The sequence below is a fragment of the Rhinatrema bivittatum genome, chromosome 5, assembly GCF_901001135.1.
Source record: "Rhinatrema bivittatum chromosome 5, aRhiBiv1.1, whole genome shotgun sequence".
NCBI classification, from domain to species: Eukaryota; Metazoa; Chordata; class Amphibia; order Gymnophiona; family Rhinatrematidae; genus Rhinatrema; species Rhinatrema bivittatum.
In genome coordinates, this window is record NC_042619.1 from 146095345 (window position 1) to 146239523 (window position 144179).

At 43.3% G+C, this 144179-nt stretch overlaps 1 long non-coding RNA gene across 2 annotated transcripts; it reads right to left on the minus strand.

The window, feature by feature from the left end:
* Nucleotides 1–13369: 13369 nt before the first annotated feature.
* Nucleotides 13370–99843, minus strand: LOC115092254. Of its 2 annotated transcripts, XR_003856962.1 has the most exons (4): nt 97412–99843; nt 81069–81136; nt 80734–80837; nt 13370–13579 (listed from the first exon to the last, which is right to left on the minus strand). It is a non-coding gene; the product is annotated as an uncharacterized LOC115092254 (long non-coding RNA). The 2 variants fall into 2 exon arrangements; XR_003856961.1 differs by having other exon boundaries at nt 80734–81136.
* Between the last annotated feature and the right edge of the window lie 44336 nt (nt 99844–144179).

Sequence of the window (144179 nt, forward strand, 5' to 3'; positions counted from 1 at the left end):
TGACATTTTCTATACCAATCTTCATGACAAGATTCAAATCAAACCGGTTTACATGGAACTTAGGATTAACAACATAACCATATAACAGGAAGGCCAAAGCACAGTTACATATAACAGGGAGATTAAACTTGGGGGCTAGAGTAGCCAGGAAGTAAAAGGATAGCAAAAACTAGAGGTAGAATACATATGTATATACTGGGCTGGACCGAGAGTCTAGCCAATTGGGCTGAGTCTGTTTGAGATGTATGTTGAAATATTGGAACTTAAGGGAAGGCTTGGTGGAAAAGCCAAGTTTTAAGTTTTTTTTCGGAAGGTTAGAAGACAGGGTTCCAGTCTTAGGTCCGTCGGCAAGTTGTTCCAAATGACGGGGCCGGCTGTGGAGAATGCACGTTCTTTGGTGGAAGTTAGATGCGTGGATTTAGTTGGTGGGACTTGAAGGGTTCCTTTATATGCTTCTCTGATGGGTCTTGCAGAGGAGTAAAGTTTGAATGGGATCTGAAGGTCAAGAGGTAGTTGGTGGTGGATGGATTTGTGGATTATGGTGAGTGTCTTGTGCAAAATTCTGTATTTTATTGGCAGCCAGTGCAGGTCTCGGAGGATGGGTGTGATATGAGCTCCCCGTTTAGTGTTGGTTAAGATTCTAGCTGCTGCGTTCTGGAGCATCTGTAGTGGTTTGGTAGCGGAGATCAGGAGCCCTAAGAAGAGAGTGTTGCAGTAGTCAGTTTTAGAGAACAGTGTTGACTGGAGGACAGTTCTGAAGTCCTGGAAATGAAGAAGGGGTTTGAGGCTTTTCAAAACTTGAAGCTTATAGAAACAGTCCTTGGTGATGTTGTTGATTGATTTCTTTAAGTTCAGATGGTTATCAAGAATTACTCCTAAGTCTCTTACTTGAGTGGTCTGGGGGATAGGAACTGTCTGATCGGTGCTGTCCAGGTGGTCGGGGGAGATAAGAAGGATTTCTGTTTTGGCTGCATTAAAAGCCAGGTTCAAGCTGGTGAGTAGGCGGTTAATGCACTTAAGGCAATTCTCCCAGTAGTTAAGCATTTTTGGAAGGGATGCTTTTATAGGGATCAAGATCTGAATGTCGTCTGCGTAGAGGAAGTGTATTAGGTTTAGGTTTGTGAGCAGCTGACAGAGGGGCAGTAGGTAGATGTTGAAGAGGGTAGGGGATAGAGAAGAGCCTTGGGGAACACCTAGAGTTTATTTAAATTTAGGGGATTCTTTGTTATTGATTCTAACCTTAAAACTTCTGTTGTTGAGGAAGGAGTTGAACCATCTGAGGGCATTTCCAGTTATTCCGATGTCCGAGAGGTGATTTAGAAGGATGGTGTGGTTCACGGTGTCAAATGCCGCAGAGATGTCTAAGAGGACAAGCAGGAATGACAGCCCTTTGTCTAGGCCCAAGAGGATATGGTCTGATAGTGAGATGAGGAGGGTTTCTGTACTGGATGACTTACGGAAGCCATACTGGGAAGGGTATAGGATTTTGTGTTCCTCTAGGTAGTCTGAGAGCTGTGTGTTCACCACTTTCTCTGTGAGTTTCGCTAGGAAAGGGAGGTTGGAAATGGGTCAGAAGTTGGAGAGTTCTTTTGTGTACAGGTTGGGTTTCTTCAGAAGGGGTTTGAGGGATGCTGTTTTTAGCTCATCCGGGTATATTCCTTTGGCTAGGGAGCAGTTTATGATATCAGCCAATGATCTGGAGATAGCACCCGGGATGAGGAGCAGAAGTTTAGTTGGGATGTGGTCCGTCGGATGGCTGGATGGTTTCAACTTCTTAAGGGTGGATTCAATCTCCAGAGGGGTAGTGGGTTCCAAGGTGTCGAGGGTGGCTCCACGGTGAAATGTAGTGTTGGAGTTTAGGGTTGGGGGGATTGAGTTGGTGGGGAGAAGCGCTAGTGTGTTTGCAATTTTATCCTGAAAGAAGAGAGCTAGCTCATTCGCTTTGGATTGAGCCAAGTCATCTGGGATGTTCGGGGCAGAGGGTTTAGTGAGTTGGGATACATAGGAAAACAGGGCCCTGGCATCATATTGAATGTCATGAATTTTGCTGGCATAATAGTCTTTTTTTGCTTGTAAAAGGGAGATCTTGTAAAGATGCATGGTGCGTTTATAATCGGCTAGTGTGCACATATAAACTGCACTTATGAAAGCAAAGCTAATACACATATAAACTGCACTTATGAAAGCAAATCCTATGGACAATTCAATGGCATATATTGTAGCAATTTTCAAACATCCACTTACTCGAGTAAAGTGCATTTACTCGAATAAAACTCAATTTTATGCATGTAAATGCTTTTTAACATCAGGCCCATTGCCAAAAATGGTGGCATAGTGAGGCTGTTGTGTGCAGCCTGTCCTAAAATCTGTTTGTTTCTTGGACCTGTTTCTCCTTACCATGCCGTCTAAGAGAAAGGGAATGGTTAGAATTTTCTCTTCTGTATCTATACTTTCTCCTGGCAGCTTGATATCCTGCATTTCATGAGCCAGCCAGTACATGAAGGAGCTGATGAATTTGGTGCAAGGCTCAGCAGGGGAGAGCGTCCCTCAGCCCTGACTTCCATCCGACCCCAGAAGTGGAGAGATCTTCTTCCCCCAGAGTGGAATTGAACTTCGGTGTTGGAGGCTTGGTAGTAGCCTGACCTGGGGATCCCCCACAAAGGGAAGTGGAGGAGATTTTTTTGGTCGGTTATCGAGGACAGACATCAGCCAGCAAGTTTGGTGAGTCCCTGCAAATTCCATCACGACCGGAGGTAGTCACCCTGGAGGCATTATGGGACTTGGTGGCAGGCTACGAGACTTCCCTGAGATGCTTAGAGAATAAAATGGACTCTCTTATAATTTAGAGCAGAAAATCCTTGAGGTTCAAGAACAAGCCAGTGTGACCTCCAATAGAATCTTGGAGGCTCAAAACAAAATTCAGTCTATCCAAGCACTTAATGTGGTTACTATAAAAGAACAAATGGCTTGTTCCAGATGATTGGAAATTCTCAAGAATAATGTTAGACATTTGAATTTGCGGATCCTGAATTTTCCCAAAATTGTAGGTGAAATACCCTTTATAATGCTGAAGTTGTTGTGAGTGAAGAGTTTAGTGGACCCTTTGGCCGACCTGTGAGAGACTGGGGAGAGATGTGCTATAGTCTCTGGAGAGTGACAGTTGGGAGGCGGATACCAGGCAGGAGCAGAAGGTGAGGTTCACCCTGGAAGCCGGTACTCCCCCGGGAGGAGCCCATAGGAGTCCAGCCGCTGGGACTTAGGTGATTCACCCTGGAAGCCGTTACTCCCCCGGGAGGAGCCCGTAGGAGCCCGGCCGCTGGGACTTAGGTGATCACTGAAGCTGGAACTGAAGCAGGCAGGCAGGGCTCTGGTGACAGGCAGGAACTGAAGCAGGCTTGGACTGAAGCAAGCAGGAACTGAAGCAGGACTGGCTACTGGAACCAGACAGGAAATGAAGCAGGACTGGCTACTGGAACCAGACAGGAGCTGAAGCAGGACTGGCTACTGGAACAAGACAGGAACTGAAGCAGGACTGGCTACTGGAACAAGACAGGAACTGAAGCAGGACTGGCTACTGGAACCAGTCAGGAGCTGGAACTGAAGCAGAACAGGTTACTGCAAGCAAGCCAGACAAAAGCAAGACTTGAACACGTAGAGAACACAAGTCTCAGGCAGGAACGGAATCGCTAACGCAATAGCGCACTCCAGGGCACGGAGCAACTGAGAACCGCAAGGAACCCCATTGCAAGGCGAAGTCCTGGGCTCCGCAGCGGCCTTACATAGGCCACGGCGTCTGACGTCATTGATGGGGCGGGGCTTCCAGTGGTGGGAAACGGCCTTCATAAGCGCGAACTGCGCGCGCGTGTGCGCCTAGGGAGAAGGCGTCCAGGCAGGGCTTCTCGGCGGCGTCTCCCCCCCACGGGGATGCCGCGAAACAGGCCGCAGACCCTCGGAGATGGACTGGGACCTAGGAGGTAAGGGCCCAGTCGCGGCTGCCGCGACTGGGACCGCAACAAAAGTGGTTCCTGATAGAAGCTCTTGGTTTCTCTGAAGAAAACATTCCCTCAATTAATTTTTGCTGTTTCCTTAATGGAAGATCTTCTTTTACAGGGTCAGCCGTTGCTGTTAACATTCCTGAAAATTTGACCAGTTTCTTAGAAAATTCTAATTTGGATGTACTTGACAGAAATACTTTATTAGTGTCTTCTATTTCTGTTTCAGAATTAAACAATGTTATGTGTAATTTCTTTAGGAAATTTCTAGTAATATATTATGGTCAAGCAGTAAGGATTTACCCTGATTTGACTCAGGTGACACAAGTAAGGAGAAGAGAGTTTCTTTCCCTACGGCAAAGTATTACTTCTCTAGGTTTCTCTTTTACTTTAGGTTATCCTTGCAAATGTATGGTTAAGAGAGGTGATGAGTGTTTTATATTTTTCCAACCAGATCAAATATACCAATTTATAGATGCCCATAGGCCAACCACCTCGTCCCCAGCAACTTAAGTAAATAGAGGTCAATTTTGATTTAGTACTGGTGGAGTAACACCATCTTAATGCCTTTTATCTATAATAGAATTTTCTTTTTTGTTCTCCTTCTATTTTTCTGTTTGTCCTCCTCTTTGATTCCTTTTTGTTTCTTTTATATATACAGATTGGATAACTAGGCATATTTTTTTGTTAAATATTTGCTATGTAATTACTTGGTATGTATATATTATCCAACTGTGATTTGCAAGCATTTTCTTTTGATTGTTAAATGAAAATGATAAATAAAGAATTAAAAAAAAAAATCAGGCCCATTGACATTATTTATCAATAAGAGTACAACTAGAGGGCCTAGACTTGTATGTCAACTGCACACCATTGTTAACCTTGTGCCCTCCCTAAAAATTAATTCCTGGCTATGCCACTGCTATGCAGCCCAACATTTTTTCTGGCTTTAGTTACCATCTTGTCACATTGTTTTGCCACCTTCCAGATTGCCAGACAATATCACCCCAGATCCTTCTCCCAGTCTCTGCACATTAGTCTTTCACCCCTCATCCCACACAGCTCTTTTGGATTACTGCACCCCAAATGCATGACTCTGTACTTCTAAAAACTGAATCCCAGCTGCTAGGTCTTCAACCTCTCTTCAACTCTCACTTTTCATTCTTTCTACTCCTTCAGGTGTGTCCACTCTGTTGTAGATCTTAGTATCATTCACAAATAGACAAACTTTAACTTTGATCCCTTCCGCAATGCTGCTCACAAAGATATTGAACAGAACCAGTCTCAAAACTGATCCCTGTGGCACACAATTTAAAACTGTTCCCTCTTCAGCATAGGCTCTGTTTACCATTACATGCTGTCTCTTGTCAGTCATCCAGTCAACTTCACCACCTTGGTGCCAAGTCCCACACTTCTCATTTAATTCATGAGCCTCCTATTCAGGACAGTATCAAAAGCTTTGCAGAAATCCAAGTAAATCACGTCAAGTGCTCTTCCTTGATCCAAATCTCTAATCATCCAATCAAAAATGTCAATTGGATTTGTCTCATAGGACCTTCCCCTGGTGAATCCATGCTGCCTCAGGTCCAGCAACCCACCAGTTTGTAGATAATTCTCTATCCTTTCCCTCAGCAGTGCATCCATTAATTTTCCCACCACTGAGGCTAACCAGCCTGTAGTTTCAGTCTCCTCTCTACTTCCTCTCTTGTGGAGCAGGACCACCACAGTTCTTCTCCAGTCACATGGCACCACTCCTGTTTCCATGGATCTTTGAACAGGTCTTTCAGAGGACCCACCAGCATATCTCTGAGTTCCCTCAGTATTCTGGGATTACATCATCCAGTCCCATGGTCTTGTCCACTTTCAGTTTTCCTAGCTCTTCCCATACATTCTTTTCTGTAAACAGATTTTTGTCTACTCCACAGCCATCTACAGTCTTCTCAATCAACAATGGTCCTTCTCCAGGGTCTTTTTTAGTGAACACCGAAATGTAGTATTTGTTTAATATTTTCCACACGTTGTTCTTTGTCATCTTTCAATTTCACTATACCTCTTCTGGCCTATCTTCTTTCTCTGATGTATCTGAAAAATGTTTTGTCACCTTCCTTTTCTTTGGCAATCCTTTTTTCCACTTGACATTTTGCTTTCCTGCTTTCCCTCTTTGATTCTCTCAGCTTTACCAGATATTCTTCCCTGTGTTTCTCTTTTTGGGATCCTTAATACTTCTTGAACGCTGTTCTTTTTGCCTTTATTTTTTTAGCCACCTCCTATGAGAACCAGATCAGTTTCTTTTATCTCTTACTTTTGTATACTTTTCTAACACATAGATTTGTTGCCTTTGTAATTTCTCCCTTTAATTTGTCCCACTGTTCTACCTCAACCATTTTCTCCCAGTCCCAGTTCTTCCTCCAGGATCATCCCCATTTTGACAAAGTCTCTATTTTTGAAATTCAAACCTCAGGTCTTCATATGACTTCTCTGTATCTTATTTGTGATTTCACACCATTCTGTCTGATGATCACTAGTGATCAGGTGGTCATCTATGAGCAATTAGAGGCATTATCCCCATTTGTGAGGACTAGGTCAAGTATTACACCCTCCCTCATGGGTTTCATTAACATTTGTTTGAACAGAACCCCTTGAAAGGCATCCACTATATCTCTACTTCTTATAAATTCCACAGAAGGGATACTCAAATCTACATCCAGCAAATTAAAATATCCAAAGAGCAACACTTCTTCCGTCTTTCCCACATTATGGATGTCTTTGACCAGATATCTATCCAGCTATTCTGCCTGAATCAGAGGCCTGTAGACCTCACAGATACAAATGGAAGCACAATCTTCTTTAAGGCATCTCATAATGCTTCTTCCTTACCCCCACATCCCTTACATTTCAGTTGCTTGGATATTGTTTTTAACATAAAGAGCTACTAACAAATAGGGAAGAGATTCCACTCATGCATTAGACCTTGAAGGACATTCTTTCCCCCAGAGATAAAGAACCTATATCCCAGGGCAAAAAGGATTAGTGACTATAACATTGGGACTCAACCATGGGATTTTTATTGTGAATAGCGGTAATAAAAAATAAAATTACCTGCCTTGGGTGGTGAAGGATGGCTTGAGGAATGGTGGTCCTGGAAGGAATGTCTTATGGTGCTGATGGGCCTTGCTGGCTGAAGTGGAGCTATGGCCCTGGATTTAATAGAGGCCTGGTAGAGCCAAGGGGCCTAACGGGAGCCCTGGAGAGACTGTAGAGATGGCCTGATGGTATAAGGCTGGTGAGACTTGAAGGTGATGTGGGCCTGGTAGACTCTGGGAAGTGGCAAGGCCTCCCACAGGTGCCTAAGAAGAGGCCTGGTAGGAAGTGGTAAGGCCTGAAGTGTGCAGGCAGGCCTGGGCAGAGGTGCACTGTGATATGGTGGCTCTGTGCCACTTTTAAGGGCTACAGGGGCAGTGTTGAAGATCCCCACAGCAAAATGAAGGCAGTTTTGGGGTGGGGCCAGAGCAAACAGCTGATTTTGCTGTTGCTGTCACTTCCAGCTTCACATTAGGAGTAGGGCCGTGGTGGTGGTAAAAGTTTAAAGAGTTGCCATGGGGAAAGCCAGATTCAGTAGTGGCAGCCTTGGGGAAATAATCACTGCAATGAAAGTGGCATTCCTAGGCATTGAGGATCTTAGAAAAGTCTACAGCATGATTCTACTGAGTAGGCTCGGTCCCATTACATCAGTGGACGCCCACAGAGCTGAGCTGAAGAACTAAAAGTTAAAAAAACAAGCAAAAATGATAAAATTAAACTTTTTTAAAACCCTGAATTCAGGAATGGATCCCTAGGAGAAATGGCCTAGAAACCTTGGAGCTCCAGAAAGCACCTTGGTCACCCCTGTCCCAACAGATATAAAAACCATTAAAAGATCCAAAATTAATAGTTGGGGGCATGAGAAAGGATGTTGGGAATCTGAATTAAGCCTTTATTCGGGATTAAAATTAAATTTATCCAGTTTTCTACAGAGCAAAATTTTGGGATAAAAATATATAAAACTCCTCAAGAAAATGTTGCGTCCGTCGGTCTCAGACGGCTTCGACCTCTGTGCCTCACCTTAATTTCTGCTCTCCCTGCTAGCCTTGGGAAGATGGCTACCACCGCATCTGCATGCTGCTCTCTCCAGCGTCCCCGGAACGGCAATGGCAAGGCTATCCGCCATGTTTCTCCTGAGGGCCTCCTAGGGTGCACACGCGCATGCCACCCACGTATTTATCCATGTCATGGTGGGAACCTCGAGGGCGTCCCCCTCGGGTGACGTCACGCCATCCAGGTATTTAGCCTGCCCTTCGTTTGCTAACAATTCGAGTTAGCAAGGTTTGGATTGGATTGGATTGGAATGCCTCCGGTCTGAGCTCTGCCGCTTCCATGCCTGCTGCTTCCATGCCTGCCGCTTCCATGCCTGCCACTGGAAGTTCTCTCTGCCCTTCGGGGTATTTCATCTAACCTGGGTACCCGCTCCTCGGGGGCTGCTCTCCCTGCCTTGGTGCCTGTAATCCAACTTCTTCTACCTGCTGGGATCTACATCTATACAGCTACCAACTTAATGAGTAATCTCTTCTGTAACATAATCTCTTTTGTAACTAAATAGAAGTATAATATGTCATTATAACCTTTTATATTTCATGGTAACGTAATTTGTATTTAATTCCTCCTCTCAAAAATTTAATAATTACATTTATGATGCTTAACTGTATGCTCTTGTAAAAATTTGATGCTTAATTGTATGCCCCTATAACTACCATTTACTTGATCCCTCCCTCCCTTCCAAGTTCACGCCCCTTCACCCCCCCCCCTTTTTTATTCATTAGTTCTATGTTCATTGTAAAACCTGTTGCTGCTTTTTGTTCCTTGTAAAACCAATGTGATGTTTCCAATGACCATCAGTATATAAAAACTGTCAAATAAATAAATAAATAATCTAAACTTTATCAGTCTGTCTCATCTATGGCTCTGCACTGGGAACCTGCAACCGGAACTCCCTATAATACCGTGTGCTGCTAACATCTATCATTGTGAGACGGGTCTCCTCTGCCGAGGGTCCCTGGACTGCTACTACTGGATCACCTCACTACTACCACCTCTTGTGGTATCATCCAGCTGTACATTAAAAGAAAAATCTCTGTGTTTGCATGTCTCGAGTCTAGTCTAGTACTGTGGTTCCTCACTGGGCTCCTCTCCGTGGGAGTGGCCATCACCACAGTACCCAAGAATCCACTCCAACACCTCAAAACCATAACAGAAAAGGGTTGGGAACATCTGAGGTGTTAAGTACTCCTATTCCATTATTATTTTAAGACTGTTTGCAGGCATGTTTGATGCTTTTGACTGTCTGCCACCAATGTTTTTATTGTCTTAAGAAGGGTGTCTGCCACAATGTTTTTATTGTCTTAAGAACAGTGTGATTGATGTACAGCACCAAGTTGAAGAACGACTGGGTATTCAAGTCCAGATTAGCACACAGTGTCCATGTGCATTCACAGAAGAAACACACTGTTATGCAGAAATTCAGAACTTGGTCACTAGAGGACAAGAAATTCCCTCTAGTGAGAACAATAATGATTCAGTTGCTAAAGAGGTAATTACCAGTACTGAAGTTTTAGAACTTGCAAGAACACAGGGAGTTGAGGAGTTGGTAGAGTTTACAGATGCAAATGGAGGAAAGAATTCATTTCTATAGCACAAATGAATTAGTTTTTCTGTTTCAAAATTACAAACAGACTGACAGAGAATTAAGAATGTGGGAAAGAAAGTAGATTTTTACAGTGGTTGAACTGAATGCAGTGAATTTCCTATGTACTTCCAGCTTGGCCTGGACAAAAGTGAGATCTGCAATTTGTCAAAGTGACAGGGAGGGAGATATGCCCCCCCACCAAATAGTTATCATAGAATTTTTGCACAAACTGTATCTTGACGTGCACTCCTTTCCTTCAAAGAAGCTGTTAAGAAATTCTGTAACTGATAGTATTACAGCCATACAACTGTTAGTCCTATGTACTTTTATAGAGTACTATTTTGTAGAATGGATGTTAGAAAACCATATAACAGCTGTTCACTTCAAGAGATGAGCTGTGGTGATATGAGAGGTCTTTCATGAATATTCACAAATAAAAATCTTACAAATTTTATTGCAATAACTTAATTTTATGGAAAAATATAGAGATAGCCTAGTGGTTAAAGCAGTGGACTATGAACCAGGAGACCAAGGTTCAAGTCCCGCTGTTGCTCCTTGTGACCTTGGGCAAGTCACTTTATCCTACATTGCCTCAGGTACAAAAACTTAGATTGTAATCCCTCTGGGGATAGAGAAATACCTACAGTACCTGAATGTAAACCGGTGTGATATCTCAATTGAGATGAATGTCGGTATATAAATAAAATAATGAATAAATAAATACATAGAGACACCAAATTTATCCAATACACAATTCAAATAGCAATATTTGTACATTCACAATACAATGTATCATTATTTCACAATAGCTCCTAATAAATTTGCAAATAAATTCACATATAAAACCCAACCTCAGTCATACTATAACACACCCCATTCATACCCATCCACATTCATATGTATAAAACCACATAATATGACCGTCGGTCGCAGACGGCTGCAACCGCATCTACTCATGTCCTGCACCATCCTTTCTCCCTCTCCGAGCCTGCTCGTGGCTGGGGCTAGTCTGTCGCCGCATACCCCATGGTTCCTTGTGGCGGTCAGGACGCCGCTGCCACCCATGCTGACTCCAGGCCTTCCTAGGTGCGCGCGCACCACCAGGCCTTCTTTTGAAGCTTCTATGGCAGGAACCTCGGGGGTGTCCCTGATTGATGATGTCATTGGATTGGGGTTCTTAAGCTCCACCTTCACCCCCAGCTAGCCGACTTGGCAACGAGTTCCATCGCTACTCTATGAGCTCCTATCTCCGTTGGACCTGTGGTGACACTACCAGATCCCACAGGTGGTAACAATTCTCACGTTGGGGCAAGGGTCCACAAAACCACAAACCATTACACCACAAAAAATTCTCTATGCTCTTAGAAAGATTTTTGCACCCTCATTCATAATAAACATGTATACTAAGTATGTAGAAACAATCACACATATTAATATCTCAATAAATCCCAACAATATATATATTTAAAAAAGATTTTCCCTGATGTTTCAAAATGACTTCCCCGTTGATGTCTCAGTAGATCCCAATCATATGGATGTTTCAAAAATGTATTTCCTTGATGTTTTGAGACCTATAGGAAGACTATTCTAGAGGGATGGGATGACCTGAGAAAAGGCATGCTTCCTAGTACACTGTAAACGAGTGGTCTTAATTGCTGGTATAGACAACAGTTATTGGTCCAATGAATGTAAACACTGCTCAGATTGATGTAGGACCAAATATTTTTTTTAAATTGTTCAGTGCAGAACCATACAGGACTCGATGAACCAGGGTCAAAATTTTGAATTTTATTTGTTGCTCTTTCGGTAGCCAATGTAACTTGAATGAAGTTGGTGCAATATGTTCTCGCAGTGGGCAATGCATAACCAAGTGAGCAGCAACATTTAATAACTATTACAACAAATGCAAAAAATACTATGGAAGCCCAATGTACATGGCATTGCTGGAGTCTAAATCTGACAACACAAAGGAATGTATCAAGGATTTAAAATCATTCTCAGCTAATAAAAACCTGAGCCAAAATTTACATATGAAGCTGTTACAACCAAAATATATAACAGACAACAAACCTAAGGAAATTGGAAGCCTGCAGATTAAGTATCCCTGATGCTGTAATTGCAACCTTTTTTATTGTATCATTACATATACTATGCTGTAAAATATGGTAGTAGAATCCTTCCAGGCAAGTTAATGTTATGTTCACCTAATGGAAAGTATATGTAAACAGTATTCTAAACTCAATAAAAATATATGGATACAAAAAGAATTGATGCCCCTGAGAACTGGGAAAATATAGGGAACCAGAACCAGACCTGTCTCTACAAAATCTTTTTACTTTTTCCTGGCTTTTAGTCAATATTTGGAAGATAAAAACAGGAAAAGGAGAAAGGAAATCCTCTTAATAGTTCTCTTTCCCTTGAAGAATGAATTGCACCAAGAGCTGACCTCCTTGCCTGTCTGAATAAGGTCAAGAAACTTGCTGTCACATCCACAATTATGATTAATGATCCAGCTGGCAGTGATGGGAATCAAACCACCATCTCCTGAGTACAGCAGGACCATCCAAGCCTCCTACTGAGTTATGTCGTGCACTGGCAAGAGATCAATTTGCCTTCACTGGAGTCTTAAGTTGCAAGAAAGCATTCTCTTGTTTTGTAACTACATTATAAGCAATAAAAAGTAAAAGAGAAAGTATAGTACAAGGAATGACTGTTAACTAGGATAAAACTTTAAATTACTAAACACTCTTTTGTACTAGTAACTGGCAAAATGGAACATAGTGAACTATTAAAATATTAATTGTGATTCCTCTCAAAAACATAAAATCCCTGTGCTGGAAGGATTAGTACTTAATAGCTCCAGTGCATTATAAATGATAATGATGAAAATAATCTTTTAGCTAATAGACTTTAAGTACATTTTCAAATATTTTCTAAAAGCATCTTGAAGCAGTATCTGGCTAAGTCATTCATCTAAACTAATTCTAGGAGTAATATTGAAGGTAGGAAGCTGTATTTCTGGAATTGGTTATTGCTGTGGTGTCTTGCTGCCAAATCTTCCATTGAAAGGGTGTATACAGAATTTAGTTATGTTCTTGGATAACCATTCTGTCACCTTAGAAGGCAATTCTGCAGTTTGCATATCTGTGTCTCCCTTTCTCACAGTATCAATATTTCAAATGCAAACAATATAGGCATAGAAAAGAAAATGAATGCCCATGAACACAAAAACTCATCCTAGATGGAATTTAATCGTATAATGAATATTCTTTCTTTTATGGTTACTTTACAAACAGAGATATTTTAGGAGGAAAAAACCTCAAACAGCATAATTTGCTGAAATTGCTATACTCAGCAAATAAGAGATGTAATCATTGGTCTAAAAAACCTGCTCAAATTTAATTCTATATTTCTGTTGCAGTATTTTTTCTTTTATTTAAACCTTATTCTTTTCTTTAAAAGTTAGTTTTTTGAAAAAGTAGGCTAATAGATCACTGTTCTTAATTCACAAATCTGAGTGGCTTTCATTTTTAATTGGAATCATTTTCAATCGTGAAACTTTCCACTATAACAAATCTTACTGAAAAATATTCTTCTCTTTCTTAGGAATTAAAGATCCAAAAGATATTCGAAAAGAGCAAACTTCAAAATATGAGGTTGTGTGGAACTAATGTTGGCCAGTGTTTCGCAAATGCCATGTGTTGCTCGTTCATCCAGGATGTCAGATATGAATGTGTCTGGCCATGTGAAGTGGAGCTCAACCATCTGACTGTCACCTATCAGAGGAGGAAATGCTGGGTCCAGAAATGCTGGCTGATTATTATTGGCAAGCACTGCAATGGCAGACTCTTCTGCGGCTGACTATCATCTGGGAAAATAATAAGAAAAGACATATCAGAGCAGAGCATTATTACATCCTTCTGACTCCCCCTCTTAGGTAGCCCTCTTTACCCCAAAGGAACATTCTCCACTAGAGATCGTCTTAACAATCAGATTCGGCTGGGGGGGGGGGGGGGGGGGGGAAATCTGATCGTTAAGATATGTGACTTGGAATCATTTCCGATTCCAATTCACATCGCTAATTTTTTTTTTAGGGAGGCCCACGCCGCTAAAAAAAAAAAACCCCACCCGACCCTTTAAATCGACCCCACCCTCCCAACCCCCCCAAAACCTTTTAAAATTACCTGGTGGTCCAGGGGGGCCTCGGGGAGAGATTTCCCGTTCCCAGGCATCAGCTGTTCTAAAAGAAAATGGCACTGATGCCCCTTTGCCCTTACCATGTGACAGGGTATCCATGCCATTGGCCGGCCCCTGTCACATGGTAGGAGCACTGGATGGCCGGCACCATCTTTAAAGATGGCGCCAGCCATCTTTACTCATCAGCCCTAATAGGGGCTGATGAGTTTGTTTTTTTTAGCGGCGCGGGCCTCCCTAAAAAAAAAAAGGGTCGGGAGGGTGGGGGAGGCTAAGGGGGGTTGATTTAAAGGGGGGGCCTGTGTGTGTGTGTGTGTGTGTGTGTGAGTGAGTGAGAGATTGCATGTATGTGAATGATTGAGAGCCTGTACATGTGAAAGAGAGTATGTCTGTGATTGAGAGCCTGCCTGTGAGAGAGAGAGAGCATGAATGTAAGTTTACCATTGGGAACCTGTATGTGTAAGTTTGTGATTGAAAACCTGTTTGTGTGAAAGAGTATGTGTGTATGATTGAGATCCTTTGTGTGTGAGAGAAATCATGTGTATGTATGATTAAGAGCCTGTGTGTATAAGTAAGAGAGAGATCATGTGTGTCTGTGTGTGATTGAGAGCTGGTTTAGGTGATGGAGCATGTGAGTATGTGATTGAGAGCCTGTGTGTAAATGAGAGAAAGAGAGGACATGTTTGTAAGCATGTGAATGAGAGTCTGTTTGTGAGAGAAAAAGACAGCATGTATTTATGTGATTGAAAGCCTGTGTGTGTGTATAAGCATGAAAAGATAGACAGCATGTGTGTAAATGTGTAATTAAGAGCCTATATAAGTGAGAGAGAAAAAACATGTGTATATGTGAGTACTGAGAGCATGTGTGTATAGGTGTGTCATTGAGAGCCAGTGTGAGAGAGAGCGCTGGTATGTGACTGAGAGAGGAGAAAGGTCCAAGCAAACCACCCCACCTCCTGCTAATTCAGAACAATCTCAGGACACCTGGATATCAAACGTTCCCAGGTATGCAGAGCAAAAAAATTTTTGTATCCTTATTATTTTTCATTACTGGGTCTTTGTGTCTGCTATTTTGAAATATTTTGTTGGTATCTGGAAATGTTTTATATGAGTTTTTAATTATTGGATATTCCACTCATCAGCTCTTTCGAAATATGTTCTTTTTGTTAGTACAGTTTTACTGCTGATGATTTTATATTTCTTGATTTGTTTTATAAGGATGGGTGATGTTTCTTTTTTCCTTTGTTACACTGCATACAGAGACTCTGGCTTGTTGCAGTTTCCAATTCAGTTTTTTCTGCATGCTTCTAGTTATGCGTTTTGGTCTCTTTATTCTATGTTAGGTGAGGGTCAGCACGTGTGATTCAGGTGAGGTTTTCTGCTGGCGTGTAGTTTCTGTGTAGGACTCTATAGCAGCCTGACTTGGTCCGTTTTCCTAATAGGAGATGTATTGGTGTCTTAAGGCCTGGTGTAATATTTTCAGAGACTTATTGTACTTTAAAAGTGTGATCTTACATAAAATGCACACATTTACTTGTATTTAGTTTTAAACATATTGTATGGCTCTCATGGAATTACATTTTAAAATATGTGGCATTTATGGCTCTCTCAGCCAAAAAGGTTCCTGACCCCTGGTCTAATGAATTAATAAAGTGTGTTACACACAAAGAAAATATATGGACATAAGATTGAAGTTAAAATAAAAAAGGAAAAAGAGGGGATTCTCTGTAGCCTATCTCTGAAAATTTTTTAAAACATATGTTTGGAATAAAAATAACGGAGGTTGGAGGGTGTGTTAATGATTAAACAGCAAGGCACTGAGGGGGTTGCCTATTAACAAATATATAAAACCATCCCCCGTCCTCCTATCAAATGTTCCGGTGTAATTTCTGGCTTAAGAATATAAATTTTGAGTAAGGCAACAGAAAATACCTCAAATAAACATAGATGCTAGGTGGGGGGGGGGGGGGGGTTGTGTATCATTAGTTTATAGCATCAAATGGTGGGTTTTTAACATGTGCGTTCTTAAATATCAGCTCTAAAATTTGGCCCTTTGGTACTATGCCCTTTTGATACCAATCTTCTTCATGCTTCAGCCCAAGCCTTCTTGGATTCTATCCTAGTATCTGATTGGAAGGGCATTTTCCTTTTCCATTATCATGTTGGAGGCCTGTTTCTGGGTTGATAGGCCATTTTTGGTCATGTGACCTAAATCCAATTTGACAGTCTTTTGGTGAATTTTTTAATCTCAACAAGTAAGTTCCTTTTGGGCTTTCATGTCAGCTTTGACATTATATATGCTATGAGTGATAAAATTCTTCCTACATGGAATGTGGTGTTTCATTACCATATGTTAAGAATCAGACTTTTATATTCACTGGACATTCTAATTTACTGTTTAAAGCTTTTATTTTGTTTTTTAAAGCTTTTATTTTAGTATTTGTTTTTATATGATGAATGTAATTATTGTAAACTTCCCCGGGCAACATTCTTGTAGAGTGCAGTATATAAAACTTTCAAAATAAATAAATAGATGAATGATTTTTTTATGTGAGTATCTGTAGATGCCACTGTTCTCATACAGTTGTTCTTTCTCTCATAGATCTAAGGTTGTTACCTGTTTGTCTCTCTCAATGCTACTCTTCTGGCAAAACACAGCCCATGTCAGGGAACTGTACCTTTGATGAACTGCCTTTTTGTACTGAAGCTCTATGAATAAACTGCTCTTTGAGTGATTTTCCATGGTGATATGAGACATTGAACAGCTATTTTAGCTTGGTCACACATTCCTCAAAGGTGAAGTTGGGACATCCAAGTGGCAATGTCAGACAAGCAGGCTGAGATTTGAGATTGGGTTTACTGATAAATCTTTTGGTGTAGAGAAGTAGATCTGGGAGTCATCAGCATAAAGATAGCACTGAAAATAATGTGAGGAGATTGGAGCACCAACAGAGTGTGCACTGAGTAAGCAGAGGACCCAGGAGAGAGCCCTGAGGCAGACCAATTGATAATGGGATAGCAAGAGGAAGGATCTCTCAGAAGACACACTAACAGTGCAAATAGAAAGGTAAGAAGAAACCAAGACAGGACAGTCCTGAAATCCAATTGAGCACAGAGTATCAAGGAGTAGATGATGATCAAAAGTATCAACAGTGGATTGGATAAGGAGGATTAGAATCAAGTAACATCATCCATATCATCTAAATTTGGGTAGGCTCGAGTGGCACTTAACTGATTGGGCCACAGGAGAAAGTGCCAGAAGTCAGAATGGCCAGATCAGAGAGCAGGACTACATCACTGAGCAATCCTGATTGGGAAAGAGCTGGGATAGGAGGGTGAATGAGGCACACAAGAGGAGATGAAGGGCTGGGGGAATGAGACACACAAAGGTGAAGATCAAGAAAGGAACAGTATTGTGAGAGACAGGTAGTAAAAGGGATTTGAATATATGAAAGACAGAGGGAGAGCACTCAAGACATGCTGATAGAGAAAAGAAAAGATAAAGTTGGAAAAAAGAAACAGATGCAGAGAAGTAAAATGGAAGAGAAAAATGTTAGAAACAAATAAGGGAGAGAGAAAGAAAGGATGAGAGACAGAAGAAAAGTTAAAATGAAAAAAAAAAAGAACCAGGAAAGAGAATCGGAAGAAAAGAGGAAAGTAGAAAATGAGAATAGTATGAGGAAAAATTGTCAGGTAGCAAATGTTTTAAAAATCCAATTATACAATGGTTAATGTGATTGCTGAAATGCTATAATTTCAAATAAGAAAAGGTCATATTTGAAAAACAGCACTGTTACATTCTGAGTTAAAGCTTATGGGAGACTGTACTTGGAACTTTGGGGGTCTTGTTAATAGATATTTTTTTTTTAATATTTTTATATTCTGCATCTACTGGACAAGTCATGCTAAGCAGATTACAATAAAACATAGACATGTACGTCTGTATGTATATAAATGTGGGGGATTGGACTTGGAACTTTGGGTTCCTGTTAATATACATGTATGTCTGTATGTTTATAAATGAGATGCCAAAGACTCCAACTGTAGATAAAGCAAAGTATTCTTGTTGCCATTATATTCCTGACAAACAAGTGCATCATGCCATTTTCCTCATCGAAGGAGGGGGTGAAAATCTCTCTTTCCCTTAACACCATTTCTGCTGCATTGGATGTGGTAGGCAGGTGAGCTAGAAGGGGCACCAGAATGTTTGGGAGGGAGGACATCGGGGCTTGGATCTGCTTGGAGGCATGGGGTAACCTGCGCCAAACAGCAGTTACTACCATGAGCCTCTTGAAGGGCAGATTAGGTGGACATTTTGGTCTTCATCTGCTGTCATTATTATATGACTATGTAAGTGCCCCTTTAACTCCTTATTTATCTTATGGTGCAACTGAGTGACTACCTCACGGGATTCCTGCTTCAGATATAATTTTTAAAGTTTTTATTATGAGTTTTTCCCTCTATGGCACAGTATTGCATCGGCAACTTGGGAATATTCCTTATCCTCAATTAATACTACATTTCTCTCCTGAAGTTCCTGAATATTTCCTAATAATTCTTGAATTCTATTTTTGCAATGAATATTCTTTTGAGAGTGTGAGGAAACAGTAACAGAAAGATTTTACTAAGGACAAAACATTCTCAATTCTAGATGTAAGATAGCTCTACAATCCAACTATTGCTGTCCATAATGTTTCAAGCATGATCAAAGGTGGTTTAACAGGAGGGAATTTAACCTGAATCGTCCTAGGAGTATTGGAAGTAGAAGTACCTATAGAACCATCTACTCCTGGTTGTAGATTGAAACGAGCTTCAGGACTAAATGAAACAAAAGTTTCATTCTGGTTAGGGGAAGGCACATGCCCCCAAGCTCCCGTTGGCCTGTACCTGAGATGGCTGATAACATAAAGAACCTATAATGGGTTGCACGAGTGAGGGAGAAGAGACAATTCCTCTGTTCTTCTTCTTAAACATCACAGTCTAAATAAAGTTGGAGGGCTAGATATATTCACAGCAGTAAATTCCTGGCAAGAGAAAATCTGCATAAAGGGGCGCGCAGCTTTGGCTGTGTGCTCCAGCTTGCCACAGTTTAAGCTGTTCCAGACAGGGGAGACTGGATCACACAGGGACCAAGCAGATTGACTACCTCAACAAGCACTCACATCAGAACGGGCCCTCAGTCACACAGCAGTCTTTTCTGCTGATACTGCAGCCGGCTACAATTTAAGCTAATCTGGGCAGGGGAAGCAGGATCACACAGGCCCCAAGCAGATTGGCTACCGCAATGAGCACTCACCTTGGAATGGGTCCTCAGTCAAATGGTAGTCTTTCATCACTCTGAAGGGCTTTAAAGGTCAAAGATAATGTGAAAATTATATCAACATACAGGATAAATCAAATTGGTGGAGACATGGCACTATGTGTTAAGGATGGCATAGATTCAAGCAGGTTAACATTTCTTGAAATTTCAGATGTGATGGGGAGAATACAGTAGTGTGAGTGTCTGCCCAGGATAAAGAAACAAACTGTAAAATGCTAACAGAAATTAGAAAGGCTAATAAACTGGCAACACAATAATAATGGGAGATTTTACTAACTCAACAATTCATTGGGTAAATGTCACTTCAGGACATAAATATGGCCGGTTGTGAAACAGCTCAAGACCTTCTTGTTTTTGAAAGCTTTTAATTAGCCTGATTTAGTTGGAACATATTCTATTTTAATGCTGTAATTTGTCATGTGGGCCTATATGGATAATCACATTGGGGTAGATTTTCAAAGGGTAGATTTTCAAAGGGTTGCATGTGTAAGATACGTGCACAACCCCCGAAAACCTACTCCTGCCTCCCCCTGTGTGCCTATCTTGCATAGGCTCAGCAGCGCGCGCAAGCCCCGGGATGCACGTAAGTCCCGGGACTTGAAAAAATGGGCATACCGGGGGTGGGGCCACGAGCAGGGCGCCAGCCTGGGGGCGTTCTGGGGGCGGGACTGAGGCCTCCGGAACAGCCACCAGGCCGGGGGATGGAGAGCCGGCGTGCGCAAGTTACACCTGCCCGAAGGCAGGTGTAACTTCTTCAATAAAGGTCGGGGGGGGGGGGGTTAGTTAGGGTGGGGGGCGGGTTAGATAGGGGAAGGGAGAGGAAGGTACAGGGGGGCGGAAGGAAAGTTCCCTCCGAGGCCACTCCGATTTTGGAACGGCCTTGGAGGTTATGGAGGCAGGCTGCTCGGCCCTGCGCGCGCAGGTTGCACAATTGGGTAGGGGTGTGCATTCGTTTTCGCCGTATTGGCGATCCGCAACATATATTGCACTTTTCGTTGTATTCGTGGGGAAGCGAAACGTATTGCGATTCCCCACGAATACAACAAATTTTCGCCGAATTATTCGGCCGCCAATTTAAACAACCCCCCCCTCCTGATCCCCCCCCCCCAAGACTTACCAAAACTCCCTGGTGGTCCAGCGGGGGGTCCGGGAATCATACCCTGCACTCACACACCCGCGGTACCAGTATCAAAATGGCGCCGATAGCCTTTGACATACTATGTCACAGGGGCTACCGGTGCCATTGGTCAGCCCCTGTCACATGGCCATCGGCACCATCTTGTGCTCCTACCATGTGACAAGGGCTGACCAATGGCACCGGTAGCCCCTGTGACATAGTAAGGGCAAGGCTATCAGCGCCATTTTGATTCATGGCACCCGACGGCACGAGTGCAGGAGATCGCTCCCGGACCCCCGCTGGACCCCCAGGGACTTTTGGACAGCTTGGGGGGGCCTCCTGACCCCCACAAGACTTGTCAAAAGTCCAGCGGGGGTCCGGGAGCGACCTCCTGCACTCGGGCCGTATTGCCAGTATTCAAAATGGCGCTGGCGCTACCTTTGCCTCCAGCAAATGCGTGCACTGCCACGCGCATGTTATAAAATCCAGGGTCCAGGGTCCCACAGGTAGCCCCTGTGACATAGTAAGGGCAAGGCTATCGGTGCCATTTTGATTCCTGGCACCTGATGGCACGAGTGCAGGATATCGCTCCCGAGTCCCGGGTCCCCCAGGTAGCCCCTGTGACATAGTAAGGGATATCGCTCCTGGGTCCAGGGTCCCCCAGGTAGCCCCTGTGACATAGTAAGGGATATTGCTCCCGGGTCCAGGGTCCCCCAGGTAGCCCCTGTGACATAGTATGTCAAAGGCTATCGGCGCCATTTTGATACTGGTACCGAGGGTGTGTGAGTGCAGAGTATGATTCCCGGACCCCCCGCTGGACCACCAGGGAGTTTTGGTAAGTCTTGAGGGGGTCAGGAGGGTGGGGAGTTGTAGTACATTTAATTTTAGCCAGGTAACGAATAGATTTAGACATATAACCGTATCGGGGCGCCATACGGACATATGCAACATATCTGCGCCCCGACTAATACGTATCCCGAATGCAACGTATGGCATCCCTCTGCACATCCCTACAATTGGGCACCCCCTGCATGTGCTGACCCTGGATTTTATAACATGTGCGTGGCAGTGCACGCATGTTATAAAATCAGGCGTAGATTTGTTGACGCCGGGTTGCGCGAACAAATCTACGCCCGCGCGCATGTTATAAAATCTGGCCCTTATTGTTGTGTTGTTTTTTTATTTTGATAGCTGTCTATGTTCTTTGTTATCCAATTAGCATGGGCGTACTATTATAAGCAATAGTGCCTTGAAATTAAATAAATTCTTGGGAGGAAAAGTCCCTAAATGCCATAAATGTCTGCTTGATGGTCATGGAACCAAAAAGAGGGGAACTACTTTAGATCTAGTTTTCGAGAGAAAATGAAAGGGTAAAGATAATGGATCCACTTGATCTTAATGCAATTAAATTTTACATCATAGCTGGAGGGCATATAATAAATTAAACCATTGCAGTAGCTTTTAATGATAAAAAGGATACTTTATTAAATGGGGAAACTATGAAAAAGCTAAAAGGAGCAGTTGCTAAGGTTAGAAATTTACATGAAGCAAACTGTTTTGATATTTAATGAAAAGCAGTCAAAAAATAATTTGACTAAACTAAAACATTGTTTAAAAATTCCATCTTGGAAGCCAGATGAAATGTGTTTCATGCATTAAAAAACATCAAAGGAAGACCAAATGATTGCAGCTTGGTTTAATGGCAATTAACTGTAAAAGGGCATCTTTCAAAAAAAATGGGAATGAGGAAAATAGTGAAGAATGAAGGCATAGGCAAGTTAGATATAAAGCACTAATAAGACAGGCCAAGAAAGAATTTGTAAAAAGGCTTGCCATACAGGTAAAAACTAATAAAATCTTTTCCCAAGTACTTTCGAAATAAAAAGCCTATGAGGGAGTTAGTTGATCTGTTAGATGACCGAGGGGGTAAAACGAATGCACAAAAAGAACAAGGAAATAGCAGAAAAGCTAAATGGATTCTTTGCCTTGTTCTTTCCTATGAAGGATGTTGGGGATATACCTTCATTAGAAACATTTTTTGATGAACATTTTTTGATAGGAAACATTTTTTGATAGGAAATCACTGTGAAACTGGAAAATGTAATAGATCAAACTGACATATTAAAGAGTAACAAATTACTAGGACCGGATGCTTTTCACCCCCAAAGTTGTGAAGTTGTAAACCTTTTACAGTAATCTGTAACCTATTATTTAAAATGGCCACAGTAATTGAAGACTGGAGGTTGGTCATGTAATGCCAGTTTTTAAAAAAGGATACAGAAGTGATCTGGGAAACTGTAGATTAGTAAGCCTGACACTGGTGTCAGGGAAAATGGTAAAAGCTATTAAGAAAAATTACATTACTGATTTAATGTTGAAGAGTCAACATGGTTTTAGCAAACAGAAATCTTGCCTTACCAATCTATTGGATTTTTTTTAAGGTATGAATAAAAATAAAGATAACGGTGAGGCAGTTAATATAATAATTTGGATTTTCAGAAGGCATTGACAAAGTCCCCTATGAGAGATGCCTCAGGAAATTATAAAGGTGAATTGGTCTCTGTTTAAAAGACAGGATACAGAGAATAAGACCAAATGGCCAGTTTTCCAAATGGTGAACGGTCGATAGTGGAGTGCCCCGAGGATCTAAACTGGGATCTGTGCTGTTTAGCATTTTTATAAATGTTCTGCAAACGACAGCAATGAGTAAAGTTATCAGATTTGAAGTTGACACATATTAAAAGTTGTTAAAACCACAACAGATTGGGAGGAATTACAGAAGGATCTTGCTAGACTAGGAGACTGGGCATCTAAACGACACATGAAATTTAATTTGGACAAACGTAAAATGATACACATAGGAGAAAAATAATCCCAGATACAGATACACAATGCGTGGTTCTATATTGGAATTCACCACCTAAGAAAAGAACTTGTGGACAATATATTGAAATCCTCAGCTCTGTGTACAGTGGTACTGGGGTATTATTTGGAAAAGAATAGAGAATAAAATGAAGAATATCATAATCCTTCTGTATTAATCCATTGGTGCAACCACACCTTGAAAATTGTATGTAGTTCAGGTTGCCTCATCTGAAAAAAAAATTATCAGAATGAGAAAAGGCTCTGAAAAAGGCAACAAAAATGATAAAGAGGATGGGATGACGCCTTTAGAAAGAGAGAGGTATACACATTAACCCGGTAGGAGTTTCCTCCTCTGTGGCGTTTCTCCGGCATTGCTCTCCTGACCTCTGCACCGGAGGTGGTCTTTGATCTGGACTGAGTGATGCCTCCTCAATTTGGTCGGCGCGCTCTCCCAGAACGCCCGATAAGAGGGAATATGATACAAACTTAGAAAATCAAGAGTGGAGTAGAATGTGTCAAATGGGAACAGTTGTTTAATCTTTCAAATAATTCTAAAACAAGGGGACAATCAATTAAACTAGCAACCACAGATTTAAATAAATAGTAGAAAGTACAGTTTCATTCAACTCACATTCAAGCTGTGGAATCTGAGGACATGGTCAAGGCAACTAGCATAGCAGAGTTTAAAAGAGATTTGTACAAGTTCCTGGAGGAAACACCCATAAACAATTAATAGCCAGCTTAGCGTTGGGAGTAAGCAATAAGAAACAGATCAATCTTTTGGGATCTGCCAGGTACTTGTGACGTAGACTGGCTACTGTCACAGGATGCTGGCCTCAGTAGACCCTGGTCTGACCCAGCAGGCCACTTCTCATGATCTGTTCAATTACAAAGGTGTGTGGGTCTTAGAGAGATGTCCAAACACATGCCTGGAGCTATAGGAGCAATATGGGAAAATAAAATGCTCACAAGGACTGAGTATGTTCTAATGTTTTGAAACATTTCATCACTGGATGTTCAAGACTGAAAATCTGATTTCACATGCTGCTTATTTTTTAAGCACACTCACATATTCTCTGTTGTAGAATGAACATTTCTTTCTTTGCCACGGGGCCAGATGTGATAACTCTGGGACAAAATCTATAGCGGTTCTCTGATTCTTTGACTTTATGCATGCAAGTTATTTAGGTACTTCATGCTCTGCCTTATCTATAATATGTTGTTTATTTTTGTAACAGGAAAACCAAGGTGATCTCTTTGATAGTAAAAGGAAGCAACAGAGTTTATTTACAGTAGCATAGTCTGTCTATACTTTGGTTCTGCAGTTTCTGCTAGCAGAAAATCCCCCAGTTTATTGCAAAGGCTTTGTTGTATAGAAAATTCCACAGAGCTTTACAGAAGTTCACTTGCTGTTTACATCCTTGCACTTTAGTAAAGGCACATAAGGTATTTCAAAAAAGGAACATGAGTTTGGAAATCATGGTGACACTGATACAGTTTTCAGTTTTATCCTATCTACTGTCTAACCCTTAGCAGGTGTTATGCTCTTCATCAACTTCCTCTATTTATATAAAGCAAATACCATTATGTGGAACAAAAGCTACAGATAGATAGGCATCTCCTTCTTCTGATTTCTGTTTTTCTTTCTGTTACTGCTTTTCCTGTTACTGTTTCCTGCCTTGGCTGCTTCTTTCCATCGGTCTTCTTTCTCTCCTTCTCTGTAACTGTAGTGCTGAGGCATTGATTGTACTAAGAGGGATAAGTGTGGGAGGCAGGCAAGGAGCAAGGATTACTCAAATTAGGCAGACTCCCAGTATTGCACAATGTTCCAATGAAGGCCAGAACAAAATAAGACTCACTTGCCACACTCATTCAAACTATAATAAAGTAAATCAGCTCTCATCAGAAGTTTCAATAGTTCTTGTACACTGCAACAATATAGAGAGGTTCAGGGTTCCAGGGCATTAGAACTTTGGAAGATCTAAAGATCTATTATAGCAGCATATCCTTTTGTGATGCTATCAGGAAGCTTTCACTCTGCTTAGCCAAATGCAACCAGCTGGTAAGGTTCTAGCTGTACCTTCAGCACCGGAAAAATTTCCATCTGTCTAAACGGGCTGGGATTTTCCTAAGTCAGATCAAGAAAGAGAGAGTATGTTCAAAGTTATCTGAGAAATAAAAATAAATGCTCGGAATAGAATAAGTTATGGGTGTGAATGTTTTATAGGTTTATATATGGTTTAAGAGGGTAATTTTAAAAGGCAGTGCTTTACCCACATAAACCCCTCTTGTAGAAGACAAGCCTTCTCATAACTGTCAAGGCCACCTCCTTCACGGACGCACCTCCCAAGCGGAGAATCCTAAGCTCACCCTTTTACTCTGCCTAAGATATCCAGTACTGATTTTGTCTCATTAAAGCAATGTTAACCCACATTCCTTCCATCCCCCATCTCTTCATCCCTTCCCTTAGAATTCTCCTTTTCCCTTTGATTTCTCCTTTTCACCCCAACTAGACAATTCATTTAGCTCTTAACAGTTCGATTTGTTATATTTTCCCTTTACTTATGTTGTATCCAAGTTTCTCCTCCTGTCCTATGTAAGACAATTTTTGTCACTGTTTGTTCAAGGTTGATATGTAAACCGGAGTGATAATTAACTCTGTTTTTTGAACTTCGGTATAGAAAAAGTTATAAATAAATAAATAAATTGTAAAATTGCCCACCCCCATTCGTGGGGAAACATATACATTCTATAGAGGCATTCTGGGAGGCGAAATTTGCCAGGTAAAACTACCTAGGCACAATAGCAGTTGTAAGTTTGTATGGGTAGTTGTCCTGGGATAATTTTCAAAGTGAAAGTATGTGCATAGTTTTGCTTTGAAAATTAGTGCAAAATAAAATGGTAAAAAGTACCTGCCATTTTCAAAAGCTATATATGCCAGAAAATTGACTGAAAATTGCTTACCCTTTCTGGGATAAAGGTGCATGTGGGGATCAACAACACACATAGAATTGGAGGCAGAGTTAGGTCAGGAAGGCAGTAATGCATGTAGTTTTTGTATTTTCAAAATTGCACACATTATTTAGAAGTAAAAAATAAGTAAATGCAAAAAAATAATGTGCTGGTTTTTTAACATGAAAGAGTTGGCAGAGTCAGATTTTTGGCTAGGCTAGTGGAGTCAACAGCATGCATACTGTCACATTTTCAAAACTAAATGCATCATTTTGAAGAACCCACAGAAAAGGCAAGGGGGAAAATCTGTGCTGGTACATTTCTTCCTAGGCAATTTTCCAAGGGAAAATTTGTGCTTACTTTCCACTTGAGAATGGAGCGAAGTTCTCCTTAGAGGACTATTTTCAAATTTAGCTGCCTGCTTTTTGTGGGTAAAAGTATGCATCTTGTTAATTCCCATGCATGCGCTTACCTGCAAAAGGGCGAACAATTTTTGAAACAGCATATGCACCTAGATAAATACCTATTTATCCAGGTAAATGGCTTTTCAAAAATTCCCTCCCTATTCAGCTAAAAAAATGGCTTTAGAAGAGTTTTAAGGTCATTATTTGCTGTCATATCCCTTGGTACCTATTCTATTATACAATGCAAACAGGTCACAGAATTTAAAATTATCTGGTTTGCCACTATACTAAAATGTTGATTTCACATTATTTTATGGCAGCTCTGTTTCATTATGGTAATACTACTTAATGATTACCACCCCGTGAGATTCCATTGTTCTTTCACTATTACTTTTTGCTCTAAATTTAATAGAATACAGTGCGGTGTGGTGACATTCCCTGTAGAGATTCAGTTAATGTGCATTGTCTAACCTTAACCTTAACGATGTACTTACTGTTTTGGGCTGAACTGATGGTACAGCTTCCCAGAACAACCATGAAAATGTCTTGAACACTTAAAATAGTATCAGTTAACAAGGCATCAGTCTCAGTTTCTTACTGAGAGTGACTGGCAACATATGCTGAATTCTTTTGCCCATGCTGCATATCTTTTTAGTCTCTATATTAGTGTGAAGAAATGGAAGTCCCATACTAATTGCCACCTGGAAGAAATCTTTCATCTCCAACAATACAAGGAATAAAACTGAATGCCAGACAATTAAAAAATGTGAAGTCCTTCTGCTATTTCTGTAGTATAGTTACTGATGATGCTAGAATTGATCAAGAGTTTCAGTACACTTGAAGATAGCTGCTGCAGCCTTCAACCATCTCCAAAAGTATGACGATCAAGACGGGGAAGAGGATTTAAAGTGTCTACAAAATGTCAAGTTTACACAGCTAGCTTGCTTTCTTCTGTTTATTATTTAATTGACTTGATTTTATTATCCAACATTTCTAATAAATTGCTCACAGTGATCAACAATAGCACAAATCACATCAATAATCACAATATATACAGAATGAATATGTCATGCAAATCATAAAATGAATAAAAAAATGAAATATAATTATGCATCAAACAAACATAAAAGGGTCAAATTTAACTCCTGACATCTATATACTGTAGACATATGTAGCCAATAAAACAGAGTACCAAAAGAGAAGCCATGCCAAATTCTAAGGTATTGTATACAGCCAAATAATAGAACATTGTAATATATTATGTTGTACATTGTCTTGGGAGATTTTTATCAGAAAGGTGATCAATAAGTATTTTTAAATAAATAAATGGCAGAAGAGTCATGACAAGTTCTCATAATGTATTCAATGTCAAAGATGTTCCATCATAATTCAATGTAAAAATAAACCTCCACACCTCTAATTACCACAAATACATTAAGGATGCACTGAAATTGAAAATGACCATCATAATAGGCATCATCGATATAGTGTAACCACTTTAATACTTTGCCTTATATTTATTCATAGGTCATTATAATGGCAAAGGTGTCCCAAATTAAACTGATTGAAAATATTTTTTAAAATCTTTGTTGCAAGTAAAATCATAATTCACAAAACTTTACAAAATGCAAACATTCAAGCCAGGAAAGCAAGTCCACACTCTATATGGGATCACAGAAGAAAAAGAGTGAGAAGAAGTAATCGTCCTCACAAGTTCATATCATTTGTCATCGTTTTTAAAGGCAAACGCCTGAATCTTCAAATTGATCATATAATGTAGTTTCAAAATGGGGGTTCCCAACGCAATCTTTAGAGCAAAACACAGTGTCCATATCGGAGGACATTTTTTAACTGTGCAAGGTGATGCATATAGAGAAAAATAACCCATGCTATAGTTACACAATGTTAGGTTCCATATTAGGAGCTACCATCCAAGAAAGAGATCTAGGCGTCATAGTGTATAACACATTGAAATCGTCAGTTCAGTCTGCTGCGGCAGTCAAAAAAGCAAACAGAATGTTGGGAATTATTAGAAAGGGAATAGTGAATAAAACAGAAAATGTCATAATGCCTCTGTATCGCTCCATGGTGAGACCGCACCTTGAATACTGTGTACAATTCTTGTTGCAGCATCTCAAAAAAGATATAGTGGTGATGAAGAAAATACAGAGAAGGGTGACCAAAATGATAAAGGGAATGGAACAGCTCCCCTATGAGGAAAGACTAAAAAGGTTAGGACTTTTCAGCTTGGAGAAGAGACGGCTGAGGGGGGATATGATAGAGGCGTTTGAAATCATGAGAGGTCTAGAACGGGTTAATGTGAATCAGTTATTTACTCTTTCGGATAATAGAAAGACTAGGGGGCACTCCATGAAGTTAGCATGTGACACATTTAAAACTAATTGGAGAAAGTTCTTTTTCATTCAATGCACAATTAAACTCTGGAATTTGTTGCCAAAGGATGTGGTTAGTGCAGTTAGTGTAGCTGTGTTTAAAAAGGATTGGATAAGTTCTTGTAGGAGAAGTCCATTACCTGCTATTAATTAAATTGACTTAGAGAATAGCCACTGCTATTATTAGCAACAGTAGCATGGGATAGACTTAGTTTTTGGGTCCTTGCCAGGTTCTCATGGCCTGGATTGGCCACTGTTGGAAACAGAATGCTGGGCTTGATGGACCCTTGGTTCTTATGTTCTTAACTATGTTATACAATCAATTTGAAGATTCAGGAGTTTGTCTTTAATAAAGATGTATATGTGCATTGAATGCACATACTTGACTTACTTATTTAAAACATATATGCACATATATTTTATGCACAAAAGTAAAGTAGGACTAATGTAAACCTTGATTTACTGTTGCATATGTGAACCTTTGAGTCGAGATGAGGTTGATACTGCCACCAGGGGAAGGTCCCCAGTGGTCCTCATCATCGGGAGGTGGTGCAGGCTGAGAAGACCCAACAGGAGCTTTACCTTTACCAGCCCACATTCACCACAGGTTGAGCCCTTAGGTGTGAGGGCCGGCAAGACTTAGGTGTGGATCTCTCATGTTGAGGAGTCCAAAGGAGAAGACAGCATGGCGTTGGGCATGCAAGGGTTGAGGCAGGCAGTAGACAGATGAAACTAGGAGCAGGCCAAAGGTTGGGATGGGCAGCAGGCAAGCAAGATGAAGAGACAAGCTGGAGGTCAGGGCAGGAGGAGGTCAAGCGAAGTCGGAGTACCAGCAAGGATCAGGCAGGCAGAGAGCAGAAAGAGATGAGATACCAGGCAGAAGTCCAAAACCAGGGAGTCTGTCCAAAGGCAGGAGCAGGAACAGGAGCAGAACTGGAACACTGGATCAGGAAGGCAAGGCTGAAATACAGGATCAGGAAGACAAGGCAGGAACTCAGGATCAGGAACAAAACAGACTACGCACTCAAGATCTGAGCAGGACCCATTGCTGAGACAAAGTGCAGTAGTCAGAGCCGGGTTTAAATACCCAGTCGAGGTGACGTCATCTCCCGGCACTGCAGCGAAGTTTCCTGCCATGGGCCCTTTAAAAGGAGGAGAAAGGCACACACACACACCTAGAGAGGTGGGTGCCGAGGCCGAGCCGGCGGCGTGTCATGCCGCGAGGGCAAGCCAAGCCGGCGGCATGTCTTGGCACGAAGGCAGGCTGCTGCCACAGGATTTGGGGCCTGGCCGCCCCCTGCATCGGAGGAGAGGCCCCGAACAGGATGCCTGCCAGAAAAGGTAAGGGGACCTGGCCCTGGGTAGCCACAGCTGGGAATCCTAACAGTACCCCTCCTTTACGCCCCCTCTTAGAAGGGCCAGGTTTGCCGGGGTGAGCCATGTGGAACTGTTGGAGGAGCGCCTTGTCAAGGATGTTCGAGGCGGGTTCCCAGGTATTCTCCTCGGGCCCAAATCCTTCCCACATGATCAGGTATTCCCAGCATCTGGGATGGCATCTCACGTCTAGGACCTCCTTCACCTGGTATATCTGGTCTTCTTCAGATGCTATGTCCTGTGGCTTGGGCGGCTTGTGATGAGGCTAGGATAGCACTAGTGGTTTCAGGAGAGACGTGAAACATGTTGTGGATCTTCAAAGTTGAATGTAGGCGCAGGCTGGTCCTCGACACTCTGTGATAGTGAAGGGGCCAATGTAACTGGGAGCCAACCTCATCGAAGGTACTCGGAGGTGGATGTGGCAGGTACTCAGCCATACTTGGTCTCCTATCTGAAAGAGAGGAGCTGGGTGGCGGTATCTGTTGGCCACCTTCTTGGCTGCTTTGGCAGCCCGCCGGAGGTTGTCTTGTGTACTGTTCCAGAGGCAACGGAGTTGTTGTGCAGTAAGTTGAGCTGCGGAAGAGGGCAGCGTAGATAGCGGTGGGACTGGTTGTCACCCATAGACTACCTGGAAGGGTGAGGAGCCAGTCGCCGAATGGGTGTGCATGTTGTATGAGAACTCTGCCCAGGGTAGCAGGGAGGACCAGTCGTCCTGTCTCTCATTGACAAATGAGTGGAAGAAAGTCTTCAGGAACCAGTTTGTGTGTTCGGCTTGCCCATTTCCCTGAGGGTGATATGCTGAGGTGAAGTCAGTGAGCCAGAACCTGGCTGTGAACTGAGTCCCTCGGTCAGAGGCTATATGTTGGGGTAGCCCATATAAGCGGAAGATATGCTGCATGAACAGTTGGGCCAGTTCGGGGGACAAGGAAAGCTTGGGTAGTGCAATGAAGTGGGCCATTTTGGAAAATATGTTGATGACCACTCAGATGACATGGTTGCCATCCAACGCAGGTAGCACTTCGACAAAGTCGGTTGATATGTGGGTCCAGGGTTTCTCGGGCACAGGCAAAGGTTGCAGGAGATCCCAGGGCCACCCAGCAATGGCTTCTGCTGGGCACAAGTCAGGCAGGAGGCGACATAGGCCTGGGCATCTCGCTCCTTCTGTTGCTACCAGTAATATTGCTGTAACAGCTCCAGCATATGTGCCCTTCCAGGATGCCCAGCAGTGAGGGAGTTGTGACCCCATGCCAGAACCTTCTGTCGAAGATGGAGGGGTACCACCATCTTCCCCTGGGGCACCATCTGGGTGGCGGTCAGGAGGATCTTCGCAGGGTTGAGAATGTATTGAGGTATAGCAGGAATGTCATCTGTCTCATAGGCCCTAGACAGGCCCTCAGCCCTGGCATTCTTGGAGGCTGGTCTGTAGCGCAGGATGGAGTTAGAGCGGCTGAAGAACAGTGACCAGCGGGCTTGGTGAGGGTTCAACTGTTGGGCTTAGCTGAGGTATTCAAGGTTCTTATGGTCAGTAAGAACCGTGATGGGATGCTGTGCTCCTTCAAGCCACTGCCTCCATTCCTCAAAGGCCATTTTGATAGCCAATAGCTCCTTGTCCCTGATGCCATAGTTCTTCTCTGCTGGTGTGAACTTGAGAGAGAAGTAGGAGCAGGGAAATAAGGTGCCTTTACTGGAGCGTTGGCTGAGAATGGCCCCCACAGCTATATCGGAGGCATCCACCTCCACCACGAAGTGGTATGAAGGGTCCGGGTGTCTTAGGTAAGTCTCTTGGAGGAAGGCTTCCTTTAACTCCTTAAAGGCCGCAACTGCCTCGGGTGACCAGTGTTTGGTGTCAGCCCCCTTCCTGGTGAGAGCACTGAAAGGCACCGCCAGGCATGAGTACTGGGGAGTAAAGTGTCTGTAGAAATTGGCAAAGCCAAGGAAGTGTTGCAGGGCGCAAATCCCTGAGGGTTGGAGCCACTCCCAGATACTGGTGACCTTCTCCATGTCCATGTGGAAGCCTGCTGTGGAGACGATGAACCCCAGGATGGTTCAAATAGGTACTTTTCTAACTTGGCAAAGAGCTTATGCTTGCGTAGGCATTGCAGGATGTGTCTGACCTCCAAGCGGTGTATCAGAAAGTCTTTGGAGTAAATAAGGACGTCATCCAGGTAAATGATGACGCTGGTGTGTAGCATGTTGCAAAAGACTTCATTAATGAGGTTTTGGAAAACCGCTGGGGCATTGCATAGGCCAAATGGCATCACCAAGTATTCATAGTGGCCATCTTGAGTGTTTGATGTGTACCAGGTTATAGGCCCCGCGAAGGTCCAACTTGGTGATACCTTCACCCCAGCAGTTCTGGGATAAGAGGCAGCGGAATCTGTCCCTGCGGGTGATGGCGTTTAATCCCCGGTAATTGATGCAAGGTCTCAGAGTACCATCCTTCTTTGCCACTAAGAAGCAGCCAGCACCAGCGAGCGAGGTGGAAGGGCGGATGAAGTCCCTGTCGAGGTTATCCCGGATGTACTGGGACATGGCCTGGGTCTCGGGAAGCGACAGTAGGTACACTCGATGAAATAACTAAATAAGGGGGGTCGTCTAAACTAAATTATTGGGGTCGTCTGGGTCCAGATTTGGTCATCTGGGGTCGTCTGGGGTCATCTGGGGTCGTCTGGGGTCGTCTGGTCCAGATTTGGTTTTTTAAGTATGGGTTTAAGGGTGGCCAGTTTGAGAGCATCTGGGAAGATTCCCTGTGAGAGAGAGCAGGGGGGAAGGCCCTCAGTGGTCCTCATCATCGGGATGTGGTGCAGGCTGAGAAAACCCAACAGGAGCTTCACCTTTACCAGCCCATGTTCCCCGCAGGTTGAGACCTTGGGTGCCAGGGCCGGCAGGACTTAGGTATGGGTCTCTCACATCGAGGAGTCCAAAGGAGAAGCAGCACGGAGTTGGGCAGGCAAGGGTCGAAGCAGGCGGCGGACAGACAAAACCAGAAGCAGGCCAAAGGTCAGGATGGGCAGCAGGCAGGCAAGACGAAGAGACAAGTTGGAGGTCAGGGCGGAGGTCTAGCAAAGTCGGAGTACCAGGCAAGGATCAGGCAGGCAGAGAGCAGATGGAGATGAGAAACCAGGCAGAAGTCGAAAACTGTGGAGTCAGTCCAAGGGCAGGAGCAGGAACAGGATCAGGACCGGAACACTGGATCAGGAAGACAAGGCTGGAATGCAGGATCAGGAAGACAAGGCTGGAATGCAGGATCAGGAACCACGCAGACTATGCACTAAAGATTTGAGCAGGATCCGTTGCTGAGGCAAAGTGCATTAATCAGAGCCGGGTTTAAATACCCAGTCGAGGTGATGTCATCCCCTGGCACCGCGGCGAAGTTTCCTGCCGCGGGCCCTTTAAAAGGAGGAGAACGGCGTGCTCACACGCCTAGAGAGGCGGGTGCTGAGGCCAAGCCAGTGGCATGTTGTGCCACGTGGGCAGGCCGCTGCCGCAGAATTTGAGGCCTGGGCACCCCGCGCGGCGGAGGAGAGGGCTGGAGCAGGTAAGAGGCCCGGCCGTGGGAGGCTGCAGCCGGGAATCCTAACATTTGCATACCTAAACAACCAATTTAAAGCATGCATGCATCAAGGAATTAACTGGTTAACTAATTAGTTCACCAGTTCACTCAGTACTTCTCTGGGTCACCAAGACCTTCCTAGTTCTTCAGCCTGAACTCCCTACCTTCCTACTGAGTCAATCCTACACAATAAACAGATTTAATATCACTTACGCCAGATAAATGGCAGGTTTGAAAATGCGCAAGTTGCTAAATGTACATGTTCAAGTCTTTTAACAACTTGTGCATGGCCCCATCCCTGAATCCGTCTACTCGACTGAAATTCAAGAAACACAATTCTCAGACTTATGTCCTTCAAAAATGAGCAAAACCAATTCAATACCAGGCCCATTTCTCAATCAATCAAGATTTTATGATCAATTTTGTCAATCTATCATTACCAGAATTGCATCATAACCTCTATCTAAATTTTTTCTTAGATCATTAGAAAGTATAGTGAGTACAGTTTCAATGCTATGCGATTATCTAAACCCTGACTGTCAGGTTTCAAAAGTAATCTGTATCATTTATAAACTGTTATTGATTTGTAGCCTTTTTTATGATCTTACTCATGAATGGAACATTAGAAACTCAGTGGAGTTGCTTCTCTTACATCCAGACATGTTTTTTCAAAGTAGAGTAAATGAAGTTCTATATTTGTTTGAGACTTAATCCATTTATTTTCATATTAAAAAATCATAAGTGTAGTATAATGGGAATTAAATAGACTGATTAAACCACCAACTCTGGTATAAGGGCTATAAGAAGCTTATTCTGTCTTCTGTGCTGATTTAATGACTTGGGAAGGCATAGCACTTGACAGGCAAGCTTGACGCTCCATAGTAAAAAAGGTGGAACTAGCAACAGAACATCAGTGTGCCACTTTAGCTGACAGCTGGAGGGAATACAGACACCAATTTGCCCTGAGCAGAAGTCATTCTCATCTACCAGTGAAAATCAACAATGACAAGTCACAGTTGATTTGGGGTGATTTGATGGTACAGCTTCCTAGAAGAACCATGAGAGTGCAACACTTAAAATGGAACCAATAAGCAAGGTCTCTGTCATTGCTGGGCTGAACCTAGTGTACAGCTAATAGCTTCCTGGAAATACTTTCTCAAACTGAAACTCCAGCTTTCTCTCCCTTATGTTATAAAATGAATCATCATAGAATGTTGTTTTAGATTTTAAAGTCTGGAGCAGCTCTTTTTCACTAGTTAATTTTATTTGTAATTTAAATTTATATACTGCCTATCTAATATGAAGCTCCAAGCAGGCAGTAATATAAACAACAGATATTACAATAATAAAAGGAAACAATAACAAAATATATAAAAGTCTCTCATATACCTCTGTATTCCTTCTCTAGTTATTTTTTTTTTAAAGCAGAGAAATATCAATCCATTGTAACTGTGGGGTTTAAAATTCTGAGAATCAATGTGATGTTTGTAAGCTTCACTGAAGCCAGGTGAACACAGTCCAGTATTTAACAGTATTTTCTGGATTTTATGTGGATATTTGCCATGGAACGCTAAAGACATATACGTCACTGGCAGCTCAGTTTTAAGTCTTACAAAGTCATAATGTTTACTATAAGTTTCCTTCAAAGAAGTGAGAGTGCATCCTTTGGGAGCTTTGGCATGTGTTATACAGTTTGAAAGATCTAGAAGAGCCATCCATTTCAACTTACACATGTCTGAAAAATGGTCTGACTGGGTGTAACAAGCAATCAATGATTTCATGGAATAAGTGTACTGAGTATTAGCTTCGAATCTAGCTCCAAAGCTTTGCTTCTTTGAAAAGCCTCTGTCAAGCTTTCATATATTCTTAGAATTTTCCACTCTGTATGGCTAAGAATTATTCCACCTTCTGTACCTTTTGTTGACAGTAGGAAATATTGAATGATTTACTTGTTAAATTCAAAATAAGTAATCTATGTAAGTGTGAACTGCAACAAAATCTGTCAGCAAAGAGATCTCAAAATCATTAAGTCAAGGACAGAAACCTGTTGCAGCAGATTCTGAGCCACCATCCCATTCTGGAGCATTATTTATTAAAATCTCAAACATTTCAACTAATCCTTTATACTCTTTCACAGTGTTGACAATCTGTGAACTAAAATTCCACCTTTCTGAAGCCACTGTTGTAATTCTTGCTTTTACAAGCAAGAGGATGGAAAGAGATGGAAAGGCTCCCTTATGAGGAAAGGCAAACGAGGTTAGGGCTGTTCATCTTGGAGAAGAGACGGATGAGGGGGGATATGACGGAGGTCTACATAATCATGAGAGGACTAGAATGGGTAAATGTGAATTGGATGTTTATTCTTTCAAATCAGGACTAAGGGGCACTCCATGAAGTTAGCAAGTAGCACTTTTCAAACAAATTGGAAATTCATTGCCAGATGAAGTGGTTAAGGCAGTTAGCTTAGATGAGTTTAAAAAAGGTTTGGACAAGTTCCTGGAAAAGTCCATAAATGGCTATTAATCATGACTTAGGGAATAGCCACTGCTTATTACCAGCATTAGTGGCATGGGATCTATTTAATGTTTGGGTACTTGTACCCTGAATTGGCCACTGTTGGAAACAGGATGCTGGGCTTAATGGACCCTTGGTCTGCCCAGTATGGCAACTTCTTATGTTCATATCTTCCTATTTAGTAACAAAGATCCCGATATTCAGAAAAAACTTAGGCATGTGATAGAAAAAGGGGTGTGTTTCATGGTAATAGGCAGTAAAACCTATGTGAAGAGCTAAGTTACTGCAAATTGGAATACTGGAGAGAGAGAGAGAGAGAGAGAGAGAGAGAGAGAGAGAGAGAACCTAGCTATAATGCCCTCACACTAGATATGTATTTATATCTCTATGGGAGGTCCACCTAGTAACTCAAAGTGAGGTTTAGGTATTAATGTAGGGGTTAGGGGCCACTTTGACATTCAAAGTGAGATGTATGAACAGAACAGTGCTCTCTTGTGAAGATTTCATGACCCTCAGAGTGAGGAAACTCACCCAAAGATGAGATTTGTGCAATAGGTTGAGAAAACATTGCACAAATCTCATACTTTATGGAAAGCAATGGTTTCTATTGAATCCGCCATTATTATGTTAATACAGGTGTTTTTGGATTTAAATAAAAGAGATTTAAATACTGAAACAATGATGAACTTACAACAAGGAAAAATGGAAAATTAGAGGAAAAAGTTACTAAAATGGAAAATATACAAGGAACTTTTGCTTTTGAGCAGGACAGAAATCTTGTCCTAAAGTTTTTCTTTAGGAACAGAACTGTTCGATATTATGGGCAAACTGTGTGGATATACCCGGACATTGTCCGCTCTAAGCAGGAGTGAAGGCAAAAGATTTTGCTCATGAGACCGGAGGTGTTAAATCACGGAGCCAGTATGGTGCTGAGATATCCTTGTAAATGTATCCTAAAATATTAGGAGGATAAATATATTTTTTATGAACCTGATCAACTTAGGAGATTCTTAGATGGTAAAGGATGAAATGCCATATGATGAATTAAGGGAAAGTGCCTCATGTGTTGGTTTATTCCTATTTCTTGAAGAATATATGTATTTTGAGCTCCATTATTTCTTGAATGTACATCTTGGTCCCAATATTACCTGTAAGTTATGAGACCTATGTCTAAAATTATAATTACTTGATTAAATAATTTATTTTTGTACCATGTTGATGGATCTCATTAATTTATGGAGCTAGACTACATCTTTCAGTCCCCATACATTTTCTTGAGCACTCTCAGTATTCTGGTATATATGCCATTTTTTTAAGCTTTCTGGAGTGGAAAACTGCACTATTTTTTCTCCTTCCAATCTCTTTAGTCAAAAGTAAACATGATCATAGCATTTACTTTTATTTTCTACTCAGTGGTGCCAAATGGCAGATGAAATTTAATGTGGACAAATGCAAGGTGTTGCATATAGGGAAAAATAACCCTTGCTGTAGTTACAAGATGTTAGGTTCCATGTTAGGAGCTACCACTCAGGAAAAAGATCTAGGCATCATAGTGGATAATACTTTAAAATCGTCGGCTCAGTGTGCTGCGGCAGTCAAAAAAGCAAACAGAATGCTAGAAATTATTAGGAAGGGAATGGTTAATAAAACGGAAAGTGCCATAATGCCTCTATATCGCTCCATGGTAAAACCACACCTTGAATACTGTGTACAATTCTGGTCGCCGCATCTCAAGAAAGATATAGTCGCAATGGAGAAGGTACAGAGAAGGGCAACCAAAATGATAAAGGGAATGGAACAGCTCCCCTATGAGGAAAGGCTGAAAAGGTTAGGGCTGTTCAGCTTGGGGGGATATGATAGAGGTCTTTAAGATCATGAGAGGTCTTGAACGAGTAGATGTGACTCGGTTATTTACACTTTCGAATAATAGGACTAGGGGGCATTCCATGAAATTAGCAAGTAGCACATTTAAGACTAATCGGAGAAAATTCTTTTTCACTCAATGCACAATAAAGCTCTGGAATTTGTTGCCAGAGGATGTGGTTAGTGCAGTTAGTGTAGCTGGGTTCAAAAAAGGTTTGGATAAGTTCTTGGAGGAGAAGTCCATTAACGGCTATTAATCAAGTTTACTTACAGGCCGATACAGAAAAACGCGCGGGAGTGCTGGAGAGAGCCCACTCTCCCAGCACGCGCTCAGGCCACTCTCCTGGGCACGTGATTCAGGAAGGTGGCCTATGCAAATTAGGGCCCGCGGTAAAAGGAGGCGCTAGGGACACTAGCACGTCCCTAGTGCCTCCTTTTTGACAAGAGCAGCAGCTGTCAGCGGGTTTGACAGCCGTCGCTCAATTTTGCCGGCATCGGTTCTCAAACCCGCTGACAGCCACGGGTTCGGAAAATGGATGCCGGCATAATTGAGTGTCCGGCTTCCAACCCGCAGGCCATGGACCAATTTTTAATTATTTTTTTTTAATTTTTACTTTTTTTTTTACTTTTGGGGCCTCCGACTTAATATCGCCATGATATTAAGTCGGAGGGTAAACAGAAAAGCAGTTTTTACTGCTTTTCTGTACACGTTCCTGGTGCCGGCTGAAATTAATGCCTACCTTTGGGCAGGCGTTAATTTCTGAAAGTAAAATGTGCGGCTTGGCTGCACATTTTACTTTCTGTATCGCGCGGGAATAACTAATAGGGCCATCAACATGCATTTGCATGTTGCGGGCACTATTAATTTCGGGGGGGGGGGGGGGGGGGGTTGGACATGCATTTTCGACGCGCTATTACCCCTTACTGTATAAGGGGTAAAGCTAGCGCGTCGAAAACACGCATCCAAACCTGGGCTAGCAGTGCGCTCCACCGGAGCGCACTGTACTGTATCGGCCTGTTAGGGAATAGCCACTGCTATTAACTGCATCAGTAGCATGGGATCTTCTTAGTGTTTGGGTAATTGCCAGGTTCTTGTGGCCTGGTTTTTGGCCTCTGTTGGAAACAGGATGCTGGGCTTGATGGACCCTTGGTCTGACCCAGCAAAGCAATTTCTTATGTTCTTATGATCTCTTATACCTTTGATATATGATGTAAATATATCTGAAATTGCATAAATAAAAAATAATAAATAAATAATTAAAAATTAAAAAAAAAATTTACTTGAGCCTTTTTGGTTTATATTCCAATGATATTGGATGGAGTAAAATAAAATACTATGTCACAGGACAGCTCTGATGAGTTTGCCTGGTATGAGAAGAAAATTTACAATTTATTTTTCATCCCCTAGAATATAATAGAAGCAAATGGGAGTCTGAATAAGTTCATTGATTGATTGTTTTTTGATTAGCTGATTTTAGCTTCCAAAACCTCCAAACTGGAGCAAACATATTATAAGAAGTTGTCACTTTGATATGGTTTCCAATTGGCTACATTTTTTTAGGAAGCACAGCATCAGTGGGGTAGGAGTTAATTGGGCTGGCTCCTGCACCTTTTGGACCTAGAGATGTGGTAAAATGAGGGCAGGAAAGGTAGGTGGAAAAAACAAGAAAAGTGAGTAGGGATTGCCTAAAGGTTTTTAATCCCAGAGGTGACAATCAGTTTTAGTGTGTGCTATGTTATGAAAGGGTGCACTAAAACAAAATAAAATGAAAAAAAAATATTTATATAGGGGCAGATTTTATAAATCTGCGCACGTGTACTTTTGTTCGTGCACCAGGTGCGAACAAGAGTACGCGGGATTTCAATAGATACACGCATAGGCCGCGCGTATCCATTAAAATCCGGGGTCGGCGCACGCAAGGCTACCCAAAATCGGCAGCCTGCGCACGCCAAGCTGCGCAGCCTGCCTCCATTCCCTCCGAGGCCTGCTTCAAGCAGGCGTAACTTGCCCAACAAAGGTAAGGGGGGGATTTAGGTAGGGCCGGGGGGTGGGTTAGGTAGGGGAAGGGAGGGGAAGGTGGGGGGACACGGAAGGAAAGTTCCCTCCGAGGCCGCTTCGAAATCGGAGCAGCCTCGGAGGGAATGGAGGCAGACTGCGCAGCCCGGCGCACGCAGGCTGCCGATTTTGGGTAGCCTTGCGTGCGCCGATTTTAATCCGGGGTCGGCGTGCGCAAGGCACGCCGACCCCGGATTTTATAAGATACGCGTGGCTACACGCGTATCTTATAAAATCCGGCGTACTTTTGTTCGCGCCGATTGCGTGAACAAAAGTACGCGCGTGTACTTTTTAAAGATCTACCTCAGCATTTGTAATGTATCCAAGACTCGCAAGTAGGTGGCATAAAGGGATCAAGTAGATGTTAAATAATGCCACTGAGAGTGCTGAGCTGGGAGTTCTGGGATACCCCAGATGAGAGGGTAAACCAGGAGGAGGTGTCAGCACTGAAAGTCAATTGTTGCTTATGATCTGGTAAGTAGAAGGAGTCCCAGGATAGAACAGTACCAGAAAAACTCAAAGAGACTAAGCTGGAAATGATAAAGGAGTTATCGATAGAGTCGAAAGCAGTGAAGATATCAAGTAGAATAAGTGCATATTGTATTACGGAATCAAACTCACAGGGAATAGTGTCTAGAAAGGAAAGCAGTACCATTTCAATGTTGTGGAATTTATGAAATCCAAATTGATATTGGTCCAGAATGGTATGTGTATCTAGAAAGAGAGATAACTGTTGGAAGACAATTGTTTCTGTGAACTTTGACATGTAAGGAAGGGACGATATGGGATGGTAGATGGAAAGAAGAATAGGATCAGCAGATTTTTTTTGAGAACAGAATGAACAGAAGCTTTATTTTTTAATGCTGCTGTAGAATGCAGGTAGAAAAGGATGAATTTACAAATTCAGTGATGAAATCAGCAGATTCAATTTTAATAAGTTTCATGACAGCAGTGGACTGGTTGTATTAAAGTAAACTACGATTCAGAGTTTTGTTCAAAATAGTCCTATCTTGTGTCTTTTAGATGAAGATTAATAACAGGTAAACTGGAATCACATGGAAAGGATTTACAGATGGTGTGAACTTTATCAATGAAAAAAGTTGCAAATGTTTCTGCTAGATTAGTACTGGAAGTGTCAGTACTAATCTAGCAGAAACATGTATTGAGATATAGTGAGAGGGGAAATGAGTTGTCGTACTGAATGGAATAGTTCCCTGGGATTGTAAAATGATGCAGTTTACCATAAAAGAAGGATTTTTTATCAGCAGTAATTGCAAATTGATATAGTGAAAGTTAATTGTGATAAGCTTTGAGATGATTTTGGGAAGATTATTGATGCCATTTTCTGTTATGTGTGGTAGTCCATAGGCTATTCTCACAAACTGCTGCACTCATCTCACTGGTCAGGCCACTCCTTCCGGTTCCTGATGTGTCCAAGCACTGTTGGCACTCCACATGATGATCTGTTGTGCTCTGATGCAGCAAGAAGTCACCAACTCCTCACACAGCAGGACGCCACCGGTCCCATCTTGGTGCACTCCTTAGATGCATATGCACCATAATTCATGCCTTTTAAAGTGCCAGCAGAGGGAAAAGCACTGAGGCACTGGATAACATCACATGCTAAGCCCTATAAAGAGCTCACTCTCTCCTTCCCTCACTGCCTCAGCAACAGATATCCAGTTATGCTTCATAGCACGGGCTGCTTCCAGTGCCTTGTCTTCATTCCAGCCTTGTCATCAGTCATTCCAGCCTTGTCTTCAGTCTTTAGGTTGTCTTTTGTTTTCATTCCACTCCGTCCATGTTACCCACTTGTTTTTGTCCTTGCCTGCCTGACCTGCCTATCCGTCCCTCTTCTCCCTCAGATGGATAACTGGTTTGACCTCGGCCTGGGCCTCGGATACAACTGACCGCTGCCTGCTTCTGACCATCACCAGGACCTCAGATATGACTGACCACTGCCTGCCTCTAACCATTGCCTAGACCTTGTACACACCTGATTGCCACCTGTACATGATCCTAGCCGAACAAGGGCTTACCCTTCCACCATCAGCAGAGACCCCCATATAAGTTCTGCTGGCCTTGGAACCCAAAGGCTGAACCCAAGAGGAATGAGGGCTGGTAAAGGTAAAGCTCCTGAAGGGTGTCTGCTTCGCTTGCCAATGGTGGAAACCTGCATGGCTCCTCCCTGAAGGTAGTGTCAATACTGCCTCAGCCTAAGGGTCCACAAATACAAAATTTGCTTTCTGTCTGATGTACTAGTCTTTTTTTTGCCTGTAGAGTGTTTGTATACTATGGTGCTTTGAAAGAACCCCCTAATAATCCATCAAATGGGAGGTATTTCCTTCAGTACAGAGTGTAATGATTTGTTCCATATATTATAAAGTTCTTCTGGAGAGGAAGATGAGGAATCACCAAGTAAAGAAATGAATTTATCTTTGAAGATTTCTGGGTAAATGTGGCCTCTCTTAAAGGAATAAGATGTAGGATGAGAATGATGTTATTTAATGAGAGCTCTAAAGAAAGTGAGATCAATGAATTGTCTAATCAGGGGACATTTTCTATGGATAAGTTTGTATTGTGAATTGGGGCGAATACTGAATTAAGGAATTTGTGGGTACGACCAGATACCTGTTTAAAAGATATCAAATGAAGTTCTTAAAATTCCACCTATCTTTCTCCTCCTTATGGAGTGTTTTACCTTCCCCCGCTTCAAGAAGCCAGAGTGGGAGCATTAATATAATCAAGCATTTCTTTTATTCTGGCATAGTTACTTTTTACCCGTGGACTTGGCATCATTTCAAAGAGAAGGTATACAAACGCTTTCACTTTGAAACATGCCATGGATACACCGGCAATTTTGTGCAGCCTGATTTCCATTGGAAAATAATGTGTGAGAGACCCGAAAATATAATCTTTACCTACTATTTTCCAATCCTGCCAAAGGCATGCCCTGTGGAATCCTCCCCTGAATGCAGTTAGAAGTGCCTGCATTTTGAAACAATGTACCAACGAGGGCAATTCATGCATGCAAATTTCTATTTACCCATGGAAATGGCTTTGAAAGTTGGCCTCCTAGTAATTCATCTGCATGAAAGATGACTGATTTAAGGTTAGCACTGTAACCTGTGGCAAAATCCCTTTCAATAGCATTTGCATATATTCTTAAACTGGTGCAAAGTAAGATCAGACTGCAGTCTTCTCCAAATCTTGGCAGCCTTCCCAACTGTCAACATCCCCCCCACCGACCTTGCCCCCCCCAAATAAAAAGCATTTTCTTTTTTAATAATCCTTTTATTTTTATTTTTTTATAATTCTTAAACACATACTTCTAGGACTCTGTAATTATCCAAAATTAAATTTATTGTTGCAAAGTACTTAATTTATCTGTTGTAAACACACATTATTGAATTTACATCCTCATTAAAGCTGTCACTAATAATAAATTGTCAGAACATTCACATTTGCTTAATACCACATAACCCTCATCATAGTCACACTTTTTGCTCTTCTCACAAGTATGGTAAAGTGGAATCTTGGCACTACTCCCGCCTGATCTAAATATCTTTGAAAATGGCTCTCAACATACATGGAACTTCCGCTGGGGTATACGTTCCTGTTTCCTTTAAGAAGCATGGCATAACTTTATATTTATGTCTGGGTTATTGTTTCTTTACATTATGTTTTAAATTGTAAATCACCTAGTGCCTTGGCACTAGGTGATTAATACATTCTGAAATAAAGATAAAGATTATGCATCATTACATTAAATATAGTAGTTTTATCAGCAACATCAATTAGTGTGGAAAATATTGAATTAAGCACTGGAAACCTTTTATTTATCTTGTAACTGTTATTCCCACAATTCTTTAAACATATATGTTTCTTTGTCAGCTTCTAAATTAGATACAATGGCATTTAAAGCTTGCTTTTGGCACACATTTTATTCATAAAGCTTTAATTGCAGTTTTCTTTGTCAATAATTTTCCTCCCATGCATTTTAATGTGATAGTATTTCTAAGTACTAATAATCACTCCAAGGATTTTGCAAAGACCTAAAAGTGGCAGTCAACATACTTTGGGATGTTTGCACTAAACCTTGGTGTGGGCACTAAGGGCTGGATTTTAAAAGGTTTGCGCGCGTAAATCCAGAGGATTTACCCATGTAACTGGAGAATTTACGCACGTAACCGGTCTTATGCGCGCCGGGCCCATTTTAAAAAGGCCTGGCGATGCGCATAAAGCCCCAGGACACATGTAAGTCTCAGGGCTTGCAAAAAGGGGTGGAGAGGGGGCGGGGTGTGGGCGGTCAGGGACGAGCCATGGGTGGAGCCAGAGGCCTCTGACACAGCGTCCATTTACCGCTGTGTCAGAGAACGAATGCCGGCAGTCGGCCGGCGCACGCAACTCTCTTCAGCCCCAGGGCTGGAGTAAGTTTTGAAATAAAAGAACAAAGAAGGAAAAGTTAGGGGGGAAAGGGTGGGAGAGGTAGGGGAAGGGAAAGGAAGGTGGGGTGGGAGGTAGGGAAGTTCCCTCCGAGGCCGCTCTAATTTTGGAGCGGCCTGGGAGGGAACGGGGGAAGGCAGCGCGGCTTGGAGCAGGCTCGGCATGTGCAAGATGCACAATTGTGCATCCCCTTGTGCATGCTGACCCCTGATTTTATAACATGCGTGCTCCTAGGACTATATAGCATGCACCAAAAATAGCATGCTATGCACAAAGACCCTACCATGTATGCTAAACCGGTTTGAAAACATGATAATGTACTCACTTGCAAATGAAGGAATGACCTATACATATTAAGCATTAGCCAATGTATGCTAAATAACATGACATGCTCTCCACTACACAGTTTAGCATGCAATCACTAGTGCTATTTTTTTTAACACCTGCTTTAGACACATGCCATATAAAGGGCTCAGCTGCCAATATAAATTGGGGAATATGTGATTGTTTTAGCTGGAAGAACTATGACATTAGTGGAGAAGAGGTCAGAGGAGACACAAAGGAGGAAAGAATGCAAGAGACAAAGAAGGAGGCCAGAGAGAAGAGAGGAGCAGAGATAGAAAGCAGTAGGGACATAAAATGAAGCAGAGAGAAGAATGTGGAAGAGTAGAAGGAGGTAGAGAGCTGACAGGCCCAAAGACAGAAGAGGAGGTGGCCATACCCAAATATCTTCAGGTCCAAGACCATTCTATTGGGCCTGCTAGAAGAAGAGATAAGCTGCATATACTATTAGGATCCTATATGAAGAGTTAAAGCCTGAAATTTATCCTTAGACAAGCAACTGAAAAAAAGCATCCTCACAATTTATCATATAATTTAAGAAGAATAAGGAAAGCCAGTTAAGCTGCAGCTGAGAATTTTCCTAAACTTAGCTGGACAAAATCTACCCAGTTGAAATGGGTGCTTGGCAGTATGTGAGAATAGACCCTTAGGGGTAGATTTACAAACAGCGCGAATTGGCGTACTTTTGCTGGCGCATCAGGCGCCAGCAAAAGTACGCGGGATTTTAGTAGATACGCGCGTAGCTGCGCGTATCCGCTAAAATCCTGGATCGGCGCGCGCAAGGCTATCGATTCTGTATAGCCGGCGCGCGCCGAGCCACGCAGCCTACCCCCGTTCCCTCCGAGGCCACTCCGAAATCGGAGCGGCCTCGGAGGGACCTTTCTTTTGCCCTCCCCTCACCTTCCCCTCCCTTCCCCTACCTAACCCACCCGCCCGGCCCTGTCTAAAACCCCCCCCCCTTACCTTTGTCGGGGGATTTACGCCTCCCGGAGGGAGACGTAAATCCCCGCGCGCCAGCGGGCCACTAGCGCGCCGGGACGCAACCTGGGGGCGGGTCCGGAGGGCGCGGCTAAGCCCCCGGACCGCCCCGGGCCGTAACCACGCCCCCGGGCACGCCCCCAAAACACTGCTGACACGCCCCCAAAACGCCCCCCTCGCCAAACCCCGGGACTTACGCGAGTCCCGGGGTCTGCGCGCGCCGGTGCGCCTATTGAACATAGGCGCACCGGTGCACAGGGCCCTGCTCGCCTAAATCCGCCCGGATTTGGGCGGATTTAGGCGAGCAGGGCTCTTAAAATCTGCCCCTTAGAGGATAACTTTGAAACATGTATGCGATCTCTCACATATGCGTGTCTATGAGCGCATACAATTTTACTTTGGTATTTTATAACATATGTGTTTTATGTCTGCGCATAATATAAAATATGCGTGTGTTTACTACACAACAAGCACACATATGTAAGACTACATGCAAATCCATAAGATGCATTGAAACCACATATTTCAATGCATTGAATATGCATGCTTTATCTACCTATTTTAAACATATACATGGCATGCATAAAATTTACACACAAATGCAAATAAGGAATTATTTGTCTAAGCCCCGATTTACAAGCATAACTCGGTCATTTTATAACATGCGCGCATTGAGGAAATTATGTTTTACCAATTAGTACACCAGTTCGCCAGGTCCTTCTCCAGGCAATTGAGATCAGCCTGAACTCCCACCACATTATCCAGACCTGCACCCCCCTCCCCCCACTCAGTACCACACAAACACATTTATTATTACTTATGCCTGATAATTAAAAGGGGTAAAAATGCGCTAGTAAGTTGGAACAGGTAGGCACATACATCATGTGCCTTTTAAAATAGCAACTTACATGTGCATATTTATGCATGAAAATAAATATGAGCATACGAGTGAGTCTTATAAAATACAGAATGCACCCGTAGCCGCTGCTTGCTCCCAGAACGCTTTTAAAATTCACCTTTTAGATCTTAACAACACTAAACAAAATCTATGCACTCATGAAAACTGACTCATGTTTCTGAGATACAATGCTGGTAAGTACATTTATTTTCCTCTCACACCATTACTTTTCTGTTGAGAAAAATCTTGATAAATGCATATTACTCTCCGGTGTTCAAATCTCTTAACTATAAAGGACTAGTCAACCTTTCTTTCCTACCAATGGGAGTTTTTAAACCAGCTTTTTATTTGCCTGCATAGTCAGCTTCCAATCAATAAATTAACTATTAATTATCATTAATTATCATTAAGCAAAGAATTTGTCCCAGTAGAGTATGTTACTATTAAAGACTTTTTAACTCTTTATTGATATTAGTGTTAGATTCTGCTATGCAATGAAAGAGTTGCTAAAGTAAATATTCTCACAGGACAAGCAGGATGGTAGTCCTCACATATGGGTGACATCAGTGGACAATGCCCTGCTATGGAAAACTTTTCTGTCAAAATTTCTATAAAGCTTTAACTGACACTGGCACACTGAGTGCACTGAGTATTCTCAGCCTGCAGTTATCCCTGTGACCACAGGTGTCTCCCTTCAGTCTTCTTTTTTCCGCTCTGCAGTAAGCATAGCGGTTAGGATTCTCACAATTTTTCCACATGGAAACACTTAAACTTTTACTTCACAAACATTTAAACTTTTACTTCACAAACACTTTTTCCCTGCACGGATCTCCCTTCGCGTACATTTAATTGACGCTCGGTGAGTACTATGCCCTGTTTTTCGGTGGGTTCCTGTCACCTCATTACAGTTTCCCTGGCCTACCAACCGAATTGTGGCCTTCCCTCTCCATATGTTTTCACAGTTAGCCCCACATAGCCTGTGAGTGTCCTCCTGTGACAAAATGCCTGGCGATGTGGCGATGTGGCGATGTGGCGATGTGGCGATGTCCTTTCGTGGATTGCAAACTGGCTAAAAGACAGGAAACAGAGAGTAGGATTAAATGGGCAATTTTCTCAGTGGAAGGGAGTGGACAGTGGAGTGCCTCAGGGATCTGTATTGGGACCCTTACTGTTCAATATATTTATAAATGATCTGGAAAGAAATACGACGAGTGAGATAATCAAATTTGCAGATGACACAAAATTGTGCAGAGTAGTTAAATCACAAGCAGATTGTGATAAATTGCAGGAAGACCTTGTGAGACTGGAAAATTGGGCATCCAAATGGCAGATGAAATTTAATGTGGAAAAGTGCAAGGTGATGCATATAGGGAAAAATAACCCATGCTATAATTACACGATGTTGGGTTCCATATTAGGTGCTACAACCCAAGAAAGAGATCTAGGTGTCATAGTGGATAACACATTGAAATCGTCGGTTCAGTGTGCTGCGGCAGTCAAAAAAGCAAACAGAATGTTGGGAATTATTAGAAAAGGAATGATGAATAAAACGGAAAATGTCATAATGCCTCTGTATCGCTCCATGGTGAGACCGCACCTTGAATACTGTGTACAATTCTGGTCGCCGCATCTCAAAAAAGATATAATTGTGATGGAGAAGGTACAGAGAAGGGCTACCAAAATGATAAGGGGAATGGAACAACTCCCCTATGAGGAAAGACTAAAGAGATTAGGACTTTTCAGCTTGGAGAAGAGACGACTGAGGGGGGATATGATAGAGGTGTTTAAAATCATGAGAGGTCTAGAACGGGTAGATGTGAATCGGTTATTTACTCTTTCAGATAGTAGAAGGACTAGGGGACACTCCATGAAGTTAGCATGGGGCACATTTAAAACTAATCGGAGAAAGTTCTTTTTTACTCAACGCACAATTAAACTCTGGAATTTGTTGCCAGAGAATGTGGTTCGTGCAGGTAGTATAGCTGTGTTTAAAAAAGGATTGGATAAGTTCTTGGAGGAGAAGTCCATTACCTGCTATTAGGTTCACTTAGAGAATAGCCACTGCCATTAGCAATGGTTACATGGAATAGACTTAGTTTTTGGGTACTTGCCAGGTTCTTATGGCCTGGATTGGCCACTGTTGGAAACAGGATGCTGGGCTTGATGGACCCTTGGTCTGACCCAGTATGGCATTTTCTTATGTTCTTATGTTCTTATGTTCTTATTAGTGCTAGTGGGATAGGGACTTCTACGATTACCATTGCCGCCAGGGCCTCTGTCAAATCCATGCCTCCATCGATTCCCTCGGTACCTTCGTGCAGTCAATGCCCCCATCGCTACCATCGGTACCTCCATCCAGACCATCCTGCCTTCTTTGATGCCATCGATACCCCTCCCCCCACGGTCCATCGATGCCATCGATCCCCACATCGATTCTTTCAGTGCCATCAATGTTTTCATCCATGGCACTGATTTTTCCATCGATATCATCGATGCCCAGGGGGATGCCATCGATGTACACCTTGGTGTCGTCGATGCCATCGATGCCTGAGTCGGTGCCATCGATGCCCGGGTCGATGCCATCGATGCCCGGTCAATTCCATCGATGCCATCGTCGATTCCATTGATGCCATCGATGTCCATGTCGGTTCCATCAATGCCATCGTTGATTACATTGATGCCCAGGTCAATTCCATCGATGCCATCGATGCCCAGGTTGATGCCATCGATGCCCAGGTCGGTGCCCAGGTTGATGCCATCGATGCCCATGTCGGTGCCATCAATGCCATTGATGCTGTCGATGTCCAAGGCCATGCCACCGATGCCGTCGCCAACCATCTCCAATCCATCGATGCCGTCGACACCCACGTCATTTCCATCAGTGTCCTCATCATTCCTATCGATGCAGCCATCGATTCCATCAATGCCGGTATCGATTTCCTGATGCCATCGATGTCTATTCAATTCTTTGATGCCACATCATTTCCATCAATACCTACGCCTATGCCGTCGGTGCCTCCATCACTATTATTGTTGCTCTGCCCAGGCCATCGACGTTTTTTCATCTATATTTTTGACGATACCCTTGAGGCTGCTTCTATGCCGCTATCAATACCGTCAATACTGACATAGCAACTACACGTGATGCCCTCACCTAAACACAGTGCTCCATGCTTTGGGTTCCTAACTAAAGCCCCATATCAGCTTATGACACAACATAGTGCCAGGAGCAGTGCAGGCATGCTGTCAGTCCATCATCATTCACCATCCAAGACAGCAAGGGCATCCACCTCGGCGCTGGGGAAAGATCGGGCCAAGCACCGTGGCACTCATTGCCACTGGCACAGTGACTGTCCACCACTGACGCCATCCAAGACATCGGTGCTATCCTACTCAGTGCTGGAGAATGACCTGGCCGAGCAACATCACTACTGCCACCGCCACTGTTCCACACAGCACTGGCAGTCCTCGGTGCTGGAGAATGACTGGACCGAATTCCAAGGAATTCTGCACTGGCGTCACGATACATTGAGCCGCTGCAAAGAGGGCTGGGTTCATGAGTCATAGTGGCTCCCCTGTACCCAAGGCATTCCCCACTGACACCGGTGCGGGGGTTCTGACCCTCCACAAGTTACTGTGGTAGTGCCAGACACACTCAGCCTGTCTCCTCTGTACCTGCGCTACCATACCAGGTTACAGAGTTGAGTCGGAGGCTGTCCCTCGATGCCTCCTGAAATACACAGAGCCATCGATCTTTACCGGCTCGTCCTTCTGTGATCCACGGCGGATGGTAAGTACTCTAATCCCGCTTCAGCGGCAATCCCATTGAGACCTGTTCTCTAAATCGGGCCACATGGTTCGAAAGGTTCTAGGTCATCTTGTCTTCCAAGAACTGTATTAGTGTCACATATCGCTATTGCAACTATGTCAGACACAATACCAAGAGAACCTCTCTATCAATCATTTGGGATTGCAACAGGACATCCTCCCGTTGTCAGCAACGGGACTCTGTACTGATTAATACTCTGGCTTCTGGTTCCTAATTAAGGACCAAAGTCCCAGATGCATTCGCTGATCTGCTAGACACAAGATCCAGCAAACACTGCTTCAATTGCAAATCCACCTCGCAGCCTGGTGACAGGTCTTGACGTTTTCTTGTACAGCACACAGAAATGTGGGTAAGATTTTTACTGCTCATGCTCCCGTGGGAGATTACATGATATCCAGAATATATCAGCCCCACCAGTTGGAACCTCCTGGTCTCTCCACTTGCTGGATATCAGAGTGGCCACCCACTTGGTACCAAGGTTCAGGATACAGTCCCCCGGATGCTACAAAGCGTGGGAGGGGGGGGGGGGGGGAGAGTTTTAATCTCACTATTCTTGTTGCTCTACACCAGGGGTCGGGAACCCATGGCTCGCGAGCCAGATATGGCTCTTTTGAGGGCTGCATCTGGCTCGCAGACAAGTGTCCCCACACTTTCCCGCCGACCCAGCTGCTCCCCGGTCCTCCTCCGCCCGGGCTTAAAATGCTGTCAGCCCGGGCAGAACGCGCCAGGACAGCTGGAGTCAGCGGCACCGGCGTGCTCTCTTCTTCCCGCCCCCCCCCCCCCCCCCCCGCGGCCCGGAAGAGGAAGTGGAGAGTATCGGGTGCTGCGCGGCAAGCAGAGGCCACGCTAGTGCGCTCGGCATCGGCCCGAAGAAAAGAAGACTGCAGCGCGGCTCGGAGGAAAATGAAGAGGTTCAGCCGCGGCCATGGGACTCCGCCTCCGCGAGGGCTGAAGATGAAGGAGGTTAGCGTTGGGAGGAGGCTGCTGCTGCCGCGAGTTCCTGGGGTGGGGGAGAGAGAGAGTGAATGAGCGAGCAGTTGCTCGCTCATTCACTAGCACTAGGCACTAGCGTGGCCTCTGCTTGCCGCGCAGGCACCCGATACTCTCCACTTCCTCTTCCGGGCCGCGGGGGGGCTGTGTGTGTGTGTGTGTGTGTGTGAGAGAGATTGCATGTATGTGAATGATTGAGAGCCTGTATGTAAGTTTACCATTGGGAACCTGTATATGTAAGTTTGTGATTGAAAACCTGTTTGTGTGAAAGAGTATGTGTGTATGATTGAGATCCTTTGTGTGTGAGAGAAATCATGTGTATGTATGATTAAGAGCCTGTGTGTATAAGTAAGAGAGATCATGTGTGTCTGTGTGTGATTGAGAGCTGGTTTAGGTGATGGAGCATGTGAGTATGTGATTGAGAGCCTGTGTTTAAATGAGAGAGAGACCATGTGTGTCTGTGTGTGATTGAGAGCTGGTTTAGGTGAGGGAGCATGTGAGTATGTGATTGAGAGCCTGTGTGTAAATGAGAGAAAGAGAGGACATGTTTGTAAGCATGTGAATGAGAGTCTGTGTGTGAGAGAAAAAGACAGCATGTATTTATGTGATTGAAAGCCTGTGTGTGTGTAAGCGTGAAAAGATAGACAGCATGTGTGTAAATGTGTAATCAAGAGCCTATATAAGTGAGAGAGAAAAAACATGTGTATATGTGAGTACTGAGAGCATGTGTGTATAGGTGTGTCATTGAGAGCCAGTGAGAGAGAGAGCGCTGGTATGTGACTGAGAGAGGAGAAAGTTCCAAGCAAACCACCCCACCTCCTGCTAATTCAGAACAATCTCAGGACACCTGGATATCAAACGTTCCCAGGTATGCAGAGCAAAAAAAATTTTGTATCCTTATTATTTTTCATTACTGGGTCTTTGTGTCTGCTATTTTGAAATATTTTGTTGGTATCTGGAAATGTTTTATATGAGTTTTTAATTATTGGATATTCCACTCATCAGCTGTTTTGAAATATGTTCTTTTTGTTAGTACAGTTTTACTGCTGATGATTTTATATTTCTTGATTTGTTTTATAAGGATGGGTGATGTTTCTTTTTTCCTTTGTTACACTGCATACAGAGACTCTGGCTTGTTGCAGTTTCCAATTCAGTTTTTTCTGCATGCTTCTTGTTATGTGTTTTGGTCTCTTTATTCTATGTTAGGTGAGGGACAGCATGTGATTCAGGTGAGGTTTTCTGCTGGCGTGTAGTTTCTGTGTAGGACTCTATAGCAGCCTGACTTGGTCCGTTTTCCTAATAGGAGATGTATTGGTGTCTTAAGGCCTGGTGTAATATTTTCAGAGACTTATTGTACTTTAAAAGTGTGATCTTACATAAAATGCACACATTTACTTGTATTTAGTTTTAAACATATTGTATGGCTCTCATGGAATTACATTTTAAAATATGTGGCGTTTATGGCTCTCTCAGCCAAAAAGGTTCCTGACCCCTGCTCTACACCCATCCTGGGACCTCAGAAACATCAACTTTCTTCAGAAGGGACAGGTAAAATGGTGTCTCTCGACACCATACTTCCATACCGCAGTAAGTAGGTTACCTCTCTCCTCTAATCTTTCTATGTGCTTCATGGTGAGTCAACAATATTACAATCACATGCTCTGCCGGTTGCTCCAGCTTCGGCAACTTGGGTATTTCATTAAATCACTAGCAGTGACTGCTGTTTCTCTACGGAGTAAAACATTATTCACGCTTTTCCTTGCATGGACAGCTGCATGACAACAGTCAATCCAAGCAAGGAGCTCTATCTTCTTCATGACTCACTATAAATCTACTACCTGGGATTGCTGTTAACTACCATAAATCCCATATAGAACACTTCTGGACACCACAGTCACAACAATTTCCTGTCCAACAACCGTGCAGACATTTTGACAAATTCCTATATATCTCTGCATGCATACAACATAACCTCAACCCCTCAATTCTTTCATTGCTGAGCCACGGGATATTTTCACCATGCACTTTACTCATAGATCCAGATTTACTATGAGTAAGATTCAGTGAAATTTTCAATTATCAGTGGATCTAAGCTGTTCAATCGCTTTTGTCCCTGATCCATATTGCAGATCTAGAACCAAATCCTCGGCTGGTCCTGCTCATTGTCGCATTTACTCAGGGTTGCAGAGTTCAAACTAACATCTTCTCAACCCAATATGCGTCTATTCTGCTCCATGCAGAGTTTCACATCAACTTCCTGGAGCTTCGAGCCATGAGTTATGCCTTTATGCCTTACAATACTGCCTCTGCAACAAACCTTTGTGCATACAGACAGACAGCATAGTGACAATGTGGTATTTCCAACACACAAGTACGCACAACCTCTTAGCTGCTCTGCTAGGAAGCTGCACAGCTGTACCCTTGGCCCTTGCTCACTCCATGCATCCCCGGGCCACTTATCTATCAGACTTACTGAACACACTAGAAGACCTTCTCCATACAAGTTTCCATCCTCTCAGATGGTCTCGGCCTACATGTGTAGCGAGAAAAATCTTCTAGCACTGAGGTCAACCGACCTTGCCCTCTGCATCTGAATCAAACCATACAGTGGACAGATTCTACTCCCTACACATGTCTTGGAATGCGTTCCCATGGACACCTTTGCTGCAACAAAGGCCTCTTATATGTGTCTCTTTCGATGCCTATCAAAGCCAGCACTCTTATTATGCTACACCGGGACGGGGTTCATTGTTCTAAGACCCACGTTCTGGCTGAGACCAGTATGCTTTTCCATACTTCTCAATCTATCACACCAGTAACCAATTTGCCTTCTCACAGGTCAGTCTCATATCACGGACTCACTGATTTTTTCAAGTACTGGTAGCGTCACAACAACCTTCCACACATAAATCTTACCATTCAAAATGGCATGATTTACCACATGGCACATACAAAAGGGTATTACCCCCTTTTTTTCTACACCACTCTTCTCTTCCTCCCTCGGATTCTGCTCCCCAGACATCCTCCACATGGGTACACCTCGGTTCTAATTGGCGTACCACTTGGGAGTGGGGATACCCGATTAACGGTTCAACACATTCTGAGTCAGCTTACATGGGTCATCCACTGATTAAGCTGCCTCTGTTTTTACTGGTTACGGATTGGGGCCTATATTTAGTGCTTACAAGACTCATACGTTCCCTGTTTGAGCCTTTCCATTCCTCTCACTTAACAGTCTGGCATGGGAAATTCTTTCCCTCTTACTCATCACTTCTGCCAACAGGGTCAGTGAGTTGCACACCTTGTTACATACTCACCCGACCCTGCATTCCTCCATGACCGAGTGGTCTTACGTATTTTCCCATAGATAAGCAGCTGAATTAGCCATGCTGTCTGGGTACGTCCTCCGTGCCAATAGCTCTCTAAGATCACCCAAAGTCTTTTGATGAGGGGGCTCCCTCCTGCCCATCCTTATGCCTGTGCTCGAGGCTCCTCAGTCTGTTTTTTTCCACGCAACTGATCGCACGCGGAGCTCTTAGCTCTTGTGAGGAAAAGTTATTGTGAGGAGAAAAACTTAGATAAATCCTTTCAAACGTCTCAGAAATTCACAGGATTTTCTCATCATGCCACATCCAGGGTTTACATTCTGTGACTATGGAAAAATATTGTCTGTAACCGACAGATATCTGAAGTGTTACATTTGCCTTGGCCCACACCATGATCAGGCAAATTGTTCAGATTGTGCACGGATGTCCCCAAGGGTACAGTGCCAGAGAGCAGCGCGGATTGCCCAACTCACAGAGGAGGCTGCAGGCTCGTATGTCCCCTCTGATGCTTCTGCCAGGTCGGCTCCAGGACTGAAATCGAAGCAAAAAACACATGCCCATAGGAGGGCCACCTCTGCTGACCCTCCAAGTCGGAAACAGAAGGTAAAAAATAAAAATCCTTTGGAGCAAGGCGCGGGAGACGCTCCAAACCCGCATCCTGTGTCGGATGCGTCGATGCGCCATCGACGAGATACGGATACTCCGGAGCATAGTGGACGAGCCGACGCATCGGCGCACCATCAACCTGCCAACGCTTCGACGCATCATCGACCCACCGATGCTTCGACGCATCATCAACCCGCTGATGCATCGATGCAGCGTCCCACTCCCAATGCATCGGAACAGTGTCCAACTCCCGACGTATCAGAACAGCATCATTCTACCAACGCAATGAAGCAACGTGCATATTCCGACACATCAGAGAAGCGTCGACACATTGGGGCAATCACTGGAAAACATATCACGGGGCATAAATGACCTAGACGTCCATCTCCATTTTTACTAGTGGAATCAGAGGATTCCTTGTCTCTAGCAAGATTCTCAGAGAACTCTTCACACTCATCTGAATTTCTCTCAGGTCTTTCCACAACATCTCACCCCCGTACTAGTTCCTTATTTCAAGAACCCTTTCCTCATGAGGATACTGGACATTCCAAAGAAACGCACAAGGTCGTCCTCAAGACAACCTTGCCACCATCAGGTCAAGTTCCAGATGTCAGACCATCAACATCTATTTCAACTGCTGATACTCTGATGCAAATTACATCTATTTTGTCACAGTTTTTATCACCAGTTCAGCAGCAAAATCAACCAGCCCCTGCTTCACCAGTCGAGGTGCCTCCATCACCTGTATCTGATCCAGCACCAAAGAAATTGCCCAGCAGACCATCTCCTATACTAGTAAATTCTCCTACTCCATAATCATCTCCAGGATTATCAATTGGCTACCCTGTCTGACCCTCAAGACTTGCCTTTACAACCAGTTTCACCACCGGAGGATCTCACATACTCTCAATTTTTGGAAAACGTAGGTCAAAGATTCTGAGTGGAGGCAAAAAAGATACCTGACCCTAGACAGGAGATGTTCGGTGTCTTAAAAATATTTGACACACCTGCTGAACCTACAGCACTCCCTTCACATCCAGTGCTGGAATCTCTTTTGGAAAAGACTTGGGATTCCCCATATTCCACAACTCCTACTTCAAGAAAAATGGACTTAAAGTACAGGATGAGGGATTCTCCTTTTTATGCTAATATACAGTTGCCACACACATCTGTCATAGTTGAATCAGCTATGTAGAAGGCATGCAAATCTCGCTTACACTCAAACAACCCTCCTGGCAAAGACCACAAAAGTCTCAATGATTTTGGACATAAACCATACCGATCCAGAATCCTTAATGCTACAGAATCATCAATTTTATGTAGTTCAGTATCTTTTCAAGTGCCTTCAATCTTTAAAGCCTATGTTACAACAAATTTCTACAGATGGCACATTATCAACAGAATTTCATGACATGGAGGAAGGACCTGAGACATCTTGTATGCACAGTTTACGAAGGATTCGAAACCTCCGCTAAAACAACAGCTAATGCTATAGTGGCCAGAACGTTGGCATGGTTATGTGCCAGTGCTATACATGAACATGTTCACGATAAGTTAACCAATCTTCCTTGTCATCCCAAAAACTTATTTGGCGATAAGCTTATGGAAACTGTAGCAAAATTAAAAGAACAAAAAGTAGCGGTACTTTCCTCAACTCAGCATGATTCCTCATCTTCTAAGCGTCAATTCAGTTCATATAAAAGACCCTACCAGAGCCGCCAATATAGGTCTTATACTACCTATAGGCCTCAACCATATCAACAAAATCGCCAACAACCTTATCAACAGTCAGTTCCTTCCCAGTGCCCACGCGCATGTCAACCAAAAACAGCTACAGAACCTCAAACCACTAAAAATCAACCAAGTTTTTAGAGGTAATTCTGCCACTACTACCTACCCAAACAGTAGGAATTCACCTTTCTCTTTTTCTTCCTCAATGGAACACTATCACAACAGATTCTTGGGACCTGAATATAATTCAACACAGATATTCCCTTGACTTCATATTATCACCTTGTCTTCCGCACTTAATTACGGCAAGATCTCAGAGTGGTCATCGGGAGACTATGCTTCAAGAAGTCAATCATGTAATTCATCAACACTATATTCAGGAAGTACAACCATCCCACATCCAATGGGATTTTATTCAAAATACTTCCTCATTCCCAAGAAATCCGGAGGTCTCCGTTCAATTCTAGACCTCCGTCTTCTCAACAAACACATTCAAAAGGAGAAATTCAAAATGACCTCACTCAAATCAATTCTTCCCTTCCTGCAACATATGGATTGGATGTGCTCCATAGATTTAAAGGATGCATATGGTCATATTCCAATGCATCCAACATCCTGGAATTACCTATGCTTTCAAATGGGAAATTTTCAGTACAAAGTCCTTCCCTTCGGTCTCTCATCTGCCCCCAGGGTATTCACGAAATGCCTAGTGGTAGTGGTGGCACACCTCCGTCATCAGGGGATTCAAATATTTCCTTACCTCAATGATTGGTTACTTGTAGCCTCAACTCCTTCTCTCCTATGAAGCAGTTTAATTCAAATGATCAATTGCTTGAACAATCTGGGACTTCTGATAAATTACGAAAAATCTCATTTTCAACCTACCCAGAACTTAGTCTTCATAGGAGCATCCATAAACACCATTTAAGACAAAGCTTTTCTGCCACAAACCCAAGTGATAGCACTTACTTCTCTGGCCCACCATCTCATAAGCCTTATGGTTACCTCTGCCTGCCAAATCTTGACTATCCTGGATCATATGGTGTCATGTACATATGTCGTCCAGAGCACGAGATTACACATCCTTCGCCTTCAATGGGGTTTGAAGCACCAGTGCTCTCAGTTCAGGAGTCCCTTGTCCACTCAAATAAAATTGACAACCAGTATGAAAAAGGATCTTCATTGGTGGATTCGTCCACCAACATTAACAGAAGGCTCACCACTGAGACTTATACGGCATCAATTCAGTCTCACCACAGATGCCTCACCAACAGAATGGGGAGCCCATCTTGCCAATCTACAAAATCAAGGATTGTGGTCACTCCAGGAACAAACTTATCACATCAATCTCCTGGAATTGCGAGCCATCAAATACGCTCTTCGAGCCTTCGAGCATAAACTACTGCGCCGCGTCGTCATGATCCATACCGACAACCAAGTAGTGATGTTCTGCATAAACAAGCAAGGAGGGTCCGGTTCATGGAACCTCTGCAAGGAAACCGTAGACATTCTGGACTGGTCTCACAGCAGGAACATTTCCCTACAAGCCACATATATTGCGGGACCAACAATTCCAAAGCAGACAATTAAGCAGAATTTTTCACCCACATGAATGGGAATTGGATCAATCTGTAGCTGACTGGATATTTTCAATCTGGAATCTTCCCCATATAGACCTCTTTGCAACAGAATGCAACATATCTATCAATCTGTGAACCAATTCCTCTGGGGAATGCCCCCACTCTTCTCACCCAGAAGCAGGGCTCACTTCTTCATCCACTCCACACATCCCTGAATCTCACTGCATGGAGATTGAATGGCTCACTTTCCAGAACTTAAACATCTCTCCACATCTCGAAGACATTTTGGTAGCATCAAGGAAACTATTTACTCAATTAAACTATCAATGTAAATGGAAATGTTATGCTACATGGAAATGTTATGCTGCATGTATGGATATAGATCGACTCACATGTCACCCGAAAAACTACTCACTTATCTCCATGTCCTTTATACACAAGACTTAGCCACTGCTTCATTACGCGTTCATCTAAGCGTGATATCAGCTTATCACTGTCTTTTTAATGGAGAATCTATAGCATGTCATGCTCTCGTTTCCTGCTTTATGAAAGGTGTTCTACATTTATGACCTCCAATCAAAATACCTCCAATATCATATGATGTTAACCCAGTGTTGGAACAACTTATGCTACCACCCTTTGAACCAATGGACACTTGCCATCTTAGGTACCTTTCCTGGAATATACTATTCTCACTTCCACAAGAAGAATCAGCAAACTCCAAGCTCTGGTTCACTACTCACCTTACCTTGAATTCTACCATGACAAAGTTACACTACGTACACACCCTAACTTTCTGCCTAAAGTAATTTCTACTTTTCATTTGAACCAAACCATAACACTGCTGATCTTTCATCCTAAACCACATGCAGATGACAGAGAGAAACGTCTTCATTCATTAGACTGTAAACGTGCTCTTGCATATTACAAACAACGTACTCATTCTCCTACCAGACCCTCACAGCTCTTCCTCTCATTTAACCCAAATGTGCCAGGTCTTCCAGTTTCAAAGAGAACATTATCTTCCTGGCTTACAAACTGTATACATTTCTGTTACCAGAAGCATTTGGAATCATTATCTACCACACCCAAAGCACACAAAATTCATGCCATGGCTGCTTCTGTAGCCCATTTTCACGATGTTCCTTTATCAGATATCTGCAAAGCAGCCACATGGTCTTCACTTCACACCTTCGCATCCCACTACTGTTTGGACAAGCAGATGAAGGATGACGCACAAATGGGGCGGACCATTCTCCAAAAGAACACTTATTAGTTTCCAGATCTTCAGAACTGTCCGCCACTTATTGGGTATTGAGCGATAACTGTCATACCAATCAAGACTTAATTACTATGCTCAATACTTCAGCTGAGGACTCCCAGACAGCATGGCTAATTCAGCTGCTTATCTATGGGAAAAAAGCAAGTTTGCTTACCGTAAAAGGTGTTTTCCATAGATAGCAGATGAATTAGCCATGCTGACCCTCCCGCCTCCCCGGACAGTTCCGTCATTGCATATCGTCTTGCTTTAACACGGACTGAGAGCCTCGAGCACAGGCATAAGGATGGGCAGGAGGGAGCCCCTTCATCAAAAGACTTTGGGTGATCTTAGAGAGCTCTGCCACCTAGTGGAACAGAGGACGTACCCAGACAGCATGGCTAATTCATCTGCTATCTACAGAAAACACCGTTTACGGTAAGCAAACTTGCTTTTCAACTTCATATCCTTCTAAGGTAGATGCAGCATCTCACCTTACTCAGAATATACTCTGTCCACTTTTTCCCAACACCTCTCTCTCACCAAGGCGAGAGGGTTTTCCACTCCTTGGACTGTAAAAGTGCACTTGCATTCTATATAGACCGCACTACGCTCCATAGGAATTACATCTAACTCTTTCCTTCTGTGGCAAAAGCCAAGCTGCGAGTTCCAGTGGGCAAACAGACCTTTTCCTCCTGATTGATGGTCTATATCTATTTTTCCTACCAACAAGCAAACATTTCACTACAACACCTTGTGTAACCATACTCTGTTAGGGCCGTACCAGCCTCAATAGCTCACTTTCGGCTGGTGCCACTTGTACATATTTGTAAGGCTGTGACCTGGAGCTCTCTCCATACCTTTGCAGCCCATTATTGCTTAGGTAAGACTGGTCGGCATGCTTCCATGTTTGGCCAGTCCATCTACTCATCTTCTTTTCAGCTTAACTACCCAACAACCTTCCACCAACCCATTAAGTGTTTCAGGATGCCCTCCATACCAAATTCCACCCCCGTCATTGCACCTTTTGCACGTCTTTCAGTGTATTTGGTGCACTCTCGGGCATCCTCAGCTCAGTACTCACCCATATGTGAGGACTACCATCCTGCTTGTCCTGTGAGAAAGCAGAGTTGCTTACCTGTAAACAGATGTTCTCACAGGACAGCAGGATGTTAGTCCTCACAAAACCTACCCGCCATCCCGTGGAGTTGGGTCTACATACATTTTATTATTTTAGTTTCGCTTGCGCTTTTTGCTATACACGAGACTGAAGGGAGACACCTGTGGTCACAGGGATAACTGCAGGCTGAGCATGCTCAGTGCACTCAGTGTGCCAGTGTCAGTCAAAGCTTTATAGAAACTTTGACAGAAAGGTTTTCCATAACAGGGCTCCGTCCACTGACATCACCCATATATGAGGACCAACATCCTGCTGTCCTGTGAGAACACCTGTTACAGGTAAGCAACTCTGCTTTTCCAGTGAGTCCAGTGGCATAATAGGTTATCCCCATGTGAAGATTCACTACAGTCAGAGTTCTAGTTCAAGGTTATTTTTATTTCACAATGTCCCTACTCCATATTTATGCAAAAATAAAATACAATTTATCTGATTAAATGGCAAGTTCTAAATATCCCCCTTGCTTATTTGGGTAAAAGTTACCTAGAGAAGTCATTACCTAGCTAAGATTTAGCCAAATAAGAAATGGGCATGTTAGAGACATTCTAGAGTGGGGTTTTGTTAACTAAATAACTTATCCAGCTAACTCCAATGTCTGAGAGCAGATCTAAAGTTATCTGGCCCTATGAGGCTATTTTGATCTAATCAGCTATATTCAAAATAATACAGCCAGATAAGTACTGAGCTGAAGGTTTAAAAAAATGTTGCAGTCCTTTTGGCCTTATCACTGCCCTCACCTGAGCTACAAATACAGTGGCTTTCTAAGTATTTGACCCCCTAAAACGTCAACAAATTTGTGTGGGTTACAAATGACACTTACACAGATTGTTACAGACAGTATGTTTATTGCAAACCAGTATGCTCTTAAAGTAAATTTTCTAAGTCACAATTCATTATTTCTCTGCATTTTTTGTAAAATAAATTAAAAACTGAAAAATGTTGCTTGCATAAGTATTCAATTCCTGTGCTATGGAAGCTCCAAGTTTACATAATTGGCATCTACCCCTGAATCATTAAAAAGGTCAGCTTTTCTTGACAAAAGACCCCCTAATTCTAGTACTATTGATCAGATTGTGAATCTGAAGGAAAGCTGTGAAAATTAAGACCTGAGAGCATTCTATGGAAATTAGAGATAAAGTTATAAACATGCACAAGATAGGAAAAAGTTACAAATCATATCCAAGTGCTTGGATATCCCAATGAGCACTGTTGGATCAATTGGGAGGAAATGTAAGCTTCATCAATCACACAGATAATGCCTAGACAAGGCCATTCCTCAAAACTCAGCGTCAAAGCAAGATGGAGACTTCTGAGGGAAGGTACAGAGAGGCCAACAATCACTTTGAAGGAGCTACAGAGTTCAGTGGCTGAGACTGGAGAATCATTAGTCAATCATATCACAAGCTCTGCATACAACTGGCCTGCATAGAAGAGTGGCTAGAAAGAAACCATTACTGAAGAAAAACCACATCAAAGCACATCTGGAGTTTTCCAGAAAATATCAGCATTACCCAGCTAAAATGTGGGATAAGGTTTTATGTTTGGATGAGACAAAAATGGAGCTTTTTGGCCAAAATTCAAAATGCTATGTGTAGCATAAACCCAACACTGCCAATTCCTCAGCAAACACCATCCCAACAGTAAAGTATGGGGATAGCAGCATCATGTTGTAGGAATGCTTTTCCTCAGCCGGGACTGGGCATCTTGACTGGTGCAACATACAGGAAGATACTGCAAGATAACCTGCTTCAGTCTGCTAAAAAGCTAAAATTTGGGCTAAAGTTCATCTTTCACCAGGACAATGATTTCAAGCACAATGCCAAATCTGCTCAGTGCAAATGAACCCAACTTCTTCATGCATCCCCTAATTAATGCATGCATTAGGTTTTTAAAATACACCTCTAAGAGAGGATATAAGGGAATGCTTCTACCTGAGAGAATGCCTCAATGGGTGTTTGTGGAGACTATTGGTGATAGTGAAGAAGCAGAAGGATAACTGCAGCAAAATAAAAGCTGAAACTGCTCAGACCTGTAGATATCACATTAGTCTGAAATGCATCAACGTGCCTGCCAAGCCCTCACTGACTCACTCACTCACTCACTCATCACTAATTTTCCCACTTTCCGAGTACCTACAAGGCGTAAACTTGGCTCTGTCATTCCCTATCATGTCCTTGGAAAAACTAACCACTTCTCACTTTCCTTGATTCGATGGTTCGTTCCAGCCATCGAACGCAACACTCCACCAGGATCATGTCGGGGTCACCAAAAAAATGTTGACTACTCCTTTTCGGCTCCACTACTTGCAACATGTATACGATAGAGTGGCAAAAGTGAGGTCTTCCCCATGTCCACATCCTCCTATGCTATGAGATCAGATCAAACTGGACCTCATGGATCAGGTGATCACTGCAGAGATTCCTGCCCCTGAAGTTGACCTGCTACTCCACCAACATTTTTTTGAAGGGGTTAATAAACATGTGGATAAAGCTGAACCGGTAGATGTAGTGTATTTGGATTTTCAGAAGGTGTTTGACAAAGTCCCTCGTGAGCGGCTTCTAAGAAAACTAAAAAGTCATGGGATAGGAGGTGATGTCCTTTAGTGGATTACAAACTGGTTAAAAGACAGGAAACAGAGAGTAGGATTAAATGGTCAATTTTCTCAGTGGAAAAGAGTAAACAGTGGCATGCCTCATGGATCTGTACTTGAACCGGTGCTTTTCAATATATATATAAATGATCTGGAAAGGAATACAATGAGTGAGGGTATCAAATTTGCGGATCATACAAAATAATTCAGAATAGTTACATCACAAGTGGATTGCGATACCTTACAGGAGGACCTTTCAAGACTGGAAGATTGGGCATCCAAATGGCAGATGAAATTTAATGTGGACAAGTGCAAGGTGTTGCATATAGGGAAAAATAATCCTTGCTGTAGTTACACGATGTTAGGTTCCATATTAGGAACTACCACTCAGGAAAATGATCTAGGCATCATAGTGGATAATACTTTAAAATCGTCAGCTCAGTGTGCTGCAGCAGTCAAAAAAGCAAACAGAATGTTAGGAATTATTAGGAAGGGAATGGTTAATAGAACGGAAAATGTCATAATGCCTCTATCGCTCCATGGTGAGACCGCACCTTGAATACTGTGTACAATTCTGGTCGCCACATCTCAAAAAAGATATAGTTGCGATGGAGAAGGTACAGAGAAGGCCAACCAAAATGATAAAGGGGATGAAACAGCTCCCCTATGAGGTAAGGCTGAAGAGGTTAGGGCTTTTCAGCTTGGAGAAGAGACGGCTAAGGGGGGGGGTATGATAGAGGTCTTTAAGATCATGAGAGGTCTTGAATGTGTAGATGTGAATCAGTTATTTACACTTTCGAATAATAGAAGGAGTAGGGGTCATTCCATGCAGTTAGCATGGAATGCTAACTGCATGGAATGCACAATAAAGCTCTGGAATTTGTTGGCAGAGGATGTGGTTAGTGTAGTTAGTGTAGCTGGGTTCAAAAAAGTCTTGGATAAGTTCTTGGAGGAGAAGTCCATTAACGGTTATTAATCAAGTTTACTTAGGGAATAGCCACTGCTATTGTTTGCATCAGTAGCATGAGATCTTCTTACTGTTTGGGAAGTTGCCATGTTCTTGTGGCCTGGTTTGGCCGCTGTTGGAAACAGGATGCTGGGCTTGTTGGACCCTTGGTCTGGTCCAGCATGGCAATGTCTTATGTTCTTATGTTAAGTCAATGATGCTTCATGGACCATGTGGACTCCAAAACAGAAACTCCCCTTGCATGGTAAGCGGATCCTGCAGTAAGAAGTACCCCGTCTGCTCATCAAAGAAACTCAGACAGTAGATGATGGATACCCCCAGTACCAACAGTGCACTCCTTCCGACGGCAGCCACACCATCACCATCAACAGAGTCGAACTAGACAACAGATGGGTGGTCCCTTACAACTGTGTACTCTTCTAAACCTTCCATGCTCATATTAACATCGAGTTTTGCAATTCTGTAAAATCAATCAAGTACATCTGTAAATACATCAACAAGGGCAGTGACCAGGCCATATTTGCCCTGGAGAAACAACATGTTGAGGTATCACGGTATGAGACAGGGCATTACATCAGCAGCTCTGAAGCAGCCTGGCACATATTCTGTTTCCCTATTCATGAACGTTTTCCCCCAGTCGTTCATCTCGCTGTTCATCTGGAGAATGGCCAGAGGATTTATTTCACAGCTGACAATGTTGTAGAAAAAGTACACAATCCTCCCCAAATAACCATCTTGGAGTTCTTTGATCTTTGCACACAGGATGATTTTGCCAAACAGCTCCTGTACTCTGAGGTTCCAGCCTACTACGTTTGGAAAAATAACCAATTTGTTAGGAGGAAACAGGGACAGCGCGTACCAGGCTACCCAGAAGTGAAAAAGGACCAAGTCCTCGGCAGAGTGTACACAGTCCACCCAAACAATTTGGAGTGCTATCATCTCAGACTCTTGCTTCATGAGGTCAGAGGGCCCATGTCCTTTCAATATCTTAAAACTGTCACTGGTGTACTACAACCCACATTCCAGTCTGTCTGTCGAGCACTCGGTCTGTTAGAAGATGATACGCACTGGGACAATACTCTCCAGGAAGCTGCACTCTCACATTCACCACCTAGGATCCGTTAGCTCTTCACTATTATGTTGGTGTTCTGTCAAATGGCAAACCCCTTACCACAATGGGAAAAATATAAAGATAATCTTTCAGAGGATATTCATAGGCAGCTGCAGAGGGAATCTCTACAAGATGATGTCCAAGAATGATCGTCCATAATCTATAACAAATGCTTCACCTTCCTTCAGGATTGTGTACTGGCTATAGAATGTCAACCTCTTCACAAGTACGACTTGCCTGCGCCATCACACAAACACAAACATGCTGCAGCTAACCCCGACTATTTCAGAGAGCTGGCTTACAACATCTGTGATCTGGCCAAGACAGTCGACAACAGCGAGCCAAGGCTGAATACCGAGCAGAGGGACGTCTATCACAAAGTCATGACCAGCATTCACTGTCAAAGTGGCCAAATCTTTTTCCTAGATGCTCCAGGAGGTACTGGTAAAACATTCCTCATCAACCTGTTGCTTGCCAGGGTATGAAGAGACTCAAACATTGCCATTGCTGTGGCTTCTTCTGGCACCACAGCGACACTTCTGAAGGTGATAGCCTCATCATACTACAGCCAGAGGGTTGCACAGCAAACGTTGTATACAAAGAAATCATTACGTCATGACAGGCAACTCACAGTAGATTCATTCCACATATTCATTTCACATTTTTTTAATTACCACTAACCTCACTCTATAATAGTAGCATGTTCATTTTAAATATATAAACTCCAAAGTCCTCACTCACACATTTCTATCAACTTCTCCACCGTAGCAAAGCATGGATATTCCGCTAGTCTATATATATCAAACAATTTTCAAAATCCCAATTACCTCAAATCAACACACTTCATTCATCCTTCAGACATATTTCTTACTCTTACTGCAAAATATCAATTTCAAATATTTCAAACTTAATATATATAAATGTTCAATAATTGCAGCTATTTATTGTATTAGTCAATACAATATTGCTTTTGTTACAACAATTATGAACAGTTCAGCATCCATAGAGCATACAAAAAAATTGAAAAACTGCAAATCTTTCATATGATGTCCTCTGATGAAAAAAGCAAAAACTGTTTCTACATCACTCAAAAGGCACATGGGCTCCAGTTCTTCAATGTTATACAGAGACCCAATTATCCAAAGATAAACAAATTCCATTGCCCCAAACCTTAAAGGATAGGCTCACAAATCTTTTTTTAGTTGAAACATCACCAGCTCCTGGATGAAAGATTCAATTGCTGTAAATCCTTTAAATGTTAAGAAAGTGCTCACAAGTCTAAAGATATTTTTTGTTGAAACATTGGCTCCTGCATGATTCAATCACTGCAAATCCTTTGAATGTTAAGGAAGAGCTTGCAAATCTAAAGTTACAGAATCAGCAAATCATTTGTAATATCTACACCTCCAGTAGACAATGTACTTCAACAAATTCTATTATGTCAGAAAAATGAAGAGGAGGAAATAGGCTTGGCAGCTTTGGCAAGGGAAGAGGAATTGGAATAGATCCAGTCCAGTTAACTAGCAGCAATTAAAAAGGCACTAGACCTGGCCCCAAATTGAAAGAGACATTTTTAGCCATAGAATGACAAGAGTGGAAAACACTGGCAGCTCAAGGCAGAAGCAGCTGAAATTTGGAGACATTTGTGCCATGGCTACCTGTTCCTCTCCCTCTTGATTTGGAGCAAAGGAAATAGGTAGGAGAGCCATCCAAGGCTGATAGTAGTAGGTGTTATGCCGGTCAGCTGAGGAGGCAGAACAAGCTTACCCCTTCTGGCCTCAGTCCGATGTGCCCCAGACCCCCAGGGGCTACCGCGATGTCGAAAGGACTACCCCTGTGCTCGGGATGCTGTCGCAGTGGAAGCCCCGCCCCAACCCTCTCCTTCTGTTAGAAGACCCTGTTCCTCCTGGAGAGGAACCAATGCAGTTGAGTCGAGCCCATGTTTCAGCAGCTGTAACCATTCCTCACCCGCAACCAGGATGTGTTGGTAACTCCAGATCCTCCGTACTCACGTTCCCAGAACAAAATAAGAAGCTGTGGTGTCCAGAGACTGTGAAGATTGTTAACCGCGGTCTTACGGTGGCCTCACCCTTATTTCTGTTGCCTGCTTCTCTGGAGATGTCTACTTCCAATACCCTCACACAGGCATTGGTGGATCCGGGCACCAGAGCGAATTTCATTCCGCAAGACCTCGTAGAATATTATCAAATTCACACCTCACTAGTGAATCCTCCATTAGTTCTTTCGTCAGTGCATGGAGACACTCTTCCCAAGGAGGTCTCTCGCGTCACTCAGCTGTTACCCTTGAAGATTGAAATGAATCACATTGAACATCTCTCCTTCTTTGTCCTACCCGACGCAGTGAGTCCTATAATCTTGGGGTTACCTTGGCTACAAAAACATCAGCCGCAGTTTGATTGGTCCTCGCCTGATCAGATCCAATGGGGACCATTCTGTGCAGAATCTTACTTAAAAACATCTGGACTACCCAGACCATGTCTGAGGTGACGGCACTATCGGTGTCTAGCCCATCGGCTGTGTCCATTCTGCAAGACGAACTTGTGCATGAGGGGGAACTGTTGATCTGCAAAGAATTGGAGACCAAGGTATTGATGAAGTCTCAGGGGCTAACCATGCAAGGTCTTCTAGCCATACTGGCATACAAGGAATGGGAGATTCAGCATCTACATGCTCTCTTGCAACAAAGGATGTGCCCTTCTCTACAGCCTATGGGAAAACAGGTTCTTGAGATGGATGAAGAGGATTGGACCAGAGAGGATGAGGAGGAAATTGATGAACCATCAAGAGGGGACCTTGAAGAGGGGGTACTGTTATGCTGGTCTGCCGAGGAGGCCGACCAAGCTTAGCCCTTCCAGCCTCGGTCCAATGTACCCCAGAATCCCGGGGCTACCATGACATCGAAAGTCCTACCCCTGCGCTCGGGATGCCTTCACAGCGGAAGCCCCGCCCCCGATGTCCTCTAGATGCGCGTGGTGAAGCCAGCATTTTTTTTTAAGAGATCAGTACAGGAAGGCTGGCCTACCACCACTGGTCTCTGCCCCTTCCTGGAGGTATTTAGCCTGCCCTTGTTTGCTAGCTTATCGAGTTAGCAAGGATCTTGTTGGATGGAAAGCCTCCGGTCTGAGCTACTCTGCCACTTCCTTGCTGCCGCTGGAAGCTCTCGCTGCCCTTCGGGGTATTTCTCTAACCTGGGTACCTGCTCCTTGGGGGCCCTTTGCTTACTTTCAGGTGGGATCAAGTACTCGCTCCTCAAGGGCCTGCTCTCCCTGGCTCGGTACCTGTATTCAACTACTTCTGCCTGCTGGGATCTCCACCTATACAGCTACCAACTTAGTGAGTAATCTAACATTCTCAGTCTGTCTCACCTACAGCTGTGAGGCACTGGGAACCTGCATCTGGATCTCCCTATACTATCTCTGTGAGATGGGTCCCCTCTGCCGAGGGTCCCTGGATTGCTTCCTCTGGATCACCTCACTACTGCCACCTCTAGTAGAATACCTCAGCTGTATAATAAAAGACAGTCTCTGTGTCTGCGTGTCTCAAGTCTAGCCTAGTATTGTGGTTCCTCATGGGACTCCTCCCCATGGGCATGGTCATCTCCACAGTATCCAAGAATCCACTCAAACACCTCAAAACCATAACAGAAGGGAAGGGGCATGGACTGGGGCAGTAGAAGTGCTAAACACTTTTAATTGGTTACTGTTTGGAGGCAATGGAGGCAGTATTTCAACAACTGATTCTGAGGAATAATCTTATCTGGGTTTCCTTCAATCAAAACTTGAAGAGATAGTAGCTGAAGAAAATGTGGAAGGATTAGTGAGTAGCACATTAGCCTCCACTAAGGTGATAGGGGAGATAAATGATGATACTGACAGTGATGAAAGGAATCCCAAACAAGAGCATCTGACAATGAGGGATGCATTGGTGCTGGGGCCAAAGGACCACAGGAATCTATTCTTGAAGGACCTGATAGAGAGGTGCATCCACTAAGGTGATAGGGGAGATAAATGATGATACTGACAGTGATGAAAGGAATCCCAAACAAGAGCATCTGACAATGAGGGATGCATTGGTGCTGGGGCCAAAGGACCACAGGAATCTATTCTTGAAGGACCTGATAGAGAGGTGCATGAAAATAGCAGGACATTTCCATTAATGAATAAAGGGAAGGTAGCTTCTCCATGAGAATCAGAAATAATTTGGGATGCCACACAAAAGTCTGATTCAGGATGTTGACACCTAGTAGAATTGTACCTAGATGATGCAGCAGAGATTAGTGGAGCAGCAGAAACTCCTTAAAGATCTGCCTCTGTAAAAGGAAATAGATGTGGTTCACCCCCAGAAGCATCATGACTGTGTAGTGATGAGGTAGCTGATGGAAACCATGAAGCCCTACAAGGATGCCATGGAGGATCTGAGTTCCAGAAGCACCATCCTGAGCAGGATCATTATTATAATAAATATTCTTGAGGAAAAGTTAGAGGACTTCCTAAGAAAGAAGAAATGGAAGCATAGCTGTAGAAGCTCTACAATCAATCACCAAAGTTTTACCAGATGGAACCATAACTGATTTAATAAGTTATTCAAAATTTCATTGAAACAGCCTTGTATACATAACATGTTGATGGCTCAATCTTTAAGGTTTGAACGAAGTATATGCTAGTCTACTGGTAGCATCAACCACTTTTCTTCTACTGAGATAGGTATTCCCTATTCCAGTTGTCTTTGAAATTATATCCAAATCCCCTTCCCTTACAGTATTTGCTGATTCTTGGTGTTTCTCTGGCCATCTGCTTTGCATGTCTGCTGCACCACTCCTCAGGCCTTTCATGCCACTTCATGTTCTATTCACTCTTTACAGTTTAACACAAGAATATGCTACTGTTATAAAGATGTGTGATTATATAATGTGTCTGCTGTTATGAAATATATTTTGTTTATTATTAGGAAGCTTTATTAATAAATCTGGGTGAATTCTTAATTTTTTTTGTGCCTCACAGTGTGGTTACTTTTGTTATATTTGGTGTGGGACCTTGAAATAAAAAAGAAGACATTTATTTATCAAATTTTGGGAAGAGATTTTAGGGGGTGAGTTTAAGAATTCACCAGGGTTTCATTCCTAGTAGTATACATTTTTGGTACTCCATGTGAGGCCATACTAATTTAGGTTAAAAGGTAAGAATCCAGGTTTTAAGAGAGAAGTTTTCTTGGTAGATAAGTTCTGAGATTGTGAGATTGGAATGGGATATTCTCTCTCTGTAGTTAAAATGTCTTAGTTTGATAAACAAACTGACTTTGATAGAAAAGGGGATAGTAAACATAGTGTTGTGTCACAATTGAAATTAGATAATGAAAGAAATCCACTTCTAGATTATAGATAGACTACTGGTATGATCTATCACACTTCTCCATTCTTCTCAGGTATCCCCTACTCTAATTGTCTTCGAGCTTCTGTTCAAATACCTTTTCCTTACAGTGCTTGCTGACTCTTGGTCTTGCCCTGGCCATCTGTTGCTTTGCATGCCAGCTGAACCTCTACTAGGAATTCTGATACCATTCTTATTCAACATCAAACTTTAAGGTGCACCTTGCCTTTGTGTTGCTCTGCTCCTATTTATTTATTTATTTCGTAATTTTTTATATACCGTGGCACGTTAATAACATCACCTCAGTTCACAATAAACAGTAAATCAGCCACAAGCTTTACAGTCAATATGAGAACGAAATCAGGTGTACATAATAAATCAATTAAGAACAAATTAAGAACAAAATTAAGAACTAATAACAATTAAATTAATGATAATCATAATCAATCGATCAGAGATACAAGATAATCATAATCAATTGATCAGAAATACAAGAACAAGTAATTGGCATTTCAGAAAAATGGAGAAGATCATTGAGAAACTATTGTTTCAGTTTTTAATAATCTCCAGTGGCACTGCTGCAATAACTGTTCCAAGCCAGTTTTAGTACCTTAGGGTGCTTCCTCCACTGCTCTGGATGTCTACAAGATACTTTCCAAATCCCCGTTCCCAACAGTACTTGTTGACTCTTGGTTTTGCCTTGGCTATCCATTGCCATGCAAACTGGCTCCACTAATTCTCATGCTTTTATTTATTTATTTATTTATTTTATATTTTTATATACCGATCTTCTTGCATGGGATACAAATCAAACCGGTTTACAGTGAACAATAACCTCGCATGAAAGCATTACATAGAACATGAAACATTTAATAAACTTTGAATAAAACATTAGGAATATAGAACATTAGGTAACGTTACATTAAATTAAAATTGAATTAAGCATAATATAGTATTAGACAATGGATAGCATTGAGCAGTTGGGGCTAGATCGGGCCAAATAAAAGCAGATGCAGAAAGAACGAAATACATAGTACTTGCTAAGTGAGGTGCAGTAACATAGAGCAGGACTTGAGGAGATGTGTAAAATAGATCAAGAAAGGTTGATGAGAGCCTTGCTTAAAAACTTAAGAACTGAATATACTACTTGCTGGATGCCATAAGAGCTGTACTTGCTGGATGGCATAAAAGTTATGGTGATTTAATTTGGCATATCTGGCGGTTCTGGAAAAGCTAATCTAAATAACCATGTTTTTAGGGTTTTTTTGAAGGAAGTTGGGCAAGTGTCTTGTCGTAGGTCTGGTAGGAGGGTGTTCCATTGCGTCGGACCTGCTGTAGATAAGGCTCTATTCCTTAGGGATGTTTTGGCTTGGGGGGCGTATAGCGTGCCTTGAAAGGCTCTTCTAATCGGTCTGGCTGAGGTGTGAGGGCGCAGCTGGATTGTGAGATCAATTGGGGTGAGATTGTTTAAGGTTTTGTGCATGATGGTCAGGACTTTGTAAAGTATTCTGAATTTGATGGGGAGCCAGTGGAGGTTGTAGAGGACAGGCGTGATGTGGTCATTCTTTTTTGCATTTGTCAAAATCCTGGCGGCTGTATTCTGTAACATCTGGAGGGGCTTGATGGTGACAGTAGGAAGGCCGAGTAGTAAAGCGTTACAGTAGTCAATTTTGGTGAGGATGATTGATTGTAGAACCAAGCAGAAATCGTGTTGGTGAAGAAGGGGTTTTAACTTTTTCAGAACTTGTAATTTGAAAAAGCATTCCTTAGCCGTATTGTTAACAAATCTTTTGAGGTTAAGCTGGCTGTCTAGGAGCACACCCAAATCTCTAACATAAGACGTGTTTTTGATGTTGTCGGGGATTGCTGAAGAGTGGTTGATCATATCATCTTTTGATACCAGTCTTCCTCCACCTCAGCTCTCAAAGTACACCAAGGTAGTTTTATGGCTAGTCCTCTCACTGTGTCACTCTGCTTCTACCATTTCAGTTTTTTATAATCACAAGCACTGCTGCTACTGCTGTAAATCCAAGTTAAATTTAATACCTCAGACTGATTCATCCATTGCTCCTCCTGTCTACAAGATTCCTTCCAAATTGCCTTCCCATATAATACTTACTGACTCTTGCTTTTGCCCTTCCTTTCTAATGCCTTACACAGACCTTGTCCACTCAATTATTTTTAATAGTTTCATGCTATCTTGGACATTTTCTTCAAACTCCATTCTCTTACTGTTCTTGAAATTATTGATCTCTTCTGATATTTGATTTTTGGTGGATTATACCACTGTAAAAGACAAGGGTTGCAGAAGGTCAGCACTCAGAACCACCAGAACCACACTCCTCCATAATTATTGTTTCTGAGTTAATGAAGGTAGTATTTGCAAAAACTAATTCAGAAGTATCATTTCTTAGATTCCCTTAATCAAATTAAACAGCTAGTGACTGGAGGCTAAGATGCATCTAGTCAGTAGTATCTTAGCCTCTTTATCTTTATTAAAATTTATATACCAACCTCTGCTATAGCTCAGGGTGGTTCACATCATAAAACATTCATAATATATAACGCAAACTTGACAGAATAAAATTAAAAACAGATAATACAAATTGCCAAAATACATTAAATTCCTAAAAACTCTTCACACAAAGTTTAAAAAAGTACATAAAATAATAACCATAATAAAAATAAGAACAGGTATCTTTCAAATACAGAATTAAATAAATAAGCCCTCATTTACAGGATTCGGGAGTTCATGCCACTGTGGTTGGTGCCTTTTGCCCCACTTTTGCAGCCTTGGGGTGATCTGCCCAATCTTTCTGCAGTATTGCTTCCGTGACAGTGTTTAGGAGAACTCCTTCCACTGCTGGTACCAGTTTACTCCATTGCAGATCCTTGGGTTCTTCATGGATCCAGTGAATATCAACACCAAGTTCAAACAACCAGCTCTTTCAGAAATGACATCAGGCCTTCTCCAGTAATTTCCTGTGGCTCTCCTTGCCTAGGGTTTACTATGAATTTGGTTGGTGCTCTTTGCTCCTAATTTGGAGCTTTGGGGTGTTCTTGCTACTCTGAGTAGCTGCTTTGTACCTCTCATTATGCTTTGAGTGTTGCGCTCTTCCCGCGGCTGAAGCAACGGGAGGCGCTTACCTTAGCGGCTTGGAGCCGCCACTGTTCCACAGCCCAGAGGCCGCAAACCTCGGACTCCCCTGCAGCAGGAAAGCCACTTCCAAGGCTCCTCTTCAGAGGCAGGATGCTGCCACTCCAACGACGGGGTCTGCCTGCAGCCCAGCTTCCTCCTGCGCTCCTGTGTGGCAGCATGGCCACTGTCCATGGTCCTGCCCCTTCCTCCTAGGGGCACAGCCGTGTCTTCTTTCCCTTCTTAAAACAGCGCAGGTGTGGCCCTCCTTAGACTCCTCTCTAGGCATTCCTGGTCCAGCCCTATAAAAGGGCTTCTGAATCATTCTGTCCTTGCCTTGGCAAGGAGTCAGTCCATCCTGGCCTTGCCAAGGAGTCAGTCCTCCTGGGAGCTTCCCCTCCATGGACTTCGTTGCATCCTGCTCCTGCCTGGCATCCGAGTTCCTGTTGTCCGAGTTCCTGTTGTCCATGTCCTGATGTCCTCGTCTTGATGTCCCAGGTCCTGAGTACCCATACCTCCGGAGGTTCCTTGTTTTTACATGATCCGAGCTTCCAGTTCCAAGTTCCTGTTTTAAAGACTGTATCCTCTTCCGACTCCAGAGGATCCAAGGGGTAACTTGTCCTGACTTGTGTCTATATCCAGCGCTTGCCCACTCCTCTCGTGGTCCGCGACCAGCCATCCGGCTGTGCAGGGTGCGCAGAGGACAGTGTGGTCTGTGACCAGCCTACGGGCTGTGTAGGGCACCTGAGGGACCTTGCCCACCATGTCTCGTCCCCTGTGATCCAAGCTCCATGTCTTGTCTTCAAAGTTGCAAGCTCCACGTCTTTTCTTCAGAGTCCCAAGCTCCACGTCTTGTTTCCGGACTTCCAAGCTCCACTCCCAGACAAGGCTTTGTCTCGCCACAAGGGCACACATCACTTGTCCCGCTATGGGGAGTGCCTCCTAGTGCTCCCTTCCATCGCACCGCAACAGATTTGCTAAGACCATGTGTCCGGTGGGACTATCCTTGTCCCGGGTCTTGTCCTGGACTTTGTCTTGCCCCCCCCCCCCCCAAATTTGTTTTGGGGGGGATCTTCTTCCTAAGACCTGCTGGGGGCACAAGCTTTTCTGGATTCCACGACCTGCAGGAGGCACCTGCATCCAGACATTCATCTCCACGGCAATTCCAGGTTGGGGTTCCACGACTGGCAGGAGGCACCTGCACCCCACCTGATGACCGCTGCTACAGCCTTATCCCACCCTGCATTCCCTACCGGATCTTCTCCACTAGTTTCCTTTGTTCTTCATTTGTTTTTTTGTTCTTTGTCTGTTCCCTTGTTCTTTGTTTGTTCCCTTGATGTTCTGTTGTTTGCTCTGCTGTTCCTTGTCCTTTGCTCTGCTGTTCCTTGTCGTTTGCTCCACTGTTTTGTTCTTTGCTCCACTGTTTTGTTTTAGTATTCACTAAATAAGGGATTGGAAATGAGCAATTGATTGGTTGCAGGACGACATATGGTAATGAGGAGATGCCATTTCATTTATGAAAAACAGGGTTTGTCCATGGACAGCAAAACTGAGAGTGAGCAAAGCTATTAGACTAGGTGGGATACATCCTAGAATATTAGGGGAGCTCAGAGAGGTTCTGGTTGGTTATATAGAATTGGAGAAAGACAAGTGTTGTCCATAAAAGTGATCATTGAGAGCAGGTTGAAAACTACAAGTTGGTTAATCTAACCTCAATCATGGGAAAATTAATGGAGACTCTATTGAAGGAAAGGATAGTGAAGTATCTAGAATCCAGCAGGATTTAAACAGCATGATTTTACAAAAGGGAGATTGTGTCAAACTACTCTGATCAATTTTTTTGCTTCAGTGAGTAGAGAATTAAATCAAGAGTATGTGCTGAATGTGTTTTACTTGGATTTCTGCATAGTTTTTCATACAGCCCTACATAGTAGGCTCATAAATAAACTGAGCAGTCTGGGAACAGAACCTATGATGGCTGACAGAATTAGGAACTGTGAATCATGGCCTTGTTTGTGGAACTCAATGCCACTAGAATTGTGAGTTGAATTAAATTGTTTGACTTCTTGTAAGAAGTTGAAATCAAGGCTCTTTGAAAAAGCATTTGAAGGTTCATAGATTGGAGAGGTGCTGAGTGGAGTTTGGTTCTGTTTAGAGTTTGGTTGATGGTAATGTATGTGATGCAAAAAATGTGAGCAATTCTTTTGCCAGGGAATTTAAAGGAAGATGGGTTAGGATTGGGACTGTAACAGGGAAATGATGGTTGTTGAAAAGGAGAGGGATAAAGGGTGGGAATTGATTTGGTGGAATAGCTTGAGGTAGGAGAAATGTGTAAAATAATTGTTAATTTTTTAATTATAACTGTGATAGCTCAACACTTAGGTGAATAGGTCTATTGTAACTTGCTCTGGGCTGAAAGGATGAGCATGTAGTCAAATGTAACTAAACAAATAAATAAATAAATAGCATAGGAATTCACTCTGAGGAGGGAAATGTGATTAGTGGAGTGTATTGGGCATTTGTCCTGAGGCTGGTTCTATTCAATATCTTTATTTCCCTTTTTTTGGATGACATTAAGATCTGCAAAGGCATGGACTGATTATTGATCTAAGAAAGCATGAGAAATAATTAAGATTTAATGCAAAAAGTACAGTCATGCTTATAGAATACTGAAATACTAGGAAGCATTGTACAGTGGGGGTGAGATACTGATGTCCATCAAACAAGTAAAAGGCCTAGGGGTAATCATGTCTGATGTTCTAAAGTTAGTAAAAGCATGATAAATAGCTAGAACCAGATGGATGCTAGGATGCACAGGTAGAGGCATAAGCATTAGAAATAAAGGAGGTCATAATGCCTTGAACTAATCATTGTTTGGATCTCAGTAAGAATACTGTATCCAAATCTGAAGGCCATTCCACCAAAAGAGGTCTTCTGCTTCAGGAATCATAGTAAAATAAACTAGCAATGCAATAAAGAATGGTTCACTATAACATGAATCAGCAGAGTTTAATGCACCTCTGCTGATACATGTCTTCATTGTACCCTGATGACAAGTATCGTTCCACATACTTCAGAATCAATAATTTCTCATTATCTATTGTATCTGAACATATAAGAACATAAGAACATGCCATACTGGGTCAGACTAAGGGTCCATCAAGCCCAGCATCCTGTTTCCAACAGTGGCCAATCCAGGCCATAAGAACCTGGCAAGTACCCAAAAACTAAATCTATTCCATGTTACCATTGCTAGTAATAGCAGTGGCTATTGTCTAAGTCAACATAATTAATAGCAGGAAATGGAATTCTCCTCCAAGAAATTATCCAATCCTTTTTTAAACACAGCTACACTTACTGCACTAACCACATCCTCTGGCAATAAATTACAGAGTTTAATTGTGTGTTGAGTGAAAAAGAATTTCTCCGATTAGTTTTAAATGTGCCACATGCTAACTTCAGGGAGTGCACCCTAATCTTTCTATTATCCGAAAAAGTAAATAACCGATTCACATCTACCCGTTCTAGACCTTTCATGATTTTAAACACCTCTATCATATCCCCCCTCAGCCGTCTCTTTTCCAAGCTGAAATGTCCTAACCTCTTTAGTCTTTCCTCATAGGGGAGCTATTCCATTCCCCTTATCATTTTGGTAGCCCTTCTCTGTACCTTCTCCATTGCAATTATATCTTTTTTGAGATGCGGCGACCAGAATTGTACACAGTATTCAAGGTGCAGTCTCACCATGGAGCGATACAGAGGCATTATGACATTTTCCGTTTAATTCACCATTCCCTTTCTAATAATTCCCAACATTCTGTTTGCTTTTTAGACTGCCGAGCACACTGAACCGACGATTTCAATGTGTTATCCACTATGACGCCTAGATCTCTTTCTTGGGTTATAGCATCTAATAATGGAACCTAACATTGTGTAACTATAGCATGGGTTATGTTTCCCTATATGCATCACCTTGCACTTATCGACATTAAATTTCATCTGCCATTTTGATGCAATTTATCACAATCTGCTCGTGATTTAACTACTCTGAACAATTTTCATACATCTGCAAATTTGATTATCTCACTCATTGTATTTCTTTCCAGATCATTTATAAATATATTGAAAAGTAAGGGTCCCAATACAGATCCCTGAGGCACTCCACTGCCAACTCCCTTCCACTGAGAAAATTGTCCGTTTAATCCTACTCTCTGTTTCCTGTCTTTTAGCCAGTTTGCAATCCACGAAAGGACATCACCACCTATCCCATGACTTTTTACTTTTCCTAGAAGCCTCTCATGAGGAACTTTGTCAAATGCCTTCTGAAAATCCAAGTATACTGCATCTACTGGTTCACCTTTATCCACATGTTTATTAACTCCTTCAAAAAAGTGAAGCAGATTTGTGAGGCAAGACTTGCCTTGGGAAAAGCCCAAGCTGACTTTGTTCCATTACACATGTCTTTCTAGATGTTCTGTGATTTTGATGTTTAAGAACACTTTCCAACTAATTTTTCCTGGCCTGAAGTCAGGCTAACCAGTCGGTAGTTTCCAAGAACACCCCTGGAGCCCTTTTTAAATATTGGGGTTACATTAGCTATCCTCCAGTCTTCAGGTACAATGGATGATTTTAATGATAGGTTACAAATTTGTACTACTAGGTCTGAAATTTCACGTTTTAGTTCCTTCAGAACTCTGGGATGTATACCATCTGGTCCAGGTTATTTACTACACTTCAGTTTGTCAATCAGGTCTACCACATCTTCTAGATTCACCGTGATTTGATTCAGTCCATCTGAATCATTACCCATGAAAACCTTCTCCAGTACGGGTACCTCCCCAACATCCTCTTCAGTAAACACCGAAGCAAAGAAATCATTTAATCTTTCCACGATGGCCTTAACTTCTCTAAGTGCCCCTTTAACCCCTCGATCATCTAACGGTCCAACTGACTCCCTCACAGGCTTTCTGCTTCGGATATATTTTAAAATGTTTTTACTGTGAGTTTTTGCCTCTACGGCCAACTTCTTTTCAAATTCTCTCTTAGCCTGTCTTATCAATGTCTTACATTTAACTTGCCAACATTTATTCATTATCCTATTTTCTTCTGTTGGATCCTTCTTCCAATTTTTGAATGAAGATCTTTTGGCTAAAATAGCTTCTTTCACCTCCCCTTTTTACCATGCCGGTAATTGTTTTGCCTTCTTTCCACTTTTCTTAATGTGTGGAATATATCTGGACTGTGCTGAATCCGTCTTCCCTGTACCATCGTCTCATCCACGCATTGAGACTCCGGAGCTCTGCCTACCTCTGGTGACCTGTGCGTGGAACAGGGAGCATTTCAGAGAATGCTACCCTAGAGGTTCTGGATTTAAGATTTCTACCTAAGAGCCTAAATTTGGCTTCTAGAACCTCCCTCCCACATTTTCCTATGTCGGTGCTCACATGTACCATGACATCCAGCTCCTCCCCAGCACTGTCTAAAATCCTATCTAGGTGATGCCTGAAGTCCACCACCTTCGCACCAGGTAGGCATGTTACCAGACGATCCTCATGCCCATCAGCCACCCAGATGTCTACATTCCTAATAATCGAATCACCAACTATGACGAACGACCTAACCCTTCCCTCCTGGGCAGTAGGCCTTGGGGAGATATCCTCAGTGCAAAAGGACAATGCATCACCTGGAGAGCAGGTCCTTGCTACAGGATCCTTTCCTGCTGCACCCAGTTGATGCTCTCCAGTCATGAGACCTTCTTCCTGCAAGGCTCATGATTTATATGCTGAACTACTTTTAAGTCACAACAGTGAGTCTCAGTTGTTTCAGTTCATTAGATCTTCCACTGCTTACAGTAAGTCATTTCATAGTTGGCAGACATTGTGCCAGTGTGGTGAGCTTATACCTGCAATGTGACAGTACCTTGAAATCCAAGGCACTTATTGATTGAATGCATTTATGCATCCATTCTCATAGATTTCTCCTGGAAAATATAGATAGTTTGAAAAAAAGTTATTAAAATGTATTATTTCAAGCATCATCCTTTTCGTCACTATTTTATGGCTTACTTTTCCAAGGAAGATGTTTAACAGCTTCTCCTCAGTTTGCCCAGATGTAAACTTTCCATTGTTCCTGCAGTTGCAGAGGCCAGTTCCAGCTGTGAGAGAGAAATCTAAAAAATAAATGGAGGTGTTGGAACCTGGAGAGACTATTACATTCCTGCAGTGTTAGATTCTAGCCCCGCAATGTGTTAGACTAGTTTGGTCAGGCCAGCCTATGAAAGTCCCATTCTGCATTTGGTGTCTGCAGGGAAAGCTTCTGAAATACTGCCCTCTTTCCCAGAGGTTGCTGCCTGTTCTTGTTAAGCACATAATAAAGTGCATCACAAATTCTTTATAGAGACCTTAGATGAAGTGCAGCTGTGGCAGAGAGTGATGTCAAGGGCTTTCTCTGCCTGTAAGGAACTGTATTCTGCAAAGAGAAATAATCAATCAACATTTCACAAGAAAAATGAGCAAAACCATTTAACAAAAGCCTTAACAGAGAAAATACTTCCCCTCCCCCCTCCTTTTTTTTCTCATTGTATCTGGTTTGCAGTAGAAGGACTTCTCTTTCTTCATGCACTTGGCTGTTTAGATGTTATGTCTTGTTGAGTACCAACACCGATGAGGGGAGAGATTAGCTGTTTTTTTTTGGGGTTTTTTTCAGTAAAAGCAATGATGTTTGCGTGCTCACGTGAATAATTAACTAATAGAAAATTGAAATAGAAAATGAAAGCTCGGTATAAAGGGACAATGACTTCTAGCATTTTTTTTTTAATAGAGAAGTAAAATGGAATAAAGATCAACATATCAAACAAGATATTTTATGAAAATCTGTATCATTATAAAATAATTGACTGAAAATAAAATAGGCAGCATTAGCTGCCTTTACTGCTTTGGTTATTTGATTCTAATCACCAGTTAGAGACTTCAGGAAAGTCAAGGAACATTAAAATTCCAGAAAAAAAATGTTTCGTTTAAAAATTAAGACATTTGTGTAGGAGAAATTGAATGTAGTTATGTAGTAAGGAAGTAAACAAATGGTTGAAGTTGAAAAGAGCCAAGGAAGATAACTTCAAAACATGCACGAGCGTGCCCATATGCGTATGTAAGGGCACGTGCAGAACTGCTTTGGTATTTTATAACTTGCACATATGTGATGTACGCAGGTTAAAAAAATATGTATAAATGTAGTTGGGAGCATGCACGTATGTAAAAAAGAAACACGCAAATACATTTTTTGCACTTATCCGAATAAGTCTTAAAATGCTCCGGATCTGGCCTAATCAGATAGCCAGATAAGCCTGAAAAGAGCTATTTATCCAGTTAAATGAGTTAGCTGGATAAGTAGCTCGTTTTAGTTTAATACTGCATTAGCTGCGAGACATTAATGGCAATTATTAATGTCTTTAGTAAATAGACCTAAGTGAAAAGAAGAGGGGGTAATTGCACTGAGGTCTCAGGAACTGTAGGTCATTTCTTTCTTTCTTTCTTTAGATTTACCTCCCATTACTCTCTCTCTCTCTCCCTTCCTCCAGTCCATCGCTATCAAGCTTTCTTCTCCCCCAGATTGCTAAAATGATGGAGAGGTTTAGCTTGTTTATATGAATTAAAATAAACTCCTTAACCCAGTGTGTTACTCTCTAACTGGTTGGGAAATCATGTTTGTTAAACTGGGTTGATCTCCCCTAACCGCATTTGGTTGTTACAGCCAAATATGCTTCTGTATTATCATTTTAAAATGTTAGGATTCCATTCTTCTTGAACAACTTCTTCAGTGCAGTCATTTCATTGCTTCTTTTCCTTAGATGGGGACTCAATTAACATCCTTACTCATGAGAATTGTATCCTTGACCCAGATAGTGTGAGATGATGCCTTTTATATTTCTCACATTGTACCATGGCATATTCTCTTGTACAAACAAGTTCATTTTAAAAAGTAGATCAGGAGGCCTAGACAAGCCAGCATTTTTCCCGTTAAAGAGAGCAAAATTAGAAGAATCTTTCTTGTTTTTACCTTTCATTATCTGAGGATGTATCTGTGTGATAATAAACAACCAGGTAGCTTTAAGTTACACAAATCACCTTCCCCTATTATCACTTTCAGGATTGCATGTAAACTATTTAGAAAATATGCTCTGAATTTTTTGACTTGTGATATTTTTGACCAGCACAGAGCAGGGGGCATAGCCAGAACCAAAATTTATTTTGTGCAGTGTAGCCCGCCCCCAAACCGCCTCTCCCCCCCCACCTTACTCAACCCTATGTGGATCTTTAAGGCAGTGACTACAAAGGCCTTATAATTCTGGCACACTATGTCCTGTCTCTTCAATTTCCCCACCCTGTCTCCACTGTCTCTCCCTCTCCCTCTCTGGTAAATGCAGATACTTTGTACAATGGTCAATTTTTCAAGCTTTCAAGATGCTGAAGACCTTTCAGTCCTTCCAACCAGCCCAATTGGTTAGAACTTTCAAGGGTCTGGGAGAAGGGGGGGGGAGATAATTACCTTCCAAAAGTAAACAGAATTTGATTGCCTCAGACTTTTTATGTGCCTAGCCCGAGGGCAGTAATGTTTCCACTTCAAGTTATCCTTCTTAAAGAATAAGAGGATCATGGAATGGTAGTAATTCTAGTGCCTCCAGTCTCTCCAACTGCTGCACCTTTAAGGGCTGACTCAAATGGGACATGACCCTACTGTTAGGGGTAGGGATCTGAGCCAAAGGTGAGAGGGTTCAGGCACTGCCCTCACCCCCCCCCCCCCCCCCCCCCCGGCTCACTAGTGGCTACACCACTGCCACAGAGCCACATGCCATTACACTATGCAGATAAAAACAGATACAGTCTCTTTTCATCTAAAATATACTCCACTATTGATCAACAGTTCAAGCTAACTTTGCATGCTAGGCTGTATACCTAGCAACAAATTCCCAGAAATATAGTTCTTACTGTATTTTTTATCCTTGCACTAGAAATGAGGTATGATAGGTGGGTGGGAGGGAGATTGAGAGGAATAGTTAGAAGTCAGGGCTTACTTTGTGGAGAATGGCCTGGAAAGCAGTTCCAGCACAGCTTTTTAGGCATAAGAAGCAGTGCAGCAGGGGTGTTCTTCTCCAGCCCCCGCCCCCCCCCCCCCCCCCACCCCCAAACAGTCTGCAGGAAAGAGCAGAGGAGGGGATGAGCCTGAAGCACACAGAGAAGAGATCATCCACTCTGCTCCCTCATTTCAGACCCTCCCCTATTGTTCCCCCTCCCCCACTTCTTCTGTATTGCAGGGAAATGAAGAGGAAGGGTGATACCGAAGAAAATAGTGCAGAGCAAAGAACAGATAAAAAAAGGATTTGAATTAGCACAAGTCTGAAACTTGTGAGCAGTAGTGTCAATTGTCAAGTCTTTGATGAAAGGCACTACTACTCACAACTTTCAAACTTGTGCTAATTCAACCCCTTTTTTGTCCATTACTGAGGGCTTGACTTCTGGCAAAACAACCCAGAATAGAATTCTGCCACCCTTTATTTGGGACCTGAGAAAGCGAAACAGAGATGGCTGTGTATATGAATTCTAAATCCCCTGAGGAAACAAAACAAAGTCAGTAGTTGCATGGATTATTTATTGTCCCTCACCCTCACCCCCACCTCACTCAAGCCCTTGGAGAAAGCCTAGAAGAAAAGAGACTTGGCAGGTCTTGGCCTATTTAGCCCTGCTTCTTGCAATACCTGATGCCTTGTCATCGAGTCTACTTGGCTCCCTGCTTGGCCCTCTTTTACCTTGTATTACTCTATGGCCTCTGGGCCTTCCAGCTCTTCTTGCCTAGCCCTGGGGACTTCTCAGGCCTTCTGCTTAGCCCTGTGGTTTTTGGGTCTCCCTCTTGTGGCCTTTGGGCCTTCTGTGTTATCTGTCCTGTCTAGTCCTTGTCTTGTCCTGTCCTGTTTTGGCTGTCTGTCCTGGTCCTTTCCATGCCTGTCTACCCTAGTTCCACGTGCTCCCATCTCTTTCTTCCAGCCTTGCTTTGCCTCAGTCTCCAGCCCTGCACTGCCTTCATATCCAGTCCTTGTCTCAAGTCTATGTCTCCAAGTTCCAGCCTGCACCTTGATTCCAGCCGTAACCTAAGTCCTGACATCTGCCAGAACCCAAGGGCTAAAGCTGTGAGGGAGGTGGCTGATACAGGGGGAAGATCCTCTCTGCCCTGTCTTGAAGTATTGTGCTGACCCTGTGTGGGTTCCCCAGCTTTAGCCGGAACCTTAATTGTGACAGATACAATTTTGATGTTGTTATGGAGTAGCCAGTTTGTATTGAATAAAACAAAAATTGAGATTTTTGGTGTTGGGAACTATTTTTGGAAGGCCTTTGATATAATTTATTTTTATTTATTTATTAAAATTTCTATACCTGTATTTGGTGGGAACCGTCATATCGGTTTACATAGTTACATAAAAACATTTATACTAAAAATCAAGAATACAAATAATGGGGCGGATTTTCAGAACCCTGCTCGCCTAAATCCGCCCAAAACCGGGCGGATTTAGGCGAGCAGGGCCCTGCGCGCCGGTGAGCCTATTTTACATAGGCCTACCGGCGCGTGCAGAGCCCCGGGACTCGCGTAAGTCCCGGGGTTCTCCGAGGGGGTGTGTCGGGGGCGTGTCGGGGGGGCGGGCCCAGTCGTCGCGGCGTTTAGGGGGCGTGTTGGCAGCGTTTGGGGGGCGGGTACGGGGGCGTGGCTATGGCCCGGGGCGGTCCAGGGGCTTGGCCGCGCCCTCCGTACCCGCCCCAGGTTGCGTCCCGGCGCGCAACAGGCCCGCTGGTGCGCGGGGATTTACTTCTCCCTCCGGGAGGCGTAAATCCCCGGAGAAAGGTAAGGGGGGGGTGTAGACAGGGCCGGGCAGGTGGGTTAGGTAGAGGAAGGGAGGGGAAGGTGAGGGGAGGGCGTTAGAGGATTCCCTCCAAGGCCGCTCCGATTTCGGAGCGGCCTTGGAGGGAACGGGGGTAGGATGCGCGGCTCGGCACACGCCAGCTATACAAAATCAATAGCCTTGCGCGCGCCGATCCAGGTTTTTAGCAGATACGCGCAGCTCCGCGCGTATCTACTAAAATCCAGCGTACTTTTGTTTGCGCCTGGAGCGCCAACAAAAGTACGCCTATTCGCGGTATTTGAAAATCTACCCCAATATGATGACAATTCTAAAAAGTTAAAAGCTTCATTACAATTTTTCATAATAATGGCTTAACAGTGAGACTTATAGACAAGAACATTCAACATTGTGACTAACTCAACTTCATTTCACCTCAGTCTTTAGTTCTGTTCTTTTTTACATGTATTTTTTTGCTTCACAGATTACTATCACCATCATTGAAAACTTGCTGGAAAAGCCATGTTTTTGACTTTTTTTTCTAAATACTAATCTATTTGGTTCTAGCTGATTGTCAACTGGTAAGTTATTCCAGATTTTTGGAGCAGCAAGTGATAGAACTCTTTCCCTTACTGAGGTTAGTTTTGCTGAGATCATCAAAGGAATGGACAGTAGGCCTTTGTTGGCAGATCTCAGATCTCTCTGTGGTGTGTGTACCCTTATTGCAGCGTTCAGCCATTCCAGGTTTTCACCATGTATCACTCTATGGAGGATACATAAGGTTTTAAACTGTATTCGCTGTTCAATTGGCAGCCAATGGAGTTCTCTCAATATTGGCGTAATGTGTTCCTTTCTCTTTGAACCTGTTAAAATAACCTCGCGGCAGAATTCTGCATAATTTGAAGCGGTCTGAGAGTCATATAGGGTAAATCTAGGAGTAAAGAGTTACAGTAATATATGGATTGAAAAATTAAGACCTGAAGGACAATTCTAAAAATCCTTTGATTTTAGTAATGGTTTTAGTCTGGTTTAGCCCAGGGTGGGAGAGCATGAAGTGGTTATATATCATCTAAAATCAAGAGTCTTGGTGTAGCCCTTGAATCCGTTTTCTCCATGGCGGCTTTTGTGGGTCAAACGAAAAAAAAAAGCATATTTGCAGTTAAAGAGAATCTGCCAATTAAAGAAATTCTTAGATAATGCTGCAGTACAGATTGTGATATTATCTTTCGTTATATGATCTAAGACTATTGTAATAGTCTATTGGTGTGGGTTATCTGGCTGCCTGGTAAATAAATTGCTATTGATTCAAAACAGTGCAGTAGGGCTAGTCTGTGAGAATACTAGGAATGTGAGAGTGTCTCTTCTGCTTACCTCAATGGATAAGATGACAGCAAAAGCCAGATAGATGCTTGGCTGCATAGGGAGAGAAATGGTGAGCAGAAAAAAGAAGATGGTATTGTCCAAGTTTAAATTCCTGGTGAGACCTCATTTGGAATATTAAAAACTAGCGGAATACCCGTGCTTCGCTACGGTGGAGAAGTTGATATAAAAGTGTGAGTTTATTTCACACAAGTTGAAAAGTAATTGTTTTGAGTAAGTGAGGGCTTTGGAGTTTATATATTTAAAATGAACATATTATTATAGAGTGAGGTTAGTGGTAATTAAAAAATGTGAAATGAATATGTGGAATGAATGTACTGTGAGTTGCCTGTCATGACGTAATGATTTCTTTGTATACAACGTTTGCTGTGCGACCCTCTGGCTGCAGTATGATGAGGCTATCAGCTTAACTGACTCTAGAGCAGGCCACGTACAGTTGGCCGAGCGAGAAGCAGTGGTGCCTCAAGTCAACACCAACGACCTTGAGAGTCTGGCCCTGAGATTTGTTAATAGTCATCATAAAGCACACTCTGACCGGGAACTGCAAGCGTTGAAATTGAAAGGGTATGTCTGATGGTATAAGGGGGATGCGAGGGATGAAAACTGTTTCACCTCATCCACAACCTGTGAAAATGATTGCTTCAATGACATTTCTGTAGAGGGATTTGACTTGAAGTCTGGCGCCATTGCAGAGTTTTGGTGGCTGTAGATTTCTTAGTAACATAATTGGTGCGCCGACCTTCAAAATGAGATTGTACTGAGGAATACCTGAAGGGTTGAGACTGTGCAGGAACTCGACAGGGTAATGTACCACATCATCGTCTTCGACGACCGAGTCCACAGACAGTTTTTGTTTCAGAGGTGAATGCCTGCAGGAGTGTGTGATTGATAGAGTTTGTTGTGTCATTTGTAGAAGTTAAAATTGCCCTCTCTCTAAACCATGAAGTGTCCTTCATGTGGATGTTTTGAAGATCCAGGTATACCTTTTGTGTAAGACTTTTCAAATCTCTTTAATTAGGTCTGCCAGATAATACAATTCATCCACTACAATTAGTTCAAAATGTCGCAACATGTATCCTATCTGGTGTTTCTCTCAAGAATCATATCTCACCTATTTTGCAATCATTTCATTGGTTAAGAACATAAGAACATACCATACTGGGTCAGACCAAGGGTCCATCAAGCCCAGCATCCTGTTTCCAACAGTGGCCAATCCAGGCCAAAAGAACCTGGCAAGTACCCAAAAACTAAGTCTATTTCATGTTACTGTTGCTAGTAATAGCAGTGGCTGTCAACTTAATTATTTGCGGGGAATGGACTTCTCCTCCAAGAACATATCCAATCCTTTTTAAACACAGCTATACTAACTTCACTAACCACATCCACTGGCAACAAATTCCAGAGTTTAATTGTGCGTTGAGTGAAAAAGAAATTTCTCCAATTAGTTTTAAATGTGCCACATGCTAACTTCAGGGAGTGCACCCTAGTCTTTCTATTATCCGAAAGAGTAAATAACCGATTCACATCTACCCGTTCTAGACCCTTCATGATTTTAAACACCTCTATCATATCCCCCCTCAGCCGTCTCTTCTCCAAGCTGAAAAGTCCTAACCTCTTTAGTCTTTCCTCATAGGGGAGCTGTTCCATTCCCCTTATCATTTTGGTCACCCTTCTCTGTACCTTCTGCATTGCAATTATATCTTTTTTGGATGCGGTGACCAGAATTGTACACAGTATTCAAGGTGCGGTCTCACCATGGAGCGATACAGAGGCATTATGACATTTTCCGTTTTATTCACCATTCCCTTTCTAATAATTCCCAAAATTCTGTTTGCTTTTTTGACTGCCGCAGCACACGGAACTGACGATTTCAATGTGTTATCCACTATGACGCCTAGATCTCTTTCTTGGGTGGTAGCAACCTAATATAGAACCTAACATTGTGTAACTATAGCATGGGTTATTTTTCCCTATATGCATCACCTTGCACTTATCCACATTAAATTTCATCTGTCATTTCGATGCCTAATTTTCTAGTCTCACAAGGTCTTCCTGAAATTTATCACAATCTGCTTGTGATTTAACAACTCTGAACAATTTTATATCATCTGCAAATTTGATTATCTCACTTGTCGTGTTTCTTTTCAGATCATTTATAAATATAGGGGCGGATTTTAAAACCCCTGCGTGCGTAAATCCGGAAGGATTTACGCATGCAGGGCCCTCGCGTGCCGGCGCGCCTATTTTGCATAGGCCGCCGGTGCGCGCAGAGCCCCGGGACGCGCGTAAGTCCCGGGGCTTCCTGTCGGGGGCATGTCGGGATGATGCGGCGTTTAGGGGGCGGGGTGCGGCGTTTCGGGAGCGGCGATGTGGGCGTGGTTTCGGCCCGGGGGCATTCCGGGGGTGTGGCCGCGGCCTCCGGAACAGCACCCGGGACTGGACCACGGAGCGGGGCAGCCGGCCAACGCGCGCAAAGTTACGCCTGCTTTCAGCAGCGTAACTTTGCCGACAAAGGTAAGGGGGGGTTTAGATAGGGCCGGGGGGGTGGGTTAGGTAGGGGAAGGGAGGGGGAGGGTGAAGGAAATTTGATCATATTATGATGACTATTGCCAAGTGGCCCCACCACCATTACCTCTCTCACCAAATCCTATGCTCCACTGAGAATTAGATCTAAAATTGATCCCTGTCTTGACGGTTCCTGAACCAATTGTTCCATAAAAATGTAATTTATTGCATCCAGGAACTTTATATCTCTAGCATGTACCGATGATACATTTACCCAGTCAATATTGGGGTAATTGAAGTCTCCCATTATTACTGCACTACCAATTTGGTTAGCTTCCCTAATTTCTCTTAGCATTTCACTGTCCGTCTCACCATCTTGACCAGGTGGACGGTAGAATACCCCTATCACTATAGTCTTCCCTGACACACAAGGGATTTCTACCCATAAAGATTCAATTTTGTATTTAGTCTCATGCAGGATGTTTATCCTGTTGGACTCTATGCCATCCTGGACATAAAGCGCCACACCTCCTCCCGAGTATTCCTCTCTGTCATTGCGATATAATTTGTAGGGATGTGAATCGTTTTAGGACGATTAAAATTATCGTCCGATAATTTTAATATCGTCTTAAACCGTTATGGAACACAATACAATACAGATTCTAACGATTTATCGTTATAAATCGTTAGAATCGTGAGCCGGCACACTAAAACCCCCTAAAACCCACCCCCGACCCTTTAAATTAAATCCCCCACCCTCCCGAACCCCCCCCAAATAACTTAAATAACCTGCGGGTCCAGCGGCGGTCCGGAACGGCAGCGGTCCGGAACGGGCTCCTGCTCCTGCATCTTGTCGTCTTCGGCCGGCGCCATTTTCCAAAATGGCGCCGAAAAATGGCGGCGGCCATAGACGAAAAAGATTGGACGGCAGGAGGTCCTTCCGGACCCCCGCTGGACTTTTGGCAAGTCTCGTGGGGGTCAGGAGGCCCCCCACAAGCTGGCCAAAAGTTCCTGGAGGTCCAGCGGGGGTCAGGGAGCGATTTCCCGCCGCGAATCGTTTTCGTACGGAAAATGGCGCCGGCAGGAGATCGACTGCAGGAGGTCGTTCAGCGAGGGTTCCGGCGCCTCGCTGAACGACCTCCTGCAGTCGATCTCCTGCCGGCGCCATTTTCCGTACGAAAACGATTCGCGGCGGGAAATCGCTCCCTGACCCCCGCTGGACCTCCAGGAACTTTTGGCCAGCTTGTGGGGGGCCTCCTGACCCCCACGAGACTTGCCAAAAGTCCAGCGGGGGTCCGGAAGGACCTCCTGCCGTCCAATCTTTTTCGTCTATGGCCGCCGCCATTTTTCGGCGCCATTTTGGAAAATGGCGCCGGCCGAAGACGACAAGATGCAGGAGCAGGAGCCCGTTCCGGACCGCTGCCGTTCCGGACCGCCGCTGGACCCGCAGGTTATTTAAGTTATTTGGGGGGGGGTTCGGGAGGGTGGGGGATTTAATTTAAAGGGTCGGGGGTGGGTTTTAGGGGGTTTTAATGTGCCAGTTTTTTCGATTTTTCGATTTTTTCGATTTTTTAAAACGATTTTTCACGATTTTATCACGATATTTTACCCCCCCAAACGGCAACAATACGATTCCCTCCCCCTCCCAGCCGAAATCGATCGTTAAGACGATCGAGGACACGATTCACATCCCTAATAATTTGTACCCCGGTATAGCACTGTCCCATTGGTTATCCTCTTTCCACCGGTCGCCCGTATGACATAATGAGGGCAAAGGTAGCGCCGGCGCCATTTTGAAGATTGGCAATACGGCCCGCGTGCAAGAGGTCGCTCCCGGACCCCCGCTGGACTTTTGGCAAGTCTTGTGGGGGTCAGGAGGCCCCCCCAAGCTGGCCAAAAGTCCCTGGGGGTCCAGCGGGGGTCCGGGGCCGATCTCCTGCATGCATGACGTTGGGAGCCAGGAACCAAAATGGCGCCGGCGCTACCTTTGCCCTGTCACATGATAAGGGCAAAGGGCCACCGGTGCCATTTCTCTTAACGCAGCCGTGGCCAGATAGAGAGGGAGATCGCGCCGGGACCCCCCCCCCCCACTGGACCCCAGGTAATTTAAAACATTTTGGGGGGGTTCGGGATGGTGGGGGATTTGTTTTAAAGGTTCGGGGTGGGTTTTAGGGTTTTTTTTGGTATGCCGGTTTTCCCGCGCCCTATTTAATGATACAATACAAATGCCCCTGACGATAAATCGGGGGCATTTGTATTGTATCGTGCACTCTAACGATTTTGGACGATTTTAAAATTATCTGACGATAATTTTAATCGTTCAAAAACAATTCACATCCCTATCATTCACTGCTGTACATTCTAATTCTCCCATCTTACTTCTTAGACTTCTGGCATTAGCATACAAACATTTCAAAGTTTGTTTTTGTTTGTATTTTCATTCTGCTTTTTAATTGATAGGGATGTTAGAATTTTTTAGCTCAGGTGAGTTTTTAGTTACAGGCACTTGGACTATTTTTCTAATTATTGGAACCTCACTGTCGGGATGCCCTAATTCTAATGCATTTCACTGTTAGTCTCACCATTTTGTCCAGGGGTCTTTCCTGACACACAAGGGATTTCTACCCATAAAATTTAGAGTATTATACAAAGTTCTTACCATCATCCATTCTTTAACATACAACTCTTCTACCTGGCTCTGCTCCATTTTCCGTATCTACAAACCTGCTAGACATCTAAGATCCTTAACACAAAACCTTTTAGATATCCCATCACCATGATTAGCAAGACTAGACATTACAAGAAGGAGAGCTTTTTCAGTAGCAGAACCCTCCCTTTGGAATTCATTACCAAACCCACTCCGTTTATTATCAAATCCTATGCATTTTCAGAAATCTCTAAAAACATATCTGTTTCAAATTGCCTTTTAACATTTCGTCAAATACAAAGTAGCGACCAACAGATGAGAGGACCGGTGAACACCAGGAATTCTTTATTCTGCACAAACTATCATAGAAAGCCCGACTCAGGCCAAATTTTGCTCACATGAGCTGCTTCAGGGGCTAATACAGCATACACAATACATACATAATTAAATCATATAAATAAAAACAAATAAATACAAATATAAACACTAAGGTAACATATATAGATGATATTGAATGAGACAAATGGAAAGGGCAACATGTGAAGACCAACACAATTACATTCAGGGGGATTACTTATATGCAAGGTGGTCTATTCTTTGTATCCATATACAATGAAATACTGCTAGTGATGACCTTCATCAATAAAAATCATGATAATCATGAGGCAAAATATCAATGTAATGTGACATACTCTCTAGTTAAAATATATGTGTAAGTATGTACATATTATATACATCCATTGGTGCCCTTTGTAAGAATTTTAATTAAAAAACCTTTGATGATGGAGATTATTGCACTTAGTCCAATCTGAAGGATATGAATAAAAGGATCTACCTAATAAGACCACAGTTGATGCAAGTGGTTGCCTGCATGAAGGTGCAACTTAAATAATAAAGGTGGGGGGATTTAGGTAGGGCTGGTGGGCGGGTTAGATAGGGGAAGGGAGGGGAAGGTGTGGGGGGGGGGGGGGGGCAAAAGGAAAGTTTCCTCCAAGGCCGCACTGATTTCGGAGCGGCCACGGAGGAACGGGGAAAGCCATTGGGGCTCGCCTAGGGCATGTGTGCATGTTATAAAATCAGGTGTGCATGTTATAAAATCAGGTGATTTGTCCACGCCAGGTTGCGCACACAAATCTATGCCCGCGCTTAGGTTAGAAATCTGGCCCTTTGAGTTTGCACTTATGGAGTACCTGCGCCATGTTACTCTGCTTGGAGATGTTGCACAGAGGTGTTTTGGTGTTGTTGAGATTGAGAGGAAGCTTGAAGGCAGAGTGTGCCATCTGTCCACCTTCCAGAATGGTTGCTGCAATGCCAGAAGAAGCCATAGCAATGGCAATGTTTGAGTCTCTTCATACACTGGGAAACAACAGGTTGATGAGGAATGTTTTTACCAGTACCTCCTGGAGCATCTAGGAAAAAGATTCGGCCACTTTGACAGTGAACGCTGGTCATGACTTTGTGATAGACGTTCCTCTAGACAGTATTCAACCTTGGCTCGTTGTCGTCGACTGTCTTGGCCAGATTGCAGATGTTGTAAGCCAGGTCTCCGAAATAGTCGGGGTTAGCTGCAGCGTGTTCCTGTGATGGTGCAGGCAAGCCAATACACAATCCTGAAGGAAAGTGAGGCATTTGTTATAGATTATGGACGACCGTTCTTGGACATCGTCTTGGAGAGATTCCCTCGGCAGCTGCCTATGAATATACTCTGAAAGACCATTTTATGTTTTTCTCATAGTGGAAAGGGGTTTGCCAGTTGACAGAACACCAACATAATAGTAAAGAGCTGACGGATCCTAGGTGACGAATGTGAGAGTGCAGCTTCTTGGAGAGTATTGTCCCTGTGTGTATTGTCTTCTAACAGACCGAGTGCTCAACAGGCAGACTGGAATGTGGGTTATAGCATACCAGCGACAGTTTTAAGATATTGTTCTGTCAAATGGAAAACCCCTTACCACTATGGGAAAAACATAAAGATGGTCTTTCAGAGGATATTCGTAGGCAGCTGCAGAGGGAATCTCTCCAAGACGATGTCCAAGAACAGTCGTCCATAATCTATAACAAATGCCTCACTTTCCTTCAGGATTCTGTACTGGCTATAGGAGGTCAACCCCTTTACAAGTACGACTTGCCTGCACCATCACATGAACATGAACACGCTGCAGCTAACCCTATTTCAGAGAGCTGGCTTACAACATCTGCGATCTGGCCAAGACAGTCAATGGCAACGAGCCAAGGCTGAATACCTAGCAGAGGAACATCTATCACGAAGTCAAGATCAGCGTTCCCTGTCAAAGTGGCCGAATCTTTTTCCTAGATGCTCTAGGAAGTACTGGTAAAACATTCCTCATCAACCTGTTGCTTGCCAGGATATGAAGAGACTCAAACATTGCCATTGCTGTGGCTTCTTCTGGCATCGCAGCGATGCTTCTGGAAGATGACAGATGGCACACTCTGCCTTCAAGCTTCCTCTCAAACTCATCAACACTGAAACACCTCTGTGCAACATCTCCAAGCAGAGCAACATGGTGCAGGTACTCCGACAGTGCAAACTCATAGAGTGGGATGAGTGCACCATGGTCCACAGAGGCGGTGGTGAGGCTCTCCATAGGATGTTCCCAGACATCTGAAACAACTACAGCCTCATGGGAGGGTTGACAGTACTGCTCGCCGGGGACTTCAGGCAGACTCTGCCATTTGTTCCATGGGGGACCCATGCCGATGAAGTTAAAGCCTCTTTCAAGTCCTCTTAACTGTGGCCCACAGTGAAAGTCCTGTCCTAGAGTGTGAACATGAGGGTGCACCTGACAGGCGACATCAAGGCAAGAGAGTTTTCACACCTTCTTTTGGCTATAGGAGATGGTACACTCCATGAACAAGATGGCAAAGTGAAACTGCCGGCAAATATATGTCACCTGGCCACTGATTTGAAAAGTCTTACACAAAAAGTATACCCGGATCATCAAAACCTCCACATGAAGGACACATCATGGTTTAGAGAAAGGGCAATTTTAACTTCTACAAATGACACGAAAAACTCTATCAATGGCATACTACTGCAGGTGTTCACCTCAGAAACAAAAACTTATAAGTCTGTGGACTCAGTCGTTGAAGTCGACGACGCAGTACATTACCCTGTCGAGTTCCTGCATAGTCTCAACCTTCCAGGCATTCCTCAGAACAATCTCATTTTGAAGGTCAGCGCACCAATTATGTTACTAAGAAATCTATAGCCACCAAAACTCTGCAATGGCACCACATTTCAAGTCAAGTCTCTCCACAGAAATGTCATTGAAGCAATCATTTTCACAGGTTGTGGACGAGGGGAAACAGTTTTCATCCCTCGCATCCCCCTTATACCATCAGACGTACCCTTTCAATTTAAATGCCTGCAGTTCCCGGTCAGAGTGTGCTTTACAATGACTATTAACAAATCTCAGGGCCAGACTCTCGAGGTCGTTGGTGTTGACTTGAGGCACCACTGCTTCTCACATGGCCAACTGTACGTGGCCTGCTCTAGAGTCAGCTCAGCTGATAGCCTCATCATACTGCAGCCAAAGGGTCGCACAGCAAACGTTGTATACAAAGAAATCATTACGTCGTGACAGGCAACTCACAGTACATTCATTCCACATATTCATTTCACATTTTTTAATTACCACTAACCTCACTCTATAATAATAACATGTTCATTTTAAATATATAAACTCCAAAGCCCTCACTAGTATATATATATATATATATATATATATATATTTATATATTTATTTTTAGATTTTTATATACCGGTGTTCCTATATGAAATAAAGATCACATCGGTTTACATTGAAACAGAACATGAAAATTGCCAAAAGGCATTACATAGAACAAGGTTATGAAACTTGGAACAGTGTACATAAGTTCAAAATTTAACAATTTCTATATGTATAAATATATATATATATATATATATATATATATATATATATATATAAGTATATATGTATAAATCCCATACATAGGCATTCCACTAGTATATATATAACATATAACATATATATATATATATATTAGTGGAATGCCTATGTATGGGATTTACTTTGTAAATCATTTCAGGTTTCCCTGTTCACGAAAAATTTTATAAAACAGTCTCTGCAATATCAAAGTAGTAGGGAGTTCAGTTTTGAATATCTGGGCAGTTCAGAGACAGAATCACAGAAGAGGAGCTGTTCTTGTTTTCCTCTTTGGGAGGGAGTTAGGAAGGATCACAGGGACAGCAGCTAGATTTATACCATGTGCTAAAGTGATTTCTTCCTAACAATTTTAATATTAATAAGCCCCCCCCCCCCCGGCGCATGCCAGGCAAGTCATTATAATTTTGTTGTGTAGTATTGGAATTTTTGTTATGTTAATGGTAACATTAGTGCATATGTTGCTATTAAAGTGTGTTGACACCTTTCTAACAAATGTTAGCTGGAAAACAAGCAATTAATTAGCATTGAGATATTAATGTATTTTAGCAATATGCCCTTAAGGGGTGTGTCTAAAATAATATGGCAAAGGTTTATTTTTTTATCTGGCTTATTTTGCACAGGTACATTAACAAACTTGATTATTTAATGTTCTTAACAATTTAGCCATGTTGCTGGATTACATTTTTTCTCTTGTTAAACTGCCACAAAATCTTTAATATCCACAGAGTAGACAGAACTGCATTTATATATTGAAAAAACAAGATTTCATTAATAAGTGGAATGACATTCCAAATAAGTGTTCATTAGATCTCATGGTTTTGATAATTAAAACAGCATACTCTGAAGTAGAACATATTAAAAGTGACAGATGAAATGAGTAATGCTATTAAGCAGAAGGAGCAAAGAGAAACTAGTTGATTCATTTGTTAAATTCCACCAAGAAGAGGAACAATGCAAACAAAAACAATTGATGCAGGATAAGGCCGATTCCCAGCAGTTCTGATTTATGAGTTTCATGGCTACGCAGAAAATGTAAATGAGATTGCAGGCTTCCATTGATGAAGATTCTAGTGATGATTATAGAGATGATCTGGTCTAGGACTGGAGACCTCTTAGAAGAGGGGCTTAGAAAGGAGGAAATAAGAACAGAAACTCTCAAAATCCAGAGATATGGGGGAAGAAACTAACATGTAAGAACCAGATCACAAGCATAACATATTCTCCTGTAATTGTTCTTTTTCTTTTTTTAAAGAATGAGCACATATTAGTATTAGAAAGATTATTTTGTTGCAAGATCTTGTTATAACGTTTTTTTAACACATGAGAAATATTCAAATCTTGGTTTTTATCTGAATGGAATGAAAAGAAAATAGACTTACCTGAAAAATGTGTCGGTATATTTGGTTCTTTCACAAAATCCTAAATAAAAGAAAATAACATGAAGAGGGCAATTTCTGGGCCCCATGCCACTACCTTAGGTCCTGGCATTTCCTAGATCCTGTCCGAGCCCCTCCATTTTCTCACTACCTGCCAATAAGGTGGGTCTTCCTTTTCTGGGCCGAGCCAAGCCTAGTCAGGGCAACTCCGTGCCTCTCTGCCCCATACAAATAAGCTGGACCTAAGGACCTCAGCAGCCTCCAATTACCCCTTCTGCTGGGGTCTTCAACAAAAAAAAAAAGGCAAAAGCAATGCCCAGTTGCACCTGCCCTGCTGGCTTTACTTTAAAATTAGCACTGTTAGGCCCTGATCCTGGTGCCAGTTTGCTTTACATTTGTACCAACATACATCCATACAACAGAATGGTACAACCCTGAGATTGGTGCCATTTGGTTTGATGTAAATCATTGTACCGGTCTCAGGGTTTGTCATTAGGGATGTGCATTCATCCTGGTTCAAGGAGCCCAAAACCCGAAGAAATGTTTCCCGATTTTCGGGAAAAATTTGTTTCAGGTGTAGTGCGCACTAACGAAAAAATGTTAGCGCATACTAATGGGAATTAGTGCACACTAATGGGGAGTTAGTGTGCACTAACCCCGTTAGTGTGCACTAAAATGAAAGTTGGGTCTCCCCGAATTTTAAAGGCCCGAACCATGGGAAATACAAAATTTCCTGCGGTGGGCCGAAAATGAAGCTCAAACCTATTGGTTCGGGCTTCACATATCCATATTGGTCATCACCATTTTTAAAGAAAGCTGGAGGGCAGGAGTGACTGGGGATCGCTCCTGCACCTTTCTTTGCTGAAGATGCCCACGGAAGAAGTAAGAGGGAACTGAGGAAGTTCCAGGCTAAGCCTATTTGTGGTGACCAGGAGTACATGGGTTTGCTGCAGCTGAGCCGGGAAGGCCCCAGGTCCAACTTATTTGAGGGAGTGAAGGGTCCTGGGGAGGACCCATTTTGATTCATTCTTGTTTTGTTTTGTTTAATGTTTACTTTAGTTCATTGAACAAGCCAGACTTAAATAAGCATTAAATGAACTGAAACCTGAATTAGCCCACCAAATAATGAAAAAAACCCCACACCAAAATAAATGTCTTGGCTCTGCGCATCCCTAATGTGAACTTAGAGTAAAAATGTTTGGCATCTGCTGTTTGTGAGGGTTGTGTATTGGAGAGAGGGAGGGGGCAGGGAGAATAGTATGTGTGCATGTCCTATTCCCACCCATAAGGAAACCCCTTTCAGTATTTAAAAAGGACAATTTTCAGTCAGGCCATTTTATCCTAGTAAATGCCTTTGAAAATAACCTTTTTACAACTTAGATTATTTTCTGTTCATTGATGTAGATTCTTCCTGCAGATGCACAGGATTTTCTTGTTAGATTTAAAGGAAGTACATACTACTAGTAATAGAGATGATTGAAGATACCCATGGGTGGTAACATTTTTATAGATAGAGTTAAGTTCCTTAAAAATAGTATCTATGTAGCTGGGTAATAAGCTAAGTGGGATAATTAAAGGAGTCAGCATTGCTTGGTGGCCAAGAGATTCAGATCAGATGATTGCATATATGTTAGCTGAAAACAAATATAGTCAGTGGTAAGCATTTGGCTGAAATGATATATTTTAGTAGAATTTTGGGGCATAGCGATCCTTTATAGAGTATCTCAGTAAAAAACAAAGGGGTGCAGTAAACTAAGGGAAAAAACAGGGCAGGAAATTACCATTCATATACAACATTCTAATTAAATTATAGTACACCTTCTGATTTATTTTTGCCACATTTTGATCTCTCTCTTTCTGGTTGTCTTTTTAAGGAGAAAAGAAGGGACAGCTTATGGAAGCATGACCTAGCAGTAAAGCAGGCAATGGGTATTTAGATTAAAGCCAACTGGTTAATGCATCCCCAGAAAACATCCAGGTTGATTCTGGCTGGAGCTTTCCAGCAAGGATATGGGGGATCTAGGCAATTGGATATTTGGGCAAAAGCCTCAGTTTTTGGCAGGGGGAGTATGTTTTGATTTAAGTATTATAGAGAACAGAAGAGGAAGACAACGGAAACTGATTTGGATAAGGAGCAATATCCTACAAGTAGTCAAGCTTCTATCACTGGCAGCTGGGAGATATTCTTAACAGTACATACAGAATAACTGTGTAGACTGGATAGAAATATTTAAAAAATGTGATGGCAGGAAAAGAACATATGTCCTATCTTTTATGCTTATCCAAACCAATTACTCAGCTGTACAATCCCCATTGCTCCCTTTTATCGCATGCTTTCTTGAATTCAAATACTGTCCTTGTCTCTACCACCTCCATTGAAAGGCTGTCCCATGCCTTCACCATACTTTCTTTAAGAAATATTTCCATAGATTACTCCTGAGTCTACCTCTATTGACCCTCATCCCTTGATCTTCTCATTCAAGAGCCTCCTTTCCTTTGAAAGTGCTCTATTTCCTATTTAAATGTCTCTGTCATATATCTGCTATCCCACCTTTCCTCTAGGGTATATGTGATTAGATCTTTAAGTCAGTCCCTATCTGTTTTAGATGGGAAACCACTAATCATTTTAGTAGCCACAGTCTGAATCAATTCTATCTAATTTATATGCTTTTGAAGGTGTAGTCTCCAGAACTGTACAGAATTGAAAGTGTGATCTATATATATAAACGCCAAAGCCCTCACTGACTCGCTGACTCACACACTCATCAATAATTCTCCCACTTTCCGAGTACCTACAAGGCTGAAACTTGGCTCCATCATTTCATATCATGTCCTTGGAAAAACTAACCACTTCTCACTTTCCTACATTTGATGGTTCGTTCCAGCCATTGAAAGAAACACTCTGCCAGGGTCACGTCAGGGTCACAAACAAAAATGTTGTGTACTCGCTGGTGGTCAGCGGGGTTCCGGGAGCAATCTCCTACACTCGGGCCGTCGGCTACCGGTAATCAAAAAGGCACCGATAGCCTTTTCCCTTGCTATTTCACAGGGGCTATCGGCACCATTTTGAATACTGGCAGCCCACGGCCCGAGTGCAGGAGATCGCTCCCGGACCCCCGCTGACCACCAGGGACAGTTGGCAAGTCTTGGGGGACCTTCCTGACCTCCCCAAGACTTGTCAAGAGTCCCTGGTGGTCCAGTGGGGGTCCGGGAGCGATCTCCTGCACTCTGGCCGTTGGCTGTCGGTAATCAAAATGGCACCGATAGCCTTTGCCCTTACTATGTCACAGGGGCTTACCGGTGCCATTGGTTGGCCCCTGTCACATGGGAGGAGCAATGGATGGCTGTCCCCCAAGACTTGCCAAAAGTTCCTGGTGGTCCAGCGGGGGTCCAGAAGCGATCTCCTGCACTCAGGCCGTCAGGTGCCAGTAATCAAAATGGCACCGATAGCTTTTGCCCTCACTATGTCACAGGGGCCAACCAATGGCACCGGCAGCCCCTGTGACATAGTAAGGTCAAAGGCTATCAGCGCGATTTTGAATACCGGCAGTCGACGACATGAGTGCAGGAGATGGCTCCCGGACCCCCCGCTGGACCACCAGGGAGTTTTGGTAAGTCTTGGGGGGGTCAGGAAGGTGGGGGTTGTAGTTAATTCAATTTTAGATGGGAAACAAATAAGAATGAATGCATGAATGTATCGGGGGCCCCCCTTGCCCAATGCAACGTATCTGTCCCCCGACGAATACGAATACGGAATGCAATGTATGCCGTCCCTCTGCACATCCCTATCAGTTTCATCTCTGCCCTGCAGCACTGACGTGGAGGCTAAGACAGGACTAACTAATCCTCCTAAAACTTCATCAGCTATTACTGCTTCCGTTTCTGATGAGAATCCCACAACAGATGATTCTTCATCGGAATCAGAAACAAACAGTGCCTGTGCTACATTGTCAACGCTAAGTCAAGACTGCTGTCCCACTGCTGCTTTTGGGTGTTGCCATTTTGTCTTGCATGACTCAGCCTCCCCTTCCCTCACCTCCAAAACTACAGGGTCAGAAATAGGTGGTGGTGATGCATCATCTTTAGATTCCATTTATTTCTGGATGGAACTGCCTTCCCCTCCAAAGAGTTTAGATTGTTTCAGGTCCCTTTTTAACTTTAATGGGGGACTGGCACTAGTGCCTTTTGAAGTGCCTCCTCTGCCAGTCCCAATCACTCGACCACATCTAGCTTTCCCAGACATTATGGATTTAATGTCACTGCCTAGTGCCTACTGGCTGCCCACGGGCAGAGGGCCTTGATATGCACTAATGTAATGTATGTAATGTATGTGCACACACCGAGCTTGTAACTACAAAAGAGGCCCACTGGGGATTTGGCTGCACAGATAGTCCCAATAATATACTTGAGTCTACTAAACTACCCAGTGCCCACTGCCACAGTGCCTTGATATGCACTAATGTAATGTATGTGCACACACCGAGCTTGTAACTACAAAAGAGGCCCACTGGGGATTTGGCTGCACAGACTGTCCCAATAATATACTTGAGTCTACTAAACTACCCAGTGCCCACTGGCACACAGTGCCTTCATATGCACTAATGTAATATGTGTGCACACACCGAGCTTGTAATTACAAAAGATGCCCACTGGGGATTTGGCTGCACAGACTGTCCAAATAATATACTTGAGTCTGCTAAACTACCCAGTGCCCACTGGCACTGATGCCCAATGCACAGAGAAACTGTGAGTTCAATTAAACAAATGCAGTTGGCAGAGCAGGAAAATTGATGATATATTTTTCAATGGAAATTCTAGCAAACTAGCTAGAAATGGAATATATCTCTCCCACCCACAACACCCAAATGGTGCTTGCAACCTACCCCAGAGGGTGAATTAAACAACAAAATGCCACTGCTAGCAGCTTCTCTCCCTGGCACAGATCAACTAAAAAAAAGTGCTTAAAAAAAAACAGGGCTAGCTGGCACTGCAGCCAAATGAAGAACAAATATATTTTTCTATCTAACAGGCCGATACAGTAAAGCGTGGCCAAGGTTACCCTGTTTCTAACCCGCTTTGTACGCACAATTTGGACACGTATGTCTAACCCACGATTCAGTATCCGGTTTTACGCATCCTTACCGCTTCTTGAAATCGACGCGTATCCCTTTCCGCCCGCGGCATGTATATATGTTAATGATCGGATTAGCTATTCCCTCCGATACAGTAACGTGCGCCCAGATTATCGCCTTTTTAACCAGCTATTTTGCCACGTCTTTAACCTGCAAATTTACCGCCTACCCTGACCCTGGCGTTAGTGTGGTGAACTTAGCCGCCCGGTCCCAAACCAACCCAATCCACAGAAAAAAATGCTTCTCGCACAAGGGGGAAAAATTATTACAAAAAGTAAAGCAAGGCGCAGGGCGAAAATCATTTCTATATTACGCTCGGGCATTGCCAGCTTGACAAGCATCAGGCAAGCCCCAGCAGCTGGCGATTGGCGGTAGGGAGCGCAACAAAGCACCTGTGCGCGCAGCTCCGATTTTCCACCTCCTTCGGACGGGCAAGAGAGAGACGAAATTTCACGGGCAAACTTTCCCCCAGCCCCCGCTCACCTGCCCTGGTTGCGGCCATGCAAGCCCCCAGCAGCAGCAGCATAAGGGTGTCCATGGGTGCCAGTCTCCTGTGCAGGCGCGCTGTCAGCTCCGGAGCAGCCTCAGTCCTCTCTCCCCTCCTCCCGAGGCGCACACCGCAGCTCCCCTGCCTCCTGGGGGCAGCCGGCGGCGAGAGCACCTTCAGCAGCCCGAGGCGGATCAGGCGCTCCCCATGCAAGGCGGCTTCCAGCAGCCCCCACCGGCGAAGGTGCATGAACGCATGCCTGTACGCCCAATTTGGGCGCTCAAGGCAGCGAAGGTGCATGAACGCACGCTGTGACCTGAGTGCCCGGCTGGACGTTCGAGGTCACGACGTGCGTTCATGCAGCTTCGCTGCCTTGAGTGCCCAAATTAGGCGTACAGGCGGGCGCACAAGGTAGCGAAGGTGCAAGAACGCACACCGCAACCTGAGCGCCCGGCTGGACGTCCGAGGTCACGGCGTGCGTTCATGCAGCTTCGCTGTCTTGAGCGCCCAAATTGGGTGTACAGGCAGGCGCTCAAGGTAGCAAAGGTGCATGAACACACGCCGCGACCTGAGCGCCCGGCTGGACATCCGAGGTCATGGACGTCCCCTGGAAACGCTCCATGCGTCCCCTGGGATCGCTCCACGTCCAGTTGCAACCTGGGCTCCAGCTTGGGCCATGTCTCCGTGGCCAGCAGCCGGGCCTCCAGCGGACTGGCCGGGGGCGCGGCGGGCGCCGCCAACAGCATCTTCCGCCTGGCCTCCACCTCGACAACGTCGGTGGCCTTCAGCAGTGACTACGGTGGCCTCTTCTCCAACGCGGCAGGCGGCGGGGTGGCCGCCGCCGCCTCCTCCTCCACCTCCTGATTGCAGGACGCCGGTGGCCAGTTGGCCTTCATCTCCAAGGTGCACAGCTTGGCAGCCGAGGGCCTGCACCCACGCATGGGCATGGCGCACCCCTACGAGTCCTGGTACAAGTCGGGCTTCCACTCGGGCCTGTCGGGGGAGGTGGCGAACGGTGCCTCCTCCTGGTGGGATGTGTACGGCCAGGCAGCAGTGGGGCCCTGGCTAGGGGTGCAGAGCCTGGCTGGCAGGCTGCAGCCCTCCCCGCAGCTGGGCACCTAGAGCCCGGACTTCGGCTTGCTCACGCTCTCGGCCTGAATCACAGCACCAAAACAGAACACCTTCCCGCTGCTGTTAGCGCCCGCCTGTATGTCCAATTTGGGCCCTCAACGCAGCGAAGGTGCATGAACGCATGCCATGACCTCGGATGTCCAGCTGGGCGCTCAGGTCACGGCATGCGTTCATGCACCTTCGCTGCCTTGAGCGCCCAAATTGGGCGTACAGGCGTGCGTTCATGCACCTTTGCCGGCAGGGGCTGCTGGAAGCTGCCTCGCATGGGGAGCACCCGATCCGCCCCGGGCTGCTGAAGCCGCTTTCGCTGCCGGCTGCCCCCAGGAGGCAGGGGAGCTGCGGTGCGCGCCTCAGGAGGAGGGGAGAGAGGACTGAGGCTGCTCCGGAGCTGTCAGAGCGCTCGCATGGGAGACCGTTACCCATGGACGCCCTTCTGCTGCTTCTGCTGGGGGCTTGCGTGGCCGCGGCCAGGGCAGGTGAGCGGGGGCTGGGGGAAAGTTTGCCCGTAAAACTTCGTCTCTCTCTTGCCCGTCCGAAGGAGGTGGAAAATCGGAGCTGTGCGCACAGGTGCTTTCTTGCGCTCCATGCCGCCGATCGCCAGCGGCTGGGGCTTGCTGGTGACGGGCGCTCAAGGCAGTGGGGTCTGTGGGAGAACCATCCACTTTCCTGGTGGAATGACATTTCAAATGACATTTGAAATGACAGGTACCAGCGCACCCGGATACTGTACAGGCGCTGTATAGCGCTCTATACAGTAAAATGGATTGTGCACGCCTACCGCTTCATGGACCCGCTTTGGACATGGCTTGCATTTGCGTCTCATTTGAATACTGTATTGAGTGGTATGTGATCCAAACTGTGCGCGCAGCAAACGAGGGTGCGCCCGGCACTGCCGCACTCTTTCTTACGCATCCTTACTGTATCGGCCTGTAAGTAACTAGCCTAGCTAGCAATTGATTACAGATTTGAGAACTCAGACTAGCTCTGAGTGCATCCACGTTCCTCACAGACAGACCACCTCCCAGCCTCCCCAGATCACCCCTGCAAAGAAAGTGCATGGCACGCCACATGCTTAAGTATATATAGTGCTGGGTCATCAGGAAAAGAGTCACCAACCACTGAGTGAGAGCGCGATTGGCTGTTTAAAATCATGAGAGGTCTAGAACTGGTAGATGTGAATCGGTTATTTACTCTTTCGGATAATAGAAAGACTAGGGGGTACTCCATGAAGTTAGCATGTGGCATATTTAAAACTAATCGGAGAAAGTTCTTTTTTACTCAATGCACAATTAAACTCTGGAATTTGTTGCCAGAGGATGTGGTTAGTGCAGTTAGTATAGCTGTGTTTAAAAAAGGATTAGATAAGTTCTTGGAGGAGAAGTCCATTATCTGCTATTAAATAAGTTGACTTAGAAAATAGCCACTGCTATTACTAGCAATGGTATCATGGAATAGACTTAGTTTTTGGTCTCTTGCCAGGTTCTTATGGCCTGGATTGGCCACTGTTGGAAACAGGATGCTGGGCTTGATGGACCCTTGGTCTGACCCAGTATGGCATGCTCTTATGTTCTCTTATGCTCTTATGGCTGCATTGCAAAACTTCTTATCGCTGATACGTTGCATTCTGGTCTCCTTGCCAACCTGTCCGACCCACTCTGACAGGGCTGTGAGGTCACTGATGAAGGAAAAGGCTGGTTTTTGGCTAAGGATACACCCAAATGGCGTTCTCCAATTTCAAATGGCGGCTAAGAAAAGTGCACGGTGCCAAACGTATGGAACAGATGATATGTTATATTCGTGGGGAATCGCGATACATTTCGCGACCCCACGAATATAATGAATATGGACATATAGGTTGCGGATTGCCAATACGTTGCAAACAAATGCACATCCTTAATATACACCCCTTAGTGGTGAAAAGCAACATAGCCATGCATCAGTCCACTGAAATATACAATGCCTTCATTCCATGAAGATTTTTAACTGCAGCCTGACAAAACTCTTTATCTTATCAAATTGCAGCCCAATGTCTAGTCCTTTTCTGAATCTTTAAAATCTTTATTTTTAGCTTACTGTTCAAGCATTGTTTAGATATACAAAAATATCAAAACTGCATTTTATTTTTATCATCACTACCTTTTTCCTTTTATTGTTGTTAATCTCCTTGCCATTACATAATACTCAAATACCTGTCTTGCTAAGACAGCAACATAATAAATGTGAAGTATACATTTGCACAGAGAATTGTTTTAGAACATTTTGAACATCAGTTGTATTAAAGTTTAGAACATTGTGGACTTTAGCTGAATTGGTTCCATGGGTGGCATTATCGATTGTCTGGGATGTCTTGTCCTCCTACAAAATTACACTGTTGTTTTCTCAAATTTAGTCATTGCATCTAAATAATAAGTCAAGCAATAAATTCTTTAATTGGTAGGCTGCTTTTATGCAATCATATGCATCTGAGGCTCTTGTTCCCATCTGCCTTTTCATCTGTGCTAGAAAAGCCACAATCTTATTCCTTGGGTCTTATTGACCAGGACAGGATTTGCTGCAGGCTATGCAGCTTTCAGAGCTACAAACTGCAGTATTTGAAAAGATGTATACCGTAATTTATTTACAGTGTGCACAGAAAGAGTGACATTTGGTATGTAGTGAATTTTTCTAGATGTTTCAAGCAGAGAAATCAGAACAACACAAATTAGAGAATTTACAGTCTAGAATTGTGGCTTTTAATAACATTTTACATAAGCAAAACAAAATGACTCCTTTGTAATTGGCTTCTATTATATTTTCTACTTTTATGGATACACCTGTCTTCTTATCTGCATGTTTCACAAATTTAAGTCTAGAGAACTGGCACCAGCTCATAGCGGCATTTGTGATGCGGTAAGGATCGTATTGAAATTCTTTGAACTCATTTAGACTGTGACATTTTATGGCAGATTAATTAAAATGATTCGTAGTTACTTCAGCCCAGGCTGGAGTGGAGAACAAGTCTCAGATGTGAAATGCACTCATCAGGTTCAATGCCTGATTACTTTAGCATTTGCAATTACTTAATGCCAATGTTTTGGTTGCAAAAACATGCAGATAGAACAAACTATTTGTAAAATGGCAATGTATGGCAAATATATTCATACTCATACAAAATCACTCAACACTTTTGTAATCTAAGGAAGACCATTAAATAACTGACAGCTCAGCATGACATTTCTCAAAAGAAAATGATATAAAAGTCTATGGTAATTGAAAATGACCTTTTGAATACTAGGCAATTTACCAGATTTTTTATAAGGTTCAGGCCAGCCACAGTATAAGAGGACATGTTGCACTGTGCTAGACATCAATCATTTGTGGATTGATTTAAAACAAAGTGTGCCCCTTTAAATTTTGGACACTTTTAAATATTTTCCTTATCCCTAAAAGCTATTTCTATAGCCTCTTTATAAGATATTTGTATTAAACCTCAAGACATTTTTGGTCTGAAGTACTAAGGGTCTTTTACAAACACCATATATGGTTACATATAAGTTATCTATCAGCATATATATTCACTCATATTGAAATTAGGGAGGAGTCTGAGGTGAAAAACTATTCAGAAAGGTGGATAAATATAAATACTTATTATTCAAAGATGGCATAGCAACATGAAAGTCAAATATACCAGAGAACTGGGCGAAAATGTACATTTGGAGAGTAATTTTATAATGACATGTAAACTCTGCATGTACAGTTTACCAGGGATTTTCAAAGTGAATTAATGTGCCTAATTTGCTTTGAAAATACTGCCATAATTGGCAGGGTGCATGCTGAACTGTGCATGTACAAAATAACACCTGCTCCAGAGCATCACTTGTGCATGTAAACGTATGTGTAAACTTTGAAAAAACAAAAATATGCATATAAATCCTAGCATCAATCCAATCCATCTCTACCACACAGAACTCCTACTGCTAGTTTGCATAAAAGTACACACACTGAATCCTGGACAATTTTCTAAGAGCCATTTATTATATGTGCATAAAACTGAATTTTATGCATATAAATGCTTTTCAAAATTAGGCTCATAATGAAGTGTTTTATGCCTACTCAGTTCCAAGCTATGGAATGCATTAGCTGCCTCCTTTTCCTACAATATGTATAAACTTGATTATTACTTTTTTAACATGCCCATACTTGAAGACACACACCATCATATTTTCATACTTTTTAAAACACTTATTCACCACGGCTCTATAGTAATCAATGAGAAAACTCTTCAACCCATGAATATGTAAAATAATGCTTATTACATTACGAAAAAAAGCTAATATTGTCTTAACAAGCTGCAGAATATAAGGAACAACTGAAATGCAAGTTCAGAATATGCCCAAATAAAAAATAAACACTGTATCCATATACACAATATTTATTCTGCATTCATTTCTCAAAGCTGTCTTCTGGAAGTGGAGGAAACTAAGGGTGGGAAGAAGAAAAAATGTGGTTTCATTTTGGTTTCATTTGGGGGGGAGGGCTGTTTCCCATGAATTTCATTTTGTCTAATGTTTAGTTAAAAAATTGAAATAAACATCAAAAAAAGAAACAGGGCCTCCTAAGGCCTCGCCTATCCTCACCCATCCCTCCCACATGAAAACATGCCAGGCTAGGATTCTCCCTGGCCCCCATTTACCCAATCCAGAAGAGATCTGATTTTGAGTCCTAGGCCCAGGCCAAAGCCTGGGCCTTGCTTCGGGCCTAGGCCAAGGTCATGGTGACCTACCACAGCCTAGGCCTACGCAAAGCCAAGGCTTCAGCCTGGATCTAAGTACCAGGACCAGACTGAAGCCTTGGCCTTGTATAGGCCTAGGTCATGGTAGGTCACTGTGACCTCGGCTTAGGGGCCAAACTGAAGTCTTGGGCTTGGGTAGGCCCAGTACCAGGCCCAATGCTAGGGCATGATCCGGAGACCAGGTCCAGATGCCAAAGCCCAGACCCAAGCCTAATGCCGGGGTCTGACCCGGAGGCTGGGACCCAATGTCCAGGTCTTGGCGGCCTAGGCCAGGGCTCAGCCCCAAGCCTGATGCCACAGCCCAGTATGAAAGCTGGGTTCCAGTGAGGTACCCTCAACCCTGGGTCACAGCCAGGCCAACACCTAGGCCATTGAGGTCTTTGGTCCTATCTTTTTTCTTCTTGCTTCTTAGGCATGATGACACCATAGGCTTGGGAGCGGCTGGATTTAATTAACACCGGTGCATCCTCCCCAGTGGAGGGTACCAGTTTGATATATGGCAGCACAAATTTGCTGATATGAGGCTTAGGCTGAGGCCCAGGAATCAGGACCCAGCATCTGAGCCAGGGCTGAGGCCCTGGTGTCAGGGCCCAGTCTCTGAACCAAGCCACAGAGTCAGGCCTGGGTCCAGGACCTGGTCTAGGCTGTGGCCCACACCTTGGGACTAGTGTCCAGGCCAGGCCCCGGCATCAGGACCATTTCCAGGCTGAGGTCTTGGTATGGGCCCAGGCTGAGTCCCAAGTATCAGGATCTGGCCTCTAACATTGGGATCCAGCCCAGTCATCATGACCCAGGCTCCAGGCTGAGCTCTGGTGTTGGACCTGGTTCTGGGCCAAGGCCCCACTGTCAGTACCCTGATATAGACTGAGGCCCAGCTGTTGGGACCTGGGCTCTGAGTCAGGCCCTGGCATCACGCCTGGGTCCAGGCCAAGGCTCTGGCAGTGGGACCTGGTCTCCAGACTGGGCTGTGGCTTTGGTATCTAGTTGGGATCCAGGATCCAGCATCGGGCCTTGGTCCAAGCAGAGGCCCTGGCCTCAGGATCTGATCTCTGGACTGTGATGCTGGATCTCTGATGGAGCAGGTAAGTTTTTTCAACTTTTGGGATTTCGGCCAAGGCCTTGACCTTGGAGCTCAGGCCTCAGCTGAAACCCCAGCATCAGGCTCAGGCCTAGGCCATGCCTCCTGCATTGGGCAGTGGCCTAAACCTAGGTGAGGCCCTAGCCTCAAGCCTAGTCTCAGTCTTTGATCTTGGCATCATGCTAGGGCATAGACTGAGGCCCCTGTTTTGGGCCTTAGCCTATTTACTAAGTGAGGCCCTGGCTTCAGGCCTGGGCCTAGGCTCGAAGGATCAATTTTTTTGTTTTCAAAACAAAACTTGAAAACCAACAAAATTTCATCAGATTTTTAATCATTTCGCTTTGAGAACAAAATGAAAAAGAATAGGAAATTTTGTATTATTTCCTATTTCATTTCTCCTGAGTGCCCATCTCTAGAGAAAACCATGTTGTTAAGGTTTAGAACAGAAGTAGAGAAGAATGCTAGATGAGGTACAGTATATAATGATATTACTATTTCATTCCAAAATTAAAAAGGCTAACACACCAAAGTCTCTTTAGTAACTTTTAATGACCATCATATTGGGCACCATATGCTTAGCACATCTTTAGTTTTGCCACCAGGTATAATCATCAGTCATTGTTTATGTGATAATGCAAAAATCCCATAAATCATTTTGTTTTTATATTTATAAGTCAATTTTTTCTTAATAAGTGTTTGTTCAACAACAGCTTGAAACAAAATATTTTTCCGTTCTAAATATCTCCGTGATAATAGTAATAGTGAAAAAGCCACTTAGCTTGTAAGTCTTGAGAAATCCATAAATTATATCCCAAGGTAACTGATTTGGTCACAGTCCTAGATGTTGAGTGTCACCCTACACGGTCCGTGTTTCGGAAAGCAAGTTCCTTCTTCATGGGGCTTAAATCTTATTCCAGCATCTTCAATGATACTAACATTTTCTACGGTATCTTCAGAAAAAACAAGCAGACCGGAGAAGGGTCACAACAAGAATTAACAATAAATATAGTAAGAATGAATATATTCATCAAGTATATATCTCTCATGGCAACATTGATCTCATACCTTTTTGAACATGTCCACGTCTTGCGCATTTCTTCAGTTTAACTGACATAGACTTGAATGAGCTTTTATAGAGACAATGCACGTAAATATGAACTTCTGCCGGAAGTGACGCAAAGAGCAAAAAACATTCTTCAATAGGTTCTCCCACTTGTCTATCAATCTCCATTCAAATCTAATTACAAGATCGAATACCATTCAATGGATAGATTTAAGCTGTGTGGATGAACACTGTTTAATTTAAAGATCCATTGCTGTTCTTTTACTGGCAGCTGATGGCGAGATCGCTCCCGGACCCCCGCTGGAGGGTCCCCTAAGACTTGCCAAAAGTCCCTGGTGGTCCAGCGGGGGTTCGGGAGCGATCTCCTGCACTCGGGCCATCGGCTGCCAGTAATCAAAATGGCGCCGATAGCCTTTGCCCATACTATGTCACAGGAACTACCGGTGCCATTGGTCAACCCCTGTCACGTGGTAGGAGCACAAGATGGCGCCGATGGCCATGTGATAGGAGCTGACCAATGGCACCGGCAGCCCCTGTGACATAGTAGGTCAAAGGCTATTTTGATGCGCCATTTTGATGCGAGGCAGGTCACACAGCCCGATGGCATGGAGGGACAAATCGCTCGCGGGACCCCGTTGGACCACCAGGGATGTTAGTACGTCTTGGGGAGGGATCGGAATGGGGGGTTGTATTTAATGTATTATTGTAAATTTTAATGCTTGGTGTGGGTTTTTTTGAGCTTTGTTTTCCCGCGCCGTTTTTTGGGCCCGTTTCGTTTTCCCCATTTAGTTTTTTGTTCATTTTTCCAAAATAATAACCAAGGAAAAATGAACTTTACCCCGAAGCGTCCGACTCAAAAAACGACCTGGTAGAAAAAAAATGAAGCTCATCTCTATTCAGTATACTGTCTAATAAAGAACTAGTGTGTGTCTCCTACCTCTGAGCCTGACCGGTGGTCCCTCTTGGGTTCATTCCCCAAGGGCGTGGTCATCTGCCAATGGTCCAAGGATCCACCCTCAACTCTCATATATAACTACAAATCCCGAACGAATTGCTAACTACTATCGGATTGCTCCTCCCATCAAGCATCAGATTCAGAACAGATTGCTAACTCCCTAGCAAATCCTGAACAGAGACTTCTTTGACCTTGACGAAGATGTAATAAGCTGGTGCTTGCTATGGCATGCTGCCCAGGATCATCGAAGGTCCATTAAAACACAGAGGGGTGGATTTTAAAAGCCCTGCTCGCGTAAATCCGCTCGGATTTACGCGAGCAGGGCCTTGCGCGCCAGTGCGCCTATGTTCCATAGGCCTACCGGCGCGCGCAGAGCCCCGGGACTCGCGTAAGTTTTTCGAGGGGGCGTGTCGGGGGCGTGTCGGGGGGCGTGTTGGATTGGGGCAACGTTTTGGGGGCGGAACGCGGCGTTTCGGGGGGGCCCGGGGGCATGGTTTCGGCCCGGGGCGGTCCGGGGGCGTGGCCGTGCCCTCCGGAACCGCCCCCAGGTCGCGTCTCGGCATGCTAGTGGCCCTCTGGCGCGCGGGGATTTACTTCTCCCTCCGGGAGGCATAAATCCCCCGACAAAGGTAGGGGGGGGGGTCTAGATAGGGCCGGGGGGGTGGGTTAGATAGAGAAAGGGAGGGGAAGGTGAGGGGAGGGTGAAAGCGAGTTCCCTTCGAGGCCGCTCCGATTTCGGAGCGGCCTCGGAGGGAACGGCGGCAGGCTGCGCGGCTCGGCGCGCGCCGGCTACACGACATCGGCAGCCTTGCGCGCGCCGATCCTGGATTTTAGCTGATACACGTGGCTACGTGCGTATCTACTAAAATCAAGCGTTCTTTTGTTGGCGCCTGGTGCGCCAACAAAAGTACGCGAAGGCACACTTTCTTAAAATCTACCCCAGAATGAACTGAGATAACTCCTTTAGGAGGGAGTCCAACCATTCCCAAAGGGGTGAATCCCAAGCCAGCGCTTTCCCTTCAAGATGAGATAGGATGAAGGTGAATTTGGTCAATTCGTCCTGGAAGATGGAGGGCTGCAGAGCAAATTGCATATAGTATTGCATGATAAATCCTCTGCAGAGTCTGGAGTCACCATTGAAGCGTGGGGGTGCTGGTAGGGCCAGCAAGGCTCGAGGCATAGATGGTGATGGCTGTGGATGAGGAGAAGCTGGCATAGAAACCGGATTACTGATGAGGGCATCAAGCCGGGCATGGAGACGGTCAATGGAGGAGGCCAATGCCTCAAGAAACTGCTGCTGTTCTTGAACCTTGGAGGTCAGGCCTAGGATGGCCTGGAGGGCACACGGCTCCACCGAGTCCATGGCCTTTGCAACCTGTTGCATCGGAGGTGAGCCCTTTGGCCAAGTGAGGTTGACGCAACCCGTAAGTAAGGACCTACAGGTCCCCACCATCGGCAGGCAGAGTGGGCTGATAGACAGAGGTCACTGGAGCTTCACCTATACCAGCCCTCATTCCCCATGGGTTAAGCCTTTGGGTGCCGGGGCTGGCAGGACTTAGGTGGGCCTCTGTATGTAGTTGCAGTAGAAGTAGGTTCAGCCCAGATACAGCAGGTGAGAGATGGTACAGTCTTACTCTGGACTGTATAATGTCCTGGAAACTCGGGCACCAATGGAACGAAGGCAGACAGGGGGCACTCGAGCAAAGGTAGATCAAAGCCTGAAGAAACCATATCCAGGGAGTAAGTTGGAGAGGCGCTGAAGGGCAGGCTTGAGTCAGGGCTGGCGGCAATCCGAAGGCAATGGCAAGCAAGGCTGGGATCTGATCACGGAGATATTCAAGAGCGTAGTCAAGCAAGGCAGAGGTCTGATGATGGAGACAGTCAAGAGCTTAGTCAAACAAAGCGGAGGTCTGGGTCTGGAGATAGTCAGTAGCATAGTCAGGTGAAGCAGAGGTCTGGGTCTGGAGACATGCAGTAGCGTAGTCAGACAAAGCAGAGGTCTGGTCTGGAGATTGGCGGTAGCATAGTCAGGCGAAGCAGAGGTCTGAGTCTGGAGATAGGCGGTAGCATAGTCAGGCGAAGCATAGGTCTCGGTTTGGAGATAGGCGGTAGCATAGTCAGGCGAAGCAGAGGTCTGAGTCTGGAGATAGGCGGTAGTGTAGTCTGGTGAAGCAGAGGTCTGGGTCTGGAGATAGGCGGTAGCGTAGTCAGGTGAAGCAGAGGTCTGGGTCTGGAGAGAGGCGGTAGCGTAGTTAGGTGAAGCAGAGATCTGGGTCTGGCGATGATCAATGGCAAAGTCAGGCAAAGCAAAATCAATGTTCATGTAATCCAAAGCATAAGCAGGGTAGGAACAAAGAGACAGGAACCAGGAACAACAAGGAACAGGAACGCAGGGATGAGACAAATCTCTAGGAGGCAACGAGTACTCAACCAACAAGGAGACCTGTTGCAAAGGCAACGCTAGGGAGCGGAGCCTGAGCTTAAATACTATAGTCAGGTTGACGTCATCATCCAGGGCCGTGGCTAGGTTCCCGCCGTGGTCCCTACTTAAGAATCAATGGTGAACGCGTGCATGCCTAGAGAGGGGCACGGTGCGAGTAGCAGCATCTCTCCATGGGCCATACGGAGAGGCCCAACGAGAAGCGGAAGCAGGACCAGGAACGCTGGGGACTGTGGCAGAGCCAGAGGCACCAGAGTAGGGCTGAGGATGGAGCTGACGGCCGACCGCGGCCAGCGAGGAGGAACCAGAGGCTGGAGTCACTGTAGAAAGGTGAGAGGGCCATGCACCAGAGATGCCATGGACAGCACGCATAACATAATGAACACCAAACTGAAGTATTTGTTTAATATTTCTGCCATTTCTTGGTCTCTCTCCACACATTGCTCCTCATCACCTTTCAATTCCACTATACCACTTCTGGCCTCACTTCTTTCTCTGATATATCTGAAAAATATTTTGTCACCTCGCTTTGGCAATCCTTTCTTCTGCTTGGCCTTTTTCTTTTCTGATTTCTTTCTTCACCTGCCTTAGTTTTACCAGTTGTTCTTTCCTGTGCTCCTCTTTGTGGGATCCTTTATACTTCTTTAACATTGTTTTTTTGCCTATAGTCTTTTCAGCTTCCTCCTTTGAGAACCAGATCAATCTCTCTTTCCTCTTACATTTTCCTAGCTTGAAGTTTAAATTCATTGAGAGGATATCCAAGGACTGTGATTAAAAAAGCTTATAAACAAGTGTTGTATGCAATTCGAGCTTTATTTTTACAATATCAACAGAAGTCGGAAGACAAAAGCTTGACCTGTGTAGTCCATTATTCTTAATGTGTGAATGATGTGGTGAAGATTTTACGGTCACATTGGTCAGTATTGGCTCTCCACAGGGTTTTCCAAAAAAGTCTGAGATTTGCATTTTCTAGGGGGCAGAATATTCGTGACATGGTGGTTCATTCGAACTTTTGTTCAACAAGGAATATGAACAATGTATTATTGCCGAAGGGACACTCGACGTGTGATACATGTGATATGTGCTCTTTAGCCTTAATAGGCCCACAATGGTTTCATCCTGGTTCGAACCAGGTTGTTGACCTCAAGTCGGCGACATTGTGTGATTCAGAGAAGGTTGTGTATGTCATCCAATGCCTTTGTAAATTAATATACGTGGGCAGGACAAAAAGAAAAATCTGTACACGGCTAAGGGAACATAGAAGTTGTATAAAGACAATCAACATGATGGCTCTCTTAGTGGCACATTGTGTGAAATATGCTCATGTTTTCCCTGATTTAAAATGGAGTGTGTTGATAGAGGAGGTGATATTTAGGTTCGTCTGAATAAACGTAAACAATTTTGGATTTTCAATTTAGATTCGATTCACTCCCATGGTTTGAATGAAGTTATAAATTGGTTCTCTTTAGGCTGAATGTTACGCGCCCTGTCCATGCCCGGCCCGTGCACGGGCCTGCTCTCCTCACTAGCTCCTCTGCAAGTCACGGGTCAGCCTCCCCAGCAGCAGCCGTGAGCTCCTCCAGGCCTCGGCGTCCCGTGGCGGTGGTCACCGGACCTTCCACTGTGTACCAGGCCTCACGCCGGAGTTCGGCGTCTTCAGTGGCATTGACCAGGCCCCTATGTGCATGCGCACAGACCGCCTGGCCTCTTATAGGGCCGGGGCAGGTCCTAGCTCTGCGGCGCGTCCTGATTGAACGTTCAATATAAGGAAGTCCCTGCCTGCACTTCCTTGCCTTGGCAATCGGGTCGGCACTGCATATGTACCAGTTTGCCTCCATGTTCACAGTCTTGTTCCAGTCTTGTTCCAATCTTGTTCCAGCGTCCTACTGTTCCAGCCTTGTCCAACATCCTTCTGTTCCAGCGTCCTTCTGTTCCAGCGTCTGTCTGTCCTGTCTCCCCATGTCTCTGCCTGCCTTGTGATCTCATCTGACCTCCAGAACCTGACCCCTGCCTCCTTGACTACTCCTCGGACTGAAACTCAGATTCTGACCTCGGCTGCCATTGACCATGTCTCCTGATTCTGGCTCTCTCCCTTGCCTTGTCATGCCTATGCTGTTCTGGTCTTCCTTGCTCCATCAGACCTATAGTCTAGAATCCGACTGCGCTTCCTTGCTGTTCGTGGCTCGCTTCTCAGTTACCTCTCGGGAGATCCTGTGAGGCCCACCTAAGTCCAAGTTGCCCGGGTCCCTACGGGCTCCACCCGGGGGCACCACGGGCTTCCTGTGGTGAAGCTCATCCTAGCCTCTGCTCCTCCTGTGCTCCACCCCCTGGGGGCAGGTGCTTCCTGGTCCCTACCAGGGAGCCATTCTCCACTGCTCCAGGACAAGGGTCCACCTCCAAGAGCAACACTAAGGACATGATTGAAAACTGTCCTTGCTCCTATTCACTTGGAGTTATAAGTACATGGACCTAGTTGAAGATTTTGATTATACTTGCTTGGTGTTTAATGAGAGATGGCATCCCGAATTTAGAACTAGAGATGTGAATCGGAACCGGAATCGGTTTGGATTCCGGTTCCGATTCACATGTGGTTTTTTTTCAATCGGGCCCGATCACGGTTTTGTTTATTGGCTGCGTCCGAGCCGATAAACAAAAAACCTACCCCGACCCCTTAAAGGTAACCCCTTAGCTTCCCCCACCCTCCCGATGCCCCCAAAAACTTTTTACAGGTACCTGGTGGTCCAGTGGGGGTCCCGGGAGCGATCTCCTGTGATCTCCCATTCCGGGCCGTCCTCCCGCTCCCGGGCTGTCGGCTGCCACTAATCAAAATGGCGCCGATGGCCCTTTGCCCTTACAATGTGACAGGGTATCCGTGCCATTGGCTGGATCCTGTCACATGGTAGGAGCACTGGATGGCCAGCGCCATCTTGTGCTCCTACCATGTGACAGCAGCTGACCGATGGCACTGGTAGCCCCTGTGACATAGTAAGGGCAAAGGCTATCGGCACCATTTTGAATACTGGCAGCCGACAGTCCGAGTGCAGGAGGTTGCTCCCGGACCCGTGCTGGACTTTTGGCAAATCTTGTGGGGATCAGGAGGGTCCCCCAAGACTTGACAAAAGCCCTGGTGCTCCAGCGGGGGTCCGGAAGCGATATCCTGCACCCGGGCCATTGGCTGCCAGTAATCAAAATGGTGCCGATAGCCTTTGCCCTTACTATGTCACAGGGGCTACCGGTGCCATTGGTTATCCCCTATCACATGGTAGGAGCACAAGATGGCGCCGGCTATCCAGTGCTCCTACCATGTGACATGATCCGGCCAATGGCACGGATACCCTGTCACATGGTAAGGGCAAAGGGCCATCGGCGCCATTTTGATTAGTGGCAGCAGATGGCCCGGGAGTGGGAGGATGGCCCGGAGTGGGAGATCGCTCTGGGGACCCCCACTGGACCACCAGGTACCTGTAAAATGTTTTTGGGGGGGTCGGGAGGGTGGGGGAAGCTAAGGGGTTACTTTTAAAAGATTGGGGTGGGTTTAGGGGTTATTTTTGTGTGCTGTTTTTCCCGCCCTCCCCCAAAATGATAAGGGAACCCCCACGATCAATATTGTGGGGTTTTCCTATCGTTTTGGGGGAGCACCCGATTTCTGACGATTTTCACATCCCTATTTAGAACTATCCCTTGTTTCACATGTCATTTCCGGTCTGGCACTTTCGGGTTCCTCCCTTCCACCATGTTTAAAGGTAGATATATAAAGGGATTTGTTAAGGGTAGTTATAAAGACCGACAGTTTAGATGAAATGATGTAGTTCATTATGTTCCAAGTTTAAAAGAGATGTGAGCATTCGGAATGAGATACCCCCTGAGGCAGATGGACGATCAAAACATGATATCGTATCAGGGTCGGATCGGACTTTTAATGACAAGGTAAGTACAGTTTTTGTGTGAAGCTCACTTGAAAAAGATAAATTACTCTGATGTATTGAGACTTTGTTTTTGGAATCTTAAAAAGAGGAATTGATACCTATTTACAAAATAAGTTTTTAAAAAAATTTGAAATAAATAAAAATGGACTTTCAACTTAAAGGGGCTTTTACAATTTTATAAGCCCTTTGAGTATCGGTCCTATATAAATTTTGTTAGAAAAGGAGTTAAGTTTACAAAGTGTGTTATATTGGAAATGTTCTTGAAATATATGAGCAGTTGACCACTTGTTTTATTTTCTTTATAAGGGTGCCACTATTATTCATAAGATGCTTGAAAGCCCTAATCAACCTTGAATTGGCAATCTGTTGAAAATCTATGTACCATCTAGATCTTTAAGGTTGAGTCAAGCTCGTCTGTTTTAATGATAGAGTACACCTTCTCTGTAGTTGGTACAATGTTTTGGAATTCATTACCTGCCCTATTAAAAACTACCTCTTGCACAAAGAGTTTCCGGAAACTACTAAAAGCTTTTCAAGCAAGCATTTCATTCAGAAATATAAAAGTTAGTAGCTGTCTCAGAGATAAACTGAATAAACAGGAAGAGAAAAAATCAATTTGACTCAGACAAGTGTTTTTATGTCCTTTATGTTAGTTATGCCTTTCTGTTTAAGCTGCTATGAATGTTATTAAAACTAGTAAGATGAGTTTTTAACATATTCTTATTATGTTTGTACAGAGATATGTTTTGTTTGTTTTAGTGTTTGTTAATATTATTAGATTGTAAACTGCTTTGAATCCCTAGGTGGTATAGAAATCTTTTACAAATAAATAAATGACAAATGTAAGCAAATATGGTCCAGTTAAAGTCCAATACAAAAGGTTTACGTCTAGAGTGTTGCAGTTGATTCAGATTATACAATTAACTCAAGAAACTGATCACAGGTTGGTCAACCTACAGAATTCTTAGTTTAGAACCTTCATCCTTGGTCAGTACAGGTATAGTGCTCATAACCATCCCATAAGTGGATTCTACTTATGGGATGGTTATGAGCACTATACCTGTACTGACCAAGGATGAAGGTTCTAAACTAAGAATTCTGTAGGTTGACCAACCTGTGATCAGTTTCTTGAGTTAATTGTATAATCTGAATCAACTGCAACACTCTAGACGTAAACCTTTTGTATTGGACTTTAACTGGACCATATTTGCTTACATTTGTCATTTATTTATTTGTAAAAGATTTCTATACCACCTAGGGATTCAAAGCAGTTTACAATCTAATAATATTAACAAACACTAAAACAAACAAAACATATCTCTGTACAAACATAATAAGAATATGTTAAAAACTCATCTTATTAGTTTTAATAACATTCATAGCAGCTTAAACAGAAAGGCATAACTAACATAAAGGACATAAAAACACTTGTCTGAGTCAAATCAATAAGTGGATTCTACTTATTGAGCCCATCCAATGTTGGTTGCAAAGGTTGTTAGGAACAGACATTCTTATGTGTCAGAACCTCCAGAGTCCTCATGACACTCACTTTCTTAGCTAAAATCGAGACAGGAATGGATTTAAGATTTTTCCACTTCTAGGCACTTTTGGTGCATCATCCCCCCACACACACCGATCCACACACACACACCCCCCTTCTGTAAGGATCTGTTATAGGGTAGCAGAAGGTTGTTCTCTGCTGAATGAAATTCAACAGAGCTGGAAGGCAGCAAATCTTAGCCAGCCTGTTGCCCATAAATGTTTACCACCCTACACACAAACATAATAAGTGCCTATGACAAATCTACAGCTGAATAGAGATACTTTATATTTTGTCTATGTATCAGAGGAGTGTCCATCTTTCTCTGTTCTCTGGCTTCCTTCTCTGTTTCTCTCACTTTTTCTTTCTTCTCCACCTCTCCTCTGTGCAATTCTGCCACAGTTCCTCCTATATCAAAAGCCACATCTTCATTTGGAAACCCACAATACATGCTGACAAATGAGCTCTTTAAATGGTGTGCATGTTAAAACATTGACTCCTGATCTGAGGCAGATGCTACATTTTTTTCCTTAGTGAAAACATGCTAAAGAGCATATGGAGGAAAGCGTATCATGCTATTAAGTGTGTGTCTGCTAAAGCCTAATATGCATTTGATATTTCTTCATTTATATGTTGCAAAGCTTATGTGATCAGTTTAGCATGCATATTAAGGCCTTAAAGTTGAATTTTCAAAAGTTGAGCATGTAAAAATTAGCACTTATATATGAGCTAAACTCAGAACTCGATTCTTTTCAATTGAATCATTTTTGGCTGAGGTCCATGAAAATTACACTCTGCACTAGTCTTATTCAATCTCTCCTTTTTGTTATGAATTGAGTTACTTGGACTTGAGTGAAACTTTTCCGAGTAGGTCTATGACCCACGGGCCTATGTTGGCACTGTAGAAGGTACTTTGCAACCCTTGTTATATGAATGTTGTAAGATTCGATCCTTCTGGCATCAGATGTGGAAATCTATAAGATTCTTCCTTTTCACACTTCTGTAATATATCAAATAGTTAGTCTAAGATCATATGATTTTCAAAATGTACTTTCTCCCTCCCAATGCAAACTTTTAGACAATAATATTGGCCTACCCTACTCCTCCTTAAAGCCCCTCCAAATGCTACAGAACACTGTAGCCAGAACCCTCTCCAACGCTCACAAATACGACCACATTTCCCCCATACTGAAGGACCTACACTGGCTCCCTATTCCCTCCCGCATCCTCTTTAAATCCCTGACCATTATACATAAAGCCTTATACTCCCATCACTCCAACTGGCTGGCAGATCCCCTCCAATTTGCCTGCTCGAATCGGCCGACAAGGACCACTAACAAAGGGTCCCTCCATGTGCCATCCCTAAAGAAAGTGCACCTCACAGCTACAAGGGATCGGGCGCTCTCCATTGCTGGACCTATGCACTGGAACTCACTCCCAACCCACCTCAGACTTGAACCTTGCATCACCAAATTCAGAGCCCAGCTCAAAACCTGGCTATTCAAACAAGCCTTTCCCCAACACCCTTGATGAATATTGAATTGTGATGGATCATGACCTTAATTTGACTATGACCTTGTTCTTATGACATTATAGTTAACTTATTGTTTCTTCCTATGCTTCTCTGCTCTCCTTATGGTTTTTTGTACCCCTTACCCTTCCCCTGTTACTTGTAATTTCCATTGCTTTTGTTCCATGTAAACCGAGGTGATGTTTCGACTAACATCGGTATAAAAGACTTTTAAATAAATAAATAAATAAATAAATAAATATTATTCTTTTAGCCTTACAAATGATTCTTGGAAATTAGAAAGAACATGATATGTTGAATATGAATTTTTTGTGGAACCCTGCTTGTATGACTTATAATATGAAACTGCTTTTAACTTGAGATTCCATCAACAATTGAGAATTCATGCCATATGACAACCTGTGTCGGATTTTCTTGCAACCTAGAGATTGTATCATGATCCTTGTTTCAGTCACATGTCTTTAATGTAGCCTCTCCTCCTGTACTGTTTTGTATTTTGTATTTTTCATTTGTTATTGTTTGTGCATTATTCCAATAATGAAACTGAACTTAAAAAATAGCACTTATTTGTGTAAAGTAGTGTATATGCAAGTATATGCTATATTAGATACCTCAAAAAACATACATAAATCAAGATCTGTGAGTTATTTTGCACATGTAATAAAGGGGTGGGTCAGAGGTGTTCCAGGAGGGTCCAAGATTTATGCAAGTAAGTTACTATAATATAAACAATTTATACTTGTAAATGTGGCAACTTGTTCCCTTTGTGGAAATTTTAGGTCTCTGGTCCACATCCTTTCTCAGATAGAATAAAGATCACACCCAAGTTATCTGCAGTAATTAATTATTTTTATTGATATGTGTATGCAAAGAAGTATGACAAAGACATGTTTTGTCACAGTTCTGATTCTAACAAAAATAAAGTATGATTCTTATACCTTTACAAAGTTAGCATGATTCAGTTATCTCAGCATTTTGGGTCAGTTTGATGAATCACAATCTAATTTCTGTATTTTATTCCAGCAACATTTCTCATAAATCATTACATCTATTTTTTTTCAATGGATAATTATTTCTTCAAGTTTGATATATTTATCTTCTGCACAGCTAAGCAAAATCAGAACATTCTTCTTTCTTGACCTATAGTCTCATTCCTTTTTTTATCCTGTCTATGAAACAAAAAGTCTGACAGTACAGCCTTGAGCAAGTCCGCTACAACTGCAGTAGATACCATACATTCTAAATATATTCTATTAATACTAGTTTCTACTTTGAGCATCCTTTATCTTTGGCCTGCTTCCAATAACTGAAGTGTAAAAGCTCAAAGGAAAACTTGACTTATCACCACACTATGTATTTACTCCTGCTCAGCATCTGGAATAAGTGATTGTAAATATCTTAAAAGTAAAAAAAATGACTGGGTGCTGGGTCTGCATGAAATGCGGAGACTTCAGGTTGAAGATCCAGGAGGGTCTTCATGACATGCAACCGAACTGGGCAAATTGGTAGACCAATTGGTAAAACTGGTTATTTCATTGCTATGCACATGTTAGAAAATCTCCCAATTTATGCATGTAAAAGCCAATTTATGGGGGTAAAGGCATCGAGAATATTAATTTGTTTATTTGTTTTTGTATACCAACATTCACTCAAGGTATCACATCGGTTTACATGATGTATTGTTAATTAGGCATTAATCTAATACATGATCATTGTATATACATGCATATAAAACATAGTGGTATATTAATGTATATATCATAGATAGTAACAAAATAGTTACAGAAAGTTGGGCTAGACAAAACAAATTCCATTGGTGTATCATTTAAATAAAAGCAGCGGAGTGAAAATAGGCGGTGTAGTTTTGTTTGGATGGTCTGTTACTTTTTAGAGTGGTGTGGAGGGTGGGCTAGGGTTAGGTTTTGAGGTATGAAAGGTGCAGGCGTTGAGTGGTGCAGGCGTCGAGGTATTATGTGTCGGCTGGGTATGCTTTTTTGAAAAGCCATATTTTTAGTGATTTCTTGAAGTTCTGTGGTGAGGGATCTGTTCTGAGAGGTTCTGGTAATTTGTTCCATAGTGTTGGACCGGTTATTGAGATTGCTTGCTCTCTGGTTGAGATGAGGTGGGACCTTTTGTTGGAGGGGATGGCGAGCAGTCCTGTGTTACTAGAGCATAGGTGTCTTTGTGAGGTGGAGGGTGTCTTTTAGTCAGTCAGTCTTTTCGCTGTAGATGGGCTTGTGAATGAGATTGAGGGTCTTGTATTGAATTCTGTGTGTGATGGGGAGCCACTGGAGTTCTTTTAGTATGGGGGTGATATGTGTGGAGCGTTTGCTGTTGCTGAGGGATCTGGCTGCTGTGTTTTGGAGTAGTTGAAGGGGCTTGATGGTGTTGTGTGGGAGTCCAAGGAGGATGGAGTTGCAGTAGTCTAGTTTGGAAAATAAGAGGGCTTGTAGTACAGTTCGATAGTCCTGAGTGAGTAGTAGCGGTTTGATTTTTTTGAGGACTTGGAGTTTGTAGTATCCTTCCTTTATTATGGTGTTGATGTGGGTTTCAAGGTTTAGCTGGGCGTCGAGGGTGACTCCAAGGTTTCTTGCTGATGTGATGAGGTTGTTTGAGCTTGGTATGGGTGGTAGGGGTGTGCATTTGTTCCCTACGAATTGGCAATCTGCAACGTATAGGGCCATATTTGTTGTATTTGTGGGAAAGAGAAACGTATCGCGATTCCCCACGAATACAATGAATCTTCGCCAAATTATTCAGCCATTTAAAGGAGCGAATTTAAACAAACCCCCCACCCTCCTGCCCCCTCCCCCCCCCCCAAGACTTACCAAAACTCCCTGGTGGTCCAGCGGGGGTTCCGGGAACCATCTCCTGCACTCATGTCCTCGGCTGCCGGTATTCAAAATGGCGCCGATAGCCTTTGACATCCTATGTCACAGGGGCTACCGGTGCCATTGGTCAGCCCCTGTCACATGGTAGGAGCAATGGATGGCCGGCGCCATCTTGTGCTCCTACCATGTGACAGGGGCTGACCAATGGCACCGGTAGCCCCTGTGACATAGTAGGTCAAACGCTATCAGCGCTATTTTGAATACCGGCAGCCGAGGGTGTGAGTGCAGGAGATGGCTCCCGGACCCCCCGCTGGTCCACCAGGGAGTTTTGGAAAGTCTTTGGGGGGTCAGGAGAGTGGGGGATTGTACTTAATTCAATTTTAGCCAGGGAATGAATACACATTAATGCATAAACGTATCGGGGTCTCCCTTGCCGAATGCAACGTATCTGCCCCCCTGATGAATACGAATCCCAAATGCAACTTTCTTACACACACCCCCCCCCACACACACACACACCATCCGATCCCTCCCCAAGACTTACTAAAAGTCCCTGGTGGTCCAGCAGGGTCCCGTGAGTGATCTCTCCCTCCATGCCATTGGGCTGTCGGGCCAGCAGGCCCGACAGCCCAACGGCATGGAGGGCAAGGCTATCGGTGCCATTTTGAATACTGGCGCCAACAGCCCGAGTGCAGGAGATCACTCCGAACCCCCGCTGGACCACCAGGGACTTTTGGCAAGTCTTGGGGAGGTCAGGAGTCCCAATGGCCAGTGTCATTGGTCAGCCCCTGTCACATGGCTCCTACCATGTGACAGGGGCTGACCAATGGCACCGGTAGCCCTTGTGACATCGTAAGGGCAAGGCTATCGGCGCCATTTTGAGTCATAGCAGTCCCGACAGCCCGACGGCATGGAGGGAGAGATCGCTCGTGGGACCCCGCTGGACCACCAGGGACTTTTAGTAAGTCTTGGGGAGGGATCGGGATGGTGGGGAGATTATAAGAAAGTAAATGTGAAGGGTTGGTGTGTTTTTTTTCCCGATTCGTGGGTTTTTTTCCGGGGTTTTTTCTGATTCGTGTTTTTTTTTTTAATTCGTTTTTCCGGTTTTGGGTTCGGGTTCCTGTTTTGTTTTTGGCGAAAAACGAGTTTTCCCACGAAGTGCCCGAACCGAAACCCAACCTGAGCCAGAAAAACGAAGCTCATCTCTATTTGTTAGAGATGTATAATTTCTGTTTTTGAGTGGTTGAGGGTGAGTGCTATTTGGGAAAGTAGGTTCTGTATTTGTGAGAGATAGTTGTTCCATTTAGTGAGGGTGTTTTGTATGTTGTCATTTGTAGGGATGAGAATCTGGACATCATCGGCGTAGATGAAGAATTGGAGGCCCAGGTTGGTGAGGAGTTTGTAGAGAGGGAGCATGTAGATGTTGAAGAGAGTGGAGGAGAGTGAAGATCCTTGAGGAACACCGTGTGTGAGTGGGTATAGTTTTGATTCTTTGTTGTTGTAGATTACTTTGTAGGATCTTTGTAGGATCTTGCCTGCCTGGTGTAGGATCTTGCCTGCCTGGTGCGAAGGTGGCAGACCTCACGTGTCACCTAGATAGGATTATAGACAGTGTTGGGAGGAGCCGGTTGTCTTGGTACATGTGGGCACCAACGACATAGGAAAATGTGGGAGAGAGGTTCTAGAAGCCAAATTTAGGATTTTAGGTAGGAAGCTGAAATCCAGAACCTCCTGGGTGGCATTCTCTGAAATGCTTCCTGTTCCACGTGCAGGTCCCCAGAGGCAGGCAGAGCACCAGAGTTTCAATGCGTGGATGAGACGATGGTGCAGGGAAGAGGGATTCAGCTTTGAAAGGAACTGGGGAAACTTTTGGGGAAAGGGGAGACTTTTCTGAAAGGATGGGCTCCACCTTAACCAGAGTGGAACCAAGCTGCTGGCATTAACTTTCAAAAAGGAGATAGAACAGCTTTTAAACTAGAACAAGGGGGAAAGCCGACAGTCACTCAGCAGTGCATGGTTCGGAGAAATGTATCCTTGAAGGATACTAATGAAACAGGAGAGTTAGGGCATCCCAACAGAGAGGTTCCATTAAATGCAAACATAGTTCATATACCTATATGTAAAAAATCACCAAAGCTAATGATTTCCGAATTATCCCAAACAACTGAAAAGCATGTTGTTAAAACAAGCAAAAAACACACTTTGAAATGTCTGATTGCCAATGCCAGAAGTCTAAGTAGTAAGATGGGAGAGTTAGAGTGTATAGCAGCAAATGATGAGATTGACATAATTGGCATCACAGAGACTTGGTGGAAGGAGGATAACCAATGGGACAGTGCTATATCAGGGTACAAATTATATTGCAATGATAGGGAGGATCAACTTGGTGAGGGTGTGGCACTTTATGTCCGGGAGGGTATAGAGTCCAACAGGATAAAGATCATACAAGAGACTAAATGCTCAGTAGAATCTATATGGGTAGAAATCCCATGTGTGTTGGGTAAGAGTATAGTGATAGGAGTATACTACCGTCCACCTGGACAAAATGGTCAGACAGATGATGAAATGCTAAGAGAAATCAGGGAAGCAAACCAATTTGGCAGTGCAATAATAATGGGAGATTTCAATTACCCCAATATTGACTGGGTAAATGTAACATCAGGACTTGCTAGAGACATAAAGTTCCTGGATGCAATAAATGATTGCTTCATGGAGCAATTGGTTCAGGAACCAACAAGAGAGGGAGCTATTTTAGATTTAATTCTTAGTGGAACGCAAGATTTGGTGAGAGAAGTAACGGTGGTGGGGCCACTAGGCAACAGTGATCATAACATGATCAAATTTAAACTAATAACTGGAAGGGGGACAATAAATAAATCTGCAGCTCTAACACTAAATTTTAAAAAGGGAAACTTTGATAAAATGAGAAAAATAGTTAGAAAAAAACTGAAAGGTGCAGCTGCAAAGGTTAAAAGTGTTCAACAGGCATGGACATTGTTTAAAAATACAATCCTAGAGGCGCAGTCCATATGTATTCCGCGCATTAAGAAAGGTGGAAGGAAGGCAAAACGATTACCGTCATGGTTAAAAGGTGAGGTGAAAGAGGCTATTTTAGCCAAAAAAAATCCTTCAAAAATTAGAAGAAGGATCCATCTGAAGAAAATAGGATAAAAAATAAGCATTGTCAAGCTAAGTGTAAAACATTGATAAGACAGTCGAAGAGAGAATTTGAAATGAAATTGGCCATAGAGGCAAAAACTCATAATAAAAACTTTTTTAAATATATCCAAAGCAAGAAACCTGTGAGGGAGTCGGTTGGACCATTAGATGATAGAGGGGTTAAAGGAGCTCTTAGGGAAGATAAGGCCATTGCAGAAAGACTAAATAAATTATTTGCCTTCGTGTTTACTAATGAGGATGTTGGGGAGATACCAGTTCCGGAGATGGTTTTCAGGGGTGATGAGTCAGACGAACTGAACGAAATCACTGTGAACCTGGAAGATATAGTAGGCCAGATTGACAAACTAAAGAGTAGCAAGTCACCTGGACCGGATGGAATGCATCCTAGGGTTCTGAAGGAACTCATGAAATTTCTGATCTATTAGTTAAAATTTGTAACTTATCATTAAAATCATCCATTGTACCTGAAGACTGGAGGGTGGCCAGTGTAACCCCAATATTTAAAAAAGGCTCCAGGGGCGATCCGGGTAACTATAGACCAGTGAGTCTGACTTCAGTGCTGGGAAAAATAGTGGAAACTATTCTCAAGAACAAAATTGTAAAGCATATAGAAAGACATGATTTAATGGAACATAGTCAACATGGATTTACCCAAGGGAAGTCTTGCCTAACAAATCTGCTTCATTTTTTTGAAGGGGTTAATAAACATGTGGATAAAGGGGAAACGGTAGATGTAGTGTATTTGGATTTTCAGAAGGCATTTGACAAAGTCCCTCATGAGAAGCTTCTACGAAAACTAAAAAGTCATGGGATAGGAGGCGATGTCCTTTCGTGGATTACAAGCTGGTTAAAAGACAGGAAACAGAGAGTAGGATTAAATGGTCAATTTTCTCAGTGGAAAAGGGTAAACAGTGGAGTACCTCAGGGATCTGTACTTGGACCGGTGCTTTTCAATATATATATAAATGATCTGGAAAGGAATACGACGAGTGAGGTTATCAAATTTGCAGATGATACAAAATTATTCAGAGTAGTTAAATCACAAGCAGACTGTGATACATTGCAGGAGGACCTTGCAAGACTTGAAGATTGGGCATCCAAATGGCAGATGAAATTTAATGTGGACAAGTGCAAGGTGTTACATATAGGGAAAAATAACCCTTGCTGTAGTTACACGATGTAAGGTTCCATATTAGGAGCTACCACCCAGGAAAAAGATCTAGGCATCATAGTGGATAATACTTTAAAATCGTCAGCTCAGTGTGCTGCAGCAGTCAAAAAAGCAAATAGAATGTTAGGAATTATTAGGAAGGGAATGGTTAATAGAACGGAAAATGTCATAATGCCTCTATATCGCTCCATGGTGAGACCACACCTTGAATAGTGTGTACAATTCTGGTCACCGCATCTCAAAAAAGATATAGTTGCGATGGAGAAGGTACAGAGAAGGGCAACCAAAATGATAAAGGGGATGGATCAGCTTCCCTATGAGGAAAGGCTGAAGAGGTTAGGGCTGTTCAGCTTGGAGAAGAGACGGCTGAGGGGGGATATAATAGAGGTCTTTAAGATCATGAGAGGTCTTGAACGAGTAGATGTGACTCGGTTATTTTCACTTTCGAATAATAGAAGGACTAGGGGGTATTCCATGAAGTTAGCAAGTAGCACATTTAAGACTAATCAGAGAAAATTCTTTTTCACTCAACGCACAATAAAGCTCTGGAATTTGTTGCCAGAGGATGTGGTTAGTGCAGTTAGTGTAGCTGGATTCAAAAAAGGTTTGGATAAGTTCTTGGAGGAGAAGTCTATTAATGGCTATTAATCAATTTTACTTAGGGAATAGCCACTGCTATTAATTGCATCAGTAGCATGGGATCTTCTTAGTGTTTGGGTAATTGCCAGGTTCTTGTGGCCTGGTTTTGGCCTCTGTTGGAAACAGGATGCTGGGCTTGATGGACCCTTGGTCTGACCCAGCATGGCAATTTCTTATGTTCTTATGTTCTTATCTGTTCGAGAGGTATGAGATGAACCATTTGATTGTGGTTCCTGCTACTCCGATTTCTTTTAGTCTGGTGATGAGGGTGTTGTGGTTGACGGTGTTGAATGCGGCGGAAATGACAAGGAGTATAAGAAGGTATGATTGACCTGTGTCTAAACCTCTGAGTGATATGTCATTGAGGGAGAGTAGGAGTGTTTCGGTGCTGAGTGTTTTTCTGAATCCATGTTAGGATGGGAAGAGTATTTTGTGGTTTTCCAGGTGTTCAGAGAGTTGGTGGTTTACTGTTTTTTCAAGGATTTTCAAGATGAAGGAGAGGTTTGATATGGGTCTGTAGTTGGTGGGAGTGGTGGAGTCTAGGTATGCTTTTTCAATTATAGGTTTGATATTGGCACACTTTAGTGCATCTGGGTAGTATCCTTGTTCTAGAGATGTGTTGACGATGTCGGCAATGGGTTTGGCTATGGTTTCTGGAATTAGTTTCAAGATTTTGATAGGAATGGGGTCAAGGAGGTATGAGGCTTGGTTGATTTTTTTTATGATGGTTTTTATCTCGGTGGAGGCTATGGGTTCAAATGTATCCCATATGGGGCTGTGTTGTGTTGGTGGTTCCATGTTTCATTGGAGATTTGAGGGTTGTTATTTATTAGTTTGGTAGTTTTGTCCAGAAAGAACTGTGCAAGCGTGTCACATGTTATAGCGTTGTTTTCATTGTCGGTTGAGTTTTGGTAAGGTTGGGTTAGCTTGGTGATGAGGTTGAAGAGTGCTCTTGGGTTGAATTGGTGGTCATAGATTTTCTTTGTGTAGTACTCACGTTTGGATTTGTTTATGTCCATTTTGTAGATGTATAGTATTGTACTGTATCTGTCCAGTTGTGTTGGGGACAGATACAGGACATGGCATGTAAAATCTACTGCGTATTCTTTTAAATTTGGAAGGAAAGATCTGCATGTATATTATTTGCGCATACTTATCCTGCTAAATTCCAATTTATCCATCTAAGTAGTGTCTTTGTTGCTATCTAGATGGACAAATTCAAACTTATTTGGATAAATAGAGGCACTTATCCGGACAAATTCCGATTTATCTGGCTAGTAGCTGCAAAGGCACTAGTTAGCTAGTAAGTCTGAAAAGCACTATTTGTCCATCTAAGTAGGACATTTTTTTTACCTCTCTGATTAAGTAAGATGGCCGGATAAGCCTGAAAAATAATGCTACTTAGCCAGCTAAATCAGATAGTGCCACTACTTTTCCAGATAATTCTGAACTTGTGTTTTTACATATACATGCATGTTTGCACATATTTGCATGTATTTTATAACCTGCACATATATATGCGCAGGATATAAAATAGCATAGTAACTTTGCATACATCCATATATATGTGCATATCGGTGCCCATGTGCAGCTTTTAAAGTTATCTCATAGTGGGCATTTTGGGAAAATGGTGAAGGGAGGATAACCAGTAGGAAACTCAGATACCAGAGTATAAATTATATTGACATGATAGCAGAGGTCAAGTTGATGGATGGATAGTACTTTATGTAAAAGATGGCATGGAGTCAGGCGTGAAGAAAATCCTGCAAGAAACTGAATGTAGTGTGGAATACTTCTGGATGAAAACTCCATGTGTGACATTTGGAGGTATAGTGATGGGTGTATTCTGCCAGCCATTTGGCTGGGGTCGTGAAACAGACTGTGAAATGATAGCTGAAATTTAAAAAATAAATAAATTTGGCAACACAATAATAATGGGAGATTTCAATTGCCCTGGTATCCATTCAGTCAATGTCTTGTCAGGACATGTTGGAAAGATTGGATTTCTGTATGCCATGGGTGATTTTGCTTCATGAAGTGGCTAATCCTGGTGCTGTAAGAGAGGGAGCTGCTTTGGATCTGGTCCTCAGTGAAACTCATGACCTGGTACAAGGGGTTGCTGTGGTGGGGTCACTGGGTGGTGGCAATCATAGAGTGGTTAGTTTTGAAATGATCACTGGAGGGAGGACATTAATTAAAACTATTATTCTGGCATGTTGTTTTGAAAGGGAGACTGTGATGGAATGGTGAGATTAGTTGTAGGGAGACTAAGGGTTGCAGGAGTTGGGTGTTTGCTTGAGGCATGGACATTGTTTGGTGAATTGGGAATACTGTTTTGGAGGCCAAAATAAAATGTATTCCTTGCATGGAAAGGAGTCAAAGAAAGACCAGGTGACTGACAGTGTGCTTCAATGGTGAGGTAGAGGAGGCAGTTGGGGCGGGGTCAGGCGCATCATTCAAAAGGTGGAAATCAGATGCAAGTTGTGAGAGTAGGCAGGAACATAGATGCAGATTAAATGTAGGACAGTAGTTGAACAGGCCAAGGGAGACTTTAATAGACTTGCCAGTGAGTCAAAGACTAATAGTGAAGGTAGATTTGCAACAGGGAGCCTGTGAGGTATTTACTTGGGCTACTTGATGACCAGGGGGCAGAAGGGATGCTCATGGAGAATTGTGAAATAGCAGAAAAACTGAATGAATTATTTGCATCAGTCTATATATACAGAGGAAGATGTTGGGAGCATACTCACACCTGAATAATTCTTTAATGATGGAGATTCTGAGCAGCTAAAACAAATATCTGTGACAAAGGAGGATGAGTAGATCAGATTGACAAACCAGGACCTGTTAGCATCCAGAGTTCTGGGAGAAATAAAGCATGAGATCACTAGCCTTTTGTTGATAAACTGTAGCCTATTATTTGGAGTGGCAACGGTTCCTGGGGGCTGGATGGTATCTAGTGTGATGCCAATTTCTGGGGCAAGACTCCAAGGATGATCTAAGAGGCTATAGACTGGTGGTCCTAGTGTCAGAGCTGGGTAACATGGTAGAGGTCATTCTTAAAACAAAAGCACTGATCATATAGTTGGTATAAGGGAATGTACAGGAAACTCTTTCGGAACACCTTAAAGGACCAGCCCCACCAGGGATAATGGATGAAGGGAGGATTCCCTCACAACACAAAGAGTCAGGGCCCAGAAGGGTTAGGGAGACCTCAGAGAGCAGGCAGGAAGCCAGCATAGAGATAGACGATAAATGTTTGATACTTTTGGAGATGAATGTAAGGACTGTTCAGGTAAGCAGCCTTTGTACTGTATTCTTTTTTTTTCTGTTAATAAAAGTTTATGTATGTGAAATAGCGGGAATCTGCCTGCTTCCATCCTCCTGGCTGTTTCCCAAATCAAGATTATTCCTAGCTACCACATATGGTGGCAGCAGTGGGAACCTCCTGATCTAAGCAGGAAGCACAGACAGGAGACCACTGCCATAGAAAAAAAAAACCCCCACAGGATTTCTCTTTTCTTTTCCTGGGGTCTGACTGCAGGGACAGCCTGGGAGTTAGTTCTAACATGCCAAGGGGTTGGTCCCACCTGAAGCAGCTAGGGAATACTCAGTTATTAAGGGCTGGTCAGGCCAGAACAGTTGTTTTTCTTGATCTCTTTTTCTTCTACCCTAGAGTCACCAAGTTTCACTGCTTGCACAATTGGAGAAGCAGAGAAGATGGAGCAGGTGATACAACTTCTCACTGCAGGGCAGCAGTAACGGCAGACAACCATACAATAACAAATTGACCAGGGACAAGTGATCCAAGAGCAAGTTTTGCAGCAACACACAGTGCTCACTCAGATAGCACAGGCCATGCAGACCACAGTTACCAGGCTACCTCCCTTGTCACCATTAATACTTAAGATGGCCCTGGGAAAAGACTCTAATTGCTTTTTGAAGAATTTCGAGCAGATGCTCTACTGGCAGTGTGGCCAGAAGATAGATGGAATACCTATCTGGGGAACCTACTTAGAGGAAGAAATCAAGCTGCTTTTCAAACCACAAACTCATAAGGAAGGGCCACATATGAGGAAGTAAAAATAGCATCCTAGAGAGGGTGGGACTTATCCTTGAAGCTTATTGACAGCAATTTTGGCAAGGAGTATTTCAAGCGGGATAAAACCTGCAGAACCTTTTTCACAGACTTAAAGATGTGGCTTGGAAGTGGCTATACCAGGAAAGGAAGACTAGAGTGGAGGTAAGCGAAAGCAGTGGGTGTGCTGACACCCAAATCTTATGCTAGAAATGGCATTAGAAGTTGCAAAGGCCTATTACGAACCCCAGATCATGCCTGAATCGTCACAGTCCCAGGAGAGACTACTTGACCTGGGTATAAGATGACAGAGCACCAAGGTCCGGAGGCCCTGACAACCAGTAGAGCAGGTTCAGCCGGGTTCTCCATCTCAATTTCAAACCCAAACCAGGCCGCCATGTTTCAGTTGTAGTGAGTGGGGCCTTTTTGCCAAAGACTGTCCCTGCAGGGAAAATGAACCAATGGATGTTCACTTCATGGCCCCACATTTTTTTTTAAATTCTTTATCTTCATAAATTTCCAAAATTCAAGTCAGACATTGACATACATAGAATATCGAACAGTGATTAAGAAAAAACAAACAAAAAAAAATACAGGAAAAATGAAAACAAGCAATTGTCCTAGTAAGACCTCAAGTTGTGGACTATAATTAAACAAAACATCAATAAAGAGAAATAATGACCAGAAAATTTAAATTATCCACTATATCTTGGACTTTATCTAGAAAATTAAGAAAGAATGGACTAGGGCCTCTCTCTCTATTCTGCAAAAAGCCTTTTAACTGATCTGGATCAAAAAAAGGGGTTTTAAGAGTGCCCAATTTAATAATACATTTACATGAAAATTTGAGAAGAAATGAATCACCCATATCTAACACTTTTTCCTTTTGCAAAAAAAGTTCCTTCTCAGCTGAGTAGTTTTAGCTACATCAGGAAATATTGCAAGTTGTTGGCCAAAAAAACCTCTTATCTAAGGCACGAAAAAACATTTTCATGGTCCAAATTCTATATGGTTCCAGGGCAAATACCACCAGTAAGGTAGCAAAGTCCTCAATATCAGCCTGAGATTCCTGGAGCATGGCTGTTAAGTTATCTAATGCATTGGGTTGTATAGAGGGATTACTCAATGGTACTGCAGATGATCTAGAAGAAATATGAAAGGCTTTAATGATAGGTAGAATCTAGTCATGTGGTACCTTAAGTACCTCCACACAAAATGTACTAAGCATTTCAATATGAGACATACTGTTTGACTTAGAAAAATTAAGAATTCTCAAATTCAATCTCCTTGAATTATTTTCTAAGGCTTCTAACCTTTGTTGATTAAATTCTTGCCTTTAATCAATGCAGTATCACATTTACCTAATGTTTCACATTGCTTTTCCAAATGAGAAATACGATCTAAATTACCCTTAATAGCTGTATCATGCACCAGAACCAGAGACTGAATGGAACCAACAATCATAGAAATATTCTCAAATTTAAACCCAAGATAAATTTCCAGTCCCTTGATAGCAGTCCAGAGTGTTTCCATGGTAATCTGTGCAGGTATCTCAGGAAAATTAGAAGGGGTATCAAGAAAAAATACTACCGAGGTATTATTGGAAGCAACAGATGAAATCTGAGGATCCAACAAAATAGGTTCCCCCACCACAGGAGATGCCTGTGTAGTACTTAGAGGCTGAGGCAAGTTCTCCTGAGAACCTGTTAAAGGCACAGAGCCCCATCTAGGTGGTATGCGGAGATCAGGGCTGAGGGAGGTAGAATTCCACGAGGAGGAAGAAGCAGGAAAACCCATGCCAAGCTGAGACAGCCCTGATAGTTTACTGGTACTCAAAGGCTGCAAAAACCCATTAATGGTCGGCTGGACACTGAAGGGAGAGGAGCAGTAGGGTTGGAGGGGAAACCACAAACAGTCCCCTTCCTCTTCTTCCCCATATGACCAAACAGATTAATGCTGAAGAAGAAATGAGAGAGAGAGAGGAACTTACTTGAGCGAACCTTCAGAGTAGGAGACAATGAGGGACATCCAAGGAACTCCACAGTTGTACAAAGCCACGTGCCCCTTTGGCGTGAACGGCTTCAGCAGCATGCCGGCAGCAGCTGCACACCTCTGTGGGCCCAATTTTGAAGGCCCCTCCCAGTGTCTTGAAGAGATGATGTCAAGACACCTATGGCTGGCCAGAAGCTAGAGCCCTGACAAAGCAGAGTGAGTCAGCACTCCAGGGAAGTTCAGGGCACACATTTTTTAATTTTGTGTATGTACCCAGCCAAGAAGTCTCTATGGCCTGGATTTATCAAAATGCGGTAAGTACCACATGCGATAGCAAAAGGGGTGTGTTTTATGCTAATATAGCATTTATTGCTAATTACCTGTGCAAAGAGCTAAGTAAGCACAAATTGTGATACCATTTCAGATTCTGCGATAAGTGCCAGACCTGTTGTATTTCCTGCATTCAACCACTGGGAAGCACACCTGGTCTCTCTCTCTCTCTCTCTCTCTCTCAATTCAGCTGAAATCAGACTTACAGGAGACATGGCAATGAAACCTTACCACATGGTCACACAATCCAAAGAGGTGTTGTTATGGCTGTGCAATAGCTCTTTGCAGGCAGGCTAACCCAACCCACACTCCTCCTATTTTTGGAATTTGCATCGCACCATACAATATGGTGCGATCGCATGCGGTAAACACGTTTTCGCATGCGTTAACGGGGCTTTTCGCATGCGATAAGCCCTTAACACATGCGAAAACGCCTTATCGCATTTTGATAAATGACCTCCTATGTTTCTGATGCCTGTTGAGTTAGAGGGATATGCAACCCAGGCATTAGTAGACTCTGGGAGAGTGAAATGCTCATTCAAAGATAGTTAGTGAAGCAGATCCAGATTGATTATGAAAAAAAATGTGACACTGGCATGCATCCACAGGGACCAACAGCAGTATCCAACAAATCAATTACAGCTGAAGACCCTAATTGTCAAGGAGTGAATAGAAGTGGGAGTTCTTCCTTGGCTTCCCTATCGGGTAGTGATAGGGTGGGACTGTCTGAATTTCAAAATCCTGTGGAACCAACTCACATCGGGTTCACCCAAACCCAACAACGAAGAACTGATGTTTCCAGAGCTCTTCCTCTTAGAAGATCCGTACCCATATCTTATTCTAAGACTCCTAAATTACTGAGGCAATGCCAACCGGAAAAATACAGTTATGCTGCTAACTCAGGGGCACCAGGGAAAAATGGTCAGAGCCAGGGAAAAAGCAGTAACCTACACAGGTTACTAACCCCTATAAAAGGGATCAGGGAAGAGATCTGGGGAATTTAAGGAGGGATCCAGAGGGAGGATGAGTCCTTTGAGTCTGCATGGGAGCAGAAGGTCAACATCAAACATCGGTAGACAAAACTTGCTAAATAAATACAAATAAATAAATAAATATACAGAGGGTGGATGGGAAGCTAGTCCCTGGAGCAAAAGAGAAGGCTCCTACTCCTCCTTATTTTATAATGAAAGGGGACCTACCTTACCAAGTCACAAAGAAAATTTTGAAGGAGGAATTTATAGAACAATTCCTAGTTCTGAAACTATATTGCCAGAAGGTCCTACAACTTACACATATCTACCTTTTTAGGGGTCATCTGGGGGAGGAAAAGACCAAAGAGAAATTATTGGCTCAATTCTATTGGTCTAAAAAACACCACCAGATCCAGTTATATTGCCAATCATGTCCTACATGCCAACTCACTAAACCTGCAGGGGTATGGGCATTGGGCAGTACCTCTCTAACAGATGCCCATTACAGAGACTCCTTTTGAGAGAGTGGGCATGAACCTAGTGTGGTCTCTAGAAAGATCTACCTGGGAAAATAAGTACATCTTAGTCATCCTTGGCTATGCTACAAGATACCCAGAGGCAGTACCTTTATGGAACAGTACCTTTATGGAACATAAAGACCCAGATAGTGGTATTGGCTCTAACAGGTTTTTTCCCGACTTGGACTTCCCAAGGAAATCTTGACTTATAAGGGGACACTGTTTATTTCTAATGAAATGAATCAACTTTGCACCTTGTTCAAGGTAAAGTCTCTGCATATTTTGGTGATTTATCTGCAGACCGATAGCCTTGTGGAACATTTCAGTAAAACACTCAAACAAATGTTGAAAATTTGTGGCTAAAGACAGTAAGAATTGGGACTGTTTGCTATCCTATGTACTGTTTCTGGTCCACAAAGTACCCCAGAGTTACATGGGGTTTTTCCCCCTTTTGAGTTACTGTATGGGAGGAGGCTGAGAGGAATCTTGGACATAGCTCATGAAATTTGGGAGGAGAAACTGAATCCAAGCAGAACCTAATCAACCTCATTATCTGGGTACAGAACTGACTGAAAGAAACAGGGAAGGCTGCCCGCCTCTGCCTAGAGAAGACTCAGGCTACTAAGTGCAAGGATACAATCGCACCACAGTATTCCAGCCAAAGAGTATTCCAGCCAGGGGACAGCATCCTTGTTCTTCTTCCATCCTCAGAAAGCAAGTTGTTAGCCTGCTGGAAAGGCCCATATGAAGTTGTAGAAAACAATAAAACCCATGGATTACAAAATAGCCCATCAGGATAAATGGAAGAAAACTCATATCTACCAAATGAAATTTCTGAAGAAGTGGGTGCACAAATGTACAGACTAGTGGAAGAAGAGGAACTTGGTCCAGAGGTAACCCCTGAAGTGTACCATACCCAGGTTCCTTTTAGAGAGAAACTATCTACTGCACAGAAGACTAATCTAAGTCAGCTAGTGGAATGAAACAAGGAGATCTTCTTTAGCCTACTGGGGTGAACCCAAGTTGGGCAGCATGACATTATTATGCCTCTTGGGGTTGTCATACAGCAGCAGCCATATCAGACTCCCAAGGCCAGGCACTGTATCATCTAGCTGAAATAAAATAGATGATCTGGCTTGGAGTTATAGAGGTCTCTAACAGTGACTGGTTCTCTCCCATCATACTGGTGATGAAGCTAGATGGTAGCATCAGATTTTGCATTGACTTTAAAAAGGTCAATGAGGACTCGAAATCTGATGCATACCTAATTCCCTGAGTGGATGAGCTGATTGAGTGTCTAGGATCAGCCCAGTTCATTTCTATCCTGGACCTCACAAAAGGGTATTGGTAGGTGCCTCTCACACCAATGATGAAGGAGAAGACTGCTCTCACTACAGCAGTTGGAATCTTCCAGTTGACCCTCCTACCTTTTGGACTTCATGGAGCCCCTGAAATGTTTCAGCACTTAGTTGATCACTTGCTTTGCCTGCATCAAGGTTATGCAGCATCCTTCTTGGATGACATTGTGGTGTACAGTCAGAACTGGAGGACACATCTAAACCAACTTCAGGCTATACTAACAAGTCTGAGAAAAGCAAGACTGACAGCCAACCCCAAGAAGTGCTTACTGGGAGGACAAGAAGACTGGTATACTCTTGGGAGGGGGAAGGTCCATCTGCAGACCCGGGAGGTTGCAGAAATCACCCAGGTGACAGTCCCGCAAACAAAAGTGAAAGTGAGAGCTTTCTTAGACATCATGGAGTATTATAAGAGGTTCATACCCAATTACTCACAGAAGGCAGAACTTCTTACATGACTGTGGTTGATGAAAGTTCTAGAGAAGGTCTAAGGGTCCACCAACTCAAAGAAGGTCTTCCAGGTCCTGAAAGAAGCATTATGCTTTGAACTGGTTTTGATAAGTCTGGATTTTACTGAACCCTTCACATTGAAAATTGATGTCTCATCGGTAAGCTTGGGGCAGTCCAAGAAAAAGATGGCCAAGAACTCCCTGTGGCATATATTAGCCAGAAGCTGATGCCATGGGAAAGGTGATACTCAACTATTGAGAAGGAAACCATGGTGGTCAAGTGGGCCTTAGAAGCTTTTCAGTACTACCTGCTAGGATGGGAGTTCACACTCATGACGGATCATCAACTGCTCCTATGGAAAAATAGAAACAAAGAGTTCAATGCGAGGGTGATGAGGTGGTTTCTAGCCCTACAAACCTTCAACTATAAGATCTGGCATAGGGCAGGAAAGGAAAACTCCAATGTGGATTCCCTCTCTAGAGAGATTTCCCTAGTATAGGCAGGTGCTCACCTCAGTAAGGCTGAGCTGAAGGGGAGGGTATGTGAGGGCGTGTATAGGAAACTCACTTGGAATACCTTAAGGGACCTGCCACACCTTCTGGCCTGGTTCTCCTTAATAATCAACCCTGCAAGGCATTCTGGGTGAAGTGAGGATCCCCTCAAAGCAGTAAGGATAAGGGAGGCCATAGAGAACAGACAGGAAGCTGGCATAAAACAATGTATATTTGATACTTTTGGAGCATCATGTAAGGACTTCTGAGGTAAGTAACCTTTGTGCTATATTCATTTTTTTTTTGTTCTACAAATAAAACTTTGTGTGTGTGTGTATGTGTGTGTGTGAGAGAGAGAGAGAGAGAGAGCGAGAAACAGCCAGTGTTTGCCTGCTTCCATCCTCCTAGCTGTTTTCCAAGTCAAGGCTGCTCACAGCTACCATAGATGGTCATGGCTTAATGGAGAGGAGTTTTGGCAGTTGGAAGTCTTGTCTTGCCTATTTTGAGAATTTTTTGAGGGTATAGATGGGCATGTAAAGAGGGGTGAGGTATCTGAGATAGTGTGTTTGGACTTCTGGGGGGCATTTGGTGGAGTCCCCTATGGGGTCTTCTTAGGAAGTTGAAGTCATGGGATGGGAGATGGTGTTTTATTGAGGATTAGTTAAAAGGCTGAAAATGGGGGTAGGACTAAATGGTTAGTTTTCCAAATGGAGAAAGGTCAAAGGTACCACAAAGATCTGTACTGGGCCCTACTCTGTTTAACATATTCATAAATGATCTGGAAAAGGGAATGATGAGTGAAGAGATCAAATTTGCAGATGACAGGAAATTATTCAAATTTGTTAAAATGACAGCTGTTTGGAAGAAACTGCAGAAGGACAGTGTGAAACTAGGAGCCTGAGCAACTGAATGGAAGATGAAATTTAATGTAGAAAAGTGCTAAATGGTGCACATAGGTAAAAATAATCCCAACTACATGTACATGATGCTGGGTTATGTATTGGGAGTCATTACCCAGGAAAAGGACCTTGGAGTACTTGTGGACAATGCATTGAAATCCTTAGCTCAGTGCGTGGTGAGCAATAAAAAAATCAAATATAATGTTAAGAATGATCCCAAAAGGAATGGATAATAAAACAGAAAATATCATATTGCGTCTGTGTCGAACCATGATGTGACCGTACTTTGAATACTGCATGCAGTTCTTGCCACCCCATCTAAAGTCAAGACATAGTGGAGCTTGTTCATTTGGCCACTTAATCTACATTTGAAGCAAATTTGTTTCATAGGGTTTGTTAGTCATAAATCCATAATAAGTAGCAGCATACCTGATGGCTCATTATATCTTCTTAACTATATCTCCAATATTAAATTCAAGGACTTAATTTGATTTAGGGTAGCACAGAATTTTCATATTTTCAAGACCTTTTGGATCATATTTTGAAATCCTCAGCTCAGTGTACAGTGGTGGTCAAAAAAGCAAATAAAATGTTGGGAATGATTTGAAAAGGAATGGCAAATGAAATGGAAAATATCATATTGTTTGTATCAAGCCATAGTGCAATCACATCTTGAGTATTCTATGCAGTTCTGGTTACCCCATCTCAAGAAACACATAGCGGAAATTGAAAAGCTTGAGAAGAGGGTGACAAAAATGTTAAAGGGGATGGAACATCTCTCCTATGATGAGAGACTATGCAGGCTTGGGCTCTTTGGCTTGGAAAAGAAATGGCTGAGAGGAGATATTATAGAAATTTATAAACTCATGAGTGGAGTGGAATGTTATATAAAGGGAGGTTATTTTACTATTTCAAACAATACTAAAAGTAGAGGACACTCCATAAAAATAAGAATAGCAGATTCAAATTGTAGAACGTACTTTTAACTCAACACACTATCAAGCTGTGGAATCTATTACCTGAGGATGTGCTCAAGGTGACTATCATAGCAGAATATAAAAGAGGTTTGGACAAGTTCCTGGAGGAAAAGTCCATAACACATTATTAGCCAGGTAGACTAAAGAAAGTTATTGCTATCCTGAGAGTGAATAACAGAAATTAGATCTACTTTATGGGATATGCCAGGTACTTACAACCTGGAATTGCCACTGTTGGAGACAAGATGCTGGGCTCAATGGAGTTTGGTCTGACCCAGCATGGCAATTCTTATGTTCTTATGCCCCTATTTTAACAAAGGTTATCTTCCTGAAATCTAGGATCCTCAACATTGAATGAAACCTTTACAGCTTTCATCATAATACAGAACCATACTGGATCTCAGATGATCATCCACTAGAATATCAGAAATATTCTCCTCATTGGAATTTATCTCTCCCATGTATATTCTTTTACCAGTTGATGGAACAGTTCTCTTTGAAGAGAATCCAGAATCTCCCTGATTATAGAAAATACTGCAATCAGAATATCCCAATCAAATTCTGGTAGGTTGAAATCACTTAGCAATAGCATCTCACCTTTCATAGCAATTTTGTAAATATCCTCCATTAAATCTCTATCCATTTCTTCGTCCTGCAAAGGAGGTCTTATATAAATAGATGTTTCATTCCCTTTATCCACATTAGCTCACAGTGACTTCTCCTTACCTTGTAAGTCTTACAGTTCTGTTTTAATATTTTTGTAATACATAGTATCACTCATCCTCTGTCAAAATCACTATTGTAGTAGCCTGATCCCTAACAAAAATCTGATTGTCATCAGGAAAGACGTGACAATCTATTCCAAAGCTCAAGATAACATCCTAATAGGGTACAGATAATTGTGAAAAGAATCAGTGAATGCACTAAGCCTTGTGGAACCCTACAATTAAGCTAAGTAACATAAGAATATTGGTAGTCTCATCCAACTGATTGTGACCTGCCAATGAAAATAAAGTAAACCAGTTAAAACATATTCATACTGGCTTCATTCAACCTATGCAAAATGATGGCATGGTTAACAGTATTGAAAGTAGCTGAGAGGTCTCATGAAACAAGGATGGAATCATCCCTCAGGGGGGCATGGAAATGGACACTGTTGACTAATGATATGTTAGGAACATGGCTCACGGGTTGGCCCCGTGAGCCGCTGTACTCACCCCAACACCAATGAGAGTGGTCCAGGATACCTTCAACATGCTCCTGAGGTTGAGATGCCATCATCTCAACGCTGCTGAGTGCTGCTCCTGATCCCAGAACCTCTTTAGGTATGCATTATAAGGATCCCACAATGGTAAACTCTGTGGTGCACTCCAATGCTATCAGGCCAACCAGCCTATTTAAACAAAGGCTTGCAGCATTATCTCACCTCAGCAATGGGTCTCCTGCCTTGCAGTACACATGACTTGCGTGTTTCTGGTTCCTATTCTCCTGTGTTCCTGAATCTAGCATTGCCTTGAAGCTTTGTCTCATCCAGCCTTATCTTCAACAGCCTCCCTCATCCAGCCCATCTTGTCCAACCTTGCCTTGTTCTGTCCATCTTTTCTAGCCTCGCCTTGTTCTGTCCATTTTGTCCAGTGTTTCTGTGTATCTTCATCCACCTTGGCTTGACTCTCTGGATCTTGACCTCTTGCCTGGACTTGACCATGATTGCCTGCTGCCTAGACCTGACTCCTGGCTTGGATCTGAACATGATTGCCTGCCACCTGTACTTGACCCCTTGCCTGGACCTGACCATTCTTTCTAGCCACCTGCCCTGACATTTACCCATCTCTCACTCCATTAGCCTGCTGCCTGCCCTAACGCCAATATGTCTTTGGAATCTAGTTCTCTTCACCACCTTAGGGACCCACCTACTCCCTGCCAGCCACCAGAACCCAAGAGCTCAACTCCGGAGGAATGCGGCTGGTATAGGTGATGCTTCAGATTGTCCCACTACAGGGCAAATTTGCCAGCTGCCAACATAGGCCTCATGGGTTCACCCTTGAGGCTGCATCAACTACACCACAGCACAAAAGGCTCACACACCCACTATGCTTCACATGATAATTAATTTGATTCAGTACAGAAAGCAGACTAATCACACATTATGGGAGCCTATCATTTTCCCTCACCCTGCTGATTAACTAACTCCACCAAACAAATGTTTAAAAAGACCCCATGTGCTTGTCCCTCATCTACCCAGCCCCTCAGATTCTCCCCCAGCTTTCCCAGTTCAAAGGAGGCAGAAGCAATTACCAGCCACTTCCATCCTGCTGATGCCATAGGCCATTGCCATTTTGAAATACAGCACCAGCAGGGCAAGTGAGCTAAGGATTGATTTCTCCTGCCCCAACCTGATTTGGTAAGCTGGGGAAAGGTCCAAGGTAGATAGGATGATAAGGGGCAACCCCAGGGAAGGGTAGAGTTAAAAGTTTGTGTGGTGGAGTTAATTGGCAGGGGGTAAGAACATACTACTTTTATTTTAATGTATATTATTTACAAATAGCGTGCGCTAAAAGGAAACAAAAAAATATTGAGTTTCTTTTTGTGTCATTTTGTTTTAGAAACAATACAAAATGATTTAAGAGCTATCACTGATATTTCTTATTTTGTTTGAAACAAAGGTTCATCCTTAAATAACATGATCTCCTGACCTTGTTCCATCCACCCATTTTCTGTGCTAAAGCAGGTAATTTTTTTCATCCATAAAGGCTGTCACTTCATTGCCCTACACATCTGAACTTTATGGTTTGTTTGGTTTTTTTTTTTGCAAATATGTTTTCCAGGGATCCA